Genomic DNA, 144179 nt, shown 5'->3' with positions numbered 1-144179 from the left:
CTCCAATCAGTCACAGGGGTAATGGTGTTTGGCCTCAGTCAGGTTGTATGTCAGCAAATATACATCTCTTAGACAGCCCCTAAGAGTGCCTTAAGATCATGCTTATTGTTTTATATAGATAGGGGTCGGGGGCTGATAGATGGTGGTCATGGGCCACCGGAATAAATTTTACCACGTTGAGCAGGTAAAGTTAATCTCAATACTGGAGAATGCGAGCACTGTTCTGATATAATATTCATCCCATTGACAGTGATGGGACATTTTCCTCCGTTGATGTTTTGTGTCGACCTCAGGAAAGCAGAGAGCCCCTCCCCCTCGATCTCCAGTGTACAGTCCGTGTGCACAAAAGACAGCAAGTGTAAGCATGGGAATCCATTGAAATTAAATGTTAAAGGCCAAACTTGGTTGAAACAGCTCCCCGGAAAACTGAACATCACCACTGTGTCAGAGTGACACAGATGTTACCGATTTTAGAAAACACTGACTGCTACTTTTAGCTATTTATCTCCAATCCTTAGTGCATAGGGGGGGGGGGGGAAGTATTGGAAGCAACATAAAGGGATCACTAAGTCATGCAAATTCCTAGTGTCAAAAAGCGATGAGGTCATCTTTGATGACTAGGGTGCACTTGAACCAAGCTATGGTACTTTTCTCATTTGCATTCAAAATTTGGATAATGAATAAGGAAAACCAAAGGAGAATTGGGGCACTTGAATTACGATGCTAGCAAATAATATTGAGACAGCCATGTGCTGCCAGAAGAACAAACAAACCTGCGTTGGAAGAAGTACACTCTAAATTCTCCTTAGAAACAAGAATAGTGAGACTTAGTCTCACGGAGTTGGGACATGCTGTCTACAGTGACTAGTCCCTGGAGAAGGACATCATGCGTGGTAAAGTAGAGTGGTTGTCAGCAATCCCGATGCGTGGTACAGATCCTAGAGAAATAAGAGCCTCTCCACTAATCGAGGTATGCACACCCATGCTTATCCCAGCAGTCTTACCACACCAAAAAGAGGTAAATGTTAATGGCCAACAATAGAAGAAAAGATAAACAAACTCTAGGACATATAAACAATGAAATACTATGCAACATTAAAAGATAACCATGAATGAGTGAAACGCTTCATCACATGAATGAGCCTGGAAGGCATTAGTCCATTACCATGAAATTGATTCTGACTTTCCGTAACTACCCCTACTGGACAAAGTAGAACTCTTCCCTAGGGTTTCTTTTCTCAAAGTAGAAAGTCTCTTTCTCCCACTGAGCAGCCAGTGGGTTTGAACCTCTGACCTTGCAGTTAGCAGTCCAATGCTTATCCCACTGTGCCAGCAGGGTCCCTTGAAGGATATTATGCTCGATGAAATAAGTCAACCACAACAGGATAAGTATTTTATGAGACTACTGTTGTAAAAAGTCAATAAAAAAGTTTTCACACTAAAAGAAACATTCTATGATGGTTACCAGGGGTGGTGGTGAACCCCATTGGTGTACTGGGTAAATATTGGACTGCCAGGTCAGCAATTCAAACCCACCCACTGCTCCTTGGGAGACAAATGAGGTTGTCTGCTCCCATAAAGATTTACTGTCTCAAAAGCCCTAAAGAGCAATTCTATGCTGTCCTATAGGGTCAGTAGGAGTCTGAATCAACTTGCTTACAGTAAGTAGGGGTGGAGAAGAAGGGAGAGTACAGTTCTGGCTAGATAGTAGGCACATGTTCACTTGGATGAAAGGTAAAGCAATATGCCATGAGAAGGAGGGCAGCAAAAAAAATGGAGATGGGAAGGCCCTGACTGGAGTCTAATAAGTTAAAGGCAACAAAAGTCAATACAGTTATATCTACAACCGCACAGAATGAACACACAAGATGAATGGATATGGAAGGACAGTGGGAGCATACTCAAAAATATATATTTGTTTTACTATATATAAGAGAGGGTTACCCCCCCCCCCAAAAAAACCGGTATTGCACTGAATGGAGCAGAGCTTTCAAAATACACATTTTCCCCACCATGGAACAACTTGCTCTGAGTTAGTGCACTCAGTGGCATTGCCTGAGAAGGTTCTCTCTGATCACAGTGAATTTTTTCATAAAAGCAGTTTTGCTCGAACCTCATTTTTTGTGATAGCCTATTTAAGAGAACCGCGTGCAGCTGCTCAGGAAGAATGCCGTAAAAGCTGTTGTGATGTTGAACACGGCTTACAAGGGCAGTGCTGGGGAAGAACTCAATGGCATGAGTGGTTTCCTTGTTTCAAAAAAGGTGAAATGTCAATTGAAAGACAAGCCTCATTCTGGACATCGATCAACTTCCCAAACAGATGAAAATGCCAACTCGTAGTGCTTTTGGAGTTCGTTCTACCGGGTCAGACTGTTAATCAAGCTTTCTATTTAGAGGTTCTGAAAAGATAGTGTAACAGTGTGCAACAAAAGAGGCCTGATTGGTGGCAGACAGGGGACTGGTTTGCCACCAGGACAATGTACCTGCGCACGCAGCCATCACAGTGCACCAGTTGTTGGCAAAACACAGCATGCCTCTCTTGCCCACACACCTCACTCACCTGACCTCACTCCGTGTGACTTCTTTTTGTTTCCTCGAATGAAGAAACACCGATGAAAGGACACCGATTTGATGACTTAGAAGAAGTAAAGAAAAAATGAGGGATGTGCTGTCAGCCATCCAGACAGATGAGCTTAAAAAATGTTTCCAAGAATGAATTGCAGATTTGACGAATATATTAAGTGTAATGGAGAGAATTTCGAAGGTGATAAGGTTGGTTTGTTTAAGAAAATTAAATGCATAGCTTTGGAACAGGGGAAAGTCCAGTTTTGGGGGGGGTACCCCCTCATATATCACAAATAAATATCCTTAGACAGAGGATTTTTTTACATGCGCATTTACCTTTGCTGAAAATGTAGTGGAGCATACAGGAGCAAAGTGATGAAAATTCTTAGACATAACTAAGCCCCTTGAAGGAATAAGTCCGTGGGCCTGGACCTCCAGACTTTGATCTCAGGGGACACAAAGATTGCCCACAAAGACAATGTTCTACCTACATCCTCCTGGGGCGAGTAGTGATGGGGTAACTGTTCGCGAGTCGCTATCTAAGGTGCTAGTATGGGTCTCTCCCCGACCAGAAGTAAGGAAAAATAAGACAAGTAAAGGTGCATGACCCTCAATGACACTGAGACCAGAAGAATTGGATCGTGCCTGACAACCACTACCAATTTCACTGAAAGGGATCACATTGTAAGGTCCTGGCTACAGTAGGTGAAAAAAAGTAGACAAAAACTTAAAATCATTGAAAAAATTAAAACAACCAAAAACAGATTAACTGGTCAGAAAGAGACTAGTAGGATCCCTAAGGCATAAGACCTGGTTCAATTTTCAGCTAAATCATCAACAGGCCTGCAATGGGACCGATGACACTACTGAGGTGCATTCACCTTAGAATAATCCGCCATTTGAGATAAAAAAAGACATCACTGACCCAAGGGCAAAGCTCAGAAGGTGTGTTGGTAGGTTCACTAGAGAAACAACCCAGAACACTTAGGATGATATGTACAAAATGATAGGTTTGTACAGGAAGGAAAGAATGCAACAGCTCATTAGTTCACACAGCAGAACTGAGGGCTCAGTTCAACTCACTTTCACTTTCGTTGGACAGATGAAAGTCCTTCCAACTTACACCAGCCACTGGTCCAAGGAAGCAGACAGTGAAGCAGACAGTGAAGCGGCTGGTGGGAGGTACAGTCTGCCCACCGGCGAGACAGGAAGGTGGGGCAGCAACAACAGGAAGATGAGATGTCAGGAGTAGCAGAGGCCGTAGTGCAGCAGCATAGAGAAGCAGTTTGCAATGGGGCCTCAAGAGAGAGTGGTGCAACAACAACATCAAAAAGATAGACGTATTAGAAGGTTAACCAGATGGTGACTTCATGCTTACTTAGAAAAGCAAATTACTTCAGCCAATGACTTTGGCCAATGACTTCAGCTCTAGGAACCTGGAATTCTCCCTTCCTGCCTGGGCTTGGTTTATCACACTGGAGAGCACTGAACACAATTCCTAAGGCTTTATGATTTCAAATCTCCTTGGGGTTAAAAAACAAACAAATTAACATTAATTTAGTGAAAATAACTCTTTCTTTTTTTAACTTGTTCATGTTCTGGTTTTCCACCTTTAGGGCAGTAGAATTGGACTCACCTATCACAATACATCTTCAGAGTCTGGCTCAGTGTTTTTTCAGGACAGGGGGCAGTAGAACTAATGAATATATCGTTCTGCCTACCTGACTAAAGAGTCCTAAATTAGAATGCTTTTTGCAGTTTTAAGCTGAATCCACATGTGGGGAAAAAAAAAAACCTCGCAGCAATCCCATGTACCACAAAATAAAACTGCTTCATAGGTTTCCTTGACTGTCTCTTTATTGGAAGCAACTTGACAGGCCTTTCTGGGAGGGTATGAGCTGCCAACCTTCATGTTAGCAGCCAATCACGAACTGCGCACACCACCCAGACTCAGGTGAGTCCCCCTTTAAATATATTGATGTCCGCATCTGGATTAAGGTATTTCTTTATACTGAGGTCCCTGTTCCCTTTTTGAAAGCGTCTAAACTTGTCTAGAATTGGGGAAAATTGTATTTTTGAAAATCTGAAGTCATATTTATTCTGTAGGAAAAAAATTCATAACAAAAACTGTGCTGTGTAATAGGGCATAAAGGGAGGGCATTTCTGAACTAGTCAAGTCTCACCTTTCAACTTTTTTTCAGTGCCTTTAAAAGTAAATTTTACCTATCCCACTGGCTAAATTTATGGCACTATTAATAGAATTACCTTATGCTCCAGAGAGGTGGTTCATAATATTCTCTGATGTAAAATGACCAGGATGTCTTGAAGAAAAACCAGAGACATATATAAACCATGGATAAAGGAATGGATTTGGGACTCACATTTAATTCTAGTGCCAATATAAGAAAACTGAGTTCTTATGACTTGGCCCTGCTTGATACTTGCCCATTTGCAGGCTCCACATGGGGATTAGGTCTCTGACCATAGTTCAGGGATGTGAGCTGCTTGTTTTCAGACAGAAAGCATTGTAAAGACAATTGTTATAGACACAGTTAGGCTAAAATGTGATATCCTATTTAATTTACCTTCTGACCCATTTAAAAGTTGTTTCCGTTTTTTAAAAAATGGAGGGTGATACAGACATGGATTAAGTCTCTGATGAATCCCGTCTGATTACAGGTCAGGGATGCTGATAGCCTTCCTATCACGCAGAGTGCATTGGAAAAGGGATTACAGAAGATGTATTCAGATTAACATTTTAATACCTTATCATTGGAGATCCCTTTTGACCTATTTCAAAGTTTTCCTAGTTTTTAATATCTTTTTCTTTTTGATTGAGGTTTTTCCTTGTTTTATTTTATTTTTGTTTTGTTGTATGCTTTCAGTATCTGAAGCCCAGGATGGTTGAATCTATAGTGACAGTAACTGAATTGACGGTTTCTTGGCAAGGGAGGTTGGGCGGGGATATGCGGAGCTAAAAACAATGAGTACAAGAAAAAAAGAAAATATTCTAAAATTGACTCTGGCAATGCTAGTCGAGCTCTTCTTGATATGATTGAACTACTGAATTGTATGATATGGATGATGTGCCAATAAAACTTTTGTTAAAATGAACTATTAAATAGTAGAAGTTGATTCAGAAATGCAATGTTGATGAAGAAGATTATGGCAATTAAGAGCAACACTGGATCCCGCTGTATGCAGAGCATTATTGTGGTAGTTAAAACCTAAATACCATCTTCAATGGGATGACAAATTTAAGGTCTTTCTTTGTACTGTACTCACAAACTTTCTACATACTTGAGATTATTTCCAAATGAAAAAAATTACAGGACCTAAAACACTACGGGAAATATAACCCCATAGTACAGAAGAAGTGCATCATAGCACACACCACTAAACTCATTACTGTAGAGTTGGCTCTGACTCACAATGATCCCACACAGCAGAAGAGCGCTACCCACAGGGATTCCAACACTGTCATCTCTACGGAAACGGACTGCCACACCTGTCTCCAGTGGAGCATCTGGGGGTTCAAACTGATGGCCATTTGGTTATCAGCCAAGCACTTAACCATGGTACCACCAGTCTCCTTTCATCACAGCATTCATGGTGCATCTATACATAGGGAAAGGGCAAAGAATATACATCAAAATATCATTATCAACAAGTAATGGAAGTGTATTTATCTATATGGTGGTTTTCTTAAAATTAGACACCTCCTATTTGCATGCAAAAAGTCTATTTTTATTTTTTTAAAATTATGCTCATACACCCAAGTAATTTGAAACTCTAGAGGGTAAGATTAGATTGTAAAATATACCATAATACAATTAATCTCCACACTATATAATGTACATCCCAGTCACTCCTGGACTGCCTCTCATTCCTAAAAGGTGGAAAGTGGTCATATCTAAGAGATACTTTTTATCATTACCTGTTACTGGCTGATTAGATTCCTGAAGAAATATCTATTGTCATTGAATCATTTTCTTTCTGATTTCACAATAGAACCCTGGAAATAGGCTTGTTTTGCTAACCAATATATTTCTGGATATAAAATGTTTAAGTGATTGCCTTTTCCTATTATGTTTCAACATTTTTTATATTCCTTTTCTTAATTCTTCAGGATCATATCATGTTTGTGAATTTCATTTTAAATAATAATAAAATTTTAAAGAATAATCAGAAGCACAACAAGACTAACCCACCCACTCTCTTTGTTCTGATTCACGGTGAGGCTAGAAATCTTTGTGGGAGTAGACAGCCTCATGACTCTCTCCCCCAGCTGTTGGAGGGTTTGAACTGCTAACTTCGTCCTCAGCAACCCACCAGTAATGCCAATCTTCACAGTGCTTCTTATCTATCAAACTCTCCTTAAAGGAATTTAGGAGTCATTGGATTGTATTTAGTGAAATGAAATGGGTTTCATTATCCTATTTGCAAGGATAAACCCTTTACAAATTGGCCTGGGTTCTCAGAACAAGAACCTTAAAAAGGATATTTTCTTTTTTAAAAGAATATTTTCTAGATATACCCCTCAAATCAAATTCTTCTTCAGATTTCAAGGTGTAAAACTATAGTTGTGCATGAGTCCTCTCAAGTAAAATTAAAAATGCAAAAGGTGCATAGGGAAAAAGCTACCATATACAAACATTCCTAGGGTAAGGTCCAGGTAGTATGATTGGGGCCAGACCAAATGCAGGGATGCATATGGCAGCCAACTACAAAGGAGGGCAGGGGGTGGGGGAGGAAGGAAAAAAAGACAGGGGTAGTGGGGGAACAGGACACTAACCCACCCAAGGGGGAAAGTATTGCTTATATCTCCACAAGGAAAGAGGGGGCAGACTTCAATCCAGTGCTCCAAGACATGAATGCAACATACCAGCATGAAGCAGGGAACCAATAGAGAGGTCTGAGTGGCTAGCCCCAACCCCAACTATGTGGACAGCCCTCCCACTCCCCTCCTCTGGAAGAATTTGTTTCAGAGGACAGCACTGAAGCTGAAGCTCAGGGAGAAAGAGAGGGACATATCTGGTCACAGCACACAGGATCAAAGGAGTGGGGAGGAAGAGAGAGTGGAGCACGTCCTGGCCCACCAAGCCTTGAGGACAATACCACTGCTTAGAGTAGCCATTGCACAGAGAGGACCATATGGCTGGCCCCACTACATGACACCACATCCCTCACTGGCCCATAGACCTATGGGGGACAACACTCGAAACACAGTGTGGGAACTGCGCCCAATCTGACCCCACCACACCAATGCAAAACACTAAGGGTATGCAGCTGAACAGCAAGGCGAACAGAGCAAGGAAGTCCCAAGGGAATACCAAAAATAGACTTTGGGGCCAGGGCATGGTACCCCATCAGATTAGACCGGAAAATACTCCTAAAGGTCAACAAACAGACCTTGAACTATTTACAGATTTTTCTCCTTTTTTTTGGTCATTGGTTTGTTGTTGTTGTTTTCTTTTCTTTTGTTACTTTGTTTTTCTCTGTCTTGTTTTTGTGCATATTATTATCTCTGAAGATTTATTATTTTTTATTCTTATCTAGGGAAGATAAATGAGATAAACACTCTGGAGGAGACAACAGGACTGATGGTTCCAGAAGGACATGGGAGAGGGGAATCCAGGAGAAAGGAAGTGGGTGTTAACCAATCCAGGGACAAGGGAACAACAAGTGATCCAAAATCCTTGGCAATTAGGGTGTAGGAGGCCTGGTAGGGCTTGATCAAGGACAATGTAACCAAATGAAGGGTGAACATGATAGTGGGACAAGAGGAAAGTAAAAGGAAATAAAGGAAAGAACTAGGAGACAACGAGAATTTATCAGGTCTAAATACAGGCATGTACATATATTTATATATGACGATGAGGAAATAGATCTATGTGCATACATTTATATGTTTAGTATTAAGGTAGCAGATGGACATTGGGCCTCCACTCAAGTACTCCCTCAATTCAAGAACACTTTGTTCTATTAAAAAGGCATTCCATGATGCTCACGTTCCTGACATGATCACTGAAGACAAAGTAGGTGCATAAGCAAATGTGGTGAAGAAAACTGAAGGTGCCTAGCTATCAAAAGATATTGCATCTGGGGGTCTTAAAGATAAACAAGTGGCCATCTAGCTCAGAAGCAACAAAGCCCACATTGAAGAAGCACACCAGCCTGTATGATCACAAGGTGTTGATGGGATCAGGTATCAGGCATCAAAGAACAAAAATCATATCATTGTGAATGAGGGAAGTGAACAGTGGAGACCCAAAGCCCATCTGTAAGCAACTGGACATCCCCTTACAAAAGGGTTGTGGGGAGGAGACAAGCAAGTCAGAGTGCAGTAAAGCACAGATGAAACATACAACTTTCCTCTAGTTCTTTAATGCTTCCTCCACTCCACTATCATGATTCCAATTCTACCTTACAAATCCGGCTAAACCAGAGGATGTACACTGGTACAAATAAGAGCTGGAAACACAGGGAATCCAGAACAGATAAACTCCTCAGGACCAATAATGAGAGTAGCAATACCAGGAGGGGAAGTGGAAGGTGGGGGAGAAAGAGGGAACCGATCACAGGGATCTAAATATAACCACCTCCCTGGGGGATGGACAACAGAAAAGTGGATGAAGAGAGTGAGACATGTAAAAATAATTCTAATTTATAAATTATCAAGGGTTCACGAGGAAGCGTGGGAGAGGCAGGGGGAAAACTAAAGAGCTGATCCCAAGGGCTCAAGTAGAAAGCAAACGTTTTGAGAATGATGATGGCAACAAATGTACAAATGTGCTTGACACAATGGATGGATGGATGGATTGTGATAAGAGTTGTATGAGCCCCCAATAAAATGATTTTTAATTGTAGTTGTGGCCACTGTACACCTTGTGCACAGCCCACTGAATTGAAAATGTGTACCAATTGCACTTCTCTTACATGTAAATTTTAAAAACAGAAACAAAAAGTCACCATCCCCAGGGCCAGTTTAACTGAAAGGAAGATGAATAGTGGGCCTTTGCAATCTATTCAACCCTGGATGCACACACATATTTCCAATGAACTAAAACAGGAATTCCCAGCATGCTTTGAGTGACTAGGTTATTCTTAAATCATGTCACTGTATTGGGGAGGCATTTTTAACTAGAACACTATATCATGAGACCAAAATTTTAACAGTAGCACCCAAGCAGAGACTTAAAAAAATAATAAAATTCTAATATCCATTTCAACACCTGTCTCTGTAAAGGTCTTCCCAGCACTCTCCACCCTGCTTAACAGACCTATAGAACAGAATCAATACTACCTTGAGCAGTGGAGGGTCCCTTGAGGTTGGTTTGTAAACATGCTATAAGCAGTCCCCAGTGACGAACTTCCCAGCTATACAATGAACTTACAGTGAAGAATCAACCTCTGCAAGTATTTCCTTGAGCACAAACCCAGAAACTGTGTATGGAGATGGGCAAGCGGCATCCCATTCCACCCCAACACATCCCACAGCAGCTGGCGAGAGCTCCCCCCATTACATGGCCCCTCCATGCCTGCTAGTCAGATCCATTGCCAAGACTGCCTGTGCCACCTGCCAATGCACCACCCGCAGAGGAGGCTGGGAAGGTATGCTTCTGACACCTTTAGTCTCTGATGTGCAAAGTGGCTCTGCCCAAAGGAAGTAAATTCGACTTCCTCTTCTAATGTGAGGGGGGCTTCAAGATGAGCACGGAACAGTTCCATTATCTTTTCATTCCATTTGCCCACAGCTTTTTGAAGCTCTCCCCACCCCAACACTTCATAACTGGAAACTAAAATTTGATCAGTATAACTGTGAGATAGATAGATAGATAGATAGATAGATAGATAGATAGATAGATAGATAGATACTTGCTGTATTCTTTGAGATACTCTTTTGGGGGAGGAGGATTTTTAATTCATATAGCCTTATGACACTAGATCACTAGTAATATCATTAGTTTAGATCATCTTCATTGGATTGGATTGAAGTTCAATATGTCCTTCTCTCACTGCTGATGTTTTCCACTTTTTACTTTAGATGTTTCTTTCTAAAATAGAGTGGGTTATCAACCACTCCAGCATTCTGCTTCCACGAGCTTCTTCATATTATTATATTGTAAGTGACACAGCAAATATTAAGTGATTTTTGTGCCAGAGCCTCTTCACTTGAGGATAGTGAACGAATAATAGGATGGTAGGCTATCATTGAATAGAATGGATGAGTAATAGCATGGTAGACTATCATGGATGAGTAATAGCATGGTAGGGTACCATTGAATAGAATGGATGAGTAATAGAATAGTAGACTATCATGGAATAGAATGGATGAGTAATAGAGTGGTAGACTATCACTACCCAGGGCCAAGGTAATGCAAACGGTTAAGCAATCCACCACTGGCTGAAAGGTTATTGGTCTGAATCAAGCCAGAGCCACCTCAGAAGCCAATCTGGTAATGTGCTACAGAGAGGTCATGGCCTTGAAAACCCCCGGGTGGTAGTTCTACTCTGTATACATGGGGTTTCCATGAGTCAGAATCAATTCAGAAGCAACTAACAGCAAATGAAATGGGCCATCTCTGAGTTACTACCAGGATTAGAGAAACTGAGTTCAAGTCCACTTTGAAAAGGAGAAGCAAGTGGGACAAACAAGCAACAACCCCAAACATTGCTGCCATCGAGTCAATGCCAACTCATAGTGACCCTACAGGACAAGGTAAAACTGCCCCTGTGTGGTTCTGAGACTGTAACTCTTTGCAGAAGTAGAAAGCCTCGTTTTTCTTTCTCAGAGCAGCTATGGTTTTGAACGACCTTACAGTCAGCAGCCTGGTGTGCAAAACACAAGCCAGCGAGGCTCACCAAGCAGGGCAGAGAAGGGAACATTTCCAAGAGAAAGTGACTGTAAGAGAGTCTTAAATATCAGTGGATGGGAGTGGACAGGGTTATCCTGTCTGAGGGAAGAGAGCAGCCTTTGTCTTGTGCCCCGTCACGTCTGGGTTTTCTCAGAGGATCCAATTAGAGCTAGAAATTACAGCCTTTATCTCATCAAGAAGCCCTCAGTCTGGGGTCACTTCTCTGCATGCTTCCGGTGCAGCCAGCTCAGGATTCAGCCTACTTTTCTCTGACGGATGCCTAGTCTGTCCTATAGGGGTACATTCCCAGGAAACTACCTCACTTCCCCCAAATGAGTTCACCAATCATTTAGGTCAAAGTGCCCGACTGTAAATCACTATAGGCACAGAATAACACATATAGAAGAACAAAACAGCCTAGTAGTACTGGTATAATGAGAGATACACAGAGCAATGGAACTGGACAGAAAACCCAGAAATAAGAGCATCAGTGTACAGACAACGGATTTTTTGACAAAGCCGCAATAAGCATTAAATGGGAAGGGGATGCCTTTGACAATAAGTGGTGCTGGAGAAACTGGATATCCATCTGCAGAAGAACAAAACAATGTTGAAATACCGCCTAACGTCCACTACTGTAGCCCAGTTTTTAAAAACAGAGAGCGACAAATGCTGGCGAAGATGTGGAGAGATTGGACCTCTTAAACACTGCTGGTGGGCTGGTAAATACATACACCACTGTGGAAGTGTTACCATTGCTGGGCATAAACCCCAAATAAATAAGAGACACATCACGAGCAGACACACGCTCTCCCATGTTCATTGCAGCACAGTTCACAACAGTAAGAAGTCAGAAACAGCCCAAATCCTCATCAGAAGAAGAATATCTAGAAAAACTTTAGTGTGTATACACACAATGGAATACTAAGCACCCCTAAAAATACAGTGATGAAACTGTGAAACACCCCATGACATGGAGGGATCTGGAAACCGTTGTGCTAAGTGAAGTTGTATGAGCCCACTGCTGTCGGGATGAACAGAACGGTGGGAGCAGGCTCAGGTTTCCCGGCTGTCCAGGCAGCTTGTCAGGGCCACCAGGTAGCTGGGTAGAGAGCCTGACTGGTGTCCATGAACCATGCACCATCATCTTTATGTGTGTAACTTGAAGGTCATTTTTGCAGAGTGGTCCTCAAGTCAGCTGAGATCAGATTTTCAAGGAAGGGGAGGGGAGAATTATCCCTTAGTAGTTGCCTTGCAAAAGTATGGCAAGGTCCCGCTGGACTGGCAGACATTCCTATCAGAGTGATGAGGGATATTGATGAGAAAATCAAGTCAGGACGGGGAAAGGGAGCAGACAAGTGTGGGAGAAGGCAAATGCATGTCTGTTGGTAGCAAAAGGGGGAGAACCAACTTCCTAGTGGGGGAGAAATGACTGATGATACTTTTAAGGACCCAAAAGGGGGAGTATGCCTGGTAATATATGACTAATAAGCCACATCGGTCCAAGTTTCTGTACACCTCCCGGGGACCCAGGCCATGTGCCATAGAACACTGGGACATTGAACCCTGGAACTTCAAGGTACGTATCATGCGCCAAAGGCCATAAAAAGGGATCCAATGTGGAAACCCTATGAGGTAAACTAGACTCTGCCTCAAACACACCTGTAACCTGGGGGCTTAAGACAAATTACATGGTGTGTGAAGAAGCAGAAGGCAGCTCTCCCAAGGGTATTGAACTGTTGGTAGGCGGACTAACATTTACTTACTATGTCACTGCCCTGCTTGTATTAAGATATGCATTATTCTGGCAAGCCTGTGACTGACATTGACAGTGAAAATTATTGTCCCTGACCACCAACTCCCATTGTTTGTGCAAGTAGCATCCAGTCACATGACTAATCCATATTTTGTGATATGTAGTTAGCCTATACTTGTTCAATCTCCCTCTCTCAATGGCGTTTAAAACTAGCACCAGAGGCTAATCAATGGCACTATCCAGGGAGATGATCCACAAGATTCTCTACCATAAAATTAGCATATGGACATTGAGCCTCTAAGCTCATTTTCCCAATACAATCGCTGAAGACAAAGCAGATGCGTAAGCAAATGTGGTGAAGAAATCTGATGGTGCCCAGCTATCAAAAGATATAGTGTCTGGGGTCTTAAAGGCTTGAAGATAAACAAGCGGCCATCTAGCTCAAAAGCAACAAAGCCCACATTGAAGAAGCACACCAGCCTGTGTGATCACAAGGTGTTGATGGGATCGGGTATCAGGCATCAACGAACAAAAACTCATGTCATTGTGAATGAGGGGAGTGCAGAGTAAGGACACAAAGCCCATCTGTAGACAATTGGACATCCCCTTACAGAAATGCTGTGAGGAGGAGACAAGCCAGGGAGGGTGCAATGTAGCACCAATGAAATATACAAATTTCCTCTGGTTCTTAAATACTTTTTCCTCTCCACTATCATGATCCCAATTCTACTTTATAAATCTGGCTAGACCAGAGGATATGCACTGGTGCAGATGGGAACAGGAAACACAGGGAATCTGGGACAGATGAACCCCTCAGGACCAGGATTCTGTTCTATTCAAGTGAGTTGCAATACTGGGAAGGTGGAGGGAGGGTGGAGTTAAAGGGGGGAACTGATTACAAGGATTTACATATAACCTCCTCCCTGAAGGATAGACAACAGAAAAGTGGGTGAAGGGAGACATCAGACAGTGTAAGACATGACAAAATAATAATAATTTATAAGTGATCAAAGATTCATGAAGGAGGGAGGTGGGGAGGGAAGGGGAAAAATGAGGAGCTGATACCAAGGGCCCAAGTAGAAAGCAAATGTTTTGAGAATGAGGATGACAACAAATGTACAAGAGTGCTTGACACAATGGATGGATGAATTGTGATAAGAGATGTATGAGCCTCCAATAAAATGATTTTTTTAAGCAAAGATTTTCTACCATAAATTATCAAGGATGTCACTAAGATGAACCAAAGGCAGATAAAAACAGAGATTCAGGAATGGAATTGGGGCTTGCACTTTATTCTCACTCCAATCTAAGAACAACTAGTTCTTACGACATGGCTCTGCTCGGTATTAGCCCTCCTAAAGGAAACTCAGAAGATATAGGTGCTATAGCAAAGTGGGGTGAAGAAATTAGATGGTGCCTGGGCAACAGATACAACAGCATCTGGGGTCTACAAGGCTTGTTCCCAAACAAGCAGCCATCTAAGTGAGACATCAATTAAGTCACATGGAACAAGCACACCAATATCTGTGATCTGAGGATTTGTAAATTATATGATACAAATCTGAAGGAGGGGACAGTACCAGAGCTTAAGTTATGAGATTCTGGTTTGCGGAATTGAGCTGTAATCTCTACTAAACACTGCAATTCTTGATCTTCATCAGCAAGTGCTTCAAGTCTTCCTCACTTTTCAGCAAACAAGGTTATGCCACCTGCATATCTCGGGATGTTAATAAGTTTTCCTCCAATCCTGATACTGCATTCTTCAGATAATCTAGCTTTGCTGATTATTTGTTCAGCATATTGATTGAATAAAAAGGCTGAGAGGATGCAACCCTGACACACATCTTGCTTGATTTCATACCAGGCAGTGACCCCTTGTTCTGTTTGTACAACTCTCTTAATCTGTGTACAGGTTCCACATGAGCACAATGAAATGTTATGGAAGTCCCATTCTTCTCAAGGCTATCCAGAGTCTGTTATAGTCTACATGGTTGCATAGTCAATAAAACACAACTACATATCTTTCTGGTGTTCTTTACTTTGATCAAAGATATATTTGACATCACCAATGATATATCTTGCTCCAAATGCTCTTCTGAATCCAGCTGGAATTTTTAGCAGCTCCCTATCAATGTATTGCTGCAACCATTGCTGGATGATCTTCGGCAAAATTTTACTTGCATGTGATATCAATACCATTGTGCTATAATTTGTGCATTCTGTCGGGTCACCTTTCTTTGAAATGGGTACAGATAAAGATCTCTTTTAGTCAGTTACCCAAGTAGCTGTCTTCCAAATTTCTTGGCACAAAAAAGTGAGTATTTCAGTGGTAATGTAACCAAGAGGAATTACTGAAACCCAAATGAAGGCTGAGCATGACAGTGAGACAAGAGTAAAGTAAAAAGAAATAGAGGAAAGAACTAGGAGGCAAAGGGCATTTATAGGGATCTAAATACAGGTATGTACACATAAATATATTCAGATATGAGGATGGGGAAATAGATCTATGTACATATATTTATAGGTTTCATATTACGGTAGCAGATGAACATTGAGCCTCTACTCAAGTACTCTCACCATGCAAGAAAACTTTGTTCTATTAAACTGGCATTCCATGATGGTCACCTTCCTGACATGATCCCTGAAGACAAATGGATGCATAAGCAAATATGGTGAAGAAAGATGGAGGTACCCGGCTATCAAAAGATATAACGTCTGGGGTCTTAAATGCTTGAAGTTAAACAAGTGGCCATCTGGCTGAAAAGCAACATAGCCCACATGGAAGAAGCACACCAGCCTGTGTGATCATGAGGTGTTGATGAGATGAGATATCAGGCATCAAAGAACAAAAAAATCATATTGTGAATGAGGGGATTGTGGAGTGGGGACCCAAAGCCCATCTCTGGGCATCCAGACATCCCCTTACAGAAAGCTCATGGGAAGGAGATGAGCCAGTCAGGGTACAGTCTAGCAACGATGAAACATACAACTGTCCTCTAATTATTAAATGCTTTCTCCCCCCACTATCATGACCCAAATTCTACCTTACAAATCTGGCTAGACCAGAGATAGGAACTGGAAACACAGGGAATCCAGGACAGATGATCCCTTCAGGACTGCTACTCAGAGGGGTGATACCAAGAGGGTGGAGGGAGGGTGGGGTGGAAAGGGGGGATCGATACAAGGATCTACATATAACCTCCTCCCTGGGAGATGGACAACAGAAAAGTCGGTGAAGGGAGACATCAGACAGTGTAAGATAAAACAAAATAATAATAATTTATAAATTATCTAGGGTTCATGAGGATGGGGGAACAGGGAGGGAGGGGAAAAATGAGCAGCTGATACCAAGAGCTCAAGTAGAAAGGAAATGTTTTGAGAATGAGGAGGGAAACAAATGTACAAATGTGCTTGGCCCAATGGATATATGTATGGGTTGTGATAAAAGTTGTAGGAGCCCCAAATAAAATGATTTTGTAATAAAATGATTTTTAAAGAATTCAAGCATTTGATAATATCAAGAAGAATTTTGAAATCATTACATCAATCAATTTTAGAACATTTTCTTTCTTTCCCACCCACTTCCACCCATGATTAAATTGTCTTTAAAATGAATTGTGTTCTTTGCTGTCTTTTTAATGACCTTTTGCTTTCTTCATGTATGATGCTCTTTATGTCATTACAGTTCATCAGATCAGAAAATCTGTCATTAGTGTTCAATGTGTCAGATCTGTTCTTGAGATGTTCTAGAGACATTCATAGGGGAAGGACTTAAGGTTGCATTTTGGTTCTTGTGAACTAATTTTCATTTTCTTTACCTTCAACCTGAATTTACATAGGAGCAATTGATGGTCTTTTCCACAGTCAGCCCCTGCCCTCATTTTACCTGCTGATATTGAACATCTCCAACATGCCTTCCCATTGTCTCTTTACAGTATATATGGTGTATGCTAGATAGCAAAAAATTATACTCAAACCCCACTACCAATTTTTTTTCATAGAATTGTTCATCACACTTCATAAGAGGAGGGGGTGAAGGGCACAACCTTGCAGGACACTAAGAGATTCCAATTAAGAAAAATTAGCTATGATTCCATCCAAATAAGGAAAAACTGCAGATCAATGAAAATGGTGTTAAAGAAGAATATATTATTTTAAAAAGAAGAATCCTGGAAGGTTAGTTATAAAATAGTGTTAAAATGAAAAAATTATAAAGTTGTGTTAAATATTATACTTTATAAATTTGAAAAATGGGATGTGTACCCCAAAGTGAAAAATGGCTCTCTCAGAGAAATAGAATGATACTGATTTTCTTCTCAATGTTTTTATAAACTTTCATAGAACTACATTTTTAAAAATCATTATAGTGGGGGGCTTGTACACTCTTATCACAATCCATACATACATCCATTGTGTCAAGCACATTTGTACATTTATTGAGTCCTTGGTGTCTGCTCCTCATTTTTTTGCCTTCCTCCCTGCTCCAAACTCCCTCATGAACCCTTCATAATTGATAAATTATTATTATTTTGTCATATCTTACACTGTCCAACATCTCCCTTCACCCTCTTTTCTGTTGTCTATCCCCCAGGGTGGAGGTTATATGTGTATCCTTGTAATTGTTTCCCCCTTTCCACCCCAGCCTCCCAGTATTGCCATTCCCAGCACTGGTCCTGAAGGGATCATCTGTCCTGGATTCCCTATGTTTCCAGTTTCTATCTGTACCAGTGTACGTCCTCTGGTATACCCAGATTTGTAAGGTAGAATTGGAATCATGGTAGTGGGGGTGGGGGAGTAAGTATTAAGGAATTAAAGGAAAGTAGTATGTTTCATCATTGCTGCACTGCACCCTCACTGGCTCCTCTCTTCCCTGCGACCCTTCTGTAAGGGGATGTCCAGTTGTCTACTCCCTCTCATTCACAATGATTTGATTTTTTTGGTTGTTCTTTGATGCCTGATACCTGATCCCATCAACACCTCATGATCACACAGACTGGTCTTTCTCTTCCATGTGGGCTTTGTTGCTTCTCAGCTAGATAGCCGCTTGCTTACTTTAGTCTTTAAGACCCTAGACGTCATATCTTTTGATAGCTGGGCTCCATCAGCTTTCTTCATGACATTTGCTTATGCACCCGCTTTGTCTCCAATGATAGTGTTAGAAAGGTGAGCACCATGGAATGCCAGATTAATAGAACAAAGTATTTTTGCAATGAGGGAGTACAAGAATGGAGGCCAAATTTCCATCTGTTGCCTTAATACTAAACCTATAAATATATGTAAATAGATCTATTTACCCATCCTCATATATAAACATATTTACATATGTACATGCTGGTATTTAGGCCTCTATAAATGCTGTTTGCCTTCTAGTTCTTTCCTCTATTTCCTTTTACTTTCCTCTTGTCCCACTATCATGCTCAGCCTTCATTTGGGTTTCAGTAATTCCTCTTGGTTACATTACCCTTGATCACACCCTACTAGGACTCCCAGGCCCTCCTCACTACCAATTTGGATCACATGTTGTTCCCTTGTCCTTGGGTTTGTTAACACCACTTCCTTCCTCCCCACTTCCCCCTCTCCCATGTCTCCCCGCAACCATGGACCCCATTGTTTTCTCCTCAAGATTGTTCATCAAGCCTATCTTATTTAGACAGACCTGTGGAGATAATAACATACACAAAATCAAGACAGAGCAAAACAAAGCAACAAAAGGAAAGAAAAGAAAAGAAAAAAAGCCAATAACAAAAACAAGAAAGAAAAGCCTGTAGTTAGTTCAAGGACTGTTTGTTTGAATTTAGGAGTGTTTTCCAGTCAAGTCTGATGGGGTGCCACCCCCTGGTCCCAAAGTCTATTTTTGGTATTCCCTGTGGACTCTGTTGCCCTGTTCCCCTTGCTGTTCTGTTGCAAACCCTAAGTGTTTTTGCCTCAGTGTGCTGTGATCAGATCGGGCGCAAATCCCAGTCTCCAGTTTTGTCCCCTGTAGAGCTATAGGTCAGGGTAGGATGTTGTGTCTCATAGTGGGGCTGGCCATATGGTCTCTGTGGATTGGCTGCTCTGAGCAGGAATATTATCCTCAAGGTTTGGTGGGCCAGGATGTGCTCTACTCTCTCTTCCTCCCCCTATATTTCCTCCTGTGTGCTCTGATCAGACATGTCCCTCTCCCTGAGCTGCAGCTTGAATGCTGTCCTCTGAAATAAATTATTATGTGGGGAGGGGCCAACTCCTTGCAATTGTGAACTACACTGCAATGAACATCGCAACACAGATGTCTGGTCCTGGTTTGTTTCTTGTCTTTTCTGGGTATATGCCCATTAGAGTCGTATGGTAGCTCATTTTCAATCAATTTTAGATATCGCCAAATCAATCTCCATACTGGCTGTACATACCTACAGGTCCACCAGCACTGGATGAGAGCTCCTATCTCACCACAGCCGCTCCGACACTTATTGCTGTCTGGCTTTTTGAATTGGGCTATCTTTGAGGGTGTTAGGTAGTATCTCATAATTTTTTTTCAATTTGCATTTTTCTTATGGCTAGAGATCTGGGACATTTTCTCATACATTTATTGGTCATTCGGATTTCTACCCTTGAGAAACTTCTGTTCAGGTCCTTTGCCCAGCTCCTCAGTCCACAATTGTTTTTCTTGTTGGTCTGTGATACACCTTGAATTTATTCTTGTGCATGGAGTGAGGTAAGGATCTTGCTTCATTTTTCTGCAGGTAGATATCCATTTTTTTCCAGCACCACTTGTTGGCGATGGTATCTGCTTTTCATTTGATATTTTTTGGTCCTTATCAAAGATCAGTTGTCTGTCTGCTGATGATTTTACTTCTGGGTTTTCGATCCTTTTCCATTGGTCTGAATATCTATCATTATACCACACTATTTTGACTACTGTGACTGTATAGTAGGTGCTAAAGTTGAGTAAAGCAAGCACTCCAACTTTGTCCTTCTTCTTGGGGGAGGTTTCTGCTAATTCTGGGTCTCTTCCCTCTCTATATGAAGTTGGTAATCTGTTTTCCAATTCTTTGAAGAAAGATGATGGTATTTGGATTGGGATAGCATTGAACTTATATAGTGCCTTGGGTAAAACTGACATCTTTACTATATTGAGTCTTCTGATCCAGTCGTGTGGGATATTCTTTCCTTTGTTAAGGTCACCCTTGCTTTGTTTTTTTAATAGTGTTTTGTAGTTTTGCTCATACAGATCTTTTGGGGTTTTCTTAGGTCAGGTATATCCCTAGCTATGTCAATTTGTGTTTGGATATTGTGAAGGGTACCACCTTTTTGATACGCTCGTCTGTGGCCTTGTCCCATGTGTATAGTAGTCCGATAGACTTCTGTTTGTTGATCTTGTATTCTGCCATTCTGCCATATTCCTCTATTGCATCCAATACTTCTCTCGTGGAACTTTTGGGATTTTCTATATATAAAATCATATCATCTACAAATAAGGATAGTTTCACTTCTTCCTTCCCCAGATGAATACCTTTGATATCCTTTCTGTGCCTAATATTGTTAGCTAGGACCTCCAGTACAATATTAAATAGAATTGGGGATAAGGGACATCCTTGTCTAGTCCCCTTTTTTAGTAGAATTGATATCATTTTTTTCTCCATTGACTGCTAGTTTTGCATATATAGCATGTATTATCTTGAGGAATTTTCCTTCCATTCCTATCTTCTTGAGTGTCTTTAACAGGAATTGGTGTTGAATATTGTCTAATGCTTTTTCCGCATGTATCGGTATTATCATGTAGTTCTTATAGTTTTTCATTTCAATGTGGTGAATAATACTAATGGTCTTTCGTATGTTGAACCATCCCACTTGGTCATGATGAATTATTTGGTTTATATACTTTGGTATTTTGTTGGCTAGTATTTTGTTAATGATATTTGCAACGATGTTCTTTAGAGAAATTGGTCTGTAGTTCTCGATTCTTGTGGCATCGGTTTAGGTATCAGAGTTATACAGGCTCATAGAAAGAAATTGCCATCTTTTTTTATGTTCTGGAAGAGTTTGTGTAGGATTGGTGTCAGTTCTTCCCTGAATGTTTGATAGAATTCTCTTGTAAAGCCATCTGGTCCAGGGGATATTTTTGTTGATAATCTTATCTATTTCATCTATTGATATGGGTCAGTTGAGATTCATAATGGACACCAGGGATAATCTAGGCAGGAATTGTTTTTCCAAGAATTTGTCTATGTCTTCCAAATTGTTGAATTCATTAGAGTACCATCCTTCATAGTACTGTGTAACTATCCTTTTGATTTCACTAGGTTCTGTTGTAATGTCTCCTCTCATCCCTCATCCTTGCTATTGAAATTTGTCCCATCTTTTCTTTGGTTAAGTTCATCAGAGGTCTTTCGATTCTGTTTATCCTTTCGAAGAAACAATGTTTAGCAGCATCAATTTTCCCATGGTCTTCTTATTTTCCCTCTCCTGAATCTCAGCCATGGTTTTAATTTCTTTTCTTTTGCTATTAGTTGACTCTGTCTTGTTGACTCTGCTCTAGTTGTTGTAAATTATGTGCCAGCATATCAACCATGAGTCTCTCTTCCTTTCTTAGGTGCGCAAGTATTTCTATGAAACTTCCTCTGATGACTGCCCATAAGTTGCTGTGTCCCCTAAGTTTTGGTACGTCGTGTGCTCATTTCCTAATTTCATCTCTGATCTGTACCAGAACACACTCCTTTTGCAACAGAGAGTTATTCATCCTCCAATTGTTTGCCCTTGTTTGCTTCATCTTCCTTTTGTTGATCTTCTTCCATATGGCACAGTGGTCAGAGAGAGAAGTCTGTACGATATCAATGTGCTTAACTTTTTGCAGAGTCGACTTATGTCCTAGCATGTAATCTTTCTTCAAATATGTGCCATGTGGGCTTGAAAAGAATGTGATTTTTTTGTATTTTGGCGGAGAGTTCTGTATATATCAGGTCAATTCATCTAATTGTAGTGTTTAGCTATTTCAGCCTCCTTGTTGAGTGTCTTTCCCAGTGATTTATCTTTCTCAGAGTGCAGTGGATTGAAGTCACTTACTATAATTGTTGGTGCTTTGATTTCCTTTTTCATCCTTTGGAGTGTTTGATTGACATTTTCCGCTGAATGCTTGTTCAGCAAATAAATGTTTAGAATGTTTAGTGATCTTTGTCTATGGTTGCCTTGAGCATTATATACTGTCCCTCCTTATTTCTTTTTATGGTTTGCACTTGGAGATCAATTTTATCTGAGATAGGATTGCAACTCCTTTTTTTGAATTGCTATTTGCTTGGTATGTTTTTCTCCAGCCTTTGATTCTCAGCCTATTTTTTGTCTGTAATCTTGAGATGTGTCTCCTGTAGGCAGCAGATTGAGGGGTTGTGCCAGTCTGTTAGTCTATGTCTCTTAAGACATGAGTTCATTCCATTGATATTACATCTGTCTGTGGACCCTGTGATGTCATTTATCCCTCTTTTGTTGGGTGATTTCCTATCTCCATTTCTTTGCCATGGGTTTTTCATATGTGTGTTTGTGGTTCATTCTTGCCTTCTTTCCATCGTTGACACAGTGAGTGTTATCTTGGGGGCTGTTTTCTCTTTGATGGTATCTAGGTGGAGTTGTTCTGTCTGGCAGCCTCCTGTATGTGCTTGTTGGGTGTTGTTCTTCTGCCCATAATGGACCTGCGAGGATTTTTTGTGTTGCTGGGTTCTTTTTGGCATATTATTTGGGATTTTCCTGGTTCAAGAAGACTGACTTCTCCATCAACTTTGATAGATAATTTGGCTGGATAGAGTATTCTTGAGTTTCTATTATTTTGCTGAAATTTCTGTAATATGTTGCTCTACTCTCTCTTTTTCTTCATAGTGTCCACTGATAGGTCTGATCATATTCTTATCTGCTTGCCTATATAAGTGATTGCCTGTTTTTCCCTGGAGCCTCTCATGTTTTCTCCTTTTTCTCATAATTGGATAGTTTAACAACTGTGTCTTGATGACTTCTTTCTGGGATTCATTCTAGCTGGTGTTCTTTTGGTCTCCTTAATGGCTGCCTGGTTTTCATTCATTAAGCTAGAGAAGTTTCCTCCAAGAATTCCATCACTATTTTGGACATTAATTTCCTTGATGTGCATTCCTCCAGTAATCCAATTATTCTGATGTTGTTCCTTCTCATAGCATTAGACTCTGAGGTTTTCTTCAGCTTCTCTGATGGACTTGTTAGACTTCTCACATTTATTAATTTCTGCTTGTGAGTCCTCTAGGTCACTGATGCAATTCTCTATCTCTTCCATTCGCTGGGCGATGGCCATGAGTTTGCCATTAGTTTTTGTTATCTCGCCTCTTAGCTCTTGTATTTCTCTTTGGTGCATGGCCTTTATCTCCTCTATCAGTTAATCATTTTTATGTAATGCTTCCCTCATGCCCTATATGACACTAAGCAGCATTCTGAAGATTTATTTTTGTGGGAGGTCAATGTCTGCCTTTTCTATGACTGTTGTTAGGTCCAGGTGGTCCTCTGGCATTGGATTGTGTTTCCCTTTTCTTGTTGAAATTGTGGAAGCATAAGGTGGCGGAAGGACCTTGGGCCTCTACTCAAGCACTCCCTCAATGCATGAATACTTTCTTTTATTAAATTGGAACTCTATGATGCTCACTCTCCCGACACAACTGCTGAAGCCAAACAAGTAAATGTGGTGAAGAAAGCTGATGGTGCCCAGCTATAAAAAGAGATAGTGACCTGGGTCTTAAAGGCTTGAAGATAAACAAGCGGCCATCTACCTCAGAAGCAACAAAGTCCACATGGAAGAACACACCAGCCTGTGTGATCGAGTGGTCCCGAAGGGATCAGTTATCAGGCATCAAAGAACAAAAAACATCATATCATTGACTGCACACCTCCAGGATAGAATCGCTGAAGACAAATGGGTGCATAAGCAAATGTGGTGAAGAAAGCTGATGGTGCCCGGCTATCAAAAGAGATAGTGTCTGGGGTCTTAAAGGCTTGAAGGTGAACAAGCAGCCATCTAGCTCAGAAGCAAAAAAGCCCACATGGAAGAAGCACACTGGCCAGTGCGTTCACGAGGTGCCAAAAGGACCAGGTATAAGGCATCATGCAACAAAAAAAAGATATATGTGTGTATATGCATATATATATGTATATATATGTATATATATATACACACCATATTGAATGAAGGGGGAAGTGCAGAGTGGAGACCCAAGGCCCAAGTGTTGGCCAATGGACATCCCCTCACGGAGGGGTTCAGGAGAGGAGATGGGTCAATTAGGGTGCGAGGTAGTACCGATGAAGAACACAGCTTTCCCCCAGATCCTGGATGCTTCCTCCCCCCAACTACCATGATCTGAATTCTACCTTGCAGGGCTGGATAGGGCAGAGGTTGTACACTTGTACATATGAGGGCTGGAGGCACAGGGAATCCAGGGTGGATGATACCATCAGGACCAAGGGTGTGAGGGGCGATGCTGGGAGAGTGGAGGGCGAGTGGGTTGGAAAGGGGGAACTGATTACAAGGATCCACATGTGACCTCCTCCCTGGGAGAGGGAAGGTGGGGAAGGGAGACTCCGGATAGGACAAGATATGACAAAATAACGATGTATAAATTACCAAGGGCACATGAGGGAGGGGGTAGCGGGGAGGGAGGGGGAAAAAAAGAGGACCTGATGCAAAGGGCTTAAGTGGAGAGCAAATGCTTTGAGAATGATTGGGGCAGGGAATGTATGGATGTGCTTTATACAATTGATGTATGTATATGTATGGATTGTGATAAGAGTTGTACGAGTCCCTAATAAAATGTAAAAAAAGAAAAGAGGAGAAAAAAATAAGAAAATGATTAGGGCAAAGAATGTACAGATTTGCTTTATACAATTGATGTATGTATATGTATGGACTGTGATAAGAGTTGTATGAGCCCCTAATAAATTGTTAAAAAAAAAAAAAAGAAATTGTGGAAGCAGCTTGCAGTTGTTTGGTCCATCTATTGGAACTAGGTGCCATTTTCCTGGGTGTCTTAGATCCCTGGGCTCTCTCTTAGGGAGGTTGGTATTGGTGTTTCTGTATCCTGCCTATAGCCAACTGCCTAGAGGAGTTGTATTTCACATTTATCCTGCAGGGGTTTCCCTCTCGCCTTGGCCTATGCTTTGTGCTCCAGCTACCCTCAGGTCTCTTTAGGGGCTGTTTTCAGCTGTGCACGCTGCTGCAGTTTGATGGAAAGTGTTGGCTGGAGCGCAGGCGAGCATATTTAGAGGATGGGTTGGGGATTGGGTGATCTCTCCCAGGCTAGGGGCACTTCCCACAGGTAGGCAGGTGGGAGGGAGGGCCCACTACTTCTGTTAGCATGAGGATCCACAGCTTGGGGCACAAAGGGGGCAGGGAGGATTGAGTAGAAGAAAGGGAGAATGCAGTAAGCAAGCCCCAAAGTCTTGGGTCTCTATGCTACAGCTGCAGAAGCTTCTGCCAGAATTGTGTCAGACACCTGGCAGGCCCTGAGCATTGTGGCAGGATGGGAACCTCTGTGTATGAGTGGTTGGGTGTGTGGGTGGGGGCGAGGGCTGACTGGCAGGTCTGTGGGTCGCACCGAGAAGGGCGGGGACCTCTGGGTGTGGAGGGGTGTCTGGCTGGTGGGTCTGTGGAGGATCGAGGTCGGGTGGAAGCCCCTGCTATACACCTGGCTGCCCTGTGGCATTGGTCGGGACAGAGTGGGTGCCCTGAGTGCTGAAAAAGGGTCCACGGGTATCTGCAGGGAGTGCAGGTGATGGGTTTGAAGTCAGCTTTGGTTCGGAGAACTGCTCTGAGTGGTCTTGGGAATTGACAGACTAGCTTGATACCCCTACTCGGCCCCCAAATCTCCCCACTCACCGATCTCCATTGGGCTCTGGGCATGAGCTACCTATCTGGTCTCTATCTTGGCCAAGCCTCCCTTTTTTTTTTTAACTTTAAGCTATTTTACTAAGCATATTATATTATTGATGAGATAAGCAACTCTTAAAAAGCAAAGAAATCTTATATATGAAAGAAAGAAAATTTATTTTCTGTGTAAAAATTCATACCCACTCTTTGGGTTTGCTTTAAATTATATCTATAGAATTTCATATACATATGGAATATTATTAGGTGCCATCATGTTAGTTCCGACTCCTACGTAGGTTCACTGCCCCTTCTTACACCAGCCTCACAATTAGTCACATATTTTAGCCCATTTTTGCAACCACTGTGTCAGTGCATTTTGTCAAGGATCTTCCTCTCCTTCTCTGACCTTCAACTTGATCATGATGATGTCTTTTTCCAGGGATTGAGTTCTCTTCATAACATGTTTATCCTTGCTTCGAGGATATATATATATATATATATATATATATATATATATATATATATATATATATATATAATAAATCCATATAGCATTTTATATATGTGTATGCTTTTTCTAGTGTCTTCATCCACTTTTCTCCTTCAAATATTTTTCTAAAACTAGAAAGTTGTCATCTCCCTGAGGAGACCAGCCATGTCTATTCCTGTGTAGACCCTCCAGAAGCCCATATCACAACCCACTATGCATATTAAACAATTATTATTTACCATCAAGAAAAAGGCTTCTGAGCCAGGAAAAAAAAAGGGGCAGTTTGGAGGTTTATAAAAAGCACCAGTTGTATTTGAAGGCTGGATTTAATGTTTAACAACTATGTGTCCGCCCTGGTGTGCTTCCGTCCTGCGCTGCTGTGTACAGCAATGGCAGTGGTTTACTTCCGTTTTCCATTTCTCTCACCGAAGTGTGTGTCAACACCCCATGGAAGATTAGATGGATATGGAGATGAGTCTCCTGAGGCCCCCAAACTATCTTTTTGGTTGTGAACTGAAGGCCAACAAAGATGATCACTTTAAGGTTGATAATGGTGAAAATGAGCACCAGTTATCTTTAAGAACGGTCAGTTTAGGTGCTGGTGCAAAGGATGAACTGCATATTGTTGAACCAGAAGCAATGAATTATGAAGGCAGTCCAATTAAAGTAACACTGATAACTTTGAAAATGTCTGTACAGTCAATGGTCTCCCTTGGGGGCTTTGAAATAACACTACCCATGGTCTTGCGGTTGAAGTGTGGCTCAGGACCTGTGCGTATCAGTGAATTGCATTTAGTAGCTGTGGAAGAAGATGCAGAGTCAGATGATGAAGAGGAGGAGGATGTGAAGTTTTTAAGTGTAGTAGGAAAGTGGGCTGCCCCCATAAGTGGGAACAAGTTTCCACAAGGTGAAACTTGCTGCTGCTGAAGAAGAAGATGATGATGATTTTGATGATGATGAAACTGAAGTAAAGGGTCCAGTGAAGAAATCTATACAGGATACTCCAGCCAAAAATGCACAAAAATCAAACCAGAATGGAAAAGACTCAAAACCATCAACACCAAGATCCAAAGAACCCTTCAAAAAAAAAAAACAAGAAAAAACTCCCCAAACACCGAAAGGCCCTAGTTCTGTAGAAGACATTAAAGCAAAAGTGAAAGCAAGTATAGAAAAGGGTGGTTCTCTTCCTAAAGCAGAAGCCAAATTCAATTATGTGAAGAATTGCTTCCGGATGACTGACCGGGAGGCTATTCAAGATCTCTGGCAGTGGAGGAAGTCTCTTTAAGAAAATAGTTTCAATAGTTTGCTAAAATTTTCCGTCTTATTTCATTTCTGTAACAGTTGTTATCTGGCCATCCTTGTTTATCATGCAGAGTGAGAACTTTCCCTGCCGTGTCTGATCAATGTCGTCCAGGTTCCTTTGCCAAGAATGTGCTGTCTAAATGCCTGTTTAGTTTGTGAAGATGGAACTCCACCCATGCTTGGTTCTACGCATGTATGGAATGTTATGATAGGGCAGAGTAATAGCAGTGGGCAGACAAATGGAAATGGTAGGGAGACAGAAATATACACGTGAAATAAAATGCAAATTAAAAGCAACCATGTGTCCTTGAGGGAGTCCTTGTATAACTATGTGAGAAACAGTGCTGGGCTAGAAATAGTCTACTTACTATTGTAGGTCCTCTTGGCCACAGCCGCTCCAACTCTCTGGAAGTATCCTACAGATAAACTTGTCTTCTTGGAAACTGGTGTGTCTCTGCGGTCAGACATGATATATTATTTGTCATGACAAAGGAGAAAGTAATCTTAATGTCCACCAAGAAAGAACTGGCTGGATAACTTATGCTATATGCATACCATGAAGTCAAAAAACAATGAGAAATCTCTTTTTTGCTTAAACATGGACTAATGATCAGGATCTATCATTTAAGTGTAGAAGAGTATGCATAGTACCCTGCCACTTCTTTTCGAAAGGGTAGAGAAAGACGTATGTATTTGAATCTATCTATGGGGGAACTTTTAAATGTTTATGGGATTCCATTACCTTTTAATTCCATTTTTCCATGAGAATTTTAAATCCCCCTTATATGCTTAAGTTTCTCAAAGAAACTGGGAACATCCATTGCCTGTGGGAAAAGACACAGTAAACACACATATTGAAAACATTTTGCAAAGTATGATTTAATTTTCTATTAAAAAAATGTACAACTTGTGAATCCTCTAACCATGAAGCAGGGATGTAACTAGGCTGGCTAACATGCAGAATGCATTGGAAAGTGGATTGTGCAGATTCAGTGAGGTTAAAATTTAATCGTATCCTTTGAGCGTCCTTATGATCCATTGGAATTTGTTCTAATTTTTAATAATTCCTGCTTTCTCTTAGATTGAGATTTTTATCGTTTCTACCTTGTTTTGGTTATTAGTAATTTTGTTGTTGCTTGTTTGTAATGTTTTTCTTTATGTGAAATCCAGGATAGGTAACTCTATAGAGACAGTAACTGGATTTAGGGTTCCTTGGGGCATGGCAGGGAAGGTTGGCGCGAAATGGGGAGCTAATACTGAGGAGCGCAAGAATAAGGAAAATGTTCTCAAACGGATTGTGCTGAGGATTGCACAGCCCTTCTTGACGGATTGATCTACTGAACTGTATGACATGTGGATTTTATGCAAATAATACTGTTGGTGGAAAAAAGAAGAGCGACGCCCCCCCCAAAAAAGAATGCCATCCTTCAAATGTTAAAGACAAAGAAGTTATCTTGTAAAACACCCAACTCAAGGCGGTCACTTTAGTATCAGTGTCTGAAGATATTCCTGTTGTTAGGTGCCATCGAGTTGGTTCCGGCCCACAGCGACCTTATTCGCAACAGAACAAGACACTGCCAGGTCCTGCGCCATGCTCACAAGTGTTTGCTGATTGAGCCCGTTGTTGCAGCGGAGCCAAGGCATCTCTTAGCGGGCCTTCCTCAGAGAGATGGTCTTCAATGCAGTGACTTGTTGAACAATTAACTGTGAGCTTTTAGACTTGGGTGGGTTAGTGCCCTGTACCCCCGCTACTAATTTCCTTTTTATTGTATTTCCTTTCCCCACCTCCTTTTTACTTGGCTACCATATGTATCCCTGGACCTGGTCTGGCCCCTGCCATACTACCTGGTCCTCACCCCAGGAATGTTTGTATACAGTAGCTTTTTCCCTATGTTTCTTTTGCATTTTTTTTTAAAGCTTAACTCAGTGGACTCATGTTGTACTTGTCCTTTCGTACTTGGCTTACTTTGCTTAGCATGATTTCCTCCAGTTCTTCCCATGCGGAGGGTATTGTTTATATCTCCACAGGGAAAGAGGGACCATACTTCAACCGAGTGCTCCAAGATGTGAATGCAACATGCTGGCAGGGAGTAGGGAAGCAGTGGAGAGGTCTGAAGGGCTGGCCCCAATCCCAACTACACGGACACTTGCTCCTCCCCCCAGAAGAATTTATTTCAGAGGACAGCACTGACGCTCCAGCTCCAGGAGAGAGACATGTCTGATCAGAGAACATGGGAGCAAATGAAGGGGGGAGGGGGGACAGAGGGGAGCACATCTTCGCCCACCAAACCTTGAGGACGATATTCCCACTCAGAGCAGCCAATCCACAAAGAAGACTACATGTTCGGCCCCACTATGAGACAAAACATCCTTACTGACCCACAGCCCTATAGGGGACAAGACTGGAGGCACAGTGTGGGAATTCTGCCCAATCTAATCCCACCACATCGAGGCAAAACATAAGGGCGTGCAACAGAACAACAGGGGGAACAGAGCAACGAAGTCCCCAGGGAATACTGAAAAATAGACTTTGGGGCCAGGGCTTGGCTCCCCAACAGACACAAATGGAAAACACTCCTAAAGGTCAACAGACAGTCCTTGAACTAGCTACAAGCTTTTCCATCTTTTGGTGTTTTGTTTTGCTTTTTTGTCATTGGCTTGTTGTTCTTGTTGTTTTGCTTTATTTTGTTGCTTGGTTTTGCTCTTTCTTTTTTTGGTGCATGTTATATCTCCACAGGACTGTCTAAATAAGATAGGCTGGATGAACAATCTGAAGGAGAAAACAACGGGACCGACAGTTCAGGGGAACATGGAGCGGGGGAGGTGGGAGGAAAGTTAGTGGTGTTAACAAACCCAGGGATAAGGGGACAACATGTGATCCAAATCGGTGGTGAGGAGTGTGTGGGAGACCTGGTAGGGTGTGACCAAGGGTAATGTAACCAAGAGGAATTACTGAAACCCTAGTGAAGGCTGAACATGATAGTGGGACAAGAGGGAAGTAAAAGGAAATAGAGGAAAGAGCAAGGAGGCAAACGGCATTTATAGAGGTCTAAATAAAGGCATGTACATATGTAAATATATAAATATGAGGATGTGGAACTAGATCTATGTGCATATATGTATAGATTTAGTATTAAGGTAGCAGATAGACATTGGGCCCCCACTCAAGTACTCCCTCAATGCAAGAATACTTTGTTCTATTAAAATGGAATTCCATGATACTCACCTTCCCGACACAACCACTGAAGACAAAGCGAGTGAATAAGCAAATGTGTGAAGAAAGCTGATGGTGCCCGGCTATCAAAAGATATAGTGTCTGGAGTCTAAAAGGCTTGAAGGTAAACCAGCAGCCATCTAGCTCAGAAGAAACAAAGCCCACATGGAAGAAACACACCAGCCTGTGGGAACACAAGGTGTCGAAAGGATCAGGTATCAGGCATCATCAGAATAAAAAAATCATATCAGTGTGAATGAGGGGGAGTGTGGAGTGGAAACCCAAACCCATCTGTAAGCAATTGGACATCCCCTTACGGAAGGGTCGCAGGAAGGAGATGAGCCAGTCAGGGTGCAGTGTAGCAACGATGAAATATACAACTTTCCTCTAGTTCTTAATTGCTTTCTCCCCCCACCCCACTCCCACTATCGTGATCCCAATTCTACCTTAAAAATCTGGCTAGACCAGAGGATGTACATTGGTACAGATAGGAACTGGAAACACAGGGAATCCAGGACAGATGACCCCTCAGGACCAGTGGTGAGAGTGGTGATATTGGGAGAGTGGAGGAAGGGTGGGGTAGAAAGGGGGAACTGATTACAAGGATCTACATATAACCTCTTCCCTGGGGGACAAACAACAGGAAAGTGGGTTAAGGGAGACGTTGGACAGTGTAAGATATGACAAAATAATAATAATTTATAAATTATCAAGGGTTCATGAGGGAAGAGGGAGTGGGGAGGGAGGGAAAAATGAGGAGCTGATTCCAGGGGCTTAAGTGGAAAGCAAATGTTTTGAGAATGATGAGGGTAATGAATGTAAAAATGTGCTTTACACAATTGATGTATGTATGGATTATGATAAGAGTTGTAAGGGCCTCTAATAAAATGATTAAAATAAGAAAAAGATTGAAGCAAAAAATATAAAGAAAAAAAAGCTTTTAGACTAGTTTTTCTCTAAGAATTAGGCTGGCGCCCTCTAGTGGATATGCCAGGGGGTGCACTATACTCAGCAATAAATTAGATTTGAAACCTAACTTCGCCTTTCCTAACTACTCCACCCCCATGCTTTTTTGCAGGGTGTGGGGTAGCCCTCAACTTATGGACATCAGCATCTCGGTGATTTCCCCCTATACACACAGTGAAGCCCACATAACCTCAGACAGCATAAGGCATGACAAAATAATAATAATTTGTAAATTATCAAGGTTTTGCTAGGAAGGGAAGTTGGGGGGGGGGCGGTGAGGAGCTGATACCAAGGGCTCAAGTAGAAAGAAAATGTTTTGAAAATGATTGTGGTAACACATATACAAATGTGCTGATACAATGTATGGATTGTGATAAGAGTTGTAGGAGCCCCCAGTAAAATGATTTTTTAAAAAACACATGATCTCACAGTAGCCGGGGGATGTAGCTTGGTTTACAGAGACCTGTATTCATGTCTTTATAAAATTCCAACACAGTGTGCTTCTAGACAACATACAGAAGCAAATAGTGTCCACTGCCCAGAGTAACCCAACTGCTGCTCATCAATCACTGGCATGAATTTCAATAAAGATGAATAACTTGGTAGTTCACAATTCAAAATCACTTATATGAACCTGTATTAACTGATTCTGTGTACTGAAGAACTCCTGTTCCATCAGCGTCCTATCACCTTCCCACTCTGCGCCCCAGGGGAACCCCACGGCATTGAAATCCCACTAACACTGGCCTCGACGGAGGTGGGGTGGGGGCGGAGCTGGTGTCGCTGGGCTCCACGCAGCATACATCTTACACTTCCCTGGGAGAACATTCTGAGGCCCTAAGCACGATTCTCAGAAAGGCTCTGCGTGGCACCGTGAACAATAACTAAACGGCATGTTTCTGCTTTGTTTGCCAAGGGAAAATGCCTTTCCTAAAAAATATTATTCTATCTGTCGCCCCACCCACCCCAGGCCAAATTTATGTGTCTCAATAAATATCATTAGATAATGGATGGTGATTTGTTAGCATTTCCTAGCCTGTGTTTGCAAGGGCATTAAGAATGATCATAAAGCTCACAACAAATATGGCCGGTTTCCGAGTCTCAGAGGTGAGAACGTGACTTCTAAGAATCAGATGGGCCAGGAGCGGGCAAATTAACTCTTCCTGGAATGGGAATGGGATCAGGCAGACTTTTGTCTTAGATGATTTGCATCCGCTAATTGCTAGTCCGGAGTAAATGCGGAGTGATCACCTGCACAATTACATTCATAAATTAATGTTTTTACTTCCCAATTATATACACACACGAGAAGAAACAGTACAAATAATGTTAAGGCTGTGCCTACACTTACATAATGAAGTGGTTAATTAAAGTAATGAGCTAAATAATGAAAGGCCCAAATTATTTTTTTCAATGAAATATCCATATAAGGGAGAAAGAAATTTCTTTGCCTGACTAATTCTCATAATTGCCTCAACACTTTTTTTCACTTCCTACTCTGTTCAGAGATATGCCCTAAATGATACTTTGGCTATGAAATGGAATTATCACTTGATTCCTCATGGGCAGGATCAATGCAAAGTTGACAGCTTAAGACATAAGTATCCCCCAGAAGGGAGAGAAGGCTGTCCCTGAAGGGCTGGACACACACTGAGTAGACAAGCAGATGGTACTGAAGACACAGAAAGAGAGGCTTACCTGGGCCTGAAGTAAGTCATCACCTGTCACGATCAACCTCAGTCCAGGGTGACCATTCCAAATTTAAAGGGATCCATCCAGTAGGGAACTCTAATTTATCTTCTAGCTCTTTTACTGCATAGAATTCTAACTAATGGGATAGTGTCAACTGAAGGGCCTTAAATTAACATAATAATACAGACTAAAACCTATCTCCCCAAATCACTGCCCCCCAAAATAAATTCTTAAGAATATTCATATGGCTAAAAAATATTCATTTGGTAAATTAATTTAGTGGCTGTAAGTAGAACTGATTATAATAGAAAGATCCTGGAAGACACAAAGTCAATTAGAAATCTGCTATCAGACAGACATTGGGCCTCTACTCAAAAACTCCCTCAGCACAAGAACTCTTTGTTCTAATAGCCTGGCATTCCATGATGCTCAGCTTCCTGACATAATCACTGAAGACAAAGTGGGGGCATAAGTAAAAGAAAGCTGATATTCCCAGCTATCAAAAGATATAGAGTATCTTGGGTCTTAAAGGCTTGAAGAAAAACAAGTGGACATCTAGCTAAGAAGCAACAAAGTCCACATTGAAGAAGCACACCAGCCTGTGTGTTCATGAGGTGATCATGAGGTGTTGATGGGATCACGTATCAGGCATCAAAAACCCAGAAGAAAAAAATCTTATCAATGTGAATGAGGGAGAGCACAGAGAGGAGACCTAAAGCCCATCTGTAGACAATTGGACCTCCCCTTACAGAAGGGTCACAAGGAAGAGAAGAGTCAGTCAGGGTGCAGTATAGCACCGATGAAACATACAACTTACCTCTAGTTTTTAATGCTTCCTGCTTCCCACTATCATGACCTCAATTCTACCTTACAATTCCAGCTAGACCAGAGGATGTACCTGGGTACAGATAAGAGCTGGAAACACAGGGAATCCAGGGAAGATAAGATAAACACCTCAGGACCATTAATGAGAGTAGCCATACCAGGAGGGCAAGGGGAAGGTGGGAGGAGAAAGGGGGAACCAATCACAATGATCTACATATAACCTCCCTCCCAGAGGATCAGACCAAAGATAAGTGGGTGAAGGGAAACATCGGTCAGTGAAGACATGAAAAAGTAATAATAATGTATAAATTATCAAGGGTTGATGAGGGAGAGAGGGCAGGAGTGGAAGGGGGGTGGAATGAGGAGCTGATACCAAGAGCTTAAGTAGAAAGAAAATATTTTTAAAATGATGATGGCAACAAAGGTACAAATGTGCTTGACACATGGATGGATTGAAGGGTTGTGATAAGAGATCTATGAGCCCCAATAAAATGATTTTTTTTAAAGAAAAGAAATCTGCTATCAAAACCTAGAATGAGATGACAAAGGGTGAACTGAGGAAGCAACAAAGACCACATGGAAGAAGCACACCAGTCTGTGTGATCACGAGGTGTAGAACAGACCAAGTATTAGGCAACAAAGAACAAAAATTCATATCATTGTGAATGAGGGGGAGTACAGAGTGAGGTTCCAAACCCATCTGTAGGCAACTGGACATTCCCTTATAGAAGGGTCATGGGGAGATGAGCCAGTCAGGGTGCAGTGTAGCAACAATGAAACATACAACTTTCCTCTACTTCCTAAATGCTTCCCTCCCCCCACTATCATGATCCCAATTCTATTTGACAAATCTGGCTAGACTAGAGGATAGATACTGGTACAGATAGGAACTGGAAATACAGGGAATCCAGGACAGATGACCCCTTCAGGACCAATGGTGAGAGTGGCAGTACTGGGAGGGTAGAATAGAGAGGGGCAACCAATTATAAGGATCTACATATAACCTCCTCCCTGGGGGATCAACCACAGAAAAGTGGGTGAATGGAGATATCTGACATTGTAAGATATGACAACATAATAATAATTTATAAATTATCAAGGGTTCATGAGGGAGGGGGTGCGGGGAGGAAGGGGGAAAATGAGGAGCTGATGCCAGGGGCTTACGTGGAGAGCAAAAGTTTTGAGAATGATGAGGGTAATGAATGTACAAATGTGCTTTATACAATTGATGTATGTGTGGATTGTGATGAGAGTTGTATGAGCCCCCAATAAAATGATTTAAAAAAGAAAATGTTAAAAAAAAAGGCTGAGCTGAGATTTGACAATAGGAATGGGAAGAAAAAAATATTAACAGATGGTGAAGGAAGGGTCCACCAACACATGCAGAGACACTGACTGGCTGGATAGTTCATTGAAAATCAATTATGCACTTTGTCTTATGCCTTTCCTGCTACCATCTTGAATATGTATTGAAATGTTACACTTGAGTGTGTGTGTGTGTGTGTGTGTGTGTGTGTGTGTGTGTTTATACTAGATTACCAACCAGAAAACAAGGTCCTCAGGACAGAACTATTTCAAGGTCATGGACCTTTTCTAAATGTTATAGATGTAAATGATTTGATTAAATCACAATGTTAATTCTCATTCAAAAACAATTGCATACACTTACCATACAACCCTGTAATTTCAAGACTACGTATTTGTGGGACACAGAAAAATTTCTCCCAAGTTGTCTCCCCCAATATATGCCAAACCCAAGATACTGCTTGCTATACATGGTAAATGACTGCACACTAGGAGGTCAATGAAAGTAGGTCAGAAGTTATTCTCCTTAAGGGTATCAGCCATCTAGAGCAACCAGACTGTATAGTCTGACTCACCCTAAGTAGGGCCCACTCTCTTCTGATATTGTTCCCTTGAAGGAGTGCCAGAAGGCAAGCTGGGGACCACTCAAGGATGACTAAGTTTAGGCTTCTATATTGAATCTAGGGTCTGCCCATCTTGCCACATATGTACCCCTATTCTCTCCCTTTACTATTGTGTGTACACCCCTAGGTCATCCCCCTCCTATGGCTTGTATTGTCTATGTTACAACTCCTTACTATGACGTAGGTCGTTATTTGTAATCAGAGGGCTTGCATGCTCCCAAAGATATATGTTTTGGTTAGAAATAAAACCTCACGAAAGCTTTCCCCTGCCCTCACATCTCCCACTTCCACGCATACCACCAAGAGGAGCTGAGGTGAGCGTGCTACCATGAAATGTGTCGGACTTCTTTATTTTATTCTTTCTCTCTCCCATCTCTCCCATTTCTCTATGACTTTACTATAATCTTTTTTTCTTTTTAAATAATTTATTGGGGGCTCGTACAATTCTTATCACAATCCATATATACATACATTGTGTCAAGCACATTTATACATTTGTTGCCATCATCATTCTGAAAACATTTGCTTTCTACTTGAGCCCTTGATATAAGCTCCTCATTTTCCCCCCTTCCTCCCCACTCTCCCCTCCCTCATGAAGCCTTGATAATTGATAAATTATTATTTTGTCATATCTTACACTATACAACGTCTCCCTTCACCCACTTCTCTGCTGTCCATCCCCCAGGGAGGAGGTTGTATGTAGATCCTTGTAATCGGTTCCCCCTTTCTCCCTCACCTTCCCTCCACCACTCTCACCACTGGTCCTTAGGGGTTCATCTTTCCTGGACTCCCTGTGTTTCCAGTTCCTATCTGTACCAGTGTGCATCCTCTGGTCTAGCTGAATTTGTAGGTAGAATTGGGATTATGATAGTGATGGGGAGGAAGCATTAAAGAACTAGAGGAAAGTTGAATGGTTGATGGTTGCTATACTGCCCCGTGACTGGCTCATCTCTTCCTTGAGACCCTCTGTAAGGGGGTGTCCAGTTGCCTACAGATGAGCTTTGGGTCTACACTCTGAACTCCCCCTCATTTACAATGATATGATTTTTTGTTCTTTGATGCCGGATACCTAATCCCTTAGACACCTCATGGTCACACAGGCTGATCTTAACCATAGGATTGAACTTACCAAACCCGTGATTAGTTGTTGGGGGACTGGTTACCCCCCCACACACATATTTACATAAGAAATTTAATCTCTTTAATTATATCTTGATACATCTGATTTAAGGTAAAAGAAAACAAAATGTATAATATATCAATAAGCATAATGTAACAGCTTCATTACACATGGGTAAGTCAAAAAAAAGCAGTTCATACATACACAGGTTTAAGTCAAACAAAATGTGTTTATACATAGCTCCGCATCCTGGGGGTGGCAACACACAAGTTATTTCAGCAATGCCCTAGTCTCAGTCTTGTCAGGGCACCTTCAAAAACGTTTCCCAACAGTGGCTTCCAAGGAGAAAGGGGACCTGCGGAGCCAGTAAAATTCAAGGCTGAGAGGTCAGCTCAGAGGTTATGATGATTGGTTTCCCAAAGAGATCGTCTTGATAGATTTTCTCGAGACCCTGAAGAAGTTTTAAGGGAATTGGAAACTGCATTGGTGAGAAGAAGATGAAGAAAGTGGAACGGAGGAATATTTTTCCATGATGACAAGGCACCCGCTCAGTTTAGAACGGGAGCAAGGCAATTCCTTTACGGATTCCGAGCCCAACCACGCTACAGGCCTGATCTGGCCCCTTCAGACTTCTCAAGCCTCAACAGACATTTCGAAAGAATATAATTTAGGGCCTCAAAAATGTCCAACCTACCATTTTGATGTGGTGGAAGGCCACATCAAAGACCACAGAATTCATCAGGGAAGAATCAGCCGAGAAAAACCTGCCTTCAGAGTATATAGGCCCAGATGGAGGGTGTATGGAGAAGCAGGTTCACATTTTGTGATAGGTACTTAGTAAAGTTTTATATCATTTTGTATCATTTTTTTCCTAATGAAATAGGCCTCCCGTCACATCCAGACAGCTATTTACAGCTGGAGGCAAAAGGAAGTATATGATACCCTGGTCAATCTCCCTCCTCCCACCCCTTAGTCTCTGGAAGTTATACAGAAGCATATTCAATTAAGTAAAATGACTTATTTCTATCCAGAGTCCTTTGGGGATCAGGGAGATAGTCCTTGACTCCGCACCAAGTGCCATGTCATAATTCACCACATTCTACAGCCTACGGTGTGAGTAGCCACTGAAATCTTTAAAGCTCATAAGGGGCCATTTAAGGTGTGCCAATTGGTCTCTCCCCTTCCAGAGGAAATAAGAGTGATGAAAGTAGAAAAACGCAGAGAAACAGTTAGTCCCATGAACAAATGGACCACACAAACATCAGTATCTACAACCCTGAGACCAGCAGGAAGAGATGGTCCCTGGTTACCACTACCAACTCCTCTGAAAAGGATCACATTAGAAGGTCTTGGGTAGAGTGGGAGAAAATTGTGGAGCAAAACAAATCATTCAAAGTGATCAGGCTAACTGGTCAGATGGAGACCCCAAAGACTACGGCCTTTAGTCATGCTTCAGGCCTGGCACTGAACCCCTACCCCCAATGTTAGAAGAGCCGGTCACTTACAACCCAAAGGACAGCATTTAGCCCAGGACAAAGAATGAGAACAGAAAACAGAGGAATACAGTGAGATGCATTGAGTATCAAACTGACGATCCACTCTGTGAACCTTCACTTAATTCACAATAAAACGTTTTTTAAAAAGAAGTGACAACAATGGGTGTGCTTAGCAGGGAAAGAAGAGAACCTATTTGAAAAGACTGTAGCCTGGGTGAGGTTGAAGGCTGAGAGCAAAGAGAGGCTGTCAAACCCAGATGGGATATTCATGCAAACATGTACAACTGTTTCCACTCTGTTGTTGGCACCAACTGATGGCATGCCCCCAGCCTCCACTCTTGGTGGCGCCAGGTAGTGGAGGAGTTTGGAACCACTCCTAACACGGAACCCTGGGTCATTTCATGCTTAGTTTCCTTGTCCTACAAAGGTATCTGCCAGTAGACGTGCCCAGTTACCTATGATAACAAACAAACAAACAAACAAACCACTGAAAACCAGTTGCCAATCGAGTTAATCCCAAATGATGAAGCCCCCATGTGTGTCAAGGAGAACGACGTTCCATACCGTTTTTTTTATTGGCTGGAGAACTGCCAAAGCTTTCTTTGAAGGTGCCTCTGAGCAGCCTGAAACCACCGACCTCTCTCTTAGGGGCTGTTAGCATTAAGCATATGCATCATCCAAATTTGTGGTGGCATTCCCACATTCTTCTTTCTCCTGATAAGAAATTTGTGTATAACCGGTAATTTCCCATTTGTTTTCGATTTTTTCACCCAATAATTAGAATGTCACTTCCACATAAATAGAGGGAGTAGACTCATACAAGACCATCTCCAACCTCGGAGAACAGTTGTACGCATTCTTTATATACAATCACACGAATGCACACCTCACATCCCATCCTGCCTACCCCCCAGCGCATCCCCCACACACAGCCAAATGACACCGTTTGGGAAAGCATGTCAAATGAGAGGGTTGGCGTCATGGTGGAACAGAAGGGAATCGTAACCATACTATTAGTATTGATGAAAGTATAAAGACTGAGAGGATATTAGAAATTAAAGGCAACAGAGCCCTATTTTAACATGACAGCTGCACAGATATGTTCAGAAATAATCCACCGTTTCTATTTTTTGTATTGCTTGCCTTTCTTATATATATTTGAAATTTAAATTCAAGGTAGGGGTGCAGGCTGTCTGTTTTTGATGGCTCACCATGGCCCCCTTCGTGGTGGTGGTGGTGGTAGTTAGGTGCTGCCAAGTATGGCTCAGAGCAACCCTATCCTTGCACACCAGAACGAAACTCCACTCCGGCCTGCACCAGCCTCCCAATTGTTCTTACGCTTGTGTACATTCTTGCAGGCCTTGTGTCAATTCATCCCGGGGAGGATCTTCCTCTCTTTCACAGCCCCTCAGCTTTGCCAAGCATGCTCCCTTTGAGAATAGAAAAATTTGCATTTAACATTAATAGTATTTCCAATATGTTCAACGTTAACTACATCCCAGGTTCAATATTTTTTTAAATAACGATTGTATGTAGCAGCCCATTCTGAACGATAATATATGATGTCTTCTAAATTCTAATAATGTCCAGCATTACTTCTGACCCTTTCCACAGCAATAGCCAATAAAAAAGATCATATTTTCAGTGTATACATATCAATTTGAAGACCTAACATTCAGAAGTGAGTCCATTTATTAAATTTATAGGAATATGAAAACCATTGTAGGAGGAACATTTTATAATTCTACTCTCATCAATATCTGATCCTCTCAATTTTCTTTTTAAGCATCTCCATTCTCTACTGTCACATCTGAATTACCTATAATATTGTATTTTACCTATTTCAATGTCTTCATAGTCTTTTCTTTGATAAATGGATCCACCAATTGAAGTAAAAGTGAGCATAGGAACTCAAGATTTAAGGCACATTGTCGGTACTATATATCATACCATTAACAAAACTAGATAGAGTTGTCTCTCTGATAAGAATTATGTTTACATGTATTTCATTTTTTGACTTGTTCAAATTATTTTAAAATCAATAAAATGGAAATATGCTAAAACTGGATTGTATTCTTATCTGGCTGTCATTTTGCTGTAGGAAAATGAGTTACCCATTAAACGAAAGATGTGCATATAACAGAACCCATACATAGACATACACATATCAATGTCTACGTCTTCCTTTGTTTTATCAATGAATTCGCCAATTGAAAGAAAAAATGAGCTTACACACACATGCATGAAGGGGCACTAAAAGGTTACCTTTTAATGGAATTTGTCAAATGTATATAATTTTTTAAGAGCCTCAGAAACCCACAGGAGCAGTTCTACTCTGTCCTATAAGGTGGCTATGACTCAAAATCAACTGGGTAGCAGTGAGTGACATATTAAAGAGCTTCAAAAGGTTGTGGAAAATGGAAGGAAAAGCTAATGGTTTTTTTCCCCCCATAAACATTTTGAAGCCCCCTCATATATATAATCTCCAAGCTAGGGCCTAAGTAACACCGATATCGCCAAGCATGTGTCTAGCAAATATTAGGAAATATGTGTATGAATGAATTTTATAAAACCGATTAATCTTGGCCATGTGTACTTATCTCAAAATGAAATCTTGTCATTTAAAATACACAACTACTAAGTTACTTGCACATCTTTTGAGTTCTACACAAGTTAACAAGTCAGTTAGCTTCAATTTCTACATGTGTCAGCGAATAACACAGCAAAATGATGGTCTCACCTAAACTATTAAAGAAACTTCAAATACCAGAGATCAAAAAGGGACTTCTACCACTTCAAAAACAGCATAATTAATTTCAAATGAACCCTTGTCTGGTCAATTAAGTCCATGAAAACTTTCTTCCAGTTTTTCATTCATCATTCATGTTTCCCCATTAGTCATTTTATAATAAATCAGAAGAATAAATCCCATTTATTACAATCCAGGCATTTTGAGTGTTTACAATGACTTATTTAAAAGATCCGTACATTTGCTTTTACTTGGAATGGATATTGAAATAAATGAGAGAGAAACAGGAATATGGTTCTTAATACCACTAAGTATCATGTTTAAAAAATTAGTTTATTGTCCACACTTGAATACTTGGCCCTCAGTAAGGAAATTGGTGATATGCTTTTTTTCATGATGTGCTTTTGAATCACTTCATATTATTTGTTATAAGAAGCCTTCACGCTTTCACTACCCTGATTTTTCCCCTTCTCATCCATCCCTTTCTTTAGTTTTTCCCTTAGACTAACTTCCTTTAATTATTGCATTCACGTTTCCCACACTAAACTGTGCGTTTTCCTTTATATGATGAATACAATTCTTTCTTGGCCCTAAAAATGCAAATAACTAGTATAAAGGATGGTCTTCCGGGCCAGGACGTGGCGCCTCACAAGCTACACCTAGAAAACACTCCTAAAGGCCAACAAAAGGACCTTGAGCTACTAGCAATTTTTCTTTTAATATTTGCTATCTTTTTGTTTAGTCTTTTTTAATTTGTTTTGTTTTTTACCTTGTAAATTTTGTATGTTAGTGGCTTTTCTGCTTATCAGCGTGTCGATGTTGCTTCTGTCAAAGCCATGTTCTTATGGGCCACTTGGGCGCAGTCAAAGTCATATCCATTTGTATGCACATATTACTATGTCAGCAGGTCCACCTAGACAAGATAGGCTGGACAAATAATGAGAGAAGAAAACAACAGGACCAATGGTCCTGAAGGGACATGAGAGCGTGGGAGGTAGGGGAAGGGAGGAGGTGTCGCCCAACACAGGGACAAGGGAACAGCGAATGGTTCAAAACCAGAGGAGGGAGGGGAGGGGAGGACTGGAAGGGAGTGACCAAGAGCAAGGTAACTGAGAGGAACTACTGAATCCAGAATGAAGGCTAAACATGGTAATGGGTCGGGAGGAAAGCGAAAGGAAATAGAGGAAAGGAGTAGGAGGCAAAGTGCATACAGAGAAGCCTAAATACAGACATGTACATATGTAAATATACTTATGATTATGGGGGCAATAGATTTATATGCATAAATTTATAGGTTCAGTAGTAGGATAGCAGATGGACATTGGGCCTCCTCATGCATAATCCCCCAATACAATAGCACCTCGCCCTGCTAAGCAGCCATTGCAGGATACCCATCTTCCCAACATGATCACTGAAGACAGCCGTGTGTGTAAGCAAATGTGGTGAAGAAAGCTGATGGTGCCCGGCTATAAAAAAAAAAAATAGCGTCTGGGGTCTTAAAGGCTTGAAGGCAAATAAGCGGCCATCTAGCTCAGAAGCAACAAAGCCCACAGAGAAGAAGCACACGGCCTAAGCGAATACAAGGTGTTGAATGGACCATGTAGCAGATACAAAGGAACAAAAACAATCATTGTGCGATCACCTTCCTCACATAATGGCTGAAGACAAAAGTGTGCATAAGCAAGTGTGGTGAAGAAGGCGGATGGTGCCCGGCTACTGAGAGATATAGCGTCTGGGGACTTAAAGGCTTGAAAGCAAACAAGCGGCCATCTAGCCCAGAAGCAACCGAGCCCACACGGAAGCAGCACACCAACATAGGTGACCATGAAGGACAGAGGAGACCAGGTCTCCAACATCAAAGGTGGGGTGGTGGTGAGAATCACATCACCGTGAAAGAGGGGGAGTGCATGATGGGGACCCAATGCCCACCTGTAGACAGCTGGACACCCCTTCCAGAGGGGTAGTGAGGAGGAGATGGGCCACTCAGGGTTCAGTGTAGCAACAATGAAACTCAAAACCTTCCTCTAGTTCCTGAATGCTTCCTCCCCTCCCAATCATCATGACCCCAATCCTACCTTGCCTTGCGGACCTGGTTATACCAGAGGATGTACAGCGGTGCAGCGGGGATCTGGAGGCACAGGGAATCTAGGACAGACGAACCCCTCAACACCAGCGGTGGGAGTGGCGACACCAGGAGGGAAGGGCATGTAGAAAGGGAGAACCGATCTCGGAGATCTATGTGTAACCTCCTCTCTGGGAGATTGTCAAGGGGGAGGCGGGTGAGGGGAGACTCCGGGGAGTGTAAGATAAGATATAATAATTATTTATAAACTATCAAGGGACCAGGGGTGGGATCGGGGAGGAAGGGGGATGGGGGGAAAAAAAGGGAAACCGAGCTGATTCCAGGAACCCAATTGGAAGGTGAATTATGAGAGTGACGAGTGCAACGAATGTATAAGGGTGCTTTGCTCAATTGATGTATGTACAGATTGTGATAAGAGCCTTATGAGCCCCAATAAAAAGATTTTTAAAAAATCCAAATAACTAGCAAATAATCGAAATACGTACTAGTGACATATTTAGGCCAAAAATAATTGTGATCATTCTATAATGAAAAATACAGACTTTAATGTGGGAAAAGTGAATGACATGATTACAATAAGCTATTTAAAGAGGAAAACGAATTAAATACATCCAATATCTTGCAAAAAACTTTGGAGGCAGATTAGGTGCCAAAGACAGAGAAACTGCTACCAAGTTTTAAGCCTTTTACTAGAAGATCTTATGATACTATCCACTGGTCCCAATTTATGGTTTAGAAACATAAGTAATCCAACACCTGACATAAAGGCCTCATTTCTTTTCTTTTTGGCTTCTAGAGAGATGTTTATTTTTTATTATTTTATTAATCATTTCATTGGGGCTCTTATAAATCTTATAATAATCCCTCGTTCAATTGTATTAAGCACACTTGTATGTATGTTGCCATCAACAATTCCAAAACATTTTCTTTCTACTTCAGCCCTTGATATCAGCTCCTCTTTTTTCCCCTCCCAGCCTTGTGAATTATATATTAATTATATATAATTAATCAATTATATATTATGTATAATTATATATTTTGTTGTTATTTCATGTCTTACACAGTTTGTTGTCTCCCTTCACCCACATTTCTGTTACTTGTCCCCCTGGGTGGTGGGCTATATATCCTGTGTTGGTTCCCCTTTTCTCCCCCTCCCTGACTCTGCCCCCAACCTCCCCCTACCCTCTTGATGTTGCTACTCCCACTACTGTTTCTGAGGGTTTTATCTGTCCTGAATTCCATGTGCCCAGAGCTCTTGTCTGTACCAATGTGTGTACCCTGGTCTAGCTGGATGTGTAAGGAAGAACTGGGTCATGGTAGTTAGGGGAAGGAAGCATTCAAGAACTAGAGGAATGATGTGTGTTTCGTTGATGCTATGCTGCACCCTGGTTGAATTGTCCCTTCCTTGTAACCCTTCTGTGGGGGGATGTCCAATTGTCTACAGATGGGCTTTGGGCCTCCACTCCAACCCCCCCTCTTTCACATTGATATAATTGTTTCGGATCTTTGGATACCTGATACCTGATCCCATCGACACCTCATGATCACACAGGCTGTGTGCTTCTTCCATGTGGGTTTATTTGCTTCCCTGCTAGATGGCTGCTTGTTTAACTTCAAGCAAGGCCTCATTTCTTTCTTTCTTTTTGTAAATCATTGTATTGGGGGCTCGTACAATGCTTATCGTAATCCATACATACACCCACTGTGTCAAGCACATTTGTACATCTGTTGCCCTCATCATTCTCAAAACATTTGCTTTCCACTTGAGCTGCAATGTCTCGATTCTTTTGGCCATGTCTTGCACCTGTTGTTAGATGGATGCCTCTCCCACAACAGAGCCTATGGTAACACCCATGCTACCCAGCGTGAGGCTAGTCAAGACTAAATAGATGAGTGGGTTTTGTGAAGCCAATGAATCTTTGCCATATGTATTTATTCGTCTTAAAAGGAAACGTTGCCCTTTGAGATGCACGACTGCTAAACTATCTGCACATGCTCAGAGCCTGGTGGAAGGTCCCAAACTGTTAGCATCTTTCTCTGTTGTGAGTTCTGGAGTTGACCCTTCATCAATCAATATAACCATTGTGGGGTCCTTTTGTGACCCTCTTCTTAAATCGCATGTCAGTCCTCTCCAAACTGCTCAAAACAGAATGTTCCTTTTTGAAAAATTAAGTTTTGTTCCTGCCTTACCCTTTTTGCTTTTGACATTGTTTAGATATTTTATGCTGGTAGGAGAAAAAAAATTCTATTTTAAATGTGCAAATGAAATAAAGGTCCACAGAAACTTACTCTCTGCTTTGGATAATAGAGTTTTAATATATTTCTGCTGTCTGCTTGGTGTATTTGCATGATAATTTTATGTGACAGTGTAATTAAGTTGTAAAACAATTCCCATTTCCTATGTATTTTATCTATTTATCATCATTTATTTCTTTACCTTTTTTCTGCAATAAATATCATTGTAAGGAGAGTTAAATAAGTTAAATCAATGCAATTACTTTTGCAGATTGAAATTAACTTCATCTATCAATTTGTACACATTTATCCAAAGTACCTACAACTTGCCTGGTATAAATAAATGTGTTTATTGCAGTATATTCATGATGTCACTGTGGTGTCCCTGTTTGCATTCCTTCTGAGGAATGGTCAAAATGTTTAGACTTGACATCTTAACAGTATTTTCAAACAATTTCATTCATTATCAAATAACCATTTATTACACTGTAGCAATTTACAGAACCCTTTAGACACTCCTAAACAATGATTTATCAACCAATATGCAGCTTGTAATGCTTATCACAGCAAATACAGCAAGTCACATTAAACAGGGACTTGACAAGAGAAAACTAGATTATCTCTTCAAAAATCATCTTGATGAGTCATGTTTAGTCAGAGCCAGACCACGTTTACAGCTGTCCTGGGCATCAAGGCACTGTATTAGGTTACAGTCTTCCTGCCATAAGATGGGCAATTCTAAAATGATTTGGACATCAGCTAGCCCCAAGGGTTGAGTTTAAAGGAAAGAAAGGAAGGGGGCTATTTTGGAGGTTTGGGATACTAACCTGGCAGGGGTTTTGTTTTTTGTTGTCTTGGCTTCTTCGTGGGAGAGAAAACATATGCTCAGTAAAGTCCTCGCAGGGTAACAAAGCTGGATGGACCATGTGGTGGGAGACAAACGGATCTGGAACAATCATCCTGGCTGCTTGCTGCTCACAAGGCTGACTTGGATCATGTTGGTCCTCCTGAAGGCTGGCCCTCTGCAGTGTCTCCAGAAGTGACACCGTGGGTCCCTGTTTTGAGAGCAGATAAAATGGAACCTGTCCCCCCAAAGGTGTCACATTTGTGGTAGCTCTGTAAGACTGCACAGCTGATGATGTTGCTGAAAGTTTAGGTTGAAAAGCAAACAACTAACAGGGACAGGAAGGGACAGGGAAGGACTAAGACAGGCTTCCTCCCAAGCAGGGTCATTTCCATAAAACATTAAACCTGATAAAGGTTTCTGTCAGTGTGTGGGAGGGTCTGTATTTCCTCCGTTATCCACATCAAGAATGAATTAATTTGACACTAATTGCAAAAGGATTAAATTTATTCATTCTCTATAGGCTACTCCTTAACTATTAAAATCAAATGAAGGTAAAAATGAATTATTCTTTCCCAGATCACAAACGAAAGACCAAACCAAGCTATGAAGGTGTGAGAGCAGAGGGGCGAGGAGGCCCACAGTTGGTCAGGGGATTTTTTATTTTCCTGAAGTAAATGGCAATCAAAAGGATTATTCTCAAAAAAAAAAAAAGGAATTGAAAAAAAGAGATTATTCTTTGATAGGTCAAAAAATTAAACAGTAATCTCTTATTTAGGAGGTCCTGGGATATGTTTTGGAAATGTATTATACCCTAGGTATAAGAACTTCAAAAAATATCTTTTTTTACAATAATTTTCGAATATATATGTAAGGCAAGAACTTTGCATGCCACAGAATGACATTTTTCAATGTAACACGTTTCAAGTGACTTCATTTCCCCACTTGTCTCCTAGAGTTCCAGGTTGGCTAAAGAAAATTCACTGACATTGAGGAGGCTCTGACTCATCTCGATCCCATAGGATAGAGTACAATTGCCCCAGTGGGTTTCCGAGACTGTATCTCTTTGTGACACAATGCTACTGGGTCTCCTTAATCCGTTCAGCACACCTTCTGTTTCAGCCTAAGATTGATGTGGTAAGCTCTGCTATCAAACAAAAATTGTATTTTAACATGGATTGGTGTCATGAGTTAATTAAAGAATGTCTATCAGGGCTATTTCAGGCATTAGTCATCTTGGTGATTCAGATTCACCCCACACACACTCCTTCCAAACCCCAAATTACACATCTAACCCAAGGCATATTAGCAACCTGTATAATCCCTGTAAATACTACCTGACTAGTCATTGTGCATTCAGAATAGTACCTCACATTGACCTATGACCTGCTGAAGGCTTAGTGCTAGATTAAAGCAATCTAGAGGTTACGAGATCACAGCTCTTTTAAAAATAAGGATTCATGCTAAACTTCTTATTGCTTCTTTCCATATTATGTATCTATCTAGAATTTTTTTTAAAAAGATACTGCTTTTCTTAACAAGTATAATTTGGTACTTTAGCAGTCATGTTAAGGGAACGCATCTTTGAGTATAATAAGGGAACCATGCAAATGAAAAATAATGTTATGATTTAAATGCTTTCCTCTCAATTGTACTAAAATCCACTTCGAATATTAGCACATTTTATCTATGTACAGAATTCTGTGTTTTAAAAGATAAACAATCACGCAAATTCTCTCAATTGAGTAAATTACTTTCAGGAAGTAAAGTACATTAAGAAATACATTTTTAGAGCCGTTAGCCTTTTGCAACAGTGAATTAGATGATGCCATCTTTCCATTTTATATCTGTAGGAAATAAAAATCTATTTGCCTTTCATAGCCCTGTTAGTGTTTTGCTTTGTTAAAGATAATGAAATTCCCAATAGATTCAACAATGTGTTTACATTATAAATTCAGTGTATATTAGGTGTGTTTTAAAAGGCACTTATTTTTCAAAACAAATGAGATTCTGCTTCTGTTCTGAAGATAAAGAGCGCATGAGTCCTGCATTGGTGAGAGAAAGGGTTCCGTCTCACATCACTTCATTTGAACGAAGTGCACTGTTGTCGATGGCAGAACACGTTAGTTGATAGATTTTCATTTTTATTTACCATGCCCCCAAATCATTTTAAAGGCGTTACTACTGGTATCATCATCAATCAATCAAAATCTCCCTTTTAAAAATGGAAGCCTATTGCTTCTTTGTATTTTTGTAAGTGGGTATAAGGTTTCTAGCATTTTGTATCTTAGGAGGCGAGGGACAGTTGTAATTGTTCCAATTGTAATCTGTTGCGACTCATAGCAACCCCATGTACTACAGAAGCAAACGCCCCCAGGTCCTACACCATCCTCACCATGGTTCGTATGTTGGAGGCTATGGTTGCAGCCATTGTGCCAAATGATCCATCTTGCGAGGGCCTTTTTCTTTTTCACTGTCCCTCAACTTTCCCAGGCCTGTTGTCCTGCAGTGGGGATGAAATCTCCTGATAACATGGCCACAAAGGAAGTCTCCCTAGTCTTGTTTCCAAGGATTCTGCCTGTACTTCTTCCAAGAGAGACATGTCTATTTTCTTGTCCATGGTGTTTTCAATATTCATCACCTACACCATAGCTCAAATCCATTGATTTTTCTTTGGTCTTCCTTATTCAATGTCCAGCTTTCACATGAACACTGAAAATAATGGGGTTTGGGTCAGGTGCAATTTAGGCCTCAATGTAGCATCCTTGCTTTTCAACACTTTAAAGAAGTCTTGTACAGCAGATTTACCCAAATGCATCTCGTCTTTTGATCTCTTGACTGCTCTTTCTCTGAGCATTGATTGTGGATCCATGCAAGATGAAATCCTTGACAAATTCCTTCTCTGTTTATCATTATGTTATCTATAGCTACTGTTATTAGGATTTGTGTTTTCTTTATGTTGAGTTATAATCCATACTGCAAGCTGCAATCATTGATCAACAGCAGCAAGTGCTTCAGGTCTTCCTCACTTTTCAGCAAGTAAGGTTGTGTCATCTGCATATCTCAGGTTGTTAATAAGCCATCCTCCAAACCAGATGTGTTAGTCTAGGTACATTAGAGAAACAAATCCACAGAAACTCAGGCGTATAAGAGAGAATTTTATATAAAGGGTAAGTAAGCCCACAAGTCCAACATTAGCCCATATGTCCAACACCAATCCACAAAGTCCTCCTCCATCTCACAAAACACACACAATGATGCTGAATGCAGGAGGAAAGCCAAATCAATGAATGTGTAAGCATCTCAGCCTGGCAGAGGTCTCCACATGGCTGCTCCAGCACTTAGGGCTGCATTGCAGTAGGTCCATGGGTTAAGGCAGCTGCACTCTGGTCTGACCATCAGAAAGCAAGAGACCCGAGAACTAGAAAGGTGAGGTTCACCAAGCTATTTATCTCTCTGCCCTTCATTTAACCTCACGTGTTTATCAGCCAGGTTGGCACAATAAACATTAACTGTCTCACCAGATATCATATTCTTCCTTATATAATCCAGTTTTCTCTGATTATTTGCTCAGCAGACAGATTGAATATGTACGGTCAGAGGATACAACCCTGATACATACCTTTCTTTTCTTTTTTTAAAAAACATTTTATTAGGGGCTCATACAACTCTTATCACAATCCATAAATATATATACATCAATTGTATAAAGCACATCTGTACACTCTTTGCCCTAATAATTTTCTTTTTTTTCCTCCTCTTTTCTTTTACATTTTATTAGGGGCTCATACAACTCTTATCACAATCCATACATATACATACATCAATTGTATAAAGCACATCCGCACATTCCCTGCCCCAATCATTCTCAAAGCATTTGCTCTCCACTTAAGCCCTTTGCATCAGGTCCTCTTTTTTATCCCCTCCCTCCCCGCTCCCCCCTCCCTCACGTGCCCTTGGTAATTTATAGATTGTTATTTTGTCATATCTTTCCCTATCCGGAGTCTCCCTTCTCCCCCTTCTCTGCCGTCCCTCTCCCAGGGAGGAGGTCGCATGTGGATCCTTGTAATCAGTTCCCCCTTTCCAACCCACTCACCCTCCACTCTCCCAGCATCGCCCCTCACACCCTTGGTCCTGAAGGTATCATCCACCCTGGATTCCCTGTGCCTCCAGCCCCCATATGTACCAGTGTACAACCTCTGCCCTATCCAACCCTGCAAGGTAGAATTCAGATCATGGTAGTTGGGGGAAGGAAGCTTCCAGGATCTGGGGGAAAGCTGTGTTCTTCATCGGTACTACCTCACACCCTGACTGACCCATCTCCTCGCCTAAACTCCTCTATGAGGGGATCTCCAGTGGCCGACACTTGGGCCTCGGGTCTCCACTCTGCACTTCCCCCTTCATTCAATATGGTATATATGTATATATATGTATATATATATATACACATATCTTTTTTGTGTGTGTGCATGATGCCTTATACCTGGTCCCTTTGGCACCTCGTGATCGCACCGGCTGGTGTGCTTCTTCCATGTGGGCTTTTTTGCTTCTGAGCTAGATGGCCGCTTGTTCGCCTTCAAGCCTTTAAGACCCCAGACACTATCTCTTTTGATAGCTGGGCACCATCAGCTTTCTTCACCACATTTGTTTATATACCCATTTGTCTTCAGCAATCCTATCATGGAGGTGTGCAGCCAATGATATGATTTTTTGTTCTTTGATGCCTGATAACTGATCCCTTCGGGACCACTTGATCACACAGGCTGGTATGTTCTTCCATGTGGGTTTTGTTGCTTCTGAGCTAGATGGCCGCTTGTTTATCTTCAAGTCTTTAAGACCCCAGTCACTATCTCTTTTGATAGCCGGGCGCCATCAGGTTTCTTCACCACATTTACTTGTTCACCCACTTTGGCTTCAGCAGTTGTGTCGGGAGAGTGAGCATCATAGAGTTCCAGTTTAATAATAGAAAGTATTCATGCATTGAGGAAGTGCTTGAGTAGAGGCCAAGGTCCTTCTGCCACCTTAATACTTAACCTATAAATATAGACACATATATCTATTTCCCCACCCTCATGTATATATTTGCAGATACATACCTTTCTTAATGATAAACCATGCAGAATTTTTGTAATGTCACCTCTTCAATGTAGAAGATCTTTACATCTGTTCATTACCTTATTTCCAATTGATGCTCATGATTTCTAATCTATTCTTAGGATTTTACCAAGATGTTATGTTTTATATTATAAATTTTATACCCATAGATCATTTATAACGCATATTTTCAGTTACTATTAAGTTGCAAAACACATCATTATGCAAGATTTGAATATGGACTGGCTCTTACAATTCATTTTATGAGTAATCTACAGTTGTCCTTGTCTTTCCTAACTTCAGTTGAATGAAATGGACACCCCATCTCATCCTCAACACAAAGGACTGTGTCCAGATCTGAGCTCTTCATTTTGCATGACTTCAAACCATCATCTAGCTATTTCCCTAATGAGTTGAAAGCGTAAAGCCCTGTGCATTAGTTTTTCCCCTTGATTGGCCATAATCTAAGTCTGCACATGGAAATGGTCGTGAGCAATATGTGCTGCTGCTTCCCTCTGTGTACTTTGGGTCATTGGGAAGCATCATACCAGGGTGATATGCAATATATGCGTACAGACCAATTTGATTTTTTGAAATAAGGAACTACATAGTCTCTTTGGAACAGCTTCTTTGATTGGTTCATGGTAAAAAAAAAATCTGTCACCCTGTCAGAGACAAAACTGCTGCTGGGTTTAGTTTGGAATTTTATAAAGTGAATAAGTGAAAAGTATATACATGTTCATTTCAGACACTGGTTATGAATAATTAAATGAATATATAATTGTAGCCAGCTTTACCCTCAAGCTCAATGAGCAAAGGCATCTACAATCCACGAATTGAAAAAAAAGATACTTCATGTTTTTTTCTTGAAAATGATGAGGTGCCAAACATCACTGAATTTCTAAGCTTATAAACAGGAGTAGCAAGCTGCCATTACAATGATACAATGGAGAGTGAAACAGCTTGCCAGAGCTTGTTTGTCCGTACCTTCTGGCTCCTAAAATAATTTCAATCTCTACCCGTGTTTTCTTGGTATTGTTTCAAAGGTTTTCTTCTTTATTGCTTCTCATCTCACTTTTAGTCCAGGGTTGTGATGGGGATTGTTGGGCCAGCCTAGTGAACATCCTCACGTAGCATAAGTGCATCCATCTAGGAACCGTATTGTCATGTTCAGAAGCAGTTCATTAACTGAACAATACGGAATCTTCCTATTATAAAACATTTCCCTCAATTCCAACCGCCACCTTATACAGATGAGCAGGGGTGTCCTGCACACAGCGCTCTGCTGAGGGAGCGCTCCATTTAGCAAGCAACAAGCTCTGAAGCAGACTGTTTCTCTAAAAGAAAGGGGGATCTTTTAATGTTTTGCAAAAGTCAGCTAGCCAAGCTTTGCCCCTGGGAACTTCAGCCAGCCAGAGGGAGCGACTTTGTATAACTTGCAAAACGGTGTCTCATGAGTTAGAAGCAGTCCTAGGTGTGACTTTCTAACCCAATGGGGTATCTTGATTTCAAAGCTTCCAACGGGGTCTTCTTGGTTCAGTCATGGTCAATGAAGCAATGGGACCCACATTTGTAAAATGTGAGTGAATCAGAATGATCAATGGAACAGAAAAATTAGTTGATGCCCTGTAAGAAACATAACCTACCCTCTTATAAAACAAAGACATCATGCATACTGCATAGCAGCCAAATCTCTTGGTTGGCAGAGTCAGAAATAACGGTGTCCAACTCAAAGATGGCAGCCAACTAGGCTGCTTCGAATGTGTCACTCTTCACAGGTGTGGCAAGAATCCAATCTGCATCCAGCTCCCAAAATGTTTCCTGTTCCGGCAATCTTTCTGTTTCACTCAAAAATCTGGGTCTGTTCTGGGTTCACTTTATCAGCAATGATTGCAGTTGTAAAGTGTTCAGGGTCCAGCTTGATGGTGGCAGCTGTAAAGCAGGAACTGCACACCTTTGGTGGCACAAATGGTTACGAACCTGGCTGAGAGGTTGAACCATGAATCCGCCCACTCATCAGTGCCTTGGGAGACAGACAGGGCATTCTACTTCCAAACGAACACTTTATGAAGACCCTGTGAGGCCACCCTTGTCCGCACATGTGTGATTGTCATGAGTGGGCATCAATTCAACAGCAATGAATGATAACAACAAAGCAGGACTCATGAGAAACATTTAGGCAAACATGCCATAAGGAGACGTTCTTTTAATTATCTACAAAAACAATTTTAAGAAGTCCACTGTGCCTCTTAGGACAGGGTAATAGTATGCCCGCTTTTCTCCATTTGGTGATGGATGCCGAGAAACTAGTTTGATATGGGAAGGACCAGAATTGGAACTAGCAAAAGCTCAAGGCAGCAGAATAGAGCCGTGCAAGAAGCTGTGTGCTGCAAATGAACGAGCACAAGATCCCCTGAGACACTTAGGGCAGAGGGAGACGGACGCTTAAGGGAAAGGCAGTATGAAATGGACAGTCCTCCGTGTGCAAAGGCTACCAGGGCGCACACACATGCTTGGAGAGAAGGAAAGAGTGCAGGGATGATTCCCCAGTAAAAACCATGTGCCCAACACCCCCGAGAAAAACCACTTCACCACCTCCTGGACACTTTCTGACAACCAATTGCTTTAGATGGCAGGCAATCTTCAGGCAGGTACCCTCAATCGGCTAACCTTCAAACATATAGTAGCAAGCAAGTGCTTGCAAGCAATGTCTTAAGATTGGCATTATTGCAGGGGACATTGTGGGGAATAACATTAGTTAGGAGAATGTGACTGGGATTCATCTCTATCTCACGGACGTGAAGCCCTCCCTCCACCACAGCATCAGCCTCCCAGATTCCTTAAACATGAGCAGAGGGAATTTTTCTGCATATGTCCTCTTTCTGGTTCTCACTTTCCCACACCCCGAATTCCTTTTTTAACCTGGCCGTTAGCTACTTCTTATTTTTGTTGCTGGCCACTGGTGTCTACCCACCCTCCTTCTGCTGTGCACCAGTTATACGGGGCCCTTTGCAATCTCCAGAACATCTGTCTATTTGAATAAACCATTTCCTGTACTTGGGCGATCCTCATTTGCTTCTAGAGTCTTAATCACCTTCTTCAGAAAACCTTCCTTGACTGCCTCCTCCTCTCATCAGCCAGTCTGTTTAGCGCCCTTCAACTAGTTGCAGGTTGAGAGTGTAGCAGTTACATATGCTACTGTCAACTTGAGGAAGGGGTGGGGTCTAGCCTGTTAATCATGTTATAGCCAATGAAGACTTTGTGTGGGCCTGGTCTTCTGAAAATTCTGGGAACTCCTGTCTTCCTCCCTGAAGGTGGGACACACGCTCTCTCTGCTTCATCTTCCTGCTGACAAGGCACATGGAGCTACACTGATGCAGCCAGAACCCTGGAACTGGAATAGCCATGTGGAGACCCACGCCAGTGCTGAGATGCTTCCACTACCACTGGACCCACAAGACTTTCCACCCACTAGCCTACAACCTTCCTGCATTCAGCATCATTGCATGGCTGCGTGAGTCTAAAGAGGAATTTATGGACTAGTATTGACACATGGGGTAATATCGGGCATATGCACTTGATCTGAACTGAGATGGGATGTTTTCTTAATGTGTGATTGCTCTTTGATATAGAGTTCTCTCATATATATGAGTGTCTCTGGATTTGTTTCTCTAGTCTACCAAGACTAACACTACCAGCAAGGCCCCCTTTATTCTGTTCTGGAGGGAGGAAGACGGGCTTTCTACTCTGGTGAAGAGTTGGTCTCGGAAACTCACAGGGCAGTTCTGCCATGTGCTATACAGGTTACCATGAGTCGGCGTCCAGTCAACTGCAGTGTGTATAGAGTTGGCAGGCGTTGGAATTGACTCCGTGACACTGGGTTGGGCTTGGGTAGGGCTCTCTGAAAGCAGTGTGTCTTTTTTTATCTGTATCCTCATGACCCAACAGCTTTGACACCCGATATTGTTGAATAAAGATCTGCCAGATGATGGTACTTGGGCACGGATGCTAATTAAGAAAAATTTTAAAGCAAAACTTCATAGGGTGTTTAATAACTATGATCTTTCAGAAATGGATCCTCAGGACTTCTGAGCAGATCTGAACGTAATGGTTTGTGCCACGTAAACACTACTAAGTGTTCAATAAGATATTGTTAACTTATCACTAATGATTTCAAAATGGTGTTTAAATATATTTCATTGACCTGATAAGGATTCTATGGTATACTTTTAATTAATTAATGAATTATATTATTATGAATTATGATGGATTAATAAATTATACACTGTTACGTGATTTATCTCACTTTTATAAGTAGATATATACACACATTTATCAAATTTATACACATATATCAAATGTATATAGTTACAGGTATAAAAATCTAAAAGAATATACACAAATACACTAGTACTGATGATTTTTTTTGGCTCATCTATAATTTTTAGGTAGGAGCCCTGGTGGTATAGTGTTTACCAGTTGAGCTAGTAATCACAAGGTGAGAAGTTCGAAACCACCAGGTTCTCCTTGAGAGAAAGATTTGACTTTCTACTCCTGTAAAGAGTTACAGTCTTGTAAACCTACAGGGGCAGGCCTACTCTGTCCGATAAAGTCACAATGAGTCAGAATTGATTTGATGGCAGTGACGTTGGGTGCAGTGGTTTTTAGAGCTTCACCAGTAAGTATTGATAATTCCTGACAGGGGGATAAAAACACAACTAGTAGAATAGCTGGCCTAACACCAAACACGGATTACGCATATGAAATCCAAAACGTTGCAGAAATGAAGGAAACAAGACTGCAAAATCACACAATGGTTTACCATTTCAAATGATTTTCTGCCACCCTGTGGGGAATACTATGCATTGCAGGACTGTGTTGTGGACAAAAGATCCCAAATCTCAGAGATTTAAGTCTTCCAGAGGACAAAGACACATCCTCCAGATGAAGGAGGTCACCAGCACGAGGTCATGCAGACATCCAAGGGCTTACAGAGAAGCAGTGCCCTAAAAAGGGCAGGGGCAGGCAAAGGACACTGTCGCAAAAGCATGATTGGCAGATCAAGATATCACCGGTGTAGGTGGGATTATAGGAGGATTGAGACCTGTACATGGTGCTGACAGAAGAGGTTACAAGATTGGGCCTTTAACCAAAGTACTAAGCATGTGACTCATGACTATGAAACAAACCCACAGGGTCCCTGTGTGTTGGCATCGATGCCATGGCAGTGAGTAGTGAGTGTTATTTCATAAAATTCCACCAAGGACACAACCAGGTTTCCCCAGGGCTGGACCGATTCTTCCCCCCTGGACTGGTAGGGGAGTGTAGTACTCCACTGTGCCTGAGAGGCAGGCTGTCCCCATGGTCAATCAATCGTCGAAAGGAATTTCAATGAAGGCTTAATCCAACTGGAGACAAAAATGGAAGCTGTCACTTCCGCATTCAATATTAACTGTAGCCTCCTGCAAACCCAGTGTTCCAAAATTAAGCTCTGGTAATACAATTGAAATAAGCAAATTCAGGGCTGTGAAAAGCTATGACTAACGATCTAATTCTTAACAAAAGCATAGGCCAGATATTTAGCTCAAGCTCTAGTGATTTGTTTTCTAGTTGCTACTATCTGATACAAAACGGTAAAAGAGGAAGCAAATACTATTGAACATCTGTAACTGTCATGTGACAAGCACCATGTGTATATATATGACTTTTTGAATCCTAATGAAAATTCTGAGTTATTTCTTATTTTTATAGGTGAGGCACAGAGAATTTAACGGTTTACTAAGGTCATATATATATTTTTTCCCCAATGTGATCAATATATCCTTCCACCGCTTGCCTGAGGAGCCCTGGTAGGATTGTGTTTATAGGATGGGCTGCTAACCAGACAAGGTCAGTAGTTTGAAACCACCAGCCACTTCAGGATTAAGATGAAGCTTTCTACTCCCGTAAAGATTTACTTTCAAAAACCCACAGAAGCAGATCTACTCTGTTCTGTTCTGTAAGGTCAGCTATGACTCTAAGGCAGTACGTTTTGAGCATTTCTCATGCCTGTTTCTTGATGCATTACACGCATGCTTACATGCTGGGCCATTGAAATGTATTAGGCAGAATAAGGCTCTCAAAGGAATTACCATATTGCTGGCTCCCCCCCCCCCCCATCCCTATCCCTTCCATCTTTGAAATTCTAAAGACCTCCAGCCTTCGCTGTGTTTAGAAGCAAATCCAAACTTCAAACTCACAGCCCTTGAATCAGTTCTGACTCTGGATCCTACAATGGTAGAAAGCCCCGCCTTTCTCCCTGGGAGAAGGATGATAGTTTCGAACTTCCAGCCTTGCAGTTAGCAGGCCCGCTCATAACCACTATGCCACCAGAGAACCTCATCGGAGGCAAGGGAAGAGAATTTGAGAGTAGGCATTCAGAAACCTTCTTTAAGGCAAACTTAAAACTGTAGACTCTAATAGAACTTTTGATTTATCCGTTGCTTCTTACGTTGCTAATCATTTTTTTTCTTTTTACAAACGTACGGCGGTCGCCAGCAAATTGGATTTTTGGAAAATGGTAGTTCCCAACAAATTAAATAGAGATGCTGTGCAAAACTCAAACTTCAAGAGCGTCCTCTGACATCCACTTCTCAAAAAATGCAGCCTTAAGGGCTCTTCCTAAACTTCGTTTATAATAAACGAGTATTGCCGTGATTAATACAGATAAGCAAACTAAAAGAAAACAATAATGGGCCTGAAACGAAATGCCACACCCTAGCAGAGAGGAAACGCAGGAAGCCCTACCAGCCTTCCCGGCGCCGCCAATAAGGCGTCGACGCGACGGGCCGCCCCTCGGGAAGGTTGGCGGTCGCGCGTGCGCACTGGTTGGCGGTCGCGCGTGCGCACTCGTGGGCGTCAAGCCCGGCCTCCCGGAAGAAACCACGCCTCCCCTGCCTTCCTTTCCGCTGCCAGCAGCGCCCAGAGACAGTCTGAATGTGGTCACTTCCGCTGTCACCGGCCTCTGCGTCCGGGTCAGGGCTGCCGCCGTCTCCGCTGCAGCTGCGGCCGGGAGACTGGGCCCGTGTCTCCGCCGCGCACCGAGGGGAGCAGGCTCCGCTCGGCGCCGCCTGCTGCGACCTGGCCGTCAGCCCGACGTCGCCGGCCTGGAGAGGCGGGGAGGACCAGGGGGCCGAGGCGTCCTCCGGGGTGAGTGCGAGCTCGGCCCGGTGGGGCCTGGGTCGGCAGCAGGCTCGCAGTGGAGGGTCTGAGGGGCGCCCGCCCTTGGGCCGCGGGGCGAGCGCGTGTTTCCCGGTGTACGAGACACCCGGGAACCTGTCCTGGAGGCGCCTCCTCCGTTCCCGCCCCGCTGCGATCCCCGCCCTTGGCTCCACTCCTGTTGGCATTTGCAAACCTTGTCCTTCCTCCCCGCCCCCCTCCCTTTCTCTTCCGTGGGCGGCTGGGATGGTCGAGGTAGCAGCGCCTTCCCCTTCCCGGTACCACTCGAAATTCCATAACCTGGTCTCCTGGTCTGGGTGCGGTGACCGTAGCACGTTGGTCCGTGTTTGCGACGCGCCCCGGTCCTGGGGCAGAACAAAGAAACTTGGACTTAGGATGTGCCTCGTACCCTCGGGGAATCGACGCGGAAGCGGCATTTGTAATTCTGACTGTCTTAAACCTCCCCGAGCTAGCCAAACCAAATATAGGGGTGTGTGTGAGTAATACCGAGGCACTGCCTGCAAATACATGCCTGGAAAAACCTAGGCTTACCTGGGAACATCTGGGACCACTGGAGGCGTCGATCTCAGCTGGTATTAAATCAGAAGTTATATGGATCTTTATTGTTTCTTTGAACTGGTTCCATTGTCTGCCTGTTCTGAGAACTTTTTCCAGACAGCTTCTCCCCTGTTCATCCTTAACACTAATTTATTAAACCTTCTATACGTGTGTTTCAATACCACCAATGCTTGTAGTTGTTGAATAAACAGGTGCTAGTTATGTGATATAATTTTAGGTTTGCTTCCTCCCCCCCTTCCTTTTCTTTTCATCCCCATCTCTGTCATTACGGTCTCTCTTTCTAAATAAGTCGTTTCTTTAAAAATACATCAATTAATAAAATAATGATGTTTAAATACAAATTATATTCTTAAATACATTCCCCCAAGTTTTAATTTAAAAATTTCTGTCGTTTATAAATGGATAATGGATTTCATCAAATTTGTTATTGAAGTTACCCAATTATATTTCCCTGCAGACTGTTGAGTGATCCTACCTATTTTCTTCTCAGCACTTGGCTTTTTGAATTTTCTCTGGGTGCTCATTCTGGGCTCCATTAGTCACCCCTACCACAGGCTATTAATGCTGTTGTTGGGTTTAGACAGGAAGTATGGCAGGTCCACTTCTGCAAACATGGAATTTGAACTAGATCATCACAAGTCAGTGCTGTTACAGTCGCGGTGATTCAAACCCACCAGCGATCAGCAGGAGGAAGAAGAGACCAACTGCTCCCCTGTGAGTCTGAATTGATGCACTGCATTGTGTTTGTTTTGATTGTGACCAAAGCTGCCTTTACAGGCTAACCCCGACGAAAGTTACCAGTGATTCGGAGACAATGTGCTTTATTAAAAATTATTCTGGAGTGGGTCTGGCACCCTGGGTATTAAGCCTTGATAGGATGTCAATTACAGTATAAGATAAAATGGCAGTGATAGCACCCGTGTTTTATTTCTCTCAGAAGTATTGGCTGGAACCTGATGAGAGCATTGATGTTAAAAGTGATTCAAAACCAAATTCTCTGTCATCCAGTCAGCCTGTAGAACCGAGTAGACCTGCCCCTGTGTTACGTACAAGGCGGTCAGTCTTGGTGGGAACAGAAACCTCATCTTTCTCGGTGGCTGTTGGGTTCAAACTGCACACCTGGCAAGTTAGCCCAATGTGTCACCCTCCGCACCACCAGGGCTCCTTGGTAAAGTGATCCATAAATATCAAAAGCACTCGTGGAGAAAGTGCTTCTGTTCGGCCATTCTGGAGTCATGCTGGAGTGGAAGAAATCTGTCAAAGGCAGTGTTGGTCCGATCCCATCAGTTAACCTTGACTGACATGGGTAAGGTGACTTTAAGTGTGCTTCTACCAAAAAAACTGCCACCCACCTATGCAATTCCCTCACTGCAGTGCAAAGTGGACCTGCCTCTGTGGGTTTCTGAGACTAACTTTTCATGTGAGTAGAAAGCCTCCTTCTCCTGCAGAGCACCTTCCCGATGGTTGGAACTGCTGTCCTCGTGTTTAGCAGCACAGTGTAAGCATTAGGGCACCAGGATTCGTGTGCATGGAGATTGTATGATGTGTTGATAGCTTACATTCCAAGCTTAGGGTTGGAATATTAATGTTTATAAGTATAACAAAATGGAGAGAGATTATGCTGTAACCATTTTTTAATGTCTCAGCATCTCCAAGTTTTTCTGCGTACTACTCATTTACAATAGGCACCTTTAAGCTCTCCTTTCGTGTTTGTCTTGTCTTCTCTCATAGGTGACACGTGGTTATGTTTTGCTTTGTTTTTACAGTTTGGAGAAAATGCAGCACCGTTTGGGTTTTTCTTGGGATTTTGATCTTCACATTTCTGATAAAGCACTTCATTTCATTCTTAAATCTCTATGATCTTGCTTTCAAGGGAGAAGCTACAAGCAGACAGTTTTTACAGGAATGTTTTGGTGATCTTAAGCACAGTTTAGTCTAAAGTATTCTTCTTTTCTTTCTTTTTTTTTAATCTAAAGTATTTTTCTATGTACTACCAGTATTGCCAGCCTCAGAGGGAAAAACAATCAAACCTACAGTGGGTTGAAATGTGGAAGTGAAAGACTCGGCTGAGCATGACCTTTTGCCAACTGAAATTGATTTCAGCGTACATGATGGTTACTAGGATGTAAGTAACTCCAACAGAGTTGCTAAACTGCGTGATAGTAAGATTTGCCGTGTGAAATTCTGTTACCCTTCAGACAGTTCTAAATAATGGTCTTGACATTTAAGTTTTGCTTATGCTGCTACGTGATGTGAAGAAGTCCCCTGCTGGTTAGTTTAATTTACCACCACAGCTTCCCTCTGAATCCCTGTCAAGCAGAAATCCGTTGCTCTTCGACTTGGATGAGGCCATGGACTTTTTCTGACTAATCTGTATGACTGTCACAGATAACTGACATAAGTAAGATGTCCCACCACTCTCGGCAGTCTGTTGTGAGACCGGTTATTCCTGTTGCATTGGGCTATTTTAACCGACAGGATCTGAGCTGGAAGTGTTGTTTCCCCATTCTGATGTACCACAGCATCCATGAACAAAAAATGGGAAACAGCAGTTAGCTTATGAGTCAGCTATATCTGAATTTCCTGCAAAGTGGTTGTGCTTATAGGACTTCTTTCTTGATAGCTTCCTGTTCTTACATCTGCGGACTATAAAGCGTTCCCAAGAGGGGACTAAACTTTTTTTATTTACCCAGTGTTCCCTTTTCTCCCCAAATCCTTAAAGAAGTGGTCAAGTGGTCTTTTCTCATAGGTTCTATTTAATTTACTTTAAAGTTTCCCCAGTTAAATAGCCATGATATTGTATTAACATCATATGATTCAGTATGATACTAGAGTGAACATTAAATAAATAGACTGAGAAGGCTAAATTACTTAGAATGTATAGAGGACTTATTTTCAAAATCTATTCAAGTGATAAAGCAGCTAAAAGTCATGTTTTGTGTTCTAAACTTTTCTCTCCTTTCGTGTTTGTGTTAGACCTTTTCTCATAGGTGACGTGGTTATGTTGTGCTTTGTTTTTACAGTTTTGAGAAAATGCAGCACCATTGAGTTCTTGGGATTTTGGTCTTAACATTTCTGATAAAACACTTCATTTCATTCTAAAAAAATATTATATAATCTTGCTCTCACGGGAGAAGCTATAAACAGAGTGTTTGCTTGTACACTTTTTCTTACTAACAAGGAATCCTTTGACCAACACATTTGTATTACATTTATGTAGGTTTCCACAAAATATTTTATTATATTTGTAAGAGGTAAAGCCTCAGAGGAAATCTTGTTATGACTTTGTTATCAGCAAAATGAATGTTCGTGAAGATGACCAAAGGCTTGTTATTAACCCAGGGTCACACTTTACAGTTAAATGTTCATTTGTTATTTAGAGACCTACTACGTCCCAGGCACTGTGCTGGCTGTTGGGAATGTACTGTTAACAATTTTTAGGCGCTGCTTTTAGTTTGGGAGCTATTAAAAAGTTTTCTACTTATGTGTAAAATTTGAAAAAGACCTCTAAAATACTGGATACTGTTTTTACTTATACATAAGAATCACGATTATTCATATCTGAATAAGCTGGGGTTTTTTGCCAGCGTCCTTTATCACCAGCTGCACTATAAGAAATCATGTTAAAGGGGCATCGATAGTTTTTAAAATGTGCAAGAAAATTCAAAATCATTAAAAAAAGAACAAGCTTACTGATCAGATAGGCTGATGGGTCCACACAAGCTTTGGTCCTAATCCCTTTTCAGATCTAGAAACTAACTCACACTGACTCAATGTCAGCCAAAGGTAAGTCTATAAAGAACAATAACATGAGGGAGGTTTGCCGACCTTACTACAATCAACTGCGTGAGGAGCCCTGGTGGCGTAGTGGTTATGTGTTGGGTTGCTCACTACAAGGTCTCAGCAATTCAAAGCCACTCTGCAGAAGAAAAACAGATTTTCTACGCCATAAGGAGTTACAATCTAACAAACACACCCTGTCTTGCAGGGCCGCTCTGAGTCCATGGACTCAATGGCAGTGGGTTTGATTTGAGATCAAAAGGGCAACATTTACCCAGGGACAGAGTTCTGAAGACTCATGGGAGAAGTAGGATGTCACATTATGGGCATTACAGTCAATTGAATGAAACGAAATGTGTATGAATTGATGAATGGAAAGATGATGTGCCCTGTAAACGTTCACCCACTTCAAAACAAAAACAAAAAAACAACAGTAACTTTATTTAAGTTTTTTAAAACAGGTTGAATGATACTTTAGATCCCTTACGTATGCTTTTTACTACTTTTTCCTGAATAACTAGCCATTGAAAAAATGATATTGGGGCGGTCTGACATCCTCTGACAAAAGCACGGATTAAGAGAGTCCAAAATCCAAATCAGCACAAGGCAGGCTTCTGTGGGGCGGAGGTCCGACACACCCACACCCTCCAACCTTATTCTGACAGAAGCCATCCTTCCCACAGACATTTTTACTGGGTTCCATAGCTTATTGGAATGGCTACAGAGGACTCATAAACAGCACTCCTGATTAACCAGAAAGTCCAAGCACATTGCTATTGAACTGATGCCACCCATTGTAACCCTAGAGCACAGAGTAGGTTTTCTAAGCCCTTGTGGGTTTCCAAGATTGTAACTCGTTATGAGAATACAAAGTCTTGGCTTTTCCCACCGAGCTGCTGGAGCTTTCAAACTGCTGATCTTTCAGTTAGCAGCCCAACCCATAACTACTTTGCTGGCTGGGCTCCTGTAATCATGTCACAAGTCAGGATCAGAAAACATTAGGGATACAGTTCTTTTATCCACAGTAGCTTCTCTTCTCAGCCTTGTTTTCTTGACCCTGCCTTACTCGGTAAATGATATAAACTTCTCTTAGTACTGATAGATTTATAAAGGCCATCTCACTGCAAGCCAGCCTCATGCCTGAAGGTACTCAACTTCACACATGCAGTGCGTTGGCAGCCTGTCTCAGTCTTATCTGCTGCTTCTCAGCTCTGCCTCATGGTCTCAGTGCTACGCTTCTGTTGCCACACCACAAGTTTTCTCCATTCTTGGTATTTGTGGAATTCTCCTTCCTGCATCTGAGAGAGCACACTTTATACCCAGAATGCTGAAGCTCACTAATGTCCTTAGAGTCCCCTACACCGGGAAGAGTGAGGAAGGCTGTGGATAGAAGAGCCATTGCACACGATTTCACTCCAGTGTGCCACTACTGGCTTCCTCTAGTATAAGTGAACCAAATAAATACTTAGCTACCTACCGCCTCTAGCCCAGTGGTTGTCATTAAGTCATGGTACTGTTAACCAGTTGATTTTCTTAACTTCTTGAAAAATATATCTAAGCCTCTGTTTCGTACTCCACTAACCAAAGGAGCCTCTAGATGTCTGGATTTATAAAACAGGGATATTGGCTCTGTTGGGGGCAGTGAATTATTTAATGTGGCTATTCTAGCCAGAGTTTCTTAACTCCCATCAAACACCTTTGGTCTGATAGGAATGTGGGGGGCTGGGGTGGGTGTGGGGAGATACCGATAGGATCTGCCTGTGAGTAATTGTGAACAGGATTCCCAGCAACACTATCCTGCCGAGTTTGAAATGAGCCTATGAGAAGTAAGCAGAGGAGTCTCCCATCAGCAAGAGTCAGAGCGCTTTCCTTGGACCAAAGATTCCAGCACAGCGAATTTCCTGGATCTAGAATGCCATCAGAGGAGCAGCTGTAGAACCAGGAGGCAGAGTATGAGACCAAGTGGTGGACTTCCCAACCCACAGAGCAAAAAAAGCTGAGTGCTTTTGTGCAGGAAGCTGGCTTGTGGAATGGGTACCTCTGGGCACTTAGTTGGGGAAGTTGGGCTTGCTAACCTACAGAAGTGGGGCTGAGTGCCTTCATGCCAAAGCTTACTGGAGTGGGGTGGCTCTGGGTATTTACTTAATCCAGGAAGTTGGACTTAACTAACCTATGGGGCTGGAGCTGAATGCCTTTGGGTTGAGGCTTACAGTTGAGTGGTATGTATGCCCCTTTGGGCGATTATTAGCAGGCCTGAAATAGTTCAATAATACGTCCTGGTAAACCAGTCAACCCTGAACATTTCTCACTGGCATTACAACTTTTTAACTTCCATTAAAATAAACCCCTTAAATCATGAATTTATAGGTTCTTTGTAACCATTGCAATGGAAATTAGAACCCAGCAAGTAAAACAGAGATCGTTAATTAAGATGGCTCAGGTATCCACACCCTTCCTTGGAAAACTGAAACTGAAATTCATGGCCCAAGTTAAAATATGTAGTTGTCTAAGCAGAGACGTTCATCAGCCCTTGAAAGCTTATTTCCAACTATGAAAAGGCATTTTGTAGAGCATGATTCATTTATTAAACTGTTGGTGAATAAATAGACAGGTGGCTTCTTTAAGTGGCTTAGGGATTGTGGCATTGAAACAATAGAGAAGGAAATATAAATCCTAGAACTCTGCTGGGCCGAGCTGAACTGTGAGGGTGTAAATGGTTTTTGTGTACTCCTGAGTCAGAACCAACTCCTAGCAATCCCGTATGACAGACTTGCTCCGGAGGCTTTCCTAGGTGGGCTGTTGGCTGAGTGCTGGACCGCTAACAGAGGAGTTGGGGCCTCAAACCCAGGAGAGAAAGATGTAGCAGTCTACTCTGTAAAGATACAGCCGCGGAAAGCCTGCGGAGTTACAATTGGGCTTTTGAAATCTTTATTAGAGTGGACAGCCAGATCTTTTCTTCCATGAGCCAACTGGAATTGTTCAAGCCACCAAGCTTCCTGATAGGGTTCTTGACGATAGTTCAGTTTCTAGATTAATCCTCTATCCAGTGGACAAAAAGTACTACAAAGGGACTATTTTATCCTCTATCCTATTTTGTTTTCTAATTCTTGAAGGAAAAAAATAGTTGCAGCCTAGTAAACTGATTTCATCGCCAGATCATTGAGCCAAAGATGAAGTGTAAAGGTTGATAAGGTGTGGACTAATGTTTGCCTTTCTGCAGGTGTGAGGTAAGTTTCTAGTGTTGCCTTTTTTCTCTCTTGCAGGACGTTGGCTCTCTGGATTGCCAGGAGCTTGTAGTTGACATTGAGGCCACGCTGAGGATGGAAGGGGTGGAACTTAAGGAAGAATGGCAAGATGAAGACTTTCCCATGTGAGCGCTGTTGTCAAACAAAAACAAGTTTACAAGCAAAACTGTAAAATGTTACCTACTAAGGAATGTTGGGCTCCTTAAAGAAGCAGTATTACAAGGTGGTCATTGGAATATTAAGGAATGAAAGCAGTGTTCCAACATGTAGAATTATTTTGTATCTTAATTTTGAACCAAATATTTATGTACTCTGATCTTTCATTTTTGTACTGAAAATTTAAGCTTCAGGATTTTAGCTCTTGCTGACATTGCTTCTTAAACTGGAATCTGAGAGGCTTGACGGGGGGAGGAGAGAGCGGGCAGGGGGGCTAGTGGGGGGTGGAGCTTATCTACACAAATGTTGAGTTTTGTGTTTTTATCTAAAACCAAACTTTAGAAATAAACATGATTGTGTTTAGAACTGTGTTGGCACCAGCTGGGCTGATGTAAAACAATAAAGTCAGACTTTACATTTAAATGATGCTTCCTTGCCACCAGGGTCAGAAGATAGCCCAGCACACCATACGGTGCCTTAACTTAGCATTTGGAATATGGACAGCTGGTGGGAGAACTGAGTCATTGCGCAGCACATGATGGTGCTGGCAGTGTAGGAAAGCTCAACTCAAAGACCTGTAGCCAATGTCTCTGTGCGTGTCTTCTAGACCTTTACCAGAAGATGATGGTACTGAAGCAGATCCACTCGCTGAGACTGGACCGGCAGACCAGCCTGGTAAGAACATGGTGCTTGTAGCTCCAGCGAAGTGACAGACTTTGTGCTATTTTTGAACACATTTCTTTTTCAAGGGGAAAAAATGTACTGTGTTTATTTCATTGCAGGGAGGCAACGGATAAATTAAATTCCCAGGCAAGCATTTTTAGAATATTTTAGATATTTTTAGAAATTGAACTTCCCAAAAGCATAGATTTTTTTGAAAGTTGTACAATAAAGGGGTGGTTAGTGATAGTCCGTTTCAGTAGGGACAGGTAACCAACTATATGGACTCCTTCTAATATTCGAAAAGACATACCCGCAATAAGCTATCTCATTGGTCTCCTGCCCTGATGTAGAAGCATTGGTATTCAGAATTCAAATTATGTAGATTAACCAGTGCAGCAGGATTTTGTTTAATTAATGTTACTGAGCTCTGGTGGCTTGTGGGATGACTGCTAACCACAGGGTCAATGGTTCAAACCCACCAGCCACTCCGCAGGAGAAAGATGAGGTTTTCTGCTCCTGTAAAGATGTTAATGCCTCAGAAACCCACAAGGATGGTTCGACTCTGTCAGACCGACTAAATGGCCATGAGTTTTAAGGTTTTTTCCTTTAAGAATTAAGTGATTAAATGTTTCTACTTGATCAACTTGGGCATCTAAAATTCCTTCTAAAATAATATCTTTCACTTTGTTTTTCATTCCAGACACACTAGAAGTTAATGGAAACAAAGTACGAAAGAAACTGATGGCCCCAGACATTAGCCTGACACTGGACCCTAGTGACGGCTCTGTGCTGTCAGACGACTTGGAGGAGAGTGGGGAGATTGACTTAGATGGCTTAGACACGCCGTCCGAGAACAGCAATGAGTTTGAGTGGGAAGGTAAGTAAGGTTTGCACCGCTTTGATCCGGTTTCTGTTCGACTATCTTCGTGAGCATGTTTTACAAAGGCAGTCTCATGTTAGGAACACGAAAAACTTAAGCCTGGATCATGAGACCAAGTCAAATCATTGTATTAAGGACTTTACACATTTATTGATACGATAAGGAATTTTGCTAAAAACCCATTTTCTCTTGGCTTCTGAAAGTATCATTTACACAGTGGCTTTATTTTTCTTGTTTGTTTGTTTTTTAATTGCCCCAGGGCCATAGGTGGTTGCTGAAAAAAATCTTTGCTGGGCACTTTTTGCTTTCATGATCATCTAAGAAAAGTGAAACTAAAAGCAGCCTTTACAGAAACCATTACATTAGTGAATGTGTTGACAGTGGTTAAGGACTTGGGGAAAGAGGCCTCCTGATGGAGGGAGCTTTGGGGAAGTGTTTTTAAGGGGGTTGCTGGCAGTGCTGGGCTTCGTGGAAAAGACTCGCTTGTGATGATACTGGTAGCCACCAGCCTGTGATTTCCTCCTATGAATTCTTTGGAATTCAAAGAAATGGGCATGTGTGCTGCTTTGCTTGCCTTAGATAATTGCTGTCGACAGTATCTTTATATACATAGTTATAAGTCATTAAATTCCATTAATCATTTTTACTTAAAATGATTTTTACACCAAAGCAGTGTTTAGCATTAGGTATCTGCAGTAAAAAATGTAAGATTCTTGTTAGATCTTTTGTACCCTTTCCCCCCCTATTTTGCTGGTTCAGTAAGCATTCCAGTAATAGTATTTTATAAAGATACTGAAATAGTTTTCTGCCTGTGTTTTGTCTCTTCTTTCTTTAATGCTACTGTAGTCATTTCCTGGAAGGATATTTTCCGTTAACAGCTTTGTCTTGGAAACAAACAACTAACATGCAGTAGGTTCCCCTCCCCCATCTTTTGGTAAGGACTGTGATACTAAAATTGTGAAAATCATTACTTCATTCAAAATCAGCTAAAATGCAATCTTGAAACATAAATTGCACCTAACTCTTGGTGCTTATGTTTGGGCTGATGTTGATTTAAATGTCCTTTTCTGCATGTGCAACTTGGAATATTGTAAATAAATTTCTCTATAAACTGATCAAATGAGAAATGATTGTTGTCAGTTAACCACTTTCTGTCTGATGTTATACAATTTGGAGAATAACTTATGGCCTCAACAAAAACAATCAACTTGCAGATAGTTCAGCCACAGCTGTAACTGTCAAGGACAGTGTTTTTAAAAGTAGAATTCAGAAAGACATTATAAGGACCAACAAACACACTGAGATTTTGATGGTTGTAATGATCTGGGCGTAATGGATGTTCAGGATGAGGTGCCTTGCTGTTATGCACAGTAAACACATTAAAGGAAGCGTGATATTCAAAAGCCATTAAATGGCCTGAAACTTGAAGCAAGCCTTTCTTCCTGTTACGAAATAGCTAAAATTCTGCAGCTGCCATAAAGAAAAACATTGCAAATAAGCAAACCAGATAGTAAAGTGGTTAACATCATTCGATTTTCATTGTGACAATAGCAGTTTATGACCTTAAACACCTTTCTTTCTAACAGATGACCTTCCGAAACCCAAAACTACTGAAGTCCTTAGAAAAGACTCGCTCACCGAATACACGGCCGCAGAGGAGAAGGAAGACGGCCGGCGCTGGCGCCTGTTCAGGATTGGCGAGCAGGACCACAGGGTCGACATGAAAGCAATCGAACCCTATAAAAAAGTCATCAGCCATGGAGGTAACGGCTACCAATGACTGCGCAGAGATCCCATATTTATAGAAAATGTCTCTTAAAGTACTATGTAATTTTGAAAGAATAATGAACATTTCTCCTATCATTTCAGGAACATAACTTGAAGGAAAAGGATAAAACCAATATTTTAAAAATATACGCGTGTAGTAGATTCAACACGTACATAAGGATACGCAGTGAAAGTGTTTCCCTCTGACTCTTCGTGTTAGCTACTTTATCTCTCCTTTTCTTACTGGGGTGTTATCATCTGTACACCATTCAGTGAGGTTGACAACCATCCATGCACATCGACCCCACCATTTTAGAGCAACACAACATTTTTATTGCCCCAGAACATTTTCTATTACCCTTTCTCAGTGAGTTGCCCTTTGGAATAAGTGCTATCCGGATTCTACCTCTGTGGTCCACTGTGGGCTCTAGACGTTCGTGTGAACGGGAAGGGCCCGCGTGCTGTCTCTGGTCTGCAGTCCTTGCTCATGCGTGTTCAGGGTTTCTCGATGCGGTTGCTGGCACCCGTAGTCCCTTCCTTTTCAAAGCTTAGTCCATCGCACGGTGCTTGTCTGCCCTCGTGACGGACATCCGGGTTGTTTTCAGCTTTGGCTGTGATGAATAAAACTGCTTTGAACATGTTTTCCCTCCATTTTCTCTTCCCTCTCCCCTGGCCTCCCCTGAACCTTCAAAGTCTACTTCTTTTGATATGAAAACCTTTTTTCTTTTATAAAAGTGGTCTCGTATAGTATCTGTCTTTATGAGCTTACTAACTTTGCTGAACATGGTGACAGGTCTTTCTGTGGACCTAAGTACAACCTGTATCTTAATAAAATAACTGAACAAATCAGCCCTTCCACAAAGGAGAGGACTGGTTAATTTCACATTTGTGTTGAGCATTTCCTTTGGTATTTGGGGTTATACAAAGGTTTGTGGCGCGCCCTTTGCTTAAAAAATGTGTAAGGCAAATGGAGAAAGTTCTGACAGGCCATGCTAGAGCTGCTGTGAGCCTTGCTTTGTCATAGACAGACGCTTTCCTGGTCGCTGTGTTGATAGTGCCAAAACTTTAGTGGTAAATCAGACAGACTGCCTGCCTAGAAATATTAAACTGTAAAACTTTGTGTTAATATATGTAAGGATATGTTTTGTTTTGCTGTGTTTTCTAAGGCTGGCTTTTTAAAAGTCATTCTTATACAGGGGCTGGGTGGGCCACTCAGTGTGTCCTGTTACCTGCAATCCTCCTAACACAGGATAGAAGGGCACATAGGTTAAGCAGTTTGATTTTTTTTAAATTTTATTGTGTAGAGGGCATTTCTACTTAATTTGCTTTCTACTGAATGCATCCCCTGCTTATTTGTACAGTCTTCATTCAATGAATATCCATTCACGTGGATATTGGTAGTCGCAGTCTTCTGCCTTAATGGAGTGAGTCATGTTCTGAGGAAGAAAGCAGGATAGTCTGGGTGAGGCAGTCCACAGGAGTGCGTTAGTCCCACTTCTTCAGAGGAAGCAAGTTGGGAGACCTCCTGAAGGTATTTAGACTGAAAGGCTTTCAAAATGGTACTTTTTTTTTCTAAAAGGAAAATAATTAAGGCTATCTTACTGAATGATTACATTCAGTATGTTTTATGACTACAGGATTTGGAAAGATAGTGAAGACGCTAATGTGTTTGAAATGTGTCTTAACAATAAAAAGGAAGATTAAAGCAAAAATATGTTACTGCATATAGTTTACTGATAGAGTATCTAGAGAGTGTAATTTCTTAGAATAATTCTGTGTCACATAATCTTTTCTTAGGGTTAGTAGTTTATGTTCTGCACAATGCTAGACATTGTTGAATAGAAAGCTATCTTTTAAAAAGTATCCACTTTAACCATAAATTGTATAAGAATACCTAATAAAAATCCACATGTTGGTGGGACCTGCTTAAATTGTCTATTTGTCTGCTTACTAAAATCAGGATGGCTTTTTAATTCATTTTTATGTTCACCTTTCCTCCTCAGCCTTTGTTTTTCTGGAAAGAGGAGACTTAAAGATTTGTATCAGTCTATAAGGGTCATAATGAGTCAGACTTGACTTGACAGTAATGGGTTTGTTTTGTGTTTTTATAAGATTGCATGAAGTGAAAGGGCTACTTTTTGTGATGCAGAAGTTTGTGGAAGTTAAACCACTATAACCTATCAATCTTACAGATTCCTGTAAAAAAATTCTCACAGTGGTAATTTTGTGTCTCGTCCCTTCTCCCTCAGGATATTATGGGGATGGATTAAATGCCATTGTTGTGTTTGCTGTCTGTTTTATGCCTGAAAGCAATCAACCTAACTATAGATACCTGATGGACAATCTCTTTAAGTAAGTACATCTTCACAAAAATATTTGAAGAGAATTCTAAGCTAATTAGAGCTCCAGGTTAAGTAAGTGAACTTTAATAATGTAAAATTTATAAATGCGCAGTTTTGAGTGTATAAATCCTCCTTCCCTGCCTTAGGAAAGTGTAGTTTTCCCACTCTACAGAAAAATGATATATTGCTAAACCTGCAAAGAACATGCACCGTGTAAGGCATGAAGTCTAAAGAAGTGACTTGGGGTGCCCTGGTAGTGCTGGGTGTCAGGCATTGGATGTGCAATGGTAGCCCACGAGTTATTGCAGGGGAGAAAGATGAGGCTGTCTGCTTTCATGGAGATGTACAGTCTGAAACTACGGAAGCTTCATCACTTGAGTCAGAATCCACTGGAGGCAGTAAGTGTGGTGGTGCAGTGGATAGTGAACGCCCCAGCAGCTCTGCTGGGGAAAGATCACATAGAGCAGTTCCACTCAATGACACAGGTTAGCGGGTTTGGGTTCGTCTTTGGTTCATCTTGGTCATTTGTTTTTGCAGGTACGTTATTGGCACTTTGGAACTGTTAGTAGCAGAAAACTACATGATAGTTTACTTAAATGGTGCAACAACTCGAAGAAAAATGCCCAGTCTGGGATGGCTTAGGAAATGCTATCAGCAAATTGATAGAAGGTAATGTGAATAAAAGTTAAAGTCAAGCTCAATAATTTTTACGTTGGCTTTAATTAGATTTTATTTTCTGTTACTATTTAACACCCATGTATCCACTTCTTAAATTACATTTGTTCGTTTCATGATAGGGTTTACTTTCTCAAACGAGTATTTTAGAATGTCATAAGGGAAATCAATTTTTATCTCCTTGAATCCTTCAATATATATGCAAAAATATTTCTCTTTATACTGCATTGAGCTTTGGTCACATTCTTGGGAAAGGTTGGAAAATTATTACATACCCCGTTTCATTGCATCCTCTGAGTGCTGTCGGCAGTGCTCAGCACACTTACGTTCTATTAGCAGTACCTGTATGGTGGTAACCTGGCGGGGGAGGAGGTCGTTATCTTTGTCGGGACAGAGAAAGAGCCTTAAATCCTCCACTTGGTCTGACGGGGCCATCAAGAATTTCAACTAGCTTGAGCCACCAGGACCCGGTTAGAGGCTTCCTGTCCATTCTTGCAGAGGATCTGAGCAGTTCTTGTAGGCTTTCAGTGGTGGTCTTTTGGTCTTGGGTTTCTCTGAAATCATTGTATTGGGAGTTTGTGCAGCTCTTACAGCGATCCATGCATCAATTGTGTCAGTCACAGTTGTGTATAAGTTGCCATCATTTTCAAAGCATTTTCTCTCTACTCGAGTCCTTGGTATCACCTCCTCATGTTTCCCCTGCCTCCCCAACCCTATGACCCTTGTGAACCCTTGATAAATTATAACTAATTGTTATTTTCATATCTTACACCATCCACTGTCTCCCTTCACCCACGTTTTTGTTATCCGTCCCCCTCAGTGGAGGCGGGGGGCATGGGATTATACGTTGATTATTGGGATTGGTTCCCCCTTTCTCCCCACACCTTCCTCCTACCCTCGTTTCGTTACTCCCATTACTGTACCCAGGGGGTTTATCTGTCCTGGATTCTGTGTGTTGGGAGCTTGTAAATCTGTACCAATGTACATGCTCCGGTCTAGCCAGATTTGTAAGGTAGAACTAGGTCATAATAATAGGGGGGAGGGAACATTGAAGAACTTGAGGAATGTTGTGTGTTTTGTCAGTGCTATACTGCACCCTGACTGACTTAATTTTCCTTTTTTAATCTTGGCCTTTAATAATAGCCACTTTATTTTTCCATGAAAATATATTTTTTTTAAGTTTTTACACAGCCATTTTAAAAAGAAGAGGCTTAGGGTAGGAAATTAATGTGTTTAATGTTTTCTTCCCTCCCCTAGTGTCATTTCATATCAAAATATTTCAATATGTATTTCTAAAAGATAAGAATTCTGTCTTTTAAGTAATCATACTATTTAATGCAGTTTTAAACTATGGCAACAAATGTACATAAGCACTTGACACAATGGATGTGTGTATGGATAGTGATAAGAATTGTATGAGCCCCAATAAAATGATTTTTTAAAAACTTATATAAATATTTCGATGGATTAAAACTTGCAGTTGCAAGCTGTAGATGTGTTTTGACACAGCAGGAATGATGACTTTTGCTGGAATTAAAAAAAATTCTTTTAACTCCTAAAAAAGATGCTGAAAATAAGGTTAAATAGATAATTATATGTTTACCTACAAAATTACTACCTGCACCATATTTATGGTGACAGCATTGTACATATATCTAATCTCTTCGTAATTTTGTTTATATGTATAATGCTAAAATCATAATAGTAATTACATATATATAACTATTTAACTATGTGTATATATACACACATACATATATAATGGTAGAAGAGAAGACTAAGATTACTAAGAAAATACTAAACAGTAGAAGAACAAAATATTAATTATCCCTTGCTTGTGAAAATACCTGTGTCAATTTAAATGTACATAACTCAGTGAAGATTGTTCAAGATTGTATCTAATAATGAACGAAAACCAGAAAGGATAAAACAAAATGGGGTGATACATGTAAGGATTGTGATAAAAGTTGTATGAGCCCCCAATAAATGAATTTGTTTGTTTTTTAAAATAAAACAAATAAAAGAATACGAGTTGTCTTATTCATCTTGCCGCTCCCATGGTCATGCCCATTCCTACTTCTTTGCCTGCACAGTACCTTTGATGGTGCTGAAGAAATTGGTAAAAATCTCCATCCTGACCTAGAATTTGAAACCCATTTACTCTGTATTAAGTATCAACCGTAAGCTACCTCTGATGGACAAGTGAATGCCAAACCCACCACTATCGAGTCGATTCACCGTATGTAGCAGTGTTCTCAGCCGTCCTTACGCTGTGACCCTTCAACACAGTTCCTCATGTGGTGGTGACCCCCCCAACCCATAAAATAATTTTAGTTGCTACTTCATCGTTGTAATTTTGCTATTGATATGAATCAAATGACCCCTGTGAAAGTGTCTTTTAACCCCCAAAGGGTTGCAACCCACAGGTAGTGAACCGCTGTCTATAGGGTTTCCTGTTCTGAGGGTGTTAATCTTTAAGGGAGCAGCTAGCCTCAACTTTTCCCCACAGAGCAGCTGGTAGTTTTGAACCACCAACCTGTGGTTAGCAGTCCATCATTGTCCCAACAGTGTCATTAGGGCTCCTGAATATATAATGGAGGCATGGATGTAAAGTTGGCCAAATGAACTAAAGTTTATTTTATAGCGACACAGGAAGAACTATAAGAATTAGAACTCATGGATGAGATTTTGAAATTGTTTTGTATACACTTGCACACTTATTGATGTCTTTGTCTCCTAGCATTAGAAGATGTCGAGACTTTTTTCTTTCTTTTAACTCCAGGTTACGGAAAAACCTAAAATCTCTAATTATTGTACATCCCTCTTGGTTTATCAGAACACTTCTGGCTGTTACAAGACCATTTATTAGGTAATTTTCTGGGAAGGAAAAAAAAAACCTTGTATAAATTTCTTGTCACTTCTGTTGATGAGAAACATTGAGATTATTATTTTTATTTTCTCCCATAGCTCAAAATTCAGTCAAAAAATTAGATACGTCTTTACTTTGGCAGAACTAGCGGAACTTGTCCCCATGGAATATGTTGGCATCCCAGAGTGCATCAAACAGTATGTTTTGTTTCATTTATTTGTTTGTCTTGGATCTCTATATTTTGATATGGAAGAGGTAAATATTTTCGATCATTATTTTTTCTCACTTTATCTATTACAAGTATTTTATAACGGCTCTTTTTTATAATAAATAAAAGATGGGAGAACCTGTTTTCCACACACCTTCCCAAGCCTAGAGACTGCATCCCCGTAGGTCACCATTTTCTTCAGCCTTTTACCTGAAGAAGTAGGAGAAGTACTTTCTGGTTATGACTTATTTTCTACCTTCAAAAGACTCATTTCAATGTGAGGGATGATTTCCTGATTGATCAGTACTGAGGAACTTTCTCCAAATTTAAACATGCATCTCCAAATTTGATTGAGCTCATCATGTCATCAGAGAACCGTATTGCTAAGGAAATGAATGACATATCAGCCGAACCATAATACTTTCAACTCGAATTTGTTCTGCTTACAAAATTCATTCCCATCCATCTTTGGCAAGGAATTGGTAGAACATAAATACTTATGCTTCACAGTGTTGTTATTGCAGAACAGTTCCTTTGAAAGATTTAGCCTGCTCACTGTGTCAAAGCCAGTTTTACCAGGTCAGTTTTGTCTGCATTCATAATGTGAATTATAACATGTATATTTACTGAAATAACTTTTCCCTACCAAGGTATGAAGAAGAAAAGTTAAAAAAGAAACAAAAAAGGTATATGCACACCTTGACTGGGTTGCATCTAGACTAGTCTATTCGCATTGCGCAGACTAACTCTTCCCTGTTGGTTGGTTAGCTTGTACACAAAGATGATAGCACATGTAAATATAAATCTACCCCAGCTTCCAAAGTTCTTCATTGCTAAATACGACTTGGGTTCACTCTGTCTTAAAACCACAGATAATGGCAATCGGGCATTAAAAGGCCATGACCTCTTCTGTTAGGTATAAACCCTAAAGGTTAAGTGAAACCGGAGAGATCACCAAAAATACTGTTTAAAACCCCAAATACTTTTAAGAATGTTTTCGCAGACTTTTACATTTCTAACTTATGCTTTTGAAATATTCATACAGGTTTTCAAGGGACCTACTTGATTTCCCTGGGGTTGATGATTATATTTGCAGTGCATATGTTCTTTGGCTAACCAACATTGATTTCCCTCAATGCTTAAAGTAAATGGCCTGCTAACCAGCCAAAGTCTACATGTGATAAAATACCTTCCATGTGCCATTTAACAGTTAAGCACTCTGCTTTCCATTTTAAATTTAATTTTCAACACTTCTGCTTTGAGCATAACAAACTATTATCTTTTAATATGTTGGTATAGAAGAAAAACCAGTGTTTTTCTTTTAAAATAGTTGCCATTTTATATAGTGATTTACAGAAATGCAAGATTTGGATCGAATTTGTTAATAGGCCATAAAATTATGACAAGTTAGCAAAGCATTCTAATTTAATATACTTTCATATATTAAGGTGAGATTTCTGTTTGGATCGTCTTAGAGAAGTGAGTATTGCGAATTTTAACTGGGAAGCAGTTGGGCCCCATTGGCCGTGTCATAAACTCAGAGGCTTCTATTTCTTTGTAACCTATTAGAGGCTAGCCACCGCTCTAACTACAGAGATGTGAACTGCCGGTCCCTTGTTGCTCCCTGGGCATTAGTGTGCATCTGCCAGACAGCGGGCTGAAATTAAAAAGATAATCTAGTTGCAGAATATTTTGAAGCTAGCCTGCTTCATGAAGTTACCAAGTTGATGGTGTGTGCTTCATTGTGCCCTTTAAAAAATCTTAGCATTGCATCACCTGTCAAGAAGTACTTTTATCAAAATACTAAAAATAGAACTCATTGTACTTTTGACTTAAATCTGTTGTTTGAAACCTGCCGCTGCTACTTTCCTTTATTTCAGTTCTTCTTGTGTTCAAGCTTTCCTATGTGTTTTAGGTACTAGTTAGCTTTTTGTCACGAGGTTTATTTAAGCCAATTGGGAACAAAAACATAATAAACCTGAAAATGATCAAATTTAATTTTTAAAATAGAGAACTGTTTTCCCCCTTTAAACCAAAGTGAAGTATGGGGAAGTTTATTTAAAGTGAAATCCCCCTTTAAGTCCTAGTGACAAAGAGGGCGCAAAACTGAGGGTCGCGGTCCACCTGTGTGAGATGTCTGAGGTGTTTCTTCATGTGACCAGGCAGATAGCAGTTCTTGTACTTACCGTATTCATTGTAAAAATAAAGTAATTCCAGAATTCGTAAGGGTATTTCATGGGTTGAAAATAGTGGGTGTATATAGACTATATACCTTTTCAAAAATTTTATGCCATTTAGAAATACTATTAAGTGTTTTTACTCTGATGTTATCACAGGCCAGAACTTTCAGGTTTGGTTCCGTAATGTTCAGGTGTGTGATAATCATAATGAAGTCCCGTCATGGGAAACCTCTTCGTGTCATACTCAGATTATTTTAGCTGTGAATACTATAGTAATAGATTGTTGTATATTGTCTTTGAAAGATTGTATATAATGTGCAGTAGATACGTTATCTTTCCAACCAAATTTGATTAAATTGTGGTGTGACTTCTGTAACCTAGTGCTAATTCCAGTCAGATTTTTAATCCTCTTCTAGGTATTTCTGAATGCTAAGTTGTTATAACATCAAAGCAAGTGAAGAGTGTTTACATGCTTAGTCTGCACAAAGTTTTGGAGCGTGGTTACAAGTTCCATAAATATAAATTTTTGTCTCTGAATTTTCAAGCCCGAGCTAATCATTTGTTGGCATCAATGGTACTTGATTGTTTTAGTTAATAAAACTTATTTCTCAGTGAGCTGTTTTTCCGGCCGGTCTCTGACCATTAGGTCTTTACCCCAACCATGTTTAACACTTGAATATACCCACTGTGCTTTGAACTTGATGAAAATATGTTTGCAGTTATATGTAAAACATTTCATGCCTATGTCCTCTTGTCTTTAAATTTTCTCTGTCCTAGTTGGCGAAGTAATGTTTTACCTTTTTTACTGTGTTTGCTTCTTTGCATAGCTTTGTTTTTAACAGAATAATGGTCTGTGCTAAAAGTAATCAATTGTTTTTAGAAAGAAAATTGTTTGGTTCCTTCCTGATCTCTCATTGTCTATTGTTTTTAGAGTTGATCAAGAGCTTCATGGGAAGCAAGATGAACCAAAAGGTGAACAGTAAGTGAGGCGTCTAGTCCCGGCAGGACTGAAGAATGTGCCGACAAAGCAGTGCTCTCTGCTCCGCCTTATCATGCATTTACTGGCCTGTTGCTGAGTGACCGATTACAAAGCTGACGTGACTTTTCCTTAGTGGACTTTTGTACAAGAGACTGTTCACTGCTGTATTGGTTTGCAAATCTCTTGAATTTAGCTCATCGGTAGCTAATTATTTTGTAATCGTTTTATATTTTATATTGCAATATCAGAACCACACTTTATATAAAGCAGTAATTGCATTTGTTTATTGGATGACGCATCTTCTTCAGTAAAATATTTATGTGCATAAATATGGTAAAGGAAAGAGATAATATATTTTTATGTTTTTGAGCAATATTTTTTAATGTGTACCTATCTCGTGGGAAAATATGCATATAAACAAGACCATGATTTTGTACAGTGCATGTTAGAAATTGTGTTATTGTAAATGGTGACATACCCTTCCTGGGTCATTTAGTAGACTGTGGAGTGGCTCCTGAAGGAGAGACAGTGAAGCTGTCTCATGAACGCCCAAAGATCCTTTTTGGTCCTGTGCATACTCTAAAGGTAGGGTCAGACTGGCCTGTTCTGCGGTGGTGATGGTATTTTGGTTTTTTCATGTAACGTATACTGTCCTGTAGTTCAAACGTTCAAATAAAAATACCGGTAAGTGCGTTGCACACCTTCCTTTTTAAAACTTATAGACGAGAAAAAGCCATCTTTAGGATTAGAGCATTTAATTAAGACATTTGATATTGAAGTGTGTATATATGTATTTGGAACATTTTAATCTTCTGACCGAAAGTCAGAACTGTTTTAAATGCTAGGTTTGTTCACTAATGTGAAATAAACTGTGTGTCCAGAGAGCCCCTCCCCTGAACCTGAGTGCGGTGTAGTCGTGCTGAGAATGTGCTAAGTTACTTCCTTACCGTCACTCCTTTACTGTTGAAAACAGAGCTGCTGTTGTAAACAGCTCTCGATGTGGGCACCAACACAACTTCCAAGTCCGCTCTGTGAAAGCAGGGCTGGCCCAGTCTGAGGCGGCGCGCTCTCGCTGAGCCAGCCGGACAGTGCAGTCAGGGAGGTGCACTTTCTAAGTCTTAGAGAAGCGCCGGGTTGGGCTGTTCTCATGACACGTTGGATGTGTGCATGCACTCTCATTGCTTAATTTGGTATATTCCTACACTTTACATGGTAATTCTACATGTGCTTCCACACAACTCATTCATCACAGAATCGTCAAGGCAACTGCTTCTTGTTTGGTTTGTGTTTATATTTTCTTTCATTTTTTAAGTCATTTTATTGGGGCTCGTAGAGCTCTTAACACCATCCATCCATCCATCCATCCATCCATCGTGTTAAACACATTTGTACATCTGTTGCCACCATCATTTTCAAAACATTGGTAACTGCTTTACCACAGGCCAGCATTCCTAGGTTTAAGTCAGTAATTTGGTGAACCTGACACCCCGCCCACATACGCTGCACCCCAGCCCTTCCTTGAAGGCCTTTTACAAGAGTAACCTAGGAGGACAGAATTGAAGTGGATGTGAGCTATGTTTTTAATATTTATTCTGTTTAAGACTGAACACCTGTGGCTTTCCCCTCACCTGTCCTAGAAGATTCTACTACAAAGGCATTTTCCGTTATCGTTTGTCCTTAGCAGGAACTTGCCGTGCTACCTTCACTCCAGCCAGGGGCTTCCCCACAGGAGCACTTCCTCAGCCACCTCCTGCGTTGTCCTGGGCTCAGCGGCAGCGGCAGGTCCAGAGCTCATGTCGTTAGAGGGAATCGAGCCCAAACCATGGCCGCATGCTCTCAAACCTTCCAGCACTGTGTTGACAAAACTCACAGTTCCAGCCTGGGCCTTTTAACGAGCATGTGATGGGGAAAGGCGCACACGGAATATGTGGCTGACCTGTGCTGTAGGCAGTCTTCTCATCCATAGGTTCTGTTCAGTATGGGCTACGTAGAATAGGCAGGGGTTCCACCATATGAAGTACTTGGGTTTTCTGTTCCAAAATACAGTGAGTAACTTCACCTCCTTAACGTTTTTATTGGTGTTTACTGTTGTAGTCATGGTTCCTAACTCTAGATATATTCCAAAATTATGAAGGGTTTCCCAATTCTTCCTCCCCCCCCCCCCCCGCCAAATTACTTGAAAACTAGAAGTAGCCCACATTCTATAAGGACATTACCATTTAGAGTGACAGAGATAACACTTGAATATAACCAAGTCCATGTGCTCTGAATTGCTGGATTAAAAGGAAGCCTGCTTTAAATTTATACTTTAATGGATAATGCTTCTAACAGTGAGGCTTAAGCTTAAAATTGGGTTAGAGAAAAAGCATTTATTCAGTTTGGTATTTACAGTTGGTAGCTATATAACATTTCTTCCATAGTATTTCATTTGTCATTGCTGATGGAAATGAAAGTATATAGAACTGTAGTGTTTTACCTTTCCACTAGGGTCATGAATCTCATTTAATGGATGCAATTTGATACTTATGCTGTTTTTTGTTGTACTTTGGCTCTGCGTGCCCCTTTTTGCTTGTGTCTCATTTGCGGTCATCTAAAGTAACCTGATTCTGTGTTCTGCCTCACGGATTCCAAAGCACAAGGGAAAACACCAAATTGGCCCTGCAGTTTAAGCTTCATAGTCTTTAACTCGGAGGGAAGTATGAAAAAAAAGGACCTAATAGAGTCTAGCAGGGCTACTGGTAGGAAGATAAAACTAGAAAGAAAACTGTCCAGGCGTGACGAGTTAGCTACCGTTGGCGGTACCACTGCATGTGTCCCTGTAGAGACGTACTGCATGTGTGGCTGCCAGTGCTGCCACTTCCTGTAGAAGACTTGGCAGGATGTGGGAATCCGGAGGTGTGTGCAACAAAAGGGAAGACTGACATATGTTGAAGTCAATTGTACTTGTGCTTCCAAGAGTTGATATTTTCCACGGCTTGCTGTGTCTCTTCACACGGAATCAAGTTTAAACAGCCGGCAATTAGCAGTGCGCACGAGAAAGTTTAGGGTTGGGCTCCTCTTCATATCCCATGGTTGGTAAGCGCCATCCAAAATGGGCCTCATTGTTACGTAATGCCGTCGGCTGGTTGACATGTATATATCTGTAGCTATCATTTCTTCAACCGCAGCGCCAACAGCAGACCCACTTTTTGATAGAGACTTCCTTAGATAGATAGAGCACCAATCCTTTTGATGTGAGTCTTCAGGGAACTTGGAGGAGCGCTTGATTTAATGCAGTTAAGGATTTATTGGGTAGGGGAGCTCGGTTTCCTAATGAGGTCCATGTGGTTATATGTCAGGAGCCTCATCGTTCCCGTGTTTTCTGTGGAAAGTTAGCATCATTCCATCAGATGGAAGAGGGGATTTGCTGAAAAGAGAGATCACCACGCCATTCTATTTGGTCTTCATGCCTGTTCTTCCCCAACTTCTGTGTGTATTTGAAAAGTGGGTCACAGAACAAATCTGAGGGCAGTGGTCGATAGGGAACTGAATGTACTTGTAAGTTAGGTTAACTTAATAGACAATCGGAACTGTGTGGATGGAGTTCCTGGGAGAGTGAATTGGATCGGAAAGCTAACTGGGAAGGGAAGGGGCTGGAGAATCAGCTACTCAGAGTCCTGGGCGGCGAAGCCCTTCACAGACCCCTCTCCTCCCAGGAATCTGAACTAGATGAGCAACGAGGCCTAGCTATATCAAGTTTCCTTTCATGTTTGAAATACCGTGTTTCCATCTGTTACTTCTGACTTGCAGCAAACCCGTTTGTCACAGAAGAGCTGTTCCCAGGGTGCACTCTGGCAGGCTTCAGAACAGGTGGCCAGGCCTTTCTTTTGACTCTGTGGTTGAAGGTGCTCCTTGTTTACTGCACCGCCCAGCGACTTCTGCATTCTAAGTCACCATTGAAAATAGGCCAGAGGGCAGCATAGCAAACAGTGATGACGAGCAGTTACCGGGGGTTACTGCAACCGCTTATGGGGGGTGGGGGGGGTGGTTAAAGTCATGTAAACTTTCCATTGTAAGATCATTTTCCCATGAATTCTTGCTTGAAGCCCCTTCATATAATTGCCTTAATTTCTTGTTTTACAAACTAGAAACTTTTAGAAGCTATGTTAAAAGTCACATAATGCACTTGATAGCATATTAAGCACCAGACCCAGACTTTAATCCTTTGGGGACATTAATTACACTGTTTACTATAGAGAGCTTTCAAGTTTTTTTTCTTCTGTGACATTCTTTTTTTGAAAGAAGTGTTAAGTTGTGCATTTTGAAATTTTCTAATGTGTTTTCACATTCCTTTTGGCTCCACGGGAGTGTGTAGAGTAACACTGGAAATAATCAGCTGCTCTGGGGCGCCTTTTGTCGGTGGGCATTCTAAAGTTAAGTCCCGTAAGCAGTTGCTTAAAATTAGCTACTGAACGTTGGTGGTGTTCAGGTCCGCTAACTTGGCACAGCCCCAGGGGCACCTTTCATATAGAATAAACCCCAAGTTTGTTTAAAACTTGAGCACTTTATTTAATTCGTATTTCAGAAGTGTTTTGTTACAAGTTCACCGTGCTGTTATTTAGACAAAATTAATGTACTGTAATCTTTTTTGGTGACGATTCAGATGATGTTGCCTAGAGTAGTGCCGTCATTGTACAGTGTGAGCAATTCAGTCCTGAGAACTATAAAATGTTGCTGTGGTATGGTCCTTGTAAGAAACACTAGGAGATAGAGCACTGTTGTCCTTTGGCCTGTGAAGAATATGGTAATCTGTTGCACATCGTATTTTTGCAACAATAATGGATTTAAATAAATTACTTGGAAACGTTGTTTCTGCCTCATTGTATCCCATCTTATTCTGTTGTCCACTGTATTATGAAAGGGAAAACAGACTGACAGTGCCAAGGATTTTACTTTATGCCCTACTAAGCAAAAACCGAATGAAACTCTGCCGCTGAGTCTGTTTGGACTCATAGCAACGCTATAGGGCAGAGAAGAATCCTCCCTGTGGTTTCCCAAGACGAACTGTTGGAGAGTAGAAAGCCTCATCTTTCACCCACGGAGCAGCCGGTGGGTTCAAACTGCTTTTACCTGGTGGTTAGCAGCCCAGTGCATGCCCACTATGCCACCAATTAAGCAATAGTCCGAAGTCAAAACCACATATTGCCCTGGGCAGACCTACGAAGACAAAAGTGTCACCTTAATGGCCAGGGTGCCTGACTCAAAGCCATAGTGTTTTCATTCACCTCGTGCATGTGAGAGCTGAACAATGAATAAGGAAGGCCACAGAAGAATCGTTGTGTTTAAATTGTTGCCAAAGCACATTGACCATGAAGGGGCTTCACAAGTTCATGGGGAAATTCCGTTATTTTTTAATAACACTTCTGTGGCCTTTCTGAAGTTCCCCTCCTCATCCCACTTCTGTTATACCACAGACTGGCGTATGGTGGAACAAACCTGCCGGCTTGGAAAGAAGTACTGCCACAATGCTCTTCGAAGTAAGGATGGCAATACTTCTTCTCACATACCTTGGACATGTTATCATGGGGGACCAGCCCCTGGAGGACATTATCTTGGTGGAGTGTCAGGGGGCAAAAAGAGGAAGACTTCAGGGAGAGGGACTGGCAGTGGCAGCTACAACGGACTGCAAACAGCCATGATGGGCTGGCACATAACTGCAGTATTTTGTTCTGCTCCAAGTCAAGCAACTCAGCAGCACCTGACAGTGTTTTACCTTGAATTGTCTTGGAAGCCTTTCAAATAATGAGAACTGTATGTTGTGCTTTTGGGGATCAAGTTTGCCCTGCTTTAACTAAAAGCATTGGCTTCGTTATCATCAAACTTTGTATTTTTTGTCATTTTGAATAAGACTTCAAGGAAGAAATCCGTTTTAAGAAACCTGGAAAATGGCAAAAATGAGAGCCTGTTCTGCTGGGTAGTTATTGTCTCCACACTTGTTTGTGCGTTTGCTTGGTTCACTGTATGATGCTACTTAATGGCCAACTAATATACACACTTCCCCTTGGATCCATAGAATATGCACCGGCAAAGGAAATCTGGATAATGTAAATATAAAATATTTGCCCTACAGTAGCAACAGTTTTAAATATAAACTACACCAAATTAAAATTCTCCACAAACCGAAAGCTTGTGGCAAAACGAACTACATCCCTATTTTGATTGGGGGAAGAAATAACATGCCATCATCATCTGGAATTATCTTCAACTTAAATTTTAACCAATGATGCATTTCTTAAATTGGGCATATATGAGAGAGAAGACCCTAAAAACTGCAAAACCGCAAGGCGGCTCAAGCCTGCCTGTGCTTCCCACAAGGCTGGCTGCTCCCCGTTTAAGATTTAATTTTATGAAATCTTATGAGTTGCTGAGTCGGAATGGGCTTGACCAGCGAATTATAAATGATAATTTTCTTACCCTGGGTACTCAGAAATGAAGGACTCCGGGTGGCGTGGTGGGCTAAGCGTTGACAAACAGGTCAGCAGTTGAAACCCACGCAGCTGCTCAGGGCAGTCTACTTCCGGGAAGACGGACCGCCTCCCACACTGTAAGGAGCGGTTCTAGGCCGTTGCCAGGAGAACCGACGCGATGGCAATGACATTGGCTTGGGGTCCTACACCCTGGTCGATTGGTCCGGGACAGCGCACGCACCTCCTCGCCCCACCTCCCGTCCTTCCCGCGAAAGTCGAGAGGGATTCGGCTGGGCGGGGGCGCGCGGCCGGCGTCACTTCCGGTTTCGGGAGTATTTCCGGGTCGTGGGCGCAGCTCTGCAGTTTCTGTGGCTGCTGAAGAGGTGCTCTGTCGGGAAGTGGGCGCCTCCGCTGGGCTTCTGTCCGCTCCGCGGCGGGAAGCGCCTTCCCTACAGGTACTGGGTGCGCTGGGCTCGGAGGGAGGGTCGTGCGGGGCCCGGTCCACCCCGGGCGGGTGCTGCCGCTGGCGCTCTGCAGGGCCCGGGGGCCGGCCGTTACAGACCCACGGTGAGAGCTTGGGATGGGGCCCGGCAGGCGGGCCGGCCCGCGCCGCCACCCACACAGCTGGCGAGCAGCCCCGGGCTTTTGTGCGGTCGCGTACGAGCGAACGCGGTGCATCCAGCGTGCTGGAAGTCGGCCTCCCAACCCTCTTGAGAGCACGCCGCCAATGAAAGGCATTCAGCCTGGGTGCTTGATGGAGAAGTGAGAAGGCTCCCGCACGTCCGGACTGGTAGCCTTGTAAATGAAGTCTCTTAAGCTGCAGAGTGAAGTCGGACTCGCCTCCTGCGCATTGCACAACATCTCAAGTATTTGAAGCCTTCATACGGAATGTTTAACGCTATCAGGTCCTGGAAGTGATTTTAACACACGAATGGAGCAGGGTACAGGATTCTCTTCTTACCTGCTCAGTTGTTTGTCTCCTCTTTGGGGCTTCGCCTTACCCCTATCTCCTTACCCTTGCTTATCTACCCTTCCCGCAACAGATATACACCAGACATCCTTTGTGATGTCTTGCCGTGCTCCGGATTTATCTGGCTCCCACTATAGACCCTGGACTGTTGAGATCTAGTTCACAGTCAGGAATGAAACAGACTAACGTCTCCACCCTTGTGTAACTTGCACTCTCCAGGTAGAGGCACTAAATGAAATCAATGGTGCCTCCAAAAACCGGACCGGGATAAAGATGGTGAGATTGTACTGTAGTGGGCGTCGACGTTGGTGTTTTAAAGGTGGTGGTCAGTTCATGTCTCACTGAGTAGACACTTCTTGACTAATGAGTAGACACTTCTTGACTAGGCTCAGTTTCTGAAAGCTGAATGGAGCTTGAGGTGAGCAAGCAATTTCAGAACAAAGTATGACGGCTCTGTGCCAGGAGTGTGATGGTCGTGTTCAAAGGACGACAAGGAAGCAAGGGGAACCTAACTGATGGGGAAGGTCCTATTGGACAGGCAGGACTCAGACACGAGCACAGTGGAGGGTCTGAGCAGAGTACATACGAGTGCCCTGTCTGAAGCGGTGTTTTAAAAGACCCCCCCACCCCCTGACTGCTGTGATGGGGTTATTGTAGAGCAGCCAGGAAAACCAAGAACCAGCTGGGAAGCACTCATCCAAATGGCAGTCGGAGAAGTTCACTGGTGAAGCCTGCACTGGTGTGTGCCCTTAGGAATCATCTCCAGTAGCATTTAAAGCCACGAGACAATGTCAACGCCAGAGAGCACGTGTAAACAAAAAAAAAAAAAAAACAGGACCAACGACCCTGTCCTATGAAGTTATAGGTTACAATGCAGGATACAGATAATCATTCAGGACATGTTACACAGTTCCTTAAGGGCTGCTAGTAAATGCCCAGAGGCCAGACGACTATTCTGTAGCCTCGGCAGAAAGGTACTGGGCTCCAAACCCTCTGTGAGTCGTCAAATCCAGCTCCCCAAATTAAGTGGCTATAGGCACCCACCTCCACCAGCTAGTCTTTTATCCATAAGCACTCAGCTTTGCTAACCAATAAAGGATCATTGAGAAGGAAGAGCCACGGAGAGCAAAGGCCGACCCAGATAGTATCCCAGGAACCAAGTGAAGGTCCGTGATCAAAGGAAGGGTTTGAGCAGCTGTTTGAGATCCTCAGGTCTAATGAGGATTGAGAACTAGCTGTTAGCAAGGTCTGTGCTGATTTTAACCATCTCTTTCTTTTGAATTCTGTAAGGGGGCAAAAACAGGGAGCTAAGAAAAGAAATTAGGACTCGGGACTTCTAAACCAAAGGGTTTAAAGAATTCGCATTGCAGTTAGGAAAAATGCGTCCAGGTTTTTTTCATTTATTTGTAAGGTGGGAGAAATACCCCTCATTTGTTTGCTATCCATAGAACAGACAGGTGTGATGGCAGGAGAGAAGAAACCATTGAGTTATTGGAGCAGTGTGCTTCCCTGTACGAGGGAGCTTAGTACATCCTGTACAAGTCGAAGAGTTGATTTAGACAAGATCGTGGATTTGCAGATAGCGTGACCGGTAGAAAGGTAATTTTATCTTCGTTCTTATGATCTAACTTTAGTATCCATCGGCCTGAACATTTAAATCAGTGCACTCTATAGATACGTATTACAACCCAGTGAGGAAAATGTTTCATTAACACAATTCCAATTGAAAAAATATTTTAACAGCCATACAGTTAATCCCTCTTTTTCTATCTTTTAACCTGAAAATTACTCTGAATTTTTACATACTGTAAATGTAGTTTAAGCAAAAGACTAAATTGTGAATTTAGTAATAGAAGGTAACCCATTCTTATTTAACAAGAAAGTCCAAAGAACCTACTAACTCTTAGATGAAATGAAAGCATGAATCCTGGAGCTCTTGGAAGAGCGTTCCCAGAAAGAAGAGCCAGTGCCAAGTCCTTGGAGGAAGAACATGCCTATCATGGAGTAATAGCAGGGAAGCAGTGTGACCAGCAGACTGAATGAGGGTCTGGGTAGAATAAGCTGAGGGAGATGGGACGAGGCCTCCCCATAGAGGCCTTGCAAGAATTAGAAGGACTTTTTTTTTCTGTCTAAGATGAGGGGTTGCCACTTAAAGGATTATGGCTCGATCAGTGATCCGATTTTCCTTTTAAGATGAGGGATTGTTCTGAGGGATGGCCGTGCAAGGGTGAAACAGGGAAAGGTGGTGGCTTAATGATAATGCAGTGTAGGGGCAGGTGGTGGTGACAGGAATGGTAGCTGTAGCAGCAGTAGACGCTGTCAGGGTTTGGATATTTTTAGAAGGAAGAGCCGAAAGCATTGCCTGGTGGTAGAATAGACGTGAGTTGGAGGAAGTTAGGCTGCCTAACAGTGTGAGGCAGTGTTACTGGAAGCGCATTTGCTGTCAGTGCCCATGGGTGAGACAGCAGAGCAGGCTTTGCGGAGTAATACCAACCATTTGCGTTTGGGGGAAATGTTCATTTGAGGTGGCTGTTCGATAGATATATCCATGTATTGCCAATTATGCAGTTTCATGTGTGGGTCCGGGGGAGAAGTCAGGGCCGAATATAAACAGGTGGAAATCTTCAGTGCTAACTCTGCAGACCCTTTGTGCCAGAGTGGAATTGCTCAGCTGGATGTGACGGACCTCTCTAGCTGCCCTCAGCTTCTGAGCACTTGCTGAGCACACCTCCCGCGCCAGAGGGCTTAACCATGGCACCACTCGCTCAGGGCTGCTCCCAGCAAATTTATCCTTGGTCGGGGGGGGGGGGGGAATTATGTCCCACAAGCCCCCCCAAAAACCATGTTTCCAAGAAAGTAGAAATGACTTAGTGAACCAAGTGTGACCAATAAGTGTAATGTGAAAACAACTATTTTACTGATGATTAGTCCTCAACTATAGTCTCCTTTCTACTTCTAAACTAAAAGTGGCACAAGGACAAGGATCTCCTTCTTGGCATGCAGTAGAAACGCAGTCAGTGGTTGTTGAATCTCTGTTACTGCCACATTTTGAGCTTATGACCCTCTTGTGTGTTTCTAATCGGTGCCTTCAAATCTGTTCTTCATATTGCGGCCCATTATTCTGATTTTCCTGCCTCACATGTTCAGTGACTGACTTCCTGCTGCCTGCACTGTAAAGTCCGTCCATGCTGTCATTTTAGTCTGTTCATTGTCAGACCCTAATAATGCAAAACCATCTCCAAGTTTACTCATTGTGTTCTTTAAGCCCAGAATGACCTTCCATTGCTTGGCTAGTCTAGCCTTAAAGAGCCAAAGATTTGTTTCAATCAGCTATGTACAGGCAGCCTCCATAGTACTTGATGCACATCTCTACCAGGATTCTGCCTTGATCCTGAACTTAACTTCATATGTCTTATTTTTTCCAGAGTAATAAACTTTGTAGGGTAAGAATATATCATTATTCCTCCCTCCCTGGCATTTACAATGGGGTACCCCCAAGAAAAAATGGAATTTTTTTTCAAAGTTATGTGTTTATATATTTTTTTACAAACAACCTTGTCACCTTCAAAGGATTCTCCATTGCACTTAGTACATTTACGTTTGTCGAATCTGCACTTCCATTCTTGGAAACATTTCTCAAACTCATCTGTTTGGATGGCTGACAGCACCTCCCTCGTTGTTGTTTTCTTCACCTCTTCTGAGTCATCAAATCACTGTCCTTTCATGTCCCTCTTTCACAGAAACTAAAAGAAGTAACACGGTGTGGTCATTTGAGTCAGGTGCATGGGACAAGAGAAGCATGCTGTTTTTGGCCCCAAACTGACGCTCTGAGAGGGCTGCGTGCGCAGGTGCAGGTAACATTGTTGTGGTGGCAAAGCCAGTCCCCTGTCTGCCACCAATCAGGCCTTTTTTGTCACACGCTGTTACGCAATCTTTGATTAAAAGTCTGGCCCGGTGGAACGAACTGCAAAGGCACTACAAGTCGGCAATTTTGTCCGTTCAGAAAGTTGACAGACATCCAGAATGAGGTTTGTCATTCAACATTTCACCTGTTTTGAAACGAGAACCACTGTACACCTGAGTTTTTCCCATGGCGCTGTCTTTGCAAGCTGTGTTCAACATCACAACCGTTTCTGGGGCATTTTCCCAAGCAGCACACAAAGTGTCTCAGCCACGCTGTTCTCGTAAATTGGCCCTCACAAAAAGCAAGGTTAGAGCGAAGCTGCTTTTACGAAAAACGTCGTTGTGACCATAACCCTCCCGGGCAACGTCACTGGGCGCACTAACTCAGATCTAGTGCTCGATGCTCCCCTAGCAGGAAAAATGGCATGCAACGAAAGCTCCACCCAGTGAAGGTGTTTTTGGGGGAGGGTGTGGTACCACCCTGTATGTTGCTATCCACATGGAAAGCACCCCATAAATACTGAATTTCAGGAGAACTGTAAAGTAGTGGGTGGGGGCGTGCAGCTGTGAGCTGGAGAGTGGCTCAGTAACAGTAAATTCGGGATTTGGCTAGAACGGTTTTTAAATGATAAAATCTGCATTTTATCAACTACGTGAAGGCAGACCACTGGCCTCAGACAACCTCTCCATGAATCAGAGTCAGTCTTCAAGAACAAGAAGTGCAGTGTGGCTTGAGGCTGGAGACGGTATACACACATCAGCGTCCTTTCGCCAAGTCCATTCCATCTCTGTGCTGAACAAATAATTGGAGAAGCTGGGCTATGTGAAAAGAATCCGGCATCCGGATTAAGGAGGACTCATGAACAACCTGAGATAGGCAGGGGACTCACCACGGCTCGCCCTTATTGGTGAGGGTCAAATACTGCAGCCATCAGTGTGGATCATGTCTGAACATCGAGTTGATTCTGACTCGGGGACGGAGGCGAACCGGACCATATGCTTCCAGGACTATACCTATGGGAGCGTACAGCCTCCTCTTCTCCCAAGAAGTGGCTGGTGGGTTCTACTGCTGACTTGGTCCTTAACCCACCGCTCACGAGCGCTCCTTCTGAGCATTTGAAAGCAAACCAACAAACCTTATCACGAGAACTGGTGGGAAAATTCCCATTCTTCGGATCAGCCACTGAGGCCCACGGAAGGATCCGTCTAGAAACCAAACAACCTCTGCCCTGGTGATGAAGTGATTACACCTTAGGCTGCTAACCACAGCGTCAGCAGTTTGATACCCCAAATATCTCTAAAGTTTTAAAAAGGAAAGCTGTCACTTGGGTGGTGGCTAAGGTGTGCCTCACCCCCGCCAGTCTTTTTCCCATTCCCTCGTGTGTGCAAAAGCAGGGCCACAAAGATGGAGGATGGAACCAAAATCGACGCCTTTGAAATGTGTTGGTAAAGAGTATCGCATGTGCCATGAGTTCTCAGGAAAACAAACCCATCCAACTGGAAAGCAGTCGGCAGCTCGCTCTTAAAAAGAAGCAAGGTGGTGTGTCTTTGGGCACATCCTTGGGAGAGACCAGTCACTGGAGAAGGACATGCCTGGTAACAGGTTCAGCATAAAAGGGCGAGTCCCCAAAGAGCTGCAGTGACCCGGTGACTGCGGCAATGGGCTCTCAAGCATTGCCATGATGTGGGTGGCACAGGACTCGGCACCGCATCGTCTGTTGTTATATGTAAGGTGGGTTACTGTACATCAGATCTGACTTACTGGCACGCATGGAGTATCAGTGCCTATATCAAAGCCAAAGAAAAAAAATAATTTAAAAATCCTGTCATTCTAAATTAGATTATGATTGCCAATTATTAAAAGTTCCAATAGTATGTGTTAGGGCATATGAAATAGACTATGTTATATACACAATTTAAAGTTACCTTTTTAATATTTTCATATTTTAGGACATCGATGCAAGCCTGAGTAAGAAAAACGACATCTTCCACTCAAGCCATGGCATATCAGTTATACAGAAACACCACTCTGGGAAACAGTCTTCAGGAGAGCCTAGATGAGCTCATACAGGTGGGAGACGGACGAAGCCGGGAACGTGTTACCTAAATGGAACGATCATTACAATTGTCGCGGTTTTTATTAAACAGGAAAATTGAGATTGTTTTACCCCTTATGAATAAGAAGGTATTCATATGCTTGTGTTCTTTGTGCTTCTAGGTAATTTTATAAGTCAATTTTTAAGACTGTAATTGGAATTCTATTTCAATATTTGGGAAATTAGCCTTTATATGTAGATCTGTCATCTAAGAGCATACTTTTTTCCACTTGTTTGGATATTTTTTTATGGACTTTAATAAGATTTACCAGGGTTTTGTTTGTTTAGTTCTGTGTTTTATTTTTTCTCTTAGAAGTAACTGAGTTCTCTCAATTTACTAAATGCTCTTTCTAGACACTGTGGGGGACAAATAGACAACAGCTTCTTCTGGCTTTGTAACGTTACTGCATATTTCCTTTTCAAAATTGTTCTTATATCAAGATACTCCAAAACAAAGTATTTTTAGGTTTCACTTCCTATTTACCATTTATGGCAAAGAAGAATAAGGAATTCTAGTGTAGAGCCCCCTGGTTGATGTCAGTTAAATTTCACAGGTAATCCGCCTGTTTTAAAATTTGTTTCACATCTTCGGTGTTCTTGCCTAAGAAGGCTTACGACCTCTGCTTTTCTCAGTCTCAACAGATCACCCCTCAACTCGCCCTTCAAGTTCTTCTTCAGTTTGATAAGGCTATCAATTCAGCCTTGGCTCAGAGGGTCAGGAACAGAGTCAATTTCAGGGTAAGGACGTTTTCCTAAATCGAGACGCTTACGCCAGTGATCACTCCAACAGTGGGGTTGTTTCTGTGTGGGAGCCTTTCAAATGTATCCGCAACAGGAGGGAAAGTGACTGTGTTACAGTTACTGTATTACTGTGATAACCAGACGGCACTGGAGTTCAAATGGTCTGTGTACTAAGTTCCTCCACCGCAGAAGAAGAGAGGCTTTTAGATTTTGGTTGTTTCGCACATCAGCGTGCGTCTGTTTGGCTGCCCTCCCCGAAGAGTGACTGAGCTTCAGTGCCTGACACCTGAGCTGCTGCCCTGCGGGTGACGGCAGAGCACTCTCTGAGGTCGGCTTGGGTGTTTTCAAACGCTGACCCCCACGCGGGGAGAGTGAGGACAGTCTTGGAAACTCACTGGGACAGTTCTGCCCTGTCCCGTAAGGTCTCTGAGTCGAAATCGACTCGTTAACAGTAAGTTTGTTTTAAGCCTGACCTTCACCCAGCTCAGTCAACTACAAAGTGATTTCTAGAAACTTCCCAGTGCCTCCCCCCTCCTCAACTTCACCCCAGCGTACAAAGATGAGAACTTACAAAGAAGATGCCGGTCTGTTGGCGTGGCCCCTGAGGCGTGGTACAGTCTGCTTTGAACAGACATCCAGAGCTGGGCAGTGCGTCATCAGATGGTTCCGCTTAAATTCCCATCGTAAGAACCATGCAAAAGGAAAAACTCTGCCCAGTCATGATATTGATCGAGTGGTGTAACAGTAAAATAAACGATGACAATAACATCAGTTCATCCTTACACTGTGCTGTGTAACTGTACAAAAGGCATCCAACGGTTTAAAAACATAATCAACCCATGAAAACACCTAAAGGTCACTTACGAAGCTGTTAGGCTTTCCTTTGGTGTTCTCTTTGTTGATACTCTAATGTTACTTTAAAATGCTATGATGAAAAGTAAAAGTAACACTTACTGAAAAAGCATTTGCATCTCATTACATCCCAGTCGATGTCATGGTCCTGCACGTTGGGAGCACAGGTGGTGAAGGGTTAACATTTGCATGTATTTTCTCTCCACGTGACTGTATCTCTTTTATCGGTTTCACACGCCTAAAAATTGATCTGAAATAAAATGTGTCTGTGAGACTTATATTTGACCAGTGAATCGGTGATACTTTTACCATGATGTTTCTAGTAAAATTAGTTTGATTTTGTTATGCCTGGTTTGTCGTTTCAAAACCTGATCCTTTAAACTGACCCATTTTGATAAATAAACTCACAGTGACAGAGGAAATAGGCTCAAGTCAAACTCGCAGACCTAAATAGTCTTCCAGTTGCCTTATTGTAGGCTTCTGCTTTGGATCGTTTCAGTTAAAATTAAAGGTCACTTGACGGGGGCACGTCTTTAGAAGAGTGTCTTTGGTCTGTTGTCCAAATCCTTCCTCAGCTCTGAGCAGGACTCACTCTTCCATTCTTGAGTCTTCTCTTCCCAGTGGCATGCTCCGCTTCCGGCTGCCTTCCGCCAGCCTGGGCCTCTAGTTGCCAGCAAACTCGGCCTCTCTTTGAGTCCACACTATTTTCAAGTGCCTCGTTTTTCCTTGATGTTTACACGGAACACAAAAGATACAGCACATTGATAATACCTGATTTGTCAAAGCCCATTCTTCCCTTGAACCAGATCCAGATCGTATGTTAGCTCTGCTCTGATGACTTCCTCTCTTCCAGTCCTTCCTTGTGCTCCTCAGTTATCCAGGGCCTCCGCGGCCTGGCCTTGACCAGTTTCATTCAGGCTCGTGGCCTTCGTTAACTTTTATCTGTCCTCCCTCCTGTGCTTTGCCCTAAGCTCCGCTGTTATTAGATACCAGGACTTGCCTTGGATCTCAAGCTGAACAAGTTCCAAAGGCAATCTGCCTCCTAACCCAGCTTTTCTATGAATACCTTCTTCCTGGAGCCCAAAACTTGAGAATGACCTTTGATTTGTCTCACTACTCACCACACTAGAGCTGGCTCCTTTTCAAGTAAGCCCTGTCCTGAGTCTGACCCTGCCGCTCCTTGGCTTCAGATCCTTCGCGGGCGTCCAGTGCTCTTAGTGCACGGCAGGCTTTTCCTAGGCTCTCTGTGGTGGTCTTCACCTGAGGGCTTGCTCACACGTTCTCCTCTTGAAACGTGCTCACCCATTCCAGCGCTCGCTCTCCCTTCTCCTGCCCAGTCTCCCTTGACGAACTCTCACTCTTTCTTCTGGACTCAACTGACTCTCCAGAAAACCTTGCCGGCCTTCGGTCCTCCCTTCCCTGAGTGCTCCTTCCGTGCTCCCTGTGCTCAATAGCCCACCCACTCCTTCCTCACCCCGATAAAGTATGCGTTCGCTCTATCAAATGATTTTCCTTACTAAACCAGGCTTAGATGGCAGAGACGGCATTTGACACACCACTGCATCGTACACCCTATCATGGTCTCACATGACCATGGCGTGCATTTATGCTTGCTGCTCCTAGCCATGAGGTGTCATCCAGTTGTGACTGTTAACAGACAACACTCCACGGGGATATGTGTGTAGTTAATGCCGTTTTTGGAAGAGAGGATTGTTTTTTAGGCAGGTGAAATGTCTCAAGACACAGTAAATTTCACAGGGGTTCATTGTATTTTGCTGTCTGTCCTTGCACTTTCACCACATGCTTATCAAAAGCTTTCCGTTCCCCAAACGCTTTTCATTCACTGTGGGATGTCCGTTGCATGGGACAAGGAATGTTAGCCTCGCTCCACAGTTAAAGCAATCCCTGCTTCTACCAAGTGGATGCATCCTCGATGCCCACAGTACACGTTTAGGTGGTGGTGTGGGCCTTCACGTGCCTTTGGGCTCACAGCAGCCCCACATGGCAGAGTTGCGCTGCTCCTTAGGCTTAGCTGGGCGCCCTCGTTCAGGGAGCACATCCCCTGGTCTGTCTTCTTGGGGGCGCTGGGTACGTTCAGACCACCAACCTTTTTGGGTTGCAGCTTGATCACATGCTTCTTTCAGTGAAGATGTAGCTTTTTAAAAACGAACTTTCACAATGTAACCACATGAGGGCAGTAGAAACACAACCTCAAGTTTTCCCTCTGCTTGTCTGCAGATTTCAGGTAAGTAATTGGCAGTCTCTTTACAGTGCTGAAAGTTGACCGCTAACTAAAATATTTTTCCACTCTTCCCTTAGTAAACTTCTCCAGGGTTTGTTTTTATGTTGTTTTAAAAGATGCTATGATTGAATTAAGAACTCTTAAACATTAAATAAGCATATATTTACTGTTCAGAATTATTGACATATGGTAGCTGGGTTCTCTAAATTAATATGCTTTGGGGGGAAATGACTCTTGATGGTGTGTCTACATGTTTTGTTTTAAAGGGCTCTCTAAATACGTACAGATTCTGCGATAATGTGTGGACTTTTGTTTTGAATGATGTTGAATTCAGAGAGGTGACAGAGCTTATTAAAGTGGATAAAGTGAAAATTGTAGCCTGTGATGGTAAAAGTAAGTGTTCATCTAATTACTGTGAAAGCCAAACTACTTGACATGTTGTTCTAAAGCGTTGGGGAATCTGTATCTGAAAAGCCTCCCGTCTGGAAAGGTGCCATCCTCTCAGCTGGAGTCGCACTTCAGACCTCAGACGGCTCCTTGCACTAAACACGCTTCCGGGTCGCCGCTAGATTGTGTGAGGACGGCCAGAAGCACAAACGTAAACTGTCCTCGTTTCAGTTACGGATACCCAGTGCTCAATCTGCCTTTCCCAGCCACCTTTTTCTGTAAGGAAGCATTGATGGAGTTTGACTGTATATCCTGTGGCATCTTAGATTTAAAAACAAACTACCTAAAAGCGGGTAGTCGTTAACTGTCAATAAAAGCCTTCTCGCTGTAGTAGTGGCTAGCCTGTCTGTTGCGTTGGTGCAGATGTCGCCTCCACAACAGACCCAGGAGCTTGGTCCCAAGGCCGTAGCAGCTTTGGACATAGGCATCCCTGCTTCCTGTTCCATAGGTAGTTGTTTCTGCTTTGCTAATTTTAAATTTTAATATACAGAGAAGTTTCTGAAAGTTCGTGGGGGGGAAATCACATTATCTTTTCATTCCATTTTTCCATGAAACTTTGGAAGCTCCTTCGTATACTTTAGTTTCTGAACATGTTGTGTCAAAGGCACATCTGTTCCTGACAATAGAGAAAGACTCGTTTTCCTGCAAAACGGGGGTTTTTAAGAGGAAAACAAATGTAGAAAGCCCTTATTTCTAAGATGATTCACTTTTTTGTGCATATGAATTGGTATTCAAACGGAATAGCGAATCATTGAAGAAGAGTAGAGCACAGAAAAGCGCACAACAGAAAAATCCTACGCAGCACCTTAACCACTTGTACTATTGTATTGTATAACCTTCTAGTCTTCTAGGTGTGCTCCTGTAAAGCAATGTCTGTTTGTGTAGGCCCGCATTTCTAAGCTTTCCATTGTTCACATACAAGACATTAACGATTCTTCTTAAACGTCATCGCAATGACTCTACGAAGTTAGACATTTAGCCCCTCTTAAAGAAAGTCTGTTCCACATGTCAGAAAGTCTCAACAGTTATACTCGTCCCTGGCACACGCAATCAGTCAGAGAACTTCGAGATATTTCAGTCATCGGGTACTGGGTCTTTCGGTCATTTTGACGAGGACAGCGTTTCAGGGGAAAGTGGGTGCAGACAGTCGCAAACACGCTGAGTGGCATTGGAGCAGCCGCGTAAAGGCAGGCCCTGAGAGTCTGCCCTCTATTAAACATGTAAGCTTCTTGTATTTCCCAGCGTACAGGAGGAGTTGTAAATCCTCCTGCCTGATCTCAGGGGCTCGAGAAAAGCCTCGCTTGTGTGCTTTCTCTCTGTGGCAGCACAAAAGCATGCGATCTCAGAAAATTTCCTCCAAATTACAATCAAAATGGTTTGGCATTTACAGACAGGTGTGTTTGAATCATTAAGAAAATACTACGTGATGCCCAATGAATGAAGCGCTGCTATAAAGTGAGCTCGTTTTGTTCCCAAAGTCACCTGTCTGCTCTAAAGCTGGGTTCCTAAGAGAGAGACGAGAACTGGGCTCTCTGCGATACCAGGACCTATCTTTAAATCCTCTTCTCCTTGTTCGCTGTGGCTCTCTCGTGATATAAAATAGGGCAGAGGAGGCTAGAAGGCTTGGACCCCACAGGGTTCCACAGCAGTTACATAAAGACATGTCGTACGACTGGAGTTTCCTCGCACATAGAGGTAGAGAGGCGAGCACTGTCGTTTCACCTCTGCCCTGAGGATTATTGCAGTTCCTGGGCTGTTTTTGTCTTGCTTCTCCCTGGAACTTTGCCCCCTCTTTTGCCCTACCCCTCAAGCCACTGCCACTCCTAGTCCCCATTGTGTGTATGTGTGTGTTTAAATGCAGTCTTCAAATATTTCCATGGAAAACGAAACCGCGCCTTGAGCTTATTTTGTCTTCTGTTCTCTAGATACCGGCTCCAGCACTACAGAATGAATAAAGAGAACGGGCTTGGCCTGGCCGTCTTCTCTTGTTTGTCGCTTTTTGCGGAGAAGCATAGAAGAGACTTTTAATTTATTCTAGCAGTGCAGAAATGACTACGCTGTGCTGCGCTGGCCCAGAATCCCCCTAGAAAGAAGCTTAGAGCTGTAGCCTCTTACCTTTACCAGACAGCATGGAAACACTGAGCTTTTTTTAATGACAAATCAGAAGTTGTTGCCTTCCTACAAGCGTTCTGTAATAAACTCATTTTAAACCGTGAATTGAGTAATAACTGGTGGGGCAATGTGAGGATGTTGGATAAGCATTTCTGTACTCTGATTGTGATAAAATATATACAATCCAGTGATCTTATTTACACTCACCATTTTCAAAAGTTTTACATCTTCCCACACAGGAACTCAATGCCCCTTAAAAACTCCCCTACTGTCATACGCACACACGCTCACTCGACTCCTGGTGGCCATTAATAGAATTGTCTCTGCATTTGCCTAGTTATTAACAAGCATTCTGAGCATCATGGTCTTTGCAAAGGACATTAGGAAAATTTGTTCATTTCAGTAGCCATGCTAGTTTCCTCAATTGATGACGTCAGTAAAGACGAAAGTACTGTTTTACTTGGAAAAAGTTTTTGAAGTACAAAAACGTACACAGATTGCTGCTGGGACTAGAGCACTGTTAAAAAGGAGTTGGCACTTTCTTTGCAAATTGGAACTAGAAATAGCAGATGGTCAAGCCTTCTCACTACTGGCCGGATAACATGGAGAAATAGGAGCCAGGACATTCATGCACGTTCATCACAACACTGTTCACAAAACCTGTTGGAGACAACCTGAATGCCAATCCACGGAAGCGTGGTTAAACCAAGTAACAGAAGAATAACAAATCCACAGAACCACATACGGATGAATGTGGAGGACCTGCTGAGTGAACTGTCAGTCACACAAAGATGAGTATGAAATTACTGTGGTGAACAGTCAAGATTTTTGCACTGAAACATTTAAAGTATAACAAAACTTGAAAAAAAGCCTTTAGACAACTTCTATAGCCAGGGAAAATTAAAAACCTATTCCCAACATAAAATGTGCGTTTATGTGATATGTAAATTCTTTTTTAATTAGCCACTCTAGTTTATATTCCTAGATTCCCAAAATTCTTATATCTGCTCCCATTTCAGAAAAAAATTACTCCATACTCCCCTTGTACTCTGTGTAGCCCATAATCTGCAGAGAAGTGTATCTGCGTTCACCGCTGCCTGCATTGTAACACCCACAGGAGAGAGGATGCCCCGCTTTAGGGGACACTGTTCTATAGCATGATTGTTCCTTTGAATTAAAAGCCCTGCTAAATGTTGCACTCTTATTTATGTACTTAAGGAAAAGTTCTCCTTATTTACTAATCGAAGTTAGCTGATGATCTCAAAGCAGGAGAATGTCAGTCACCAGGCGATTTTAGCACCAGACAGTAGGGCAATCAAGACCAACTTGTTAATGGAAGCTGGCCGGTCGTTTAGTAAGACTAGGCTATTGGCATTCCCATCCTGTGGTCAACCCCAATTCAACTTTAGTTCAGGATGCTTAGGAAGGGTCGCTTTTTTATGTTGACAGATTATGCAGTTCAGCACAATAGCTCCTCATAAACCTATTAAAATGAAGTTGTGGGTTTTTTTATGTTGTGTTTAGTCCCCTTTTTTCAAGTTCAAAAATCATGTTGATTGTGATCAAAGCTAAAGTCTGACCTGAAGCTGGAGGAAAGTGAACGTTATTTTATGTAAGGAAGCATTGTTCTAGCTCATAACCCTGAAAAAAAATTGAGCCTTGACTTTGCCAAAGGTCATGCAGAAGTTTATGTAGGGGAGGAGAGAGGGGGGAAAAGCTGATACCAAGTACTGCTGCAGTAGAAAGCAAATGTTTACAAAATAATGGCAACTTGTATACAAATATGCTTGTTGCAATTGATGTATGGATTGTAAGAGCCCCCAATAAAATGATTAAAGAAAAAATTAGTAAAGTAGAAAGAAAAGATAACATGGATTTTTTAAATTTTCTTCTTTTGCATCAACTTAAACCTGTAACAAGTTACATCTGAACAGGATCTAGTTTGAGGCACTAAGGAGAAGCTAGGAGTTTGAAAAGAGCCCCTAGCACAGTGGTTCTCAACCTGTGGGTTGCGACCTCTTTGGGGGTCGGAAGACCATTTCACAGCGGTTGCCCAACTCATAACAGTAGCGAAATTGCAGTTATGAAATAGCAACGAAAATAATTTTATGGTTGGGGCGGGGACCACAACTTGAGCTGTATTGAAGGGTCACGGCATTAGGAAGGTTGAGAACCACTGCCCTGGCAGAATAATATATATTCTGTTTAAAGTAAAAGCAAACATCAAATTTATTGTCATTTTTCGGTGGAAGAATAATGAAGAGCATTGACGCTTTACCAAAAGCTTATGGGAACAATGTCCCGACCTGGCATTTCACACGTGGATAACTCATTATAAGGCACAAGATATTGAAGATAAAATACATAGTGACAAACTAATTTGTGAGGGAAAAATCTCGTTCTTGCCATCATTGAAGAGGACCAGCAATTAACAGAAACAATAGCCAACACCGTATTTATCACTATGGGTTCAGCTTACAGAAAATAGAGCTGACCAAAGTGTCCACTGGATGGGTGTGGAAGCTTGCACCCAAGATCAGCTACAAATTCAGAATGGGGCTTTCAATGGAAATTTTAAACAAGTGAAATCAAGATCTTGAAGCATTTATTGGAAGAGTTGTAATGAGATGAAATGTGATTGTAAAATCCTGAACACAAAGTACAGTCGTTGATACAAATGGGTGGAAGTGGTTCGATCAAAGCAGAAGTAGATCAGCCAAGAACAACAGTCATGGAAACAGGTTTTTGGGACATGGAAGAGCGGAATAGAAATTTTTATGACAAAATAATTTATAAATTATCAAGGATTCATGTGGGAGGGAGGAGTGTGGAGAGGGGGAAAATGAGGACCTAATGCAAAGCGCTTAAGTGGAGAGCAAATGTTTTGAGAATGATGAGGGCAGGCAATGAATGTACAGATGTGTTTTGCACAATTGATGTATGTATGGATGTGATAAGAGTTGTACGAGCCCCCAATAAAATGATTTTTAAAAAAATTTTTAAGAGCAGCTCCAGAAGAAAAGAGTAAAGTAGTATAATGAAGTTTGCCAAGATGGGAAGTTAAGAAGCCAAAAGGGAGTAACATGCTCAAGTTGAAAGAATGGGAAGAAAGCTTCAGGCTTCAGTTGGTAATCCTGAAGGGGACTATGGGCAAAATATTGAATGAAGTAGAAAGAGCCAAAAGTAGATAGAATAGTCACTTTACTGAAAAGAACTGGTCAACATTCAACCGTTTCAAGAGGTAGCATATGATCAGGAACCAATGATCGTGAAGGAGGAAGTCCAAGCTGCACCGAAAGCATTAGCAAAAACAAGGCTCCAGGAATTGTCGGAAGCACTAGAAGTACTCATCCAACCATGCCAGTGGTTCCCCACCTTCCTAATGCCGCAACCCTTTCATACAGTTCTTCATGTTGTGGTGACCCCCAACCATAAAATTATGTTCGTTGTTCCTTTATCACTGTCATTTTGCTACTGTTAGGAATCGTAATGAAAATACCTGCTATACGGGATGTATTAGGCGGTGCCTCTGAAAGGCTCATTTCGACTCCCAAAAGGGTCGCAACTCACAGGTTAAGAACTGCTGGACTATGCCAAGAAATTTGGAAGACCTGGCCAACCAACGAAGAGATCCATATGTGTTCCCATTCCAAAGAAAGGTCACCCAACAGAACGTGGAAATTATCAAATATCATTAATATCACATGCAAGTAAAATTTTGCTGAAATAAATCAATCATGGTTGCAGAAGTACATCAACTGGAGCTGCCGGACATTCAAGCTGGATTCAGAAGACATGGAACAAAGGATATCATTGCTAAAGTCAGATGAATCTTGGCTGAAAGCAGAACATTCTAAAGAAGTTTTCTTTGTGTTTTATTGACTAGGCAAAGACATCTGTTTGGATTACAAACTAGGAATAACATTGAGAAGAACAGGAGTTCCAGAGCATTTCATTTTGCTCATGTGGAACCTGTACCTGGGCCAAGAGGCTGTTGCGTGAATGAAGCAGGGGAAATACAACACGGTTTACAATCAGGAAACGTGATTCAGAATTGTATCTCTCATCATATTTATTCACTCTGTGTGCTCAGCAAATAATCTGAGAAGCTGGATTATATGAAGAAGAACTTGACATCAGGATTAGAGAGAGACATCAACAACCTTGCTTGCTGCAAGCAATGACTGGATAGACTTGCTAATGAAGATGAAGGACTGCAGCCCTCATGGATTTCAACTCATGTAAAGAAAACAAAGATTTTCACAACTAATCCAATAGCCAACTTCATGCTAAATGGAGAAAGGACACAGCAAGGATTTCATTTTACTTGGATCCACAGTCCGTGCTCTTAGAAGTCCAAAAAGAATCCATCAAGAGATTGCATTTGGGCACATCTGCTCGGCAAGACCTCTTGAAAGGGACAAGGATGTCACTTGGAGGACTAAGGTGCACCTGACCCAGGCCATGGTATTTGCATTCACCTCACGCCCATGTGGAGGTTGGACAATGAATAAGAGAGATGGAAGAACTAATTAATTTGAATTGTGTTAGCCAAGAATATTGAAGATGCTGTGGACTACTAGAAGAGAAAAATCTTGGTAAGCATATAACCAGAATGCCTCCTCGAAGCCAGTAGTTCTAGACTGTCTCACATAGTTTGGACAGGTTGTTAGAAGAGGCCAGTCCCTGGAAAAGGCCACCATGCTTGGTAAAATAGAGTCGTCGCAGAAGAAGAAGAAGGATTCAATGGATTGGAAGAGTGGCCGCAACAATGGGCTCAAGTATAGTCATTGTGAGGATGGTGCAGTGCTAGTTCTATTGTGCTAGGCTCACTATGAATCCGAACTGGTTCAACAGCCCCTAACAACAAGGCATTCTGCTTGTTGATTTTCTAGAGAGCCAAAGAAGATACCTTCTACTTAGAGAGTTTTGAAAACTTCAAAGTTTTAGCAGAAAAACTTCACCAGAGTCCAGCAGACAATGCTCTTGCTTATTCTTCCCATCCAAGGCAAATTTGTAAGCGTTTCTATGGGAAATCAGACCTCCACCTCACAGTCCTGATGGGTTTCTGCTGACCTTGTTTCCTAATCTTAGAAATTCTTTTACTGGGCACCAGTGATATGGTTTAGTTCCCAGGACCCCCAGTTCTGAAGTTTCATTCTGTAACTAGAATTTGTATTAGTTGTAATTATTCAAAATGAAATACTTTTTAAGGTTCAACATAATGGCTAGGAGGCAAGTCTGTAGAGTAGTGGAATGTAGAAATTAGAATGATTATTTCTTAGAAATACGTCATTCTGTGAATAATTACACTCACTGAAATCTCACAAAAGTATACTCAACCCAAAACTCTCTGCCATCAGGTTGATTGTGGCTCATGGGGACCCTGTAGGACAGGATAAACCCATTCCTTGAGGATTTCTGAGACTAATCTTTAAGGCAGGAGAAAGCCTCATCCTTGTGGAGTGGCTGGTGGTCTTGAAATAATGACCTTGCAGGTAGCAAGCAGCCCAACACATAATCTACCATGCCACCAAAGCGCCTCAGAGAGAAATATAGGGCAAAAGCAAGCAGTATATTGGCCAATAGGTGGTTAAGTGTCTTAGAGTAATGGTTAACTGGCTTAGCCTACAGGGTGCAATCGTGACCTCCTATGGTGTCACTCAAGTGTACCCTTGCCGTGCATGACTCAGAAGAACACCAACTCTCATCCTTGAAATCCAATCTGTAACCGTTTCCCATGTTCGCGGCCTAGCTTTCACTGCTTACCGTCACATAGCCTGCTCCACTTGAGTTTGAGAAAATCAAACCTGGATCTAAGGTTCCTCTTTTTGTCTTGGGGTATCCTAGTTTCTTTTCTATCCCAGTTAATTCCTATTCAGACTTAAAAATTTCAGCCCAGCTATATCTCTGAGGCATATTGACCTCCTAAAAAGGAATTGTGGTACATGACAAAAAATAGATGTCTATAATGTTTTAATATATGTGTATCAGGAATATGTACTTTTTAAAGAACAGAGCAGAGATCAGTGCATGTTTCTCCTAAAAGAGAGTGTGTTATACTTTATTGAATTATTATTTTGTATTGCTGACAACCTTTGAATAACATTAACTCTTAAAAGTTAAAAAATTAGCTTTATAATTAAAATTAGCTCTATAATTAAAATTAGCTTTATAATTCAAACAAAAAGTGAATTTTGCCTACATATTTTTTCAATTTTATATTCTCACTGCATTTTTTTTAATTTAAGGAGAATATTAAGTCTACACAGGACCAGGGTAAGACAACTCCAGGACCCAACCTCCAGATGAGGGCGGTCTGAATGGTGTCCTCAGTGAAAAGCATTAACTCGTGGACACAGACTGGACAGTTGCTGACCAGAGTAGAACTGTCAGATGCAGCTCGATCCAGACTTTCCTGCTAACTGCACTTCTGCTACCTTCGGGCGACTTGCACTGAGATTTACTCACCGTGCTGAGCTGGAGGCCATTTCTATGAGAGAGCAGGTTTTTGTTTGGTCTAATTAAACTCAGGTGTTTCTGGGACTCATTCAGGTAAGCAGTGTGGAATGCTTAGGATCTGTAATATCTTCCACCTGTCACAACTAGCTTTTATACTCAGGCAAGCTACCGCACATGCCTCTGGTTTTGCCTGGGTAGAGATGCATATGTCAAAAGCTGACCCTTTGTCCTGTCGGTTTTAATAACTTCCATGGGCACCACACGACAGACACTTCAAGTCGAGACAGCCTAATCTTCCCATTGTGTTGCTCAGGCGTTACTGGAATTACAGCGAGGGGTCACTGCGAGACCTTATACCACTTCATACTCTCCCACGAGGCCGTAAATCATAAATGTATCTGTTGTCAGAACTAAGAATGAAAACTGGTCTTTTTGTGATCATGCACAGTGACCTCTAGAGACACAGCCAAATGCTTTTCCACGGTGAGGTTTCCCAAGAATGTGGGCATCAGGGTGTCCAGCAGATTAGCACTCGGAGCATTGACATCCGTCAGTGTCCAGCCACTCCCTCTTGCCTAAAGGCCATTTGATACAGGTGGTAAGAAAAGAGAATTTCATTTCAGAGGATGGCGCCAGCTTTGTTAGGCAATTGTGCTACAGAAGTTAATCTTCGAATTGAGGTAATATGGTGTATAGCTAATATGGTGTATTGCCAAGAAGAATGTGTTGCTGTCGAGAATGACTCAGTGCAAAACGAAGCTCGACATCTTTAGGCAGTAGGGAAGCGCAACTCAAAATTGGAATATCAGTTCACACCCACGGGAATGACTGTTTGAAAAGAGATGAAATGTTTGGGTGTGGAAATCTTCGTGTATTGTTCGTGGGAATGTAAAATGGTGCCGTCGTTTGGAGAAGTCTGGCATATCCTCAAAAAATGAGACATGGAATTTAAATAAAAGCAAAGAGCAATTCATCCTCATTGGCTCGATTCTCATAGCGACCCTATAGGACAGAGTAGACCTGCCCCTGTGGGTCTCCAACCAATCCCCAGGAGAAAAATGAGGCTTTCTGCTCCCAGAAAGATTTACAGCCTTGGAAACCCAAAGAAGCCATTCTGCTGTCCTATAGGGTCACTATAAATCAGGTTTCACTCAATGGCGGTGAGCTTGGGGGGAGCTTTGGGACCAGCCTCCACATCAACTTCTGGTCACATAATGAGACTCACAGACCAGAGACTCAAAACTGCATGAAACCTCAAGGTGATCTAATGACTCAATCTCTTTATTCAATACACAAGTAAATAGGGTTTTCATTGACTGGTTTTCAACATATCTCCAGGCTTTTCTTCCTAGTCTTCCTTGCTGTGCAAGCTCTGCTCAGAGCTGTTCAGCAGCACAGCTACCTGTAAGGCTCCACGGATGGGTGGAGGGTACTTTTGTCCTCCCTGGATTGCCCAGGAACGGAAGCCTGGTGTTTCACAGAGAAGGCAAACATTCTCCCACCGTCCAGTGGTTACATATATTATGTTCATATTTGAAAATCCTCTTTCCACTTCTGCAAACTTTCAGCAATTGTTCCGACAACTTTTTTTTAGCTCTTTGAAGTCTTTCTGGAATTGCATAATTCATTCATAATCTTTCATGGGAGTTTGGGGCATAACACAGAGCTTAAACAAAGGATAGTGTGTTTGGTTCGTTTGGCACCTTTTCTTTTTATGTTACATGTTTGTTGACTGAAGTAACATGTGAAGGTATAAAAATGTATTCAACCAAAAGTATGACAAGTTTTATTAAATGAACCAATAAATATGACAAGCATAGTTCTGTCCACTTTTTTAGACCTATGGACAAAGTGAACATTACTTACGAGCGCTAAGAAGAAGCTGTTGGTGCAGATTAATGTTACCGAAGAGTAAGGAGTTGCAGTCAATTAAGCCAACCGTCCTCCTTCCTGTGGGGGCCAGTGTGCAATGGCTGCAAACAGCAAGCCTCCTCAGTAGTGTATGCAGCCTACTGGCATGTAGAGGCTGTGCTAAGGGACCTTGCAGACAACCCTTTGCTGCTCTTCGATGGCTCTGGCCTGGCTAATTTCTGCGGCCCTGACCTAGACTCCAAACTGGGATGAGATGTGCTTTAGGGAGACCCCAAGGCAGAGTGGCTAAACTCCACACTGGTCAGGTCATCATGCTCATCCACACCAAGCTTCAAACCAAGGAGCAAGTGATTGAGGCTTTATGAAGGGCCAAGTTCAAGTTCCCTGGGAAGCAGAAGATCCACATCTCCAAGAAATGGAACTTCACCAAGTTTAATGCGGATAAATTTGAGATGGTGACTGAGAAGCACCTCATCCAGGATACCTGCCAAGTCAAATACACCCCCAACCATGGCCCATTGGGCAAAGGGTGGGTCCTGCTTTCATGGAGGCCTGGGAAGCCCTGGGCCCTGCCTCACCTGTGCCCGCCAAATAAATTGAACTTCCTGGGGGTGCAGGGGAGAGTAAAGAGTATGCTATGGGCATGAAATGTCAAGCAAAGTGTTATAAAAGTAAGAAATGTAAATTTGTGCTTTTCACCTTGGGCAGCTTCTCAGCAACCCAACATAGAGAGAACCCTCATGTCACGTGCCATTTCAATGACTGCTTGCTGAACTCAACACCACCACCACCAAAATAGGAGCCGGCTGAAACTCACTGCTGGCACCAAGACCCCACTCATCTACTCTCCCTGCCATTGAGTTGATACTGACTCACAGTGACCCTATAGGACGAGGTAGAACTAGCCCTGTGAGATGGAGACAGTAACTCTTATGGAGTAGAGTCCTGTCTTTCTCCCATGGAATGGCTAGTGGTTTCGAACTGCTAACCTGATGACCTTGAGGATCGAAGCCCAATGCGTAGCGACCATGCCACCAGGGTTCCTTAAGAGCCAGCTTGGGTCTACTTTTCCAAAACCAAAAGATCCGTCAGAAAAGCTGAGTGTAGAACCCAAAAAGCTATCAATGAAGAATACAGGAAAGCAAACTGTCCCTCAGACATTACCAATTATCTGACCGTCTTTATTTGTTATTGCGAATTGAGTGGTGGTGGTGTGTGTGGGGGGGGGGGGTTGTACCTTTCAGACCATACACTCGGTGTTAACAGTTCAAATGACTGATTCACACACACCCTGCTCCCCTACATGGGCCCCAAACTGCGAGATCTAGCCTCACATCCACACAGGTCCTAAGGGACCAATGTGTAATTGAAGGGAAGAAATTAGAGACAGACAAACGTTTTGGGGTGCTCACCTCCGCCATGGCTTCAGGAACCAGATCAGAGCAGAGAGAGAGATTGTATTCTCAACATTATCTTACATACTCTCCAGGCATGTAAGTCCCTCTAATGACAGGTAACCACATACATAACCAAGTGGGATGTGCCCTAATCTCAGAGGTCCCTGAGTTCATTGAAGGAGCAACCTAACACCAGTGCTGGAGGCAGGGGAGGGGGAGTGACTGTCCCCTGAGCAGTAAGAGCAATTGTCACATGTCTGCTCCTATCAAGCTGCCGGCCAGATTGCAATCAGCCATGTCCTTGTAAGAGGTCACTTTAAGGCAGCACTATGATGGGAGGATATTATGGGATTGATCTTGGTTATAAGAATATGATTGGGACTCATCTCTAACCCACCAGTATGAGACCTTCCTCCACCCAGAATCCTGGCCTCCCAGGCTTCATAAACTATGAGAATAAAGGAATTTGTCAGCATGCACTCTCTTCCCCTTCCTGTTTCTCACACCCCACCCCACCCCACCCACACCACTGTTCTACCTCACGGGGGTGGGGTGGGGGTGGGGGGGGGGCTCCTCTGATTTTTCTTTTCCAGCCTCCTCCAGAGGTGCTCCAGCCTCCTTTTCATCCACATCAACACCTCTTAAATCTGTTCCCTTTGTGACGCAAATGTTTGTCTTGGTTGTCATCCTTTTGGAAGTAGTCTCTTACCCGACTTGTCCTTTGTGTGGTTGGCTAGCTTCACTCAGCATATCTCCAGATCTATGCAAGCCACGAGGTGCTTCCTGGTTCATCATTGCTTTATAGGGATGTCTGATATTCCATTGAGTGGATACACCAAAGTTTTCTTATCCATTCTTCCAGCTTCTTGCTGTCATGAACACTGCTGCCATGGAGGTGGGAATGCATGTGTCTGTTAGGACTACCTCTCCTGTTTCTTTAGAGCATACACCCAGCAGAGATTTTGCCAGATTGTATGAAATTCCTATTCCCAGTTGTTTGAGGTCGCACCATATTTCCACAAAGGTTGTAGATATTTACAGACCCTCTGGCAGTGTATGAAAGTTGGCATCCCTCCAGCATTTGTTTTCTGGTTTTGTTTAAATCGAGCTGCTATTGTTGGTGTCAGGTGACAGCTCATCATTTCTTTGATTTGAATCTTCCAGATGGCTAAGGATCATGAGTATATTTTCATGTTTGTGAGCCATTTGGACACCATTTTTGGTGAATTGTCTGTTCATGTACTTTCCCTGATTTTTAATTGGGTTAGTTTTCTTATTGAGGAGTTATAATTTTCTGTAGAGGTTAGAGATTAGTCCGTTGTCTGTTGTGTTATTGCCAAAGATTTTTTTCCCCAGGCTATGGGTTCTCTTTTTACTTTTTTGATCAATTCTTTGGGTGCGCAAAAGTGTCTTATATCTAATAAGACCCAGTCATCTACTTTGTGTTCTCCTGTGTGTACTTCATTTGATAATGTGTCTATGCCCACTAAGAGGGTCCTTACCTTTTTATTGATGATCTTCATCGTTATGTGATTTACACATACTTCGTTGATCCATCTTGAGTTCCCTTTTGCACATGGGGTGAGGTATGGGTCCTGTTTGATTCTTCGGCAGATGGAGATCCAATTTTGTCAGCACCATTTATTGAAGAGTTGCCTGACCATCTTTAAATAAACAAGTCTCCCCACTTCTATTCACCCTGGAGCAAATTATGTCCACATGAGTTCCTGGTGGAACAAAGTCAATGCCTACGATTAAACTATTTTTGAATGAAATGACATGAAGTCTGGCCCTTGCTTCCAAAACAATGATGAATGAGGAGAGGGGCTAGTGAATGACCTAGGTCAAACAAAACTGACCAAGCACTGATAGTTACTGATGCTCCACCATGGGAGGTTGGATTTGTCATACCCATCTCACTCCTAGTAGTTGTGTTGGAAAAATTTAGAAAAACAATGCCTGGCATGTGTAGTGTTTGACCTAAAATGACATGCATGGGCTCATTTGTCAAACTGTTGTTTGTTTTCATTGTCCAAGTTACTTTATGTTGCAGCATGTCTGTCTTATACAACTGTCTCATAACCCCGTTCCAGTCATTCTGAACAAAGCTTGTCATCTTCTTATGATACGTTACAGGCCACCTCAGGATGATTTGTAACCTTTATTTTGTCAATCCGTTCTTTAAAAGCCCTCTAATCTGATGAAAATCCATTCATCTGTGCCTGCTGTAGTAATAATAGGACATTGGGGGTGGGGATGGGGGCTTCCTGGTACAGAGATAGACTCTGCATATGAGCTGAGGGCAGTTTCACCTCTCAAGACCTACAGAACTTGGAGACAAACAGCAAAGGATTTCGCGGGGTTAACTCTAGACAGCATTATGCGGAAAGACTTGTCAACTGAATTCTCTCTTGAATAGCTCGATTCTTATTGTCTGGTTCTGTGAACCTTATAAAGTCCTGTTCCCAGAAGAAATTGGTCCCTGGGCAGGGATTTGACATTGTTCTTCCTGCTTCTAGAAGAGCACTGGCAACACTGCTCCTTTGGGCAGGGCGTGGGCTGGGTCAGTGTGCTCTATGCTTTTCTCCCTCTACCATCACTCGACATCACCCACCACCCCCCCCAAGACCTAAAACCTATAAAGCAACAAAACCCAAAAGTGGAGGGACAGGAAGGGAAAACTCTGAGTGACCCACACATCTCAATCGCCATCAGAAAGGCTATTTACAAAATAAATTCTTGGGCTCAGATTCAGTGACTACCAATGGGAATCCCTGATCCCTAAAATGATGATTTTTCAATACCATTTCAAACTTAAAAACAACAAAATTACCCCCATAGTACCTTGCAGGAATGGCTAAGTAGAGGTTAAAAACACAGGCAGAAAATTGTGAGAGTTGATTCTGATCTCCTGGGTACAGAGTATAACTGTGCCCTGTCGGAAGATCACCAGTGCCTGCTTTCCAGGGGCCTCCGGGTGGGCTCAAACCCCCAACTTTTGGGTTAGTCATCTAGCCTTTGTACCATCCAGGAACTCCAAACTAAAAGTGAATTCTGTGAAATGCATGTAATACACCTGGAAAGGCTTCTTGTATCAAAAAGTCAGGAAGTTACCAGAGACCAAGGGCATGTGAGCCAATGTTACAGCACTCTCACTAGCTGGGGTTGGATGGATAACTCTCTCTCACTGCCATCGAGTCGATGGGGACTCATAGAGCCTCTAAGGGATACTGTAGAACTTCCCTGTGCATTTCTGAGACTGTAACTTTACCAGAGTAGAAAGCCCTGTCTTTCTCCTGTGGAGTGGCTGGTGGCTTCCAACTACTGGCCCTGCCGTTTGCAGCCCAGTGTAACCACTGATTCCCCAGCACTCCCTTGTAAAATGCATAATGGCTCTGAGAGAGATCAATCCTAATCCCGGGAATCTGCGAATGTTACCTTATACAACATTCTCTATGCAGAGGAGATCTTAAATTAAGGGCATGTAGAGATGGGGAGGATCGCCTAGATCATCCGGATGGGCTGTAAAGGCGATCACACTAATTCTTCTAAGGATTTCACACAGAGAAAGAGGGGAAAGCAATGTCCCCATGGAGACAGAGGCTACAGGGATGGAGCCACAAGTCAAGGAAAGCGAGCATCTGCCAGAAGCTGGAAGAGGCAAGGAATGGGTTCTCTGCTAGAACCACTAGAGAGAGCATGACCTTGCCAACACACCTCAATTTCTGCCAAGCGAAGCTCCTTTATGTATTTCCAGAGTTGTGAAATAAAAAAATATATAACCAAACAAACAGGTCTCTGTTGTTTTAAACCATCGAGGCCGTGGCCATGTGTTAAACAGCCACAGGAAATGCATACACTGGTGAAAGATGGAGCATTTTTTAGTACTAAGAATCATCCTTTCAGCGAATCTCAGCCTACAAATTGTTCTGAAACAATGACTCACTGACAGTGAGTCGCTTTCAACTCCGACAGTGCCTTACAGAACAAAGTAGAACCGCCCTGTGGGTTTGTGCGGCTGAATGTCCTTATGGGAGCCGAAGGCCTCACTGTTTCCCCACAGAGCAGCTCGAGGGTTTCAACCACTTGTGAAGAATTTCCTTTGTCTTGCATGTCTTATAATTTCACTGGGGGGCTATGAATAGTCTCCCTCATCTGGATGATTCATGTTTATCTTTTATCTTGTATTTGCTCTGTTTTTTTCCCCTACAAGTCCAACATTATCCCATATGTCTGCCACCAATCCACAAAGTCTTCCTCCATCTCACAAAAGAGACGAAATGATCGTATTTGCTCTGTTTTAAGACTAAAAAAGTCTCTATAAAATGTGTTTGAGGGAACTGATTGCAGGGATCTACATGTGACCTCCTCCCTGGGGGACAGACAACAGAAAAATGGGAAAAGGGAGACATCAGACAGGGCAAGATAATGCAAAATAATGATTTCTAAATTATCAAGGGCTCATGAGGGAGGGGGGAGCGGGGAGGGAGGGGAAAAAAGAGGACCTGATGCAAAGGGCTTAAGTGGAGAGCAAATGCTTTGAGAATGATTAGGGCAAGGCATGTACAGATGTGCTTTATACAATTGATGTATGTATGGATTGTGATAAGAGTTGTATGAGGCCCTAATAAAATGATTAAAAAAATAAATTAAAAGTGTTTGAACCTGGGGTCTTTTATCTCCTGGAACAAGAAGCTTAAGACCAGAACTTTCCTCAGGAAATCAAAGCCTATGCCCATCTCCTCAACCTCTCATCTTGGCTAACCGTGATCTCCAATTCGATATGCTCAAAATTAAACTCTTTATTTTGATCAATAAGCCTCTTCCACAGGCTTCCCCCAGCTAGTTTGATTGGCAGCTACATGCTTCCCACTATTCAAGACCCAAACACTTAGTTATCACTGTCTCCTTTAAACCTCTTGCAAACAAACGTAACCTGCAGAATGTCCCAGAATAAACACATGCTTACCAATTCTTTGGGTCCCATCCTGGCCCAAGTCACTATGCATCATGCCTGCATAATTGTCACCACCTTTAACTGCCATCTCTGTTCCCCACTTGCCTCCTGGCCAGTCTGTTCTCAAGGCTGCAGCTGGAGCCATCCTGTTGAAATGTCAGTCAGCTCATGCCCCACCTCTGCTCAAAATCATCCATGTTCTCCTGCACGACTCAGAGACGAAGACAAAGTTCACGTAATGGCTTAAAAGAGGCTAGCAATATACGCTCCTCTTCCATATCCACCCACTGCGGTCAACTCAATTCAGACTCATGGCAACCTATGGAACAGACCCAGCTACCCACTGCGGTCAAGTCAATTCAGACTCATGGCGACCTATAGGACACACAGCTACCCACTGCAATCAAGTCAATTCAGACTCATGGCGACCTATAGAACACACAGCTACCCACTGCGGTCAAGTCAATTCAGACTCATGGTGACCTATAGGACACACAGCTACCCACTGCGGTCAAGTCAATTCAGACTCGTGGCGGCCTCTAGGACACACAGCTACCCACTGCAGTCAAGTCAATTCAGACTCGTGGCTGCCTCTAGGACACACAGCTACCCACTGTAGTCAAGTCAATTCAGACTCGTGGCTGCCTATAGGACACACAGCTACCCACTGCGGCCAAGTCAACTCAGACTCATGGCAGTCTATAGGCCAGACTCACACTACCCCATAGGGTTTCTGAGGCTTTCCATCTTTCCTGAGCAGACAGCCTCATCCTTCTTTTGTAGAGAAAGCTTTCTCCTGGTGAAGCGCTGTGGAACCACCTCGAGGTTAGCAGTCCAAAGCTGAACCTGTGTCATGAGGGCTTCTTCCTCCCCCATATTCCGTTCTCATCTTCTTCCTTTGTGACTTACTCTTCCCAAACAGGAGAGGGATGCTCCTGTTCAAGACCTCAGTCCAGAAAGCTCTGCCTCATTTACTTTCATCGACCATTTCCTCATCTTCAGCTTTTTCACTACTTGAAGTAACCTCAAAGCCAGCCTCCCCTGGTGGGCCATCTGAACTATACTATGTAACTACACTATCAAACTCCTCCCTCCCCACTCGATGAAGTCCCCATCCCTTCTCTCTTGCTCTTTTCACCTTTAATATAAATATGTATTATGTATTTGCTTAGAGTCTGTTCCCCCAGTCCCCAGGACATGTACAGTGAGGAGGGAGAGCTTTTTGCTGAATTTGCTCATTTTTGGGGTCCCCAGATGAACAAGTACATGCTGTTGCTGCTGGGTCGATTTCAACTCATAGCAACTCCATATGCAGAGTAGAACTCCGAGTACATAGTAGAACTCAGTGGACATTTGTAGGATAAATGAATGAGTTATTTCACTGCTTCTCAGCACACTCAAGTTTCATAAAGGCAGGAGCTACTTCTTACTCATCTTTTGTCATACATGTCACTAGACAGAGTCGTAAGGACAGATCTCCATTGGAATTCATGCGCATAAGGCAGACTAGGTGTTTTTTGTTTTCCCCTTTTTAATCCAAATATTTCATGCTTCCTTACTGAAATATGTCATCGCTTCCCAAAGAAGGCTGTCAACTGCCCTTTCTTAAATTAAAAAATAGTTTCCCTCAGCCAAGAGACAAGCAAACATGACAATAAGTAGAAGACCTAAGCAAGGCATCGCTATTAAAACCAATGTTTTCTTGGGCTTCTACTCAAGAACTCCCTCAACGACAGAACACTTTGCTCTAATAATCCGCCATTCTGTGATGCTCACCTTCCCAACTCAATTGCTGAAAACAAAATTGGTGCATAAGCAAATGTGGTGAAAAAAAAACTGATGGTGCCCGGATATCAAAAGATATAGCATCTGGGGTGTTAAAGGCTTGAAGATAAACAAGCAGCCATCTAGCTGAGAAGCAACAAAGCCCACATGGAAGAAGCACACCAGCCTGTGTGATCATGAGGTGTCAATAGGATCAGGCATCAAAGACCCAAAACAGAAAATCATATCAATGTGAATGAGGGGGAGTTGCGGAGTAGAGACTCAAAACCCATCTAAAGACAATTGGACATCCCCTTACAGGAGGATCACAAGGAAGAGATGGGCCAGTCGGGGTACAGGATAGCACCAATGAAACGTACAACTTTCCTCTAGTTCTTGAATGCTTCCTACCCACCACCCATCTATCATGACCCCAATTCTACCTTACAAATCCAGCTAGACCAGAGCATGTATTCTGGTAGAGATGAGTCGATGATGACAATGATCTACATATAACCTCCTCCCAGGGTGACAGACAATAGAAAAGTGGGTAAAGGGAGACAGCGGTTGGTGTAAGACATGAAAAACTTTTTTTTAAATTATCAAGGGTTCATGAGAGAGGGAAGGAAGAAGGGTGGGTGAGGGGGAAATGAGCTGATACCAAGGGCTCAATTTAAAAAGAAAATGTTTTGAAAATGATGCTGGCAACATATATCCAAATGTGCTTGAGACGATGGATGTATATATGGATTGTGATAAGAGCTGTAAGAACCCCCAATACATTTATTTTTTTAAATAAATAAAATAAAAACAATGTTCTCCAGGAGACCACAAATCAACCAAATGGAGGAAATCCAAACCTGAAGAGGTAATACAAACATCGTTGTTCCTTAATTCATTCATAAGAATGTTTCTTTGCAGAGAAACGTTGAATAAATAGATAAAACTTAACAGGAGGATAAATCAACAGATGTGTTGGCTTAATTGTATCTAATATACCCTAAGTAAACATGGGAGAAAGTCAACCCTTCCATTGGGTTGTGAAACAAAGAGCACTTTCCACACACCTGAATATCACTGTAGACAAAACATCAAGGCTTGGAAAGTTCCAGGAACTTCCTCCCCAAAGTGACAACCTCTTATTTTAGTCATTTTATTGACCTGAAATAGCCTCAGTTATTTTAAACAAGGACAACGAGGTCAAAGTCCCAGGTTCTTGTTTCAAAACAAACACATGCACTCAGGAGAAGCAGCTTTTGTGTTCCACTGCCCACAGCCTTCGTTCAACTCAGAGGATGTCCCGGGCCAGTGGACGTGGGGTCCCTGATGACCTTGACTCCATGGGAACAGACTGTAGAGAGCACTTCTACAGGGGACTATTCCATCAGTCATTCTGACGGGCCAACAGAGAGGCCTGAAAAGACTCTTTTACAATGCAGGGAAGGCATTTACCACAGGAGTTCAATCTTGTAAAAGAAAAGACTGTGAGACAGGAGGAAAGTCAAGGGAAATAGAAGAAAGAGCTGGGAGGCAAAGGGCATTTATAGAGGTCTAGATAAAGACATGTATATATGCAAATATATTTATATATGAGGATGGGGAACTAGATCTATGTATATTTATTTATAGGTTTAGTATTAAGGTAGCAGAAGGACATTGGACCTCCACTCAAGTACTCCCTCAATGCAAGAGTACTTTCTTCTATTAAATTGGCATTCTATGATGCTCACCCTCCCGACACAACCGCTGAAGACAAAGCGGGTGAATAAGCAAATGTGGTGAAGAAAGCTGATGGTGTCTGGCTATCAAAAGATATAGCATCTGGGGTCTTAAAAGCTTGAAGTTAAACAAGCAGCCATCTAGCTCAGAAGCAACAAAGCTCACATGGAATACGCACACCAGCCTGTGTGATCACAAGGTGTCAAAGGGATCAGTTATCAGGCATCAAAGAACTAAAAATCATATCAATGTGTGCTCACCTCCATGATATGATCACTGAAGACAAATGGGTGCATAAGCAAATGTGGTGAAGAAAGCTGATGGTGCCCAGCTATCAAAAGATATAGCATAGCATCTGGGGTCTTAAAAGCTTGAAGCTAAACAAGCGGCCATCTCACTCAGAAGCAACAAAACCCACATGGAAGAAGCACACCATCCTGTATCATCATGAGGTGTCGAAGGGATCAGGTACCAGGCACCATCAGAACAAAAAATCTTACCATAGTGGAGGGATGTGCTGAGTGGAGACCCAAAGCCCATTTGTAGGTCACTGGAGATCCCCTTGCAGAGGGGTCTCAGGGAGGAAACGAACCAGACAGGGTGTGGTGTAGCAACGATGAAAAATTAAACTTTCCTCTAGTTCCTAAATGCTTCCTCTCCCCCCCCCCCACCCCCGCCCCAGTATCATGATCCCAATTCTACCTTGCAAGTCTGGCTAGACCAGAGGATGTACACTGGTACAGATAGGAACCAGAAACACAGGGAATCCAGGGCAGATGATTCCTTCAGAACCAGTGGTGTGAGTGGTGATACTGGGAACATAGAGGGAGGGTGGGTTGGAAAGGGGGAACTGATTACAAGGATCTACATGTGACCTCCTCCCTGGGTGATGGACAACAGAAAACTGGGTGAAGGGAGACGCCGGACAGGGTAAGATATTAAAAAATAATAATTTATAAATTATCAAGGGTTCATGAGGGAGTGGGGAGCAGGGAGGGAGAGGAAAAATGAGGAGCTGATGCCAGGGGCTTAAGTGGAGAGCAGATATTTTGAGAATGATGAGGGCAGTGAATGTACAAATGTGCTTTACATAGTTGATGTATGTATGGATTGTGATAAGAGTTGTATGGACCCCTAATAAAATGATTTAAAAAAAGAAAAGAGAAGACTGTGTCCGACACACTGATAACTACATCAAGGTACATGGGTAGCTGAGAAAATGAAGCCCAAAGTCAGAGAATGAGGTTAATGGGACCACAGTCAGATATGAAGATAAATGTTTGTAAAGATGTCACATATTAATGGGAACATCACTCAAATGCCCCAAGTTGGTTTATAAGTCAATCGCTTGTGCTGAGCATATCGTATGCAGATCAGCTATATTCTAGCTATCATATAGGATCCCTTGCCACCATAGGACCAGACGACCTCTGGTCCAAATGTCTGGCCATTATTGCTGGAGATCCAGAAAGGAAGTTGTTGCGCTTGGCAATATTGAAGCGCGCATACACCCTCTCTTCCCACATCATAGCCCATGCATATACCAACTGTACTCACACATCACCCACACACACACCAGTCACACCCACTGGGCCCCCCACACGTTATTCTTTCACCCCTAGGAAGGAAATGTATTCTTTCACCAACAAACTGCAAATAGTGATCCTCTGATTCACATACTGCAGTGAGAATTTTGACTCAAGGTCAAAAACATGAAGTAACCAGACATCATGGTTTAGCTAGACAGCGTCAGTTTGTTCTCATTTCCCAGGATAATTCCTGAGTGCCACCCCTCCCCCAACCCACTATCTCCTGCCACTAAAATTCCACTTTGGACAAAGAATCAGTGCCTTTATCTAAATGGCTCTCATCACTGCTATGGAAGCTTAACAGTGTTAGCTGTGCCTTCATTTAAGGAAACACAGGGCCATCCAACGGATTGACAGGCATCCACTTCTGTCCCGCATGTACTGGCTGTACATTCAATGTGGCTGGCCCCATTTCTGGATAACCGTGAGTCACTTGCCACCCATCAGGGATTTTCAATGTCGCTGATAGAAGAACAATACCTCACACATTTTCTTCTCTATATATTTATTAATTTTTCATGTACCTTACTTTTGTCTTACTAGACAAGAAGCAAAGGTCGGCCTTTGAATCTGAAGTCACTTGATTTAAGGTTGACAGTACAAACAGAAGGCTCTTCTCCTATCAGTTTTATATATATATATTCTCCTTCCTTAGTGAAGCACCCTCTGTTCCCCATCATGCCCGGCATGACTACAAAGGGCATCTGCAGAGAGTGGAAAAGCTGACTCTCTGCATTCATCCCAAACCCAGGGTCGCCAACCACCCTTCCCTCCCTGGCTTCCCCACTCAACAAAGGTTCAAGGGGAATCCCTTGAGAAAGTCTGTGGAGGAGCTATTGTAATCAGGGTGAGAGAACCAGGTGGGGTTGACTTACTCACACTCCACTGGAAATCCCCTTTCCCTGGGGAATGCCATCAATTCCAGAGCCCTGGCCTTCCAGTGGCACATTGTCCCAGCAAGTTCTGAGCATGTTTTCGTGGAGAATCTGCAAGTTCTGAGCATGTTTGCATGCTCGTCCAGTGTCTCAGAGTTCAGTCCCGTAGATGGCCTTATAGCGTAGGTACTCTTCTAAGCACTGGAGGGCATTGTCATCCACAGCTGGATCAAACTTGTTGGCCAGCAGGTGATGGGTCTGTAGCATCCAATGGAGGTCCCCAGACCCATAAATACAGATACCTCGCTGGTGGATTCCAGTGCAAGGTGGATAAGGTGCCCCTCGTCTCATGTCTCCTTCGTGATTCTGCCACTTGACCAGTCTAGCGATGGCAGCCAGGTCCGAGATGTCATACTTAGTGTGGTAGGGAACAGAGCCGGGCATCCACGGTGCTCGCTGAAGGGTGGCCCAGAGGTGTTCATCGGGACTGTAGGTATCTTTTACCCACTCAATCAGTTGTTGGGATTTGGGGTTCTCTAAGACATGCTGGACGAAATCTCGAGAAGCCACGATGTAGGCATTCCCTGTGAACATTGGCAAATTGCCAGGGGGAGGGTCCTTCTTCTTGCTTGTCTTGTGCAGTGTGTCTGTCATCTCATAGTGATATTGCCAGCGGGATTTCTTGTACTCTGTAGGTATCTCTGACTCCATATTGTTCTTCCCATTCAACATCTTGAGAGCCTGGACCATCTCAGCATTGGTCTTTATGGGAAAGTCTGTCCCACATGTGTTCAGGAAGTATTTCCATGGCACTGGGCTCTGGAGCAAGTCTTCCATGCAGTTCAAGTCTGCCTGCACCCTGGACCAGGAGGCATAAACCACTGAAACCAGCTTACTGGCCATGAAGACATTTGGGAAGCATGAGACAATCGCCTTGATGGCCTCTTTGAAAGTTTCTGGGGACTTTTCATCCACGTGGATACAGTATATGTTCTGTGGGACATACACAGCTCTCAGCAGTCTTTCAAAATTTTCAATCTTCTCATGGACCACCATAGAGTATGCAATGGGGAAGTCTAACTCTTCTTTGCTCAGAGGGATCTCTATAAACTTCCTTTTGGTCTTAAAGTGCTCACAGTTTTGGGTCAGGTTGAGGTAGTCTGTGTCTGTGAAAGGCTTCCTGTTTTTCTTGGTCTCTAAGTTTTCTAGGAGAGATTGAATCACTGCTTCCTCATCTCCTCTAATGACCCCAGAACAGTTGATGGACTCTTTTGCTGGCAGCTTCAGGGTCATGTACAAGATGTTTCTACAGCGTTGGCTTTGAAAGTCCTTGGACTCTAGGTCCAGGTGCTCAAAGTCACATTTCAATCGGAGAGAAAGTCTCAGAGCCACGATGGCCAGCAGCATGTAACAAGCCAGGGCACCCAGGTAAGATTGAAGAGAGAGCTTCCTCTTCCACCAGGACATCTTCATGAAATGAAGACCAAGCAGAGGTGAGGCACAGGAAAGGAGAGGGAAGATGGCGTCCTTGGACAGAACAAAATGTTTTCAGTTACAAACTAAACCTGAACACGCTCATAGGAACATCAAGCTCAACTCCACACTGATAGCAAAGAAAAAAAAAAAAGTATTTCTCCTCTGGACAAATATCTTCAGTAAATACCCACCTAAGGCCCTAGCCAATGGGGCTGGAATCAAGTGCCACCTCCCATCTGGTGACAGGAAGGGAAGCAAGATTGAATACCTGCTCAGGTAGAGAATTAATGAGTAAGAGGAAGTCCCCACCCTTCAGTCCTCATCCCCTCCCAGAAGGAAGCCGTCCCCACCTGCTTTCTATGAGGAAGCTCTTATTTTTGACCTAGCATTTCTGGAAAATCTGCAGCGAGACTCCATGTCATACAGATTTCCTCTGTGTCCAGTCTAAATCAAGAGGCCCTTTTAAAAGAAGAGCCGTGTTTCTTGTTTGGCAGTTTACACACCAGGAGGCTTCTCGGTGCGCAAAATTCAGTGTGGTCTCCAGCTGCCCTTTGCAAGCCCCCTGGCCTCTCCCTGGAAGGAAGACCCTGTAATCTGTTCCCATCAAGATGACAGCCAGGAAAACCCGGAAAGAGCCGTTCTTTTCTATCCTATGAAGTCACTGTGAGGTGAAGTCAACCTGGCGGCACGCAACAACAATTCCTCTCGTAGACAATCTTCCGTTTGCCCACGTTGAAGGCACACCTCCCCACAGACACATGTAACTGCGAATCCACACCATCTACATCGGCTCTTTCAACCCTCATGGCCTGCCTGGAATGTAATCTTATTAGATCTCTTTTGCAGGTAGAAAAAGAAGGTAGATAATTTTCCAGACACCATACACATTACAAGAAGCAGATCTACAATGCCTTCCCACTTGCCCTCTCCCTCCGTGTTCCTTTTATCCGCAAGCCTCACATTTGTCCCACCAAGCCCTAGCTACCTTTCAAGTACAATTCAAGGTACTGAGTACCATCAGAGAAAAGTGGATATTCTAGGGCAGAAAATCCCTAAGCGAGAGAAACAAAATGAGACTCACCCTTCAAGGAACAACTCCCCCATCAACACACACACACACACACACACACACACACACACACACACAAACACACTCTCCCGTTATCCTCTCAGATGACTCTGAGCAAGATTGTGTCCTGTTTGGTAATAACTCTTAGGTTTATCTAGGCAGAAGCAACATGGGAAAAGCAAGGGGGGAAAACAACTCACCTTTAATGGGTTCTTTCCTAATTAGAGACCATCTCTTCCTAGTGTGAGAATCTGTTTCCAAGGAAAGGGAGGGTGAGCTCCACAGAAGCAAGCGTTTATCCTTTTTCTCCTGGTCTTCTTCTCCCCTTCGCAAAAAGAGACTTTCTGGTGCTCACAGAATGTGGGGGTCCCCTGTATTCCCTGAAAAATAGAGAGCACCAGATGCCTCTATCACTCTCCCCTTCTGCTTCTGCTCTCAGATGAGAGAGCAGCTTCAGACAGGTCACTCAGAAGCACAGTCAACTGGGAAGGTAGGTGAGGCAGGAAGGAAAAAAAAAATCACTGGCATTATCTGAAAAGACAAGCAGGTCTTTCAATCAGAACGCTGATGTGGTGTCCACGCTCTCTTGCCAGAAAACGGTTCCTTAAAACCTGTCAAGACTCCTACAAGAACTTAAAAGCCTTTCTCTCCCCCTCAACAGCCTATCAGGTCTGCGTCCTTTCCTTGTCCCTACCTTGCTGTGACCTGGGGCATAGGCTGTCACTCTTCTTATCGGAACCTGAAACAGGAGCAATAAAAATACTTCCCATGGATTTTTTTTTTTAGCAAGCCAATGAAAATCAGAGTTCCTTGTCAAATAATAGGGATGGGATGACTGTTAGTAATCTGTGAACTGTGAGGAGCTTGATAAGAATTCCAGATTGCATATTCTCCTCACAAAATGAGCTTTAAGTTTAGGATTCTCAGGCATCTAAAGGATGGCTTGGCCAATACAAAGTGGGAGATGACCTCTTCCAAGCCTCTCGCACTGTTTACCAGCTGCCACCCCCTACCAGCTTCTCCCTCTTGCCAGCAAAATAATAGAATATTTTAATGTAAAGAGATAGTTAACTGTAAAGAGATTTAACTGTAGGTGTCACATGGTTAAAGAATTAACTGATGGGGGTGGGGGTGACACTAAATTTTTAGGTAGCAGCCTTGGTGGTGTAGGGGTTATAAGTTGGGCTGCTAATGACAAGGTCAGCAGTTCGAAACAACCAGCCGCTCTTGTGATGGCTTTTGGGCTGCAGTGATGCCAGAAGCAATGTCTCTGGTATTTCAAGTGCCGCCAGTGTCACCCAAAGCGACCAGATGAGCAAGAAGGACTTGGCTCCCTACTTCAGAGGAAGGAGTTGCTGAAAGCATGCATTGCTTTGAAACTTTGTCAGCTACAGAAGGCCCAATGAATAGAGAAAGAACATTGACAGAGAGAGTTCCAGAACACGGGGCCCTCATGGAGGAACTGATTTCTCAGAGTGGAATCGACCAGAGTCACATGAGTCCCGTAAAGCTGGGGGAGGGGAGCCTTCAGGATGCTCGTTTACTGGTGGTGCATGACTCCAGGTAAGGGAAACAGCTGCACACATCTGCTAACAATTGGAACTTGGAATGGTCGAAGTATGAATCTAGGAAAGTTGGAAGTGGTCAAAAATGAAATGAAATACATAAAGATCAATGTCCAAGGCTTTAGTGAGCTGAAGTAGACTGAGATTGGCTATTTTGAATCAGAACATCATATGACTTAACTAGGCTGGGAATAACACAATCTGGAGGAATGACATGGTATTCATTGTCCAAAAGGACACTGCAGAGTCAATCATGAACTGCAATGCTATCTGTGATAAGAATGTATCTATCTGGATTAAAGAAATCCAATCAATACAAGTGTTATTCAAAATTTATGCACCAATCACAAAAGCTAATAAGGAAGAAATTGAAGAATTCTACCAGTCTGCAGTAAGAAATTGATCAAACATGTAATTAAGTGCATTGATAAGCATTGGTGATTGGCATGCAAAAGTTGAAAACATAGAGGAAGGAATAGAGTTGGATAATTTAGTCTTGGTGATAGAAACGAAGCAGAAGACCACATAACATATTTTGCAAAACCAACTTGTTCATAGCAAACTCATTTTTTACTTTTAAAATGAGATGCATTTCATTTATTTCCTTTTAAATGTTTAATTTATTTTATGAATTGGTTAGCAGTTTACAGAGTAGATCTCAGTTTTACATTCAATAATTCTTACATATTCTGACTCAACTCATCCTCTGCAATCCCCTTATCCTCCTTCTTCCCCATGTCTTTTTCTTCCAATCCGCTTTCTTTCCTAACTCTCTGAACTTTTTCCTTGGGTAAATACTGCCCTTTTGATCTTAAATGGTTAATGATTTTAACTGGAGTGAGTTGAGCTGCAGACCTGTGAAAGGTGACTAAGGGCAACAGTCTTGGAGCTTCCACCACGTCATGCATTATACATACTGTTCCCCTTTTATTTTTAGTGAGTATAATTTTTTAATTTGGGGGGTCAGGTTTGTGAACTAAGGTTTGACCCAAGCAACAAAATTATTTGCAGGCTCTCACTTTATTTAACATTATCGGTTCTATTTCCTACCTTCCTGCTGACCAAGGCACCCTCTCTGGGGGGCCAGTTGCACAAACATTCTTAAGAGGCATGGAGCAATTTTTTTATCTAGGTTAGAAACCCTGACTTTGCCTCCTTTGTTTTTTGGGGTTTTTCAATTGTGCTTTAAAAAAAATCATTTCAATAGGGACTCGCACAACTCTTATCATAGTCCATACACCCATCCATGTCAAGCACATTTGTGCATTTGCTGCCATCGTCATTTTCAAAACATTTTTCTTTCTACTTGAGCCCTTGGTATCAGCTCGCCCCCTCTCCCAGCCTCCCTCCCTCATGAACTCTTGATAATTTATAAATTATTATTATTTTTTCATGTCTCACACTGGCTGATATCTCCCTTCACCTACTTTTCTGTTGTCCATCCCCCTACATCTACATGTAACCCACTCTCTCCTCCCACCTTCCCCTTTCCCTCCTGGTATTGCTACTCTCAATATTGGTCCTGCGGGGTTTATCTGTCCTGGATTCCCTGTGTTTCTAGCTCTTATCTGTACCCACATACACGCTTTGGTCTAGCCAGATTTGTAAGGTAGAAATTATAAGGTAGAATGCTGGTGGTGGGGGGAGGAGGCATTAAAGATCTAGAGGAAAGTTGTATGTTTCATTGGTGCTATACTGCACCATGACTGGCTTTGTTTTTTCCTTGTGACCCTTCTGTAAGGGGCTGTCCAATTTTCTACAGATGGGCTTTGGGTCTCCCCTCCATACTCCTCCTCCTCATTCACAAGGATATGGCTTTTTCATCTGGGTTGTTGATGTCTGATACCTGATCCCATCAACACCTCAGGATCACACAGGCTGGTGTGCTTCTTCCATGTGGACTTTGTTGCTTCTCAGCTAGAAAGTCACTTGATTGCCTTCAATACTTTAAGACCCCAGATATTATATCTTTAGATAGCCAGGCACCATCAGCTTTCCTCACCACATTTGCTTATGTACCCATTTTGCCTTCAGACATCATATCAGGAAGGTGAGTATCATGGAACGCCAGGTTATTGCAACCAAGTATTTTTGTGCTGAGGGAGTTCTTGAGTAGAGACCCAATGTCCAGCTGCTACCTTAATACTTAACATATAAATATATGTACATGGATCTATTTCCCTATCATTATATATAAATATATTTACATATGTACGTGCCTATATTTAGAGCTCTATAAATTCCCTTTACCTCCTAGTTCTTTCCTCTATTTCCCTTTACTTTCCTCTTGTCCCACTTTCATGTTCAGCCTTCATTTGGGTTTCAGTAATTCCTCTCAGTTACATTGCCCTTGATCAAGTCCTGCCAGACATTCTACGTCCCACTCGCCATTGATTTTAGATCACTTGTTGTACCCTTGATCCTGGGTTTGTTAACACTCACTTCCTTTTCCTTGCCTCCCCTTCTCCTGTGTCCCCGGAACCATGGGTCCATTGTTTCCTCCTCCAGATTGTTTATCCCACCTATCTTATCTAGATAGACATGCAGAGACATTAATAAGCACAAAAATGAAACAAGCAGAGACATTAATAAGCAAAAAAAGCAGGGCAAAACAAATCAACAAAAGAAAACAAAACAGCAACAACAAAAAACCAACGACCCCCCCCCCCAAAAGCCTGTAAATAGTTCTAGGTCTGTTTGTTGACCTTTAGGGTATTTTCCGGTCGAGTCTGATGGGGTGCTATGCCCTGGTCCCAAAGTCTAATTTTGGCATTCCCTGGAGACTTCATTGCTTTGCTCCCCTTGCTGCTCTGTTGCACACCCTTAGCATTGTGCCCCTGTGTGGTGGGGTCAGATGGGGCACAATTCCTGCACTGCACAGCAAACATTTTTTAACAACACAAAAAGTGATTGTACACATGGACTTCGCCAGACGGAATACACAGAAAATAAAATCGACTACACCTGTGAGTAGAAATTATGAAGAAGCTCAATATCCGCAGCTGAAACCAGGTCATGAGCTGACTGTGAAATAGACAATCAATTGCTCATCTGTAAGTTCAGGACAGAGTTGAACAAAAATTTAAACAAGTCCACGGGAGCCAAAATAGGACCTGGAGTCTTTCCCACCTGAATTTCGAGAACATCGCAAATATAGCTCGGAGGCATTGAACACCGGTGGCAGAAGACCTGGTGGGCTGTGGAAGAACATCAGACATGAAGAAGGCAAACGGGCATCAAAAGATAGGAACGAAGGAAAAGCTCAAAACAGATGTCAGAAGAGACTCTGAAATTGGCTGTGAATAGTAGAGTAGCTAAAGCAAAGGGAATAAAGGTTGAACTCAAAGAGCTGAATAGGACATTTCAAAGGGCAGCTTGAGAAGACAAAGGCCGACATTATAATGACATGTGCAAAGGCCTGTAATCAGAAAACCAAAATGGAGGAACACGCTTAGCATATCTTAAACAGAAAGGACTCAAAACTCTAGCCTTGAGTTACAATACTGAAAGAGTCTATGGGCAAAATATTGAATGATGAAGGAAGCATCAAAAGAAAATGTAGAGAATACAGAGTCACTGTACCAAAAAGAGCTAGTTGACATTCCACCATATCAGCAGGTAGCACACGAGCAAGGACCAATGGTACTGAAGGAAGAAATTCAAGCTGCACTGAGAACATTGGCCAAAAGCCAGCCTCCAGGAGTTGATAGATTACCAATCGAAATGTTTCAACAAGCTGATGAAGCACTGGAAGCACTCACTTGTCTATGCCAAGGAATTTGGAAGACAGCTACATGGCTAATTGAATGGAAGGGAACCATATTTGCACCCATGTCAAAGAAAGGTGACCCAACAGAATGCTCAACCTATAGAACTATATCACTGATAACACCTGCCAGTAAATTTCTGCCAATACATTGACAGGGGTCAGGCCAGAGGTTCAGGTTAGCTTCAGGGAAGGATCTAGAACAAGGGGTATCATTGCTGATGTCAGATAGATGTTGTCTCAAATCAGAGAATGCCAGAAAAGGTTTAATTGTGTTTTTTTGACCATGCCAAGGCATTCAACTATGTGGATCATAAGAAACAATGGATAACCTTGAGGAAAGTGAGAATTCCAGAACACTTCATTGTGCTCATGAGGAACAACCTGTACATGGATCAAGAGGCATTTGTGTGAATGGAGCAAGGGAATACCACATGGTTTAAACTCAGGAAAGGTGTGCAATAGGATTGTATCTTCTCAACAGGTCTTTTCAATCTGTATGCTGAACAAATCATTGGAGAAGAAAGTAGCATCAGGGTTGCAGGAAGGCTTATTAACAACCTGCAATGCGCAGATGATGCAACCTTGTTTGCTGAAAGTGAAGAAGAATTGAAGTACTTGCTGATGGAGATCCCAGATTGCAGCCTTCAGTATAGATTACAACTGAATGTAAAAAAGACCAACATCCTTACAACTGGATCAATTGGTAACATCATGATAAATGGAGAAAAGATTGAAGTAGTCAGGGATTTTGTTTCGCTTTGTTTCACAATCAATGCTCATGGAAGCAGCAGTCAAGAGACTCTCTACATTAGGTAAATCTTCTGCAGAAGAACCCTTTCGAGTATTGTAAAGCAGGATATTACTTTGAGGACTACGGTGCGCCTAACTGACCCAAGCCATGGTGTTTTTCCATTGCCTCATATGCATGTGAAAGTTGGACATTGAATGAGGAAGAATTGATGCATTTCAATTGTGGTGCTGGTGAAGACTATCCAACTTACCATGGCCTGCTAAAAGGAAAAATCAGCCTGTCTTGAAAGGAGTATGGCCAGAGTGCTCCTTAGATACAAGATAGTGAGACCTCGTCTTCCAAACGTTGGACATGTTGTTATGACACCAATCACGGGAGAAAGGCATCATGCTTGGTAGAATGGAGGGGTGGCAAAGGGTGGGAAGGCCTTCAAGGAGATAGATGGACACAGTGTCTGCCGCAGTGGACTCTAGCACAGGAACCAGCGTGGCGAGGGCACAGGGCCAGGCAGTGGTTCGTTCTGTTGTGCACAGAGTAGCTATGGGTCGGAATCGACTTGATATCACATGACAACAAAGAGTTACAGTCTGTATGGCTGCCTTGACGGGATCTTCAGGGCACCTGTGCCATCCCCCTGGCAGGCTGGGTCAGGGGTTGGGGGTTGGGCAGGGAGGTGGGACATAGGGGCAAGTTCCCCCAACCCGGGGCTCCAGTATTCCTGGGGCCTCCCCACTCTGTAGCCTGCCCAGGGCAAGGCGAGCAGGAAAGAGCCAAGCAATATCCAGCATAAACATTAGCCTGTCTGGATCGGGTCCTGGGCACGCCTACCGGCCTCAGGTCATCCTCAGCCTTCGAGAGTCACTGAGCCCTATCAGAGCACGACGCCACTGTGAGACCTCCATCTCTCTCAAACCTCTTCTGGCGCCTTTATTTTTTGGTAGGGTAAAGGAACAACATGAATGCTGTCCAAATTGAGGGATTACTCTGGGAGGAGAGGATTTAGGCTGAAAGATGTTGCCAAATCCCCCTTTTGGCTTTTGAATGAGCAAGAACTTCAAGCACACACACACACACACACACACAGTAGTACAATGAACAGATGGTGGTAGCAGCCCTGACCTCCCACAACCTGCGATCTATCCCAGCCTTGCTGTGTTAACATTCAGATAGCATCCTTTCATTTGTTCTGTGAATAATTCAAAATGTATCCCTTTAAGATAAGATAATCCTACCTCCTACCACCCTAAAAAAAGAGCAATGATTCCTTTACTGTCACTAAATGCCTAGGTGTTTAAGTTTCAGAGAGAGAGAGAGAGAGAGAGTTACAGTCTCAGAAATTCACAAGGTCCATCTTACCCTGTCCTATTGGGTCGCTATGAGTCGGCATCACTCAATGGCACTGGGAGATGCTATTGCTGGAAGTTACTGCTTCCCAGGGACTTAAGAATTAGTAAATAGAGAATTCGGGTGGAAGGGGCCCCCAAAACAGAAACTCAGACCTCTCAGGGGGAGCATTGCTCTGCTGGTGGTGGAGTCTCTAAATTCAGAGTTGACCCCCTGAGGTGCAAGTGTTGCAAAAACTGTCACTGTAAACTGTACTTAGAACTGCTACAAACTAGAACAGCCACTGAGTGGTAAATAATGGTTGACATGGTGATACTCAAAAGCAGGAAGTAGGCCAGCGGCAAAGAGGAAGTAAACAGGAAGTCCCGCCTCCAGCCTCGCTGTATCCCTCCATCGCTCCATCATTGCGGGAGCTTGAATGGGAGAGGCTGCCAAGCAGGAACATGCTTTGCCGAAATTCACAAAGTCCACGCGTGGAATTTATCTGAAGACAAGATCATAATCCTGTAGAGCAGTTAGAGTTTCCATCTTTTACGGGATCTTCTGCGTGTACCTTTGGGCCTAGTCACAGGCAACGGACGTCCAACGAAGGGCCCCATTTTTTTCAGATCTGGCCTCCTGCTGTGAAGTCTGCAAGGTAAACCAGAACCCTGGGACTTGCCCTGCCCTCTTCCCGGTGCCTTTGTGAGTTCAGAACTACATGAGGATGGTCAGATGCCTCAACTGCTAAGTAGATGCTGACACTCACCTCTCTCAACTGTCCAAAACAAAAGCAGCTTTAAACTTCATAGTAAGTCTAAGGAATTCCAACCTACTCCTCTTGGGGGAAACACTTTGGCTCTTTCCACCCAGACCCCTAACTCCTTTTTCCCTCATCATGAGTTGAGTTACTTATTGGCGCAAACAGCTTCCCATGCATCCCCTACCTTTGAATAATACCTCTCTGTGTGTCTGTGAATTCCAATAGTGGGGAGCAGAGAAACGAAGGCAGGGCCATTGGGGTAGCTCAGGAAGACACCTGTGGGTTTAAGGTTAACTTTGCTGGGAATTTTGAGGGTTCTTATACTCCTGACCACAAGGTCAGAGGAGGACCCTGCAGCAGGGTCATCCCCTTTTAAGTTAAAGTCACAAATGGGTGACCACCCTTTTTCGTAGTTTCTTAGGTTGCTCTTTACTCCCCTGTACATGTCAACTTTATCCATTATTAGAGAGAAGCTTCTGTGGGCATGTTCTTGAACTCCATTTCCTCTCAGATCTAACCCAATATACACAGGGGTACCCAAAGAAAGACAGGAAATAAGCTCCACTGGGCGGAGCTTTCATAGTACACATTTCCCCCACTAGGTGAGCATCCAGCAATTCTCTCTACATTAGTACACCCAGTGGCGTTGACTGGGAAGTTTTTCTCTGGGCACAATACATTTTTTGAACCTCATTTTTTTTGATGGTCAATTTCAGAGAACAGCATGTGCTTGTGAAATTGTGTTTCCTTCTCAGTAAAAATGCCGCAGAAACTGTTATGATGTTGAACACAGCTTATAAGGACCATGTTATGAGAAAGATTCAAGTGTGCAAGTATTTTTCTCATTTAAAACAAGGTGGAATGTCATTTGATGACAGACCTCGTTCTTGAAGTCTGTCAACATCCCAAACGGATGAAAATGTCAACAAATTTAGTGCACTTGTTCTCAAAGGCCAACAATGAACCATTGAAGAGATAGGGAAATTATCTGGATGTGTTGGAGCTCAGTTCAGTGAATTTTGATGGAAGATTTGGGAATGAGAAGGGTCACTGTGAAACTTGTGCCTTGGGTTCTGACTGACCAGGAAAAAGAGCATAGAGTGGAAACATGTCGTGCTTTGAAAGAACAGCTGCGAAGTGACCCAGGTTTTTTTTCCCCAAGGTCATTACTGGTGACAAGACTTGGTACTATTCTTATGACCTTGAAAGCAAACATCAATCAAACCATTAGAAGACACCATCATGATCTCACCCCTAAAAATCTCCTCAAGTGAAATCAAAGATCAAGATGATGTTTTTTTGGGTTTTTTGATGTGAAGACGATAGTGCATTGGAGTTCATTCTGCCAGGTCAGACTGTTAATCAAGCTTTCTACTTAGAGGTTCTGAAAAGATTAAGAAACAGTGTGTGACCAAAAAAAGGGGCCTGATTTGTGACAGATGGGGGACTGATTTTGCCACCGTGAGAGTGTACCTGGTCACACAGCCTTCTCAGTACACCAGTTTTGGACAAAACCAAAAACCAACGTGCCTCTCTTGCCTCACACACCTTATTTACCTGACCTCGCTCCATCCCCCTTCTTTTTGTTTCCGTGAATAAAGAGGGACATGAAAGAACAGCGATGGGAGGACATAGACGACTTGAAGGGGGAAAAAATGAGGGAAGTGTTGTGCTGTTAGCTATCTAAAGAGATGAGTTTGGAAAAAATGTTTCCAAGAATAGAATTGCAGATTTGGAAAACGTGTTACGCATAATGGAGAGTATTTTGAAGGTGACATGGTTGTTTAGTTAAAAAAGAAGTAGATACATAGCTTTGGGGAAAATTCCAGTTTATTTGGGTGCCCCCTTATATATATTAATAGAACCCCAAAGTGCCCAGAAAAGAAAGGCTGAGGCTGCATCCGGGGTGGGTTGTGTATAGTGAAGGCAGTCCCCGTGAACAACAGAGATGATACCATGATGCGGAAAGCAGGAAATGAGATTAGATAAGTACATGAAAGCTAAGTTAATGTGTTACTAGGTAAATGGGAACTAGAGTTTAAAAAGAACCAAAGGGATTAAGGAAGATGGGAGTAAGGGGTAGGGGCAGGGGTTTAATGTTTAATGACTGTGGGCTCTTGGGAAAATACGGGATTATGATCTGTGGGCACAGAAAAATGGATAAAAGACCGAGGTGGGTACATGCAGAGGGATTTACTTCAGAGGATTGGCTTACAGGATTGTGGAAGCTGGCAAGGTCAGAGTCTATAGGTCAGGAGGCAGGCTAGAGACTCCCGTAGGATTGAATCCTGAGATCTATAGGACAGGTACCAGTCAAGAAGAGTGCTGAGTGGAGAGAGAGAGAGTTCTGCCAAAATATTTATTTATAACCCAGCAGTAGACCACAATCCAAAGCAATCCCCCTTTCAACTGACTGATTGACCATCTTATGTTATGGAAGGTGATGACATTACATTGCATCCATCACTGCCATCCAGTCAATCCGACTCATAGTGATCCTGTAAGACAGAGGAGAACTGCCCCTCTGGGTTTCTGAGATTGTAACTCTTTACAGGAATAGAAAGCCTCATCTTTCTCCCTTAGAGTGGCTGGTGGTTTAAAACTGATGACCTTGTGGTTAGCAACCCCAAATGTAACCCATTATGCCACCAGGGCATTATCTAGTGTTTGTCCTTCCGTTAGAAACCATTCTTACACATCAAGTTAAAGATCTTAGGTAGAAAATGAGGAAAGTATATCAAGATGCTTCTCTATTGGTCCCAGACCATGTGGTCCTATCAACTGGACCCCTGATAAGTTTCATGCATGCAGTTAGGGCCATGACTATCTTTCAAAGATGGATAATTAAGAATTCATGATGGATCCTGGGCAAAGACACTTTCTGCCTTTGTAGGCAAGAGGTAAATGTGAGGCAATCCAAACACAAGCCTTTGGGAGCCAGTGACAAGTCTCTAACCTCGCTCTCACACTCACCTAACTGTCAGGGAGGCACGGGGTGGGCAGTTTCAGAGGTGGGAATCACCTGGACGTGTCATGATCCCCAGGACCCATCCAGCCATCAAAAAGTGTAGGCCCAGCTGTTCAGAGACTAGCTTTGTCTTTCACCATTGCATCCTGGCATAGCCCTTACCAAGGGAGTTGTGGAGCTGCAGCTCAGGCTGGTCTGGGTGTATCCCTGCTTCACAGTCTTTATGGTGGCTAGAGCCCATGGACCCAATGGTGTCATATTCAATAGCTTCAATAGCATAGCTTCATATGCTTATGGAGGCAATAAGAAAGACCAGAGAAGAACCGATGCATTTTAATTATGGTGTTGGCAAAGAATACTGACAGTACCATGGAATTTCAGAAGAACAAACAAATCTGTCTTGGAGGAATGGCTGTCAGAATGCCCCTTACAAGGGAGGGTGGTGAGACTTGGTCAGAATTACTTTGGATATGTTTTCAGGAGGAACCAATCTCTGCAGAAGATGTCGTGCTTGGTAAAGTAGAGGGTTAGCAACACAGAGGTAAAACCTCAGTGGGATGGATTGACCTGGTGGCTGCAACAATTGTGAGGATGACGTAGGATCGGGCATTTCTGCTGTACACAGGGTTTTTGTGAGTTGAAACCAGCACTGAACATAGATGCATTGAACATAGAATTCAAGAATCTGCATGAAAATTCTAGTTCTCTGTCCTTGTGAAGCCCTGGGACCTTCTCCTGATCCCATTATATCATCTGTAACATGGGCATTGTTGTTGTACGCCATTGAGTGGGTTCCAGCTCATAGCAACCCTATAAGGCAGAACAGAAGTGTCTCATCGGGTTTTCTAGTCTGTAATCTTTATGGGAGCAGATGGACACACCTTTTCTCCCACAGAGCAGCTACTGGGAGGTCCAGTCCCTTAACCAGAAGGTTAGCAGCGGAGTACTTAACCACTATGCCACCAACACTCCCGTGACACGAGCAGGCACTGCTGAAACGCACTGCCGATGAGTTCTTCAGACTCACGGTGGCCAGCCTATACTAGTTGGTATCTATTTGGCAAACCTGTGCTAGAAAAATGTGACTGCGTACAAGCTTTTATCTTGGTGGGGAAGAGCAGCAATCAAGTAATTAAAGTATGAAAGGAGCACTTGTAATAAGCATGCCCAAACCTCTGTGGGGAGGTGGAGCTCCTGGAAGACATCCAGGAGGAATTCACCTATAGGCTGACACCTGTTGGGGGAGTGGAGCTTGTCCAGGCAAACAGCAGGGCAAAAGCGTTCTAGGCAGCATGAGCTACTAAGCAGAAAGTCAACTAAATTACAATAGCCCTGTGTGTCCAGCTAAGTGCCAAGTATTTCTCTGACTTTTCTCCCTGTTCCTGAAAGTAACCAGACTATTTCAGAGCCACATTTGTCTTTGACTCAGGGGACTTCCTCTACTTTATTCTCTCTAGGGAGCTGGATTGAACTTGGTCTCCAGGTCTCCACTACTAGAACTTTCTGCTGGGCAGCAACTCTGATACACCGGCCTCCTCAGAGGACCCTCTTCCTTGCCTTCATGACACCCTGAGTCATTTTCTTTATTCTTCACTGATGGCCTGGTTGTTAAAGGCTTGGCTGTTAACCAAACCCACCATACACTCTGCAGAAGAAAGGCTTTTGTAAACATTTGTAATGTTGGAAACCCTGGGAGGCAGTTCTGCTCTGCTCTATAGGGTTGCTATGAGTTATATTTGATGGCAGTGGGTTTTTAACATTTTTTATTCTCCATTATGCTATGAATTAAGGAGTCCCGGTGGTGCAGTGACTAAAGCCCCAGGCTGCTAACTACCAGGTCCCAATATCAAACCCACCAGCTGCTCTACTTCACTGTGCTCATGCAGAATTTGTACACAGATCAAGAGGCAGTTGTTTGAGCTGAACAAGGGTATACGCATGGTTTAAAATCAGAAAGGTGTATGTTAGGGTTGTATCCTCTCACTATACTTATTCAGTCTGTATGCTGAGAAACTCATAGAAGAACTTAGATTATGGGAAGAATTCATTTGGCATCAGGGTTGGAGGGAGGCTTATGAAGAGAGTGCACAACCTTGCTTGCTGAAAGTGAGCAGGACCTGAAGCACTTGCTGTGAAAATCAAGAGCCACAGCCTTGACCTTAGTGTGGATTATGACTCAATGTAAAAACGACCAGAATCCAAACACTGGACCAATAGTGAAGTTGATGTTGTCAAGGGTTTTGTCCTGCTTCACCCCACCATCAATGTTCACGGAAGCAGCTGTCAAGAGATCAAAAGGTATCTTTCATTAAGTAAATCTGCTGCACAAAGCTTTGTTAGAAGATTGAAAAGCAAGGATGTTACTTTGAGGACTAAGGTGAGTCTGCCAGAGCCATGATATTTTCTATTGCCTTTTATGAATATGAAAGTTAGACATCGAATAAGGAAAGCCAAAGAAGAATCTATGCATTTTAATAGCCGTTGAAGAATATTGAAAGTACTATAGAGTCCCGAAAGGACACACTAGCCTGTCTTGGAAGAAATGCTCCTTAAAGGCAAGGATGCTGAGGCTTCTTCTTACATACTTTGGCCATGTTGTGAGGAGAGAGCAGTCCCTGAATAAGGACATCATGCTTGGTAACGTGAAGGGGCAGTGAAAAAGAGGAAAGTCCTCAAGGAGATGGGCTGATACAGTGGCTGTAACAATGGCCTCATGCATAGAAACAATTGTGAGGACGGCACAAGACTGAGCAGTGTTTTCTTCTGTTGTGCAGCGGCTCATTGCTTTTGGCTGGAACCAACTTGACGGCACCTAAGATAACAACAACCCCTACCCCAAGGCAGAGAAAGTAAGCTGTCTGCTTCTGGGAAAACCGACAGGTTCCGAAATCCTAAGAAGCAGTTCTACTCTGACCTACAGTGTCACTCTGAGTTGAAATCGGCTCAGTAGCAGTGACCTTTGGTTATACTCTAAGTTCCTTCAGAAAGAAAATATTCTCCTCTCTACTCTTTATACCCTGTGGGTAGGGTGGGAGCAACAACAACAACAACAACAACAACAAAAAGCAGTTGCCAAAAAACCACTCTGACCCATGACAACTCCATGTGTATTCAAACCATGACAACTCCATGCGTATTCAACCCATGACAACTCCATGTGTATTCACGTAGAATTGTGTTTCACAAGGTCTTTAGTGGTTGACTTTTTGGAAGTAGATCACCAGGTCTTTTCTTCGAGATATGGTTGTGTGGGTTTGACTCTCCAAATTTGTGTTAGCAGCTGTACTTATTAGTTGCTTGGACTACAAAAACAAAAACAAAAAACCAAACTCACTATCAAGTCAATTCTGACTCATTGCAACTGACCCTGTGAAATTCTGAGACTTTAACTCTTCACGGGAATAAAACCTGTCTTTCTCCCTCGGAGATGACTAATGATTTTGAACTGCTGAGCTTGTGGTTTGCAGCCCAGTGCATAACTACTATGCCACCAGGACTTTTACTACTGGGGATTCCCTTTGATCCCTCAAAACAAACAAACCAAACTCACTTTCGTAGAACTGATTTTAACTCAAAGTGACCCTATAAGACAGAGCAGAACTAGGTTTCTGAGACTGTAAATCTTTACAGAAGTAGAAAAAGCCTCATCTTTTTCCTTCAGAGCAACTGGTAGATATGAACTACTGATGTTGAAGTTAGCAGCCCATAGCACAACCCAATAATGGCGCAAGGGCGCTTTATTTATCCCTCAAAAAACCCCACAAAAACCTCACATTGAGTCAATGCTGGGTTATATTGACCCTATAGGACGAGGTAGAACTGCCCTTGTGAGTTTCTGAGCCTGTGACTGTTTACTGGAGTAGAAAGTACCATCTTTCTTCAGAGGAGCAGCTGGTGGATTTGAACTGTTGACCTTTTGGAATGCAGCAGAGCATGTAACCACTGCGCCACTGAGGCTGCCATTTAATCCCTAGTGCCTTGACAATAACATATAGGAGTCATGGTGGCAGACCAGGCTATGCCATGGGCTGCCAACTTCAAATCAGTGGTTCAAAACCACCAGCCACCCTGAAGAAAAAGAATGAAGCTTTCTGGTTCCATAAAGATTCACAGTTTCAGAACCCAGAGGGACAGTTCTACTCTGTCCTACTCGGTCACTGTGAGTTGGAATCCGAATGATGGCAGTGAATAAGCACATACAGAAGGTTGGTGTGTGCCAGGTACTGTTCTAAATATTTTGCACTTATTATTTTTATGGATTTAATCTCGACAAAAAGTCCTATAATTCACAGAGACATTGAGTAGTTTATGTATGATTACTCAGCTATGGGGGGCTGATATAGCTAAAATGTATTGTGCCAACCTGGCCGATAAACACATGTGGGGTTAATTGAAGGGCAGAGGGATAAATGGCTCCGTGAGCCTCGCCTTTCTAGTTCTTGGGTCTCTTGCTTTGTGATGGTCGGAACCGGGTGCAGCTGCCTTAGCCAGTTCCCTGCTGTAGCTGGCAAGGCTCACTTCCTGCAAGACATCCCTGAGGAGAAGCCACATGGACATACCCTGGTGCAGCCCTGGGTACTGGAGAAGTCATGTGGAGACCCCTGCCAGCACTGAGATGCTTACACATTCACTGATTCAGCTTTCCTCCTGCAGTCGGTGTCATGGTGTGTGTTTTGTGAGATGGAGGAGGACTTTGTGGATTGGTGTTGGACATATGGGTTAATGGGTTAATGTTGGACTTCTGGGCTTGGGCAGCACTGGGCTAGGATGTTTTCTGGATGTGCACTTAACCTTTATAGAAAACTCTCTCTTATACATGAGTTTCTGTGAATTTGCTTTTTCTAAAGTGCCCAGACTAACACAGGGGCAGACTCAGGATTTGTATCCAAGGAGTCTGGTTCCAGGTCTACCCACTAATCCACTCCATTCGGTTCCCTCTACCCAGTATATTTCGCATGCCCTTAGGCGCATGGCCACACCTAGTAAGGTTCTAAATTGGGCATTTAGCCTCCCCAGCCAGAGACCCCTTGAAAGCAGCCTTTCTCACAGCTGGGCCTCAGTTCCTCCTCTCGTGTTAAGGGAAAATACCTGAGTAGTTCATGTTAAGGGGAAGAGGAAACCTGTACAAGGTGACAGAACCCCATGGGATACAGTCACACCCAGGAAATCCAATATAAGGGTCAGTTTGCTTAACCTCATACTCAGTTCTTCAGGTTCATGATACGTGTTTACTGTATGGTTAAATATATGATTGAATGGATGAGCCCTGCCCAACTCCTAGCCCCTGATATCATGGCTTGGGTAAAACTTTACAGAGAAAAATTAGTTTCCCATTCAAGAAATTCACTCATGTACATATTGTTTTGTGACATTGGCTGAAATCCCAAGGCAGCAACCCTCTTCCCAGTTATTTGTGCCTTTGCTACCCCTTCCCTCCCCAGGTCTCCTCTGGGGGATTGTTCTGAGGTTCAGGGTCCTCCCTGGTGCTGTTTCTTGCTTTAGAAGCCTGGTGGATAGGCAGGGGGTGGGTTCAGTTCCAGGTTTGAAGGGGGGTTAAGGGTGACAGTTTTCGGGGGGTTGAACCACTCTTTATCAGACTTTGAATTATGTTCTGTAGCCCTGCCCCCTCTCTGTCCAGGCCCTTCTTTCTATTTGATCCTGCTCACAGTGCTCCACAACTAGATCGAAAGGAAGGAAGGGTCAGTGAATTCTAAAAGACATATAATCCAACAGCCTAGTGACTGACTCAGAGAATATATTTGGGAGCCCTTCGGAAGAACACATGTCAACAACAGTCAGCGTGTTATTAGTTCATTAGAATTGGATTGTATTTCACATGGTCTTAGAAAGCATGCTTTTTCCATTTACAATATTGCATATAAAAAGGCACTACAGCTGGACAAACAATGTGAGAAGAAAATAATGGGACCAACGGTCCCGGACGGACATGAGAGTGTGGGAGGTAGGGGAAGGGAGGAGGTGTTGGACAACACAGGGACAAGGGAAAAATGAGTGGTTCAAAACCAGTGGAAGAAGGGGATGGGAGGACTGGTAGAGAGTGACCAAGGGCAAGATAACTGAGAGGAATTACTGAAACCAGAATGAAGGCTACATGGTAGTGGGACAGGAGGAAAGCGTAAGGAAATAGAGGCAAGGATTAGGAAGCAAAGGGCATACATAGAAACCTAAATACAAACATGTACATATGTAAATATATTTATGATTATATGGGAAATAGACCTATGTGTATATATTTATAGGTTCAGTAGTAAGGTAGCAGGTGGACATTGGGCCTCCTCATGCACACTCCCTCAATATAATAGCACCTTGCTCAGCTAAATGAACATTCCATGATACCTACCTTCCTGACATGATCACTGAAAACAGATGTGTGCATAAGCAAGAGTGGTGAAGAAAACTGATGGTGCCCAGCTATCAAAAAGATATAGCGTCTGGGGTCTTAAAGGCTTGAAGGCAAACAAGCGGCCATCTAATTTGGAAGCAACAAAACTCACAGAGAAGAAGCACACAGCCTAAGTGAATACAAGGTGTTGAACGGTCCAGGTAGCAGACACCAAAGAACAAAAACCATCATTGTGTGATCACCTTCCTCACATAAACGCTGAAGATGAATGTGTGCATAAGCAAGTGTCGTGAAGAAGGTTGATAGTGCCCAACTATTGAGAGATATGGTGTCTGGGGACTTAAAGGCTTGAAAGTAAACAAGCGGCCATCTAGCCCAGAAACAACAAAGCCCACCAACATGTGTGATCATGAAGGGCCGAGGGGACCAGGTTTCAAACAACAAAGGCAGGGGGGGGTAAATCACATCACCGTGAATGAGGGTAGTGCGTGATGGGGACCCAATGCCCATCTGTAGACAGCTGGACATCCCTTGCAGAGCGGCAGTGGGGAGGAGATGAGTCACTCAGGGTTCAGTGTAGCAACAATGAAACTCAAAACCTTCTTCTAGTTCTTGAATGCTTTCTCCCCCCCCCCCCCGCCCAATTATCATGATCCCAATTCTACCTTGTGGACCTGGTTAGACCAGAGGATGCACAGTGGTGCAGTTGGCATCTGGAAACACAGGTAATCTAGGATGGATGAACCCTCAGGACCAGCGGTGAGAGTGGCGATACCGGGAGGGAAGGGAGTGTAGAAAGGGGGAACCGATCTCAGGGATCTACATGTAACCTCCTCTCTGGGGGATGGGCAACAGGAAGGTGGGTGAGGGGAGACGCTGGGCAGTGTAAGATAAGATAAAATAATAATTTATAAATTATTAAGGGTTCATGAGGGAAGGGGTGTGGGGAAGGAGGGGAAGGAAACTGAGCTGATTCCAGGAACCCAAGTGGAAGACGAATTTTGAGAATGACGAGAGCAATGAATGTATAAGGGTGCTTTACTCAATAGATGTATGTATGGATTGTGATAAGAGTTGTATAAGCCCCAATAAATGATTTATTTTTAAAAAAGGCACTACAGAGCTAGGATCACCCTCCTGGTGGACCTGTTGCTAGGCCAGAAAATTAAGAGGCAAAGAGGCCAATACTGGGAGGCTGGATGCTAAAAACAAATCCATTGTCCTAGGGTTTGGTTCAGACCTGCCCTTGCGATGTTCACCCATGAAGCTACTTGAGAACTCATTAAAATGCTCTAAATTCATTGCATCTGTCCACGGACTCCAATCATCCCTTGCCAGCTCTAGCAGTATGCCATCCACCATCCCTTCCTGTGCTCAAAACATGAGACCTGCGGTGAGCAGTAATTTCTCCAGGTGGCTGCCTAAAAGTGCTCATAATCTCATTTCCAGAGAACCTCCAGGAACTAGCCACAATCCTGCTCCTGCAGTCCAGGAATGGATTGACTACATCAGCCGCCCCTTTTCCTCCTCTACCCAGCTCTATGCCTGCCAGCGTGGGTAACAATAAATAATTAGATAATAATTTGCAATAATTGAAGAGCCACTGGGATATTTACCTGTGACAGAATGCAGTTTCCCAGAGCACAACCTGCGGTTTTGTGAAGGATAGAGATGGGAGTGATACAAGACGGCAGCTGGGGGAGAATTCAGTTCGTCAGCTCCAAATCCACTCTCTAATCCAGTCCCCTTCCCAGAGGATAGTGCTGCCCCCCCCCCCCATACCAGGGCACCACACAAGTCCATTATTTACATTGGGGGGCAGGGTTAAAACAAACAAACAAACAAACGAGCAGACGAAAAACCGCTTTCAATTCCAGGCTGTGGTCCTTTGTGTAGCTTTGAATGTAAGCTGCCAGAATTCTGTCCTTTAGCATAACATTAACACACAACTCTAATCTCCAGAGCACAGCCTCGGATTTTAATATAATAAAACAGTAAAAGCCAACAAGTTCTGATAGGCATGGCACAAGCCAAAAACTGGCTATACCAGTTCTGGGCTCCACAGAGAGCCTCTGAAAATCTGCAAATTGTGGATTGACAGTCCAGAAGAGGCCCATGTCTGTGCTGCAGTCCCGCCCCCACCCAGTCAGTGGCAAACCTATAGTCACCTGCCTCAGCCCAGACTCCAAGGCCCCCCACTACCTACATAGTAGTCTGACCCAGCATCATAATATGCCACATGCAGTCCTCAAAAACACTCTTACCAGTCACACAGAGAAAGAGCTCAGGCCCCTTGGTCTCCAGAAACATGGCTCCCAGTTCTTCCAAAATGACACAAAACAGCAACATAATTCAGCACCCTCAACAAGAAAACAGGAAAAACAAAACTCAATAGTGGAAGACATGGTAAACCTAATGACGCTAATAGAAGAATCAGACAATGATCTGTCACAAAAAGAAATCTTCAGAATGCTGCTTGGAGCAATACAGGAAGCAACACAAAATAAGGATGCAGTGATAGAGGAGATGAAGTCCATGATAGGATAAAAGTCTACGATGGAGGATGAAGTCCACGCACCAAAGGGAAATACAGGGACTAATGGATGAGGTAACAGAAGCAAAACAAGATGATAGACCCCCACCAACAGAGTAGAAAATGCAGAGAATCGTACCAGCAACCTCAAGAACATTCAGGCAGACTTCAACAAACAGGAAAGACAGGCAAACAAGATAATCAAAGGGGAGGAAGAAAACCTGAGGTCAATGACAGTGGCTTTGAAAAGGAACAATATTCGAATAATTGATCTACCAGAACAACACACAACAAAGAAGTCAATAGATAAATTGGGGATAAAATTTCTGGAAGCAAACTTCCCCACCTTAATGAATGAGAACCAGACATGCATAACGGAAGCAGAGAGAACACCAATAGACTAAACCCCAGGAAGAACTCCCCGAGGCACATAATAATTGAATTATCCAACTTTGAGGAAAATTTAAGAGCAGCAAGAGAAAAAAAAGGTGCTCACATATAAGGGTAATCAGGTAAGGGTGCTCAGACTTATCAGGAGATACCATAAAGAAGACATTTCCACATTGTGGAAAAATAATCCTTCCCTATATTATCCTATATAGAGGTCAGGAACCTCAACAGACTCATAGAAAAAGAAGAAATAGATATAGTTATCAAGAAACTTACCAATGAACAAGGCTCACAGATCACATGGTTCACAGGAGAATTCTATCAAGCATTCAGGGAAGAGCTGACACTAACCCCAAACAGGGTAAAGATCCCACAGGAATAGAGAACTACAGACTGATATTTCTAATGAACATAGATACAAAAATCCTTAACACAATATTGACCAATAGAATGCAAAAGTATATAAAACATGTCATCCATCATGATGAGGTGGGATTCATTCCAGGGACTCAGGGATGGTTCAACATTAGAAAATCCATAGACCTTATTCGCCACATTAATTGTGTTAGTCTGGGTACTTTAGAGAAACAAATCCACAGAAACTCATGTATAAGAGAGAATTTTATATAAAGGTTAAGTGCACATCCAGAAAACATCCCAACCCAGTGCTGCCCAAGCCCTCAAGTCCAACATTAATCCATATGTCCAACACCAGTCCACAAAGTGCACCTCCATCTCACAAAACAGACAGTATTATGCCGAGTGTAGGAGGAAAGCCGAATCAGTGAATGTGTAAGCATCTCAGCGCTGGCAGGGGTCTCCACACGGCTGCTCCAGAAACCACGGTTGCATTGGGGTAGGTCCATGTGGCTTCTCCTCAGAGATATCTTGCAGGAAGTGAGCCTTGCCAGCTAAAGCAGGGAACTGGCTAAGACAGCTGCACCCTGGTCCGACAATCAGAAACCAAGAAACCCAAGAACTAGAAAGGTGAGGCTCACCAAGCCATTTATCCCTCCACCTTTTAATTAATCCCACATGTGTTTATTGGCCAGGTTGGCACAATAAACTAACTCATTGATTTTTTTAAAAAGGATAAAAATCACATAGTATCAATAGATGCACAAAAAGCAGTTGACAACATCCAACTCCCAATTCCTAATTAAGACACTCAAGAAGATAGGAA

The 144179-nt window shown here is 42.6% G+C and overlaps 3 protein-coding genes, 2 long non-coding RNA genes, 1 other non-coding gene and 1 pseudogene across 11 annotated transcripts; 4 read left to right on the top strand and 3 right to left on the bottom strand.

The window, feature by feature from the left end:
- The first annotated feature begins 26960 nt into the window (after positions 1-26960).
- LOC142426455 (nucleophosmin pseudogene) lies at positions 26961-27798 on the top strand (annotated as a pseudogene).
- Positions 27799-28183: 385 nt separating this feature from the next.
- On the bottom strand, positions 28184-31208 carry LOC142426855 (uncharacterized). The gene is made up of 3 exons (XR_012779763.1): positions 31042-31208; positions 28558-28639; positions 28184-28269 (listed from the first exon to the last, which is right to left on the bottom strand). It is a non-coding gene; the product is annotated as an uncharacterized LOC142426855 (long non-coding RNA).
- Positions 31209-37738: 6530 nt separating this feature from the next.
- On the bottom strand, positions 37739-58990 carry LOC142425547 (uncharacterized). The gene is made up of 3 exons (XR_012779685.1): positions 58848-58990; positions 46951-47178; positions 37739-40486 (listed from the first exon to the last, which is right to left on the bottom strand). It is a non-coding gene; the product is annotated as an uncharacterized LOC142425547 (long non-coding RNA).
- A 27-nt stretch (positions 58991-59017) lies between these two features.
- Positions 59018-84428, top strand: BNIP2 (BCL2 interacting protein 2). 4 transcript variants are annotated; one of them, XM_075530808.1, is made up of 11 exons: positions 59018-59249; positions 66881-66987; positions 67626-67693; positions 68382-68558; positions 70148-70324; positions 72578-72680; positions 73208-73339; positions 76128-76214; positions 76313-76411; positions 77073-77108; positions 79534-84428. In XM_075530808.1, exons 1-11 carry the CDS (start codon positions 59037-59039, stop codon positions 79583-79585), a joined length of 1251 nt encoding a protein of 416 aa, XP_075386923.1. In that variant the 5' UTR covers positions 59018-59036; the 3' UTR covers positions 79586-84428. The 4 variants fall into 4 exon arrangements, with proteins under 4 accessions (XP_075386923.1, XP_075386924.1, XP_075386926.1 ...); XM_075530811.1 differs by lacking the exon at positions 59018-59249 and adding an exon at positions 60533-60551; XM_075530810.1 differs by lacking the exon at positions 59018-59249 and adding an exon at positions 61841-61962.
- Positions 84429-86336: 1908 nt separating this feature from the next.
- GTF2A2 (general transcription factor IIA subunit 2) lies at positions 86337-99528 on the top strand. Of its 3 annotated transcripts, none has more exons than XM_075530813.1 (5): positions 86337-86482; positions 92851-92971; positions 93630-93734; positions 97098-97224; positions 99204-99525. In XM_075530813.1, the coding sequence occupies exons 2-5, from the start codon at positions 92900-92902 to the stop codon at positions 99227-99229; spliced, it is 330 nt and encodes a 109-aa protein (XP_075386928.1). In that variant the 5' UTR covers positions 86337-86482; positions 92851-92899; the 3' UTR covers positions 99230-99525. The 3 variants fall into 3 exon arrangements, with proteins under 3 accessions (XP_075386928.1, XP_075386930.1, XP_075386927.1); XM_075530815.1 differs by lacking the exon at positions 86337-86482 and adding an exon at positions 90746-90851; XM_075530812.1 differs by lacking the exon at positions 86337-86482 and having other exon boundaries at positions 92947-93085; positions 99204-99528.
- Positions 99529-107771: 8243 nt separating this feature from the next.
- On the top strand, positions 107772-107905 carry LOC142427076 (small nucleolar RNA SNORA70). The gene has a single exon (XR_012779905.1). It is a non-coding gene; the product is annotated as a small nucleolar RNA SNORA70 (small nucleolar RNA).
- Positions 107906-120175: 12270 nt separating this feature from the next.
- On the bottom strand, positions 120176-121498 carry GCNT3 (glucosaminyl (N-acetyl) transferase 3, mucin type). Its single transcript, XM_075531855.1, has one exon. It carries the CDS (start codon positions 121496-121498, stop codon positions 120176-120178), a length of 1323 nt encoding a protein of 440 aa, XP_075387970.1.
- Positions 121499-144179: the final 22681 nt, after the last annotated feature.

This window comes from Tenrec ecaudatus, chromosome 14, assembly GCF_050624435.1.
Source record: "Tenrec ecaudatus isolate mTenEca1 chromosome 14, mTenEca1.hap1, whole genome shotgun sequence".
NCBI classification, from domain to species: Eukaryota; Metazoa; Chordata; class Mammalia; order Afrosoricida; family Tenrecidae; genus Tenrec; species Tenrec ecaudatus.
Note: the sequence above shows the minus strand (reverse complement) of the source record. Positions and strands in the feature narration are given on the sequence as shown.

Excerpts from the sequence above, each read along its gene's own strand:
- BNIP2 (XM_075530808.1), top strand. The coding sequence starts at position 59,037 with ATGTGGTCACTTCCGCTGTCACCGGCCTCTGCGTCCGGGTCAGGGCTG. Across the intron at positions 76,215-76,312 it reads GTTACAAGACCATTTATTAG|CTCAAAATTCAGTCAAAAAA; the intron begins GTAATTTTCTGG and ends TTTCTCCCATAG. Across the intron at positions 77,109-79,533 it reads TTAAAAAAGAAACAAAAAAG|AGTTGATCAAGAGCTTCATG; the intron begins GTATATGCACAC and ends TATTGTTTTTAG.
- GTF2A2 (XM_075530812.1), top strand. The coding sequence starts at position 93,008 with ATGGAACGATCATTACAATTGTCGCGGTTTTTATTAAACAGGAAAATT. Across the intron at positions 93,086-93,629 it reads TACCCCTTATGAATAAGAAG|TCTCAACAGATCACCCCTCA; the intron begins GTATTCATATGC and ends TGCTTTTCTCAG. Across the intron at positions 97,225-99,203 it reads TGTAGCCTGTGATGGTAAAA|ATACCGGCTCCAGCACTACA; the intron begins GTAAGTGTTCAT and ends TCTGTTCTCTAG.
- GCNT3 (XM_075531855.1), bottom strand. The coding sequence starts at position 121,498 with ATGAAGATGTCCTGGTGGAAGAGGAAGCTCTCTCTTCAATCTTACCTG.